Source organism: Notolepis coatsorum, assembly GCF_963971535.1.
Source record: "Notolepis coatsorum genome assembly, chromosome: 12".
In the NCBI taxonomy this organism is placed as follows: Eukaryota; Metazoa; Chordata; class Actinopteri; order Aulopiformes; family Paralepididae; genus Notolepis; species Notolepis coatsorum.
The window spans coordinates 19,571,208-19,698,685 of NC_140176.1; the positions used below are offsets into that span (position 1 = coordinate 19,571,208).

Sequence of the window (127,478 nt, forward strand, 5' to 3'; positions counted from 1 at the left end):
GAGAAAGACTTTCCTCTTGTTTACATCAGGGTCCCCCATTTTCAATTCATCATAACATATATGACATACATGACATACAGATAGATAATACTGCTACATCTATACATTTATGATTATGACATACCAGATTTACAAATACAGTATTGTTTGTGAAATACAATAGAGTCTAAAAAAGAGAGTATATACATTTGATGAAGAAACTGTACATTGGAGGAGGTTGGGTAGGTTGGGTGGAGGGGGGGGGGACTGTACATTGGAGGTGGTTGGGGGGAGGGTTGGGTAGGCGGGGTGGGGGGGTAACTGTACATTGGATTATCGACTAAACCGAAACAAGTAGGCTCCCTTAAAACGCCAACGCTATTAAAAAGAAATACAGTGGAGGTTAAAATAAGAATATGACTTGGCCTGAAAAAAAGTTCAGTCAGGAGATTTTATTTTTGCTTTAATCCCTGCATATAGTAGGGCTAGGTGTTTACACACATATAGTAGGGCTAGGTGTTTAAAACACATATAGTAGGGCTAGGTGTTTAAAACACATATAGTAGGGTAGGGGTGAGCGATATATCGAGTATACTCGATGTATCGCGGATTGTTCTACCCGAGATGTAGTACTGTACTATATCGCGAACATCGAGTATTTAGTTTATATGGCGCCGCCCGCGGCCGAGAGACACTCGCAGTGCTTTCCTCGAGAAGGGACGGCGGAGCTATAGGCTAACGTTAGTGTAGTCAGGGCTGTACAGTGCGATATAATGTTGCGGTTGTAATTTCATTAGACAGACCAGCGCGGACCTTTAATAACATGTAATTTAATTGATACGAGCAATGAGCTAACGGTAGCTGCTAACCAAGGTATCCATTAGGATTATGCTAAGCTAACTAGCGATAGCTGCTAACCCTGGTAAACGGTCAAAGCGGACTCCACAAGACTAGTTCCATTCGTGAGGAAATGGGGTGGGTTATATTGACAACGCTTGACAACAGCAGTTTAAACATAACTTCATATTTATTAGTTATTCGTTTCTGTATATCATTCAATTTCCATCTCCGTGTGTCTCCATCTCCATCTCTTCCTGTTTACATTCGAGTGTGACGTTATCACCTACGGCAGCTTAGACCAGTGGTTCTCAACCTGGTACTTGGGCCCCCTGCTGGTGGTACTTGAAAAAAAAAGATATTATAATTTTTTTCTTAATTTTTTTCTTTTTTGTCTGCAGTCAGGTCACTGAACTTAGAAGCAGGCAGGCCTGGAGAAGCCATCTGGCATACTGGGCATTTGCCCGGTGGGCCGACGCATATGTGGGCTGTTATGATTAAAAAAAAAAAAAAAAAAAACTGACACTGGGCTGGCCCAATCATATATATCTTACTAAGCACCCCCCCCCCCGCCAGTCGTGCAGGTACATGACTGAGAGGGGGGCTGGTACATGACTGAGATGGGGCTGGTACATGATTGAGAGGGGGCTGGCGTGTGTGTGTGTGTGTGTGTGTGTGTGTGTGTGTGTGTGTGTGTGTGTGTGTGTGTGTGTGTGTGTGTGTGTGTGTGTGTGTGTGTGTGTGTGTGTGTGTGTGTGTGTGTGTGTGTGTGTGTGTGTGTGTGTGTGTGTGTGTGTGTGTGTGTGTGTGTGTGTGTCAGAGAGAGAGAGAGAGAGAGAGAGAAATAAAGCCTCAACAAAGAGTTGGAACAGCATGTACAGAATATAGATATGATGTCAGTCTGAATCAGAGCATTCTCTGCCTCATTGAACTCTGAATCATCAGGTTCCAATGAACCCTCAAATTCTGAGAATGGGAGTAGTCACCACTCACCAACTTCCCCATCTTCTCCCCCATCTTCACCCCCGCACTTTCTATTTGACCCATGACTTCTCAGCAGAGCCCAGACAAAACTTCCCTTTTGCTATAAACTCTGCTATAAACTCCAATCTTTTGCTGTTGACACTTCTTCAACCATTATCTGAAATGAAAAAGAAAATGAAAAAGTCTAACCCTAACTAACCTTACTGTCATGGACTTGTCCTAATATACTAACCCAGTGGTTCTCAACCTGTGGTACGTGTACCACGGGTGGTACTTGGGCCCCCTGCTGGTGGTACTTGAAAAAAAAAGATATTATAATTTTTTTCTTAATTTTTTTCTTTTTTGTCTGCAGTCAGGTCACTGAACTTAGAAGCAGGCAGGCCTGGAGTAGCCATCTGGCATACTGGGCATTTGCAATTGTCAGGCGTTTTATGCTAAATGTGGGGTATGCTTGGGGATATATAAAATGTTATACACTGTTATCTTCATTTTAAGGGTAAATAGGTTGTGCGGCTCCCTGAGCATTTTATTTTGTGGGACGGGGAAAAGTGGCTCTTTTAATAGTAAAGGTTGCTGACCCCTGCTCTAGACCTAGTCCTTACACTGGACACAGTCTGCGAGTACAGGAGCAGTTGTTAAACTGGTTTAACCAAGCATTCATGGTTACACATACCACAGTCTATAGCCTTTTTCTGCCCTTAACCCCCCCCCCCACCCCCGCTGCCATTTCCGCCACCAGGTGCTCTGTTTCATAAAAAAAAGGCAGGGGAGGCGGGACAGAGAGGAGCAGGGCCGTGTGGGAGCGGAGCGGCGCAGCAGATGCAGATGCAGCAACAGACGGACATGCGCCTCCCGCCACACCTGTTGAAGGTGGTAACTGAGTACTGCAGTAAAGACTAACTAACTAACAACCAGGAGGTCAAAGGGCGTTTCACCGATGACGCCTGGGGGCGCGTGGTGGTTGAAAGGAGCTTTTAGTCGAGAACGTGACAACGACGAGGGGTTAAAGGTGGTCCCGGGTGGAATCTCGCATGTTCTCTCGCTCCCTCGCTTGTCTTCACGCCTCCTTGATTAGTGTCAAACGAGGAGGCAAGGGAGGACTAACACGCATCTCTCCTTTTCTGTGCTCCGGAGTGGGACTTTCCAAGGTTTCTAATGTAACACGATCTAGTGTTTCCAGGGTTATAATGTAACGTGCTACAGTCTTGTTATGTTCTTGTTGCACGTTTACTACTTCCTATCCATTTTTGATGAGCATCTGTCTTCAAAACAGAAGCAACAGGAGTGGGTGGTTGCACACAGGACGGGGCATTATTTTCACATTTGACCTCGCCAACAAAACAGTCAAATCAGACCAGTCTATATCATGAAAAAAAAATGATGACTTGAATATTATTATTCTATTTAATAAAGAAGCATGTTGTCTGATACATAAGTGTCTGATGCAAACACACTCTCCTGAATTCTGGTGTTGAAACCGACAGTGTGGTGTTAAGTATCTAGGCTCCACTGTGCTCTGTGCACAAATGTGTTCCCTCTTCATATTCCTGTCTTGGGTTAGACTTGCAGGGCTGGTGTTCTCTGGTGTGCTGATGAACCACATGGGCTATAGTTCAGAGTTGCTCCTATAGGACATCCTAACCCAAGACTACACGTCGGAATCGGTTCAATACATTTCTGCAACGTTGTGGTGTTTGTAACTTCTGTCTCCTCTGATGGTCCACAGTCGCTGCACCTCCACAAGTCCAAGGAAGACATCCATGTGAGCTTCGGCAGTTTGATGGGTGACCTGAACAAGCCTGGTGCTCCGTACTCCCTCAGCCTGGCCAACAGACTGTATGGACAGCAGTCCTTTGACTTTGTTCAGGTGTGTGTGTGTGTGTGTGTGAGTGTATCGGGGGTCCCCCTCATCCTGGAAATTCAGAGACTAGATTTCCAGTCATGAAATATTTTATTGTATTTTCTCCTCACTCATATCGCCTATATAAACGTAGGTGTTACAAAGGATCAGATTAAACCGAATATATATATTTATTGATTGATATATATTGCATAGTATTTGTATATCGTTTGATATCCCTTGTATATTCCTTGTACATATACACGGAATATCCCTTTAGCCCAGACCATAATGTTTCATTCTCCTATTGGACAGCGGTCCACAGGCGCCAGAGCCATGCCTCCGGAGTCAGGTTCAAAGTCACCGTCAAGACATGTCTGGACATGCCCGGCCTTGCCCAGGGCTACGAGACAGAAATGAGGTTGGCACTAGTTTGTTCGCCGTGCATATAAATATGGCGCAGGTGAATACAGAAGCACTTAGTCAGAAATCAGAGTTACCCAATAAGTTGAAGCCTCACCCACGATACTTCGTGCGGTGAAGTATGGCCTGTTTGGCCCCAAAATAGAGCATTGAGACCGCGTGCGAATTAATAACTGAATTGTCAGAGTTTGGCGCTATACCGTCGAGTGCGACATATTTCTATTAAGTCAGTAATAGTCTATTTGTGTATAGTGTATCGTGCGGCTAAAGTTCTACAGTGACCAGCATCACCAACGCTTCCTCGTATCAGCTAGAGTGCTTATCCAGGCTGGGCTGCTTTCATGGCGCTTTCACCCGAGGAGACCTAGACGAGAACCGTGTGGACATGTTCACTGGATTAATCTACCCGACGACTACATAGCCCTTTGCGGCTGGATTATATTTGCTTTGGTCCTGTGATTTATGGAGCGGAGAATCGCCGACGCCTACACGTGTTGGATTTACCCTGTGAGGAGACCACGTCGAGTCTGCGCCTCAGAGAGCCTGAGGCCGGCTAGCTTTCTTCACTGTGGAGCTACAGTCTACGGAGAACAGCTGTATTCGTCTGTGGATCAAGAGACTATTGCACCGTCTCCTGTACTTGGAGTCTCCTTAGTCATCGTTGACCAGACTCTCTACTACCGACAGATCCTCTACCCCTGCTGGCTTACAACCGGGGGGACCCTTCCAGTATCTCCCGCTATATATTACTAGTGTACCATAGATATAATTCCCTAAGATTCAGGTTGTATAATTACCTCCTGCGTAACCAGAGAATGGACATTCATTATTGATTTGCCTACGCACATTCCTTTGCCTTATAAGCGCATCCAAAGTATAATAGAGAAGTATATTATGTACCTTTTGCTGCAATAAATACTTGATTATACCTTTGTGTGGAACCGATTCAATGTGGGAAGTGTTCATCATATTTATATATCATGTACTGTATGGCCAGTAATTAAAGTACATAAAGCGGTAGTGGTTTAATGATACCATACTTATCAATACAGTCAGGGAATTGTACCCCTCAGTTACAATTGGTCCTTCGAGCCGGAGGGTAACTAGCGTAATATTAATATAGTGGTATTAATATTGACATGGCCTATGATGAACACTCCACAAAACGGTTCTCCTAAAGTAGATCGCCCGCAGCGTAGACGGCAGACACCTCAGTACTTAGAGGATTACGTTGCCAATATACTACCTAGCTTTCTACAGACGGTAAACGCGGAAAAAGTAGATAGTAAAATTATGTCCGACCCTATCGACCAGGCTACCCCGCCAATAGAGGCCCTAGTGGGTTCTAACGTAACTGACCAAGCTCACGGTAGGGACCAGGAGGGACCCGACATGACTTTACCCCCCGCCAAGACCGAAGAAGTAGTCCCCGGAGAGCTCCAGGATAAAGACAGCCCTCCAGGGATGGAACTCTACCCGCTACAAGAAGAGGAGAGCACCCCGGAGATGGATCTCCAGGACTCGCCACAGGAGAACAGATCTCCAACGAGTACTGCCAGGAGCGGATCACCTCAACCAGCGTCTTCCCCCAGCGAGGCGGACAAGATGCTGGCACAGGCATTCCTCGCCAGCCTAGCAGCCTCAACAGAGCGCGATCGACTCCAAGCACAGACGCTTAGTGAGCGCGAACATTCTTCCATGGAAAGAGAACGCCTTCAAGCGCAGCAACGGAGCGACGAAGATCGTATACGTCTAGAGATTAGACGCCTTCAGACGGAAGAGAATATGGTAAGGGACCGGGCCGAAGCCCAGCGCGCCGCCGCCGAAGCCCAGCGCGCCGCCGCCGAAGCCCAGCGCGCCGCTGCCGGTGCCCAAAGAGAAGCAGAGCGCGACCTCGCTCTCACCAAGCGCGAAGCCGAGCGCGACCGATTACAAGCGCGGATAATGGAGCAGCTGATCACCAGGGCAACACCCCCTCCCTCTGCACAGGGTTCCAGGGCCTCGTCAAGACAAGGGTCAAGGGCACCCTCCCCTACCCGATCAAGCGACCCTGAGCCCAACCACCAGAGAGAGCCTATACCCCCCTCCGAACCCCTTCCCCGACCAATCCAAGTGAGACCCAGCTACAAGGAAGAAACGGTCTACACCGCGGAGAGGCTAAATAGACGACTACAGGATCTAGAGGACCTGCCAGAGGAAGAAGAAGAGGGAGAGGAGGAGAATCAAGCCCGACAGCAGCACAGTACTCCACAGGACCAGGAGGTCCAGTACAGCCCAGGCTCTACCCCCGCGGCTCTGCGCTACAGACCCCCGACTCAATTCACGGGTGAGCTTGACGCACGACCAGCCCCGAGGAACATCACCTGGATACGCGGGCCATGGTACCCAGCAGGTACCAGCCCACCAAGAGGCGTAAGAGGAGACTCGCCTAGGAGGCCTCTCTTCCAACGCTCACCGATGTGCCAGCCATCCATGGCATCATACATTGGCACACCGACGTTTCCGGACTTCACCCACGAGAACAGAGCACAGTACACGGAGCTACGAATGTGCTTAGAGACAATGATGTCCGATGTAGCTGATGAACCGTACAAGTATGCTATCCTACTGAAGCACCTCAAGGTGCCCCGAGCGCACAATATAGCGCTGGCCTATGCCACCTCTACTACCCCATACACAGCGGCTCTAGCAGCACTCGACCAAAGACATGGACGCATATGGGACTACGTAATACAAGAGATAAGGCATATTGACCGCCTACCCCCAGCCACAGACAATCGCTCACTAGATGACCTGTCTATCAAGGTACAATCCCTGGTAGGGATGCTGGGGGCGCAAAGAGAAAAGGGTATGCACGAACTGTACGCGAACTCTAATGTCGAGAGGATTTTAGAGAAGCTTCCGCCCGCCCGACAAGAGCGCTTCAGGCGGCAAAGAGACCACCGTGATCCTAACGGTCCCGAGCCATCCCTCCTAGACCTAGCCGACTTCCTGGCGAGAGAAGTCAACAGCCTACGGTTGGATACGTTCATGCGGAGCACCCCAAGCTCCAGAGAGGGACCTAGGAGAGCAAACGATGGCCGAAGATTGGTGACCGTCATGCACCAATCAGAATCAGTACCGAGCAGCAAGAACCACAGTACCCCCTCGATGAAAGAGAAGTGGAAGATGGTGTGCCCGTACTGCGAAAAGGAACACTGGTTGTCACAATGTGACACGTTCAAGAAGATGACCGCAGACGAGGTGAGTCAATGGATAAAGTCCAACCGACGCTGTTACCGATGTGCGCGCAGTCACATGGCAGCCGATTGCTGCTTAAAGAAGAGGTGTAATCGGTGTGACGGAGCCCACCTAGATGTCCTACACGACAGTAACAGAAGAAAGCCTGCACCCTCAAGCAGCACAAAGGCAAGTGTTATGTACATTGACCCCGCCAGCAGCGGGGGCGCCCGGGTGCTCTTAAAGGTGGTCCGCGTAACACTGAGTTACCAAGACAAGGTCATGGACACTTACGCCGTCCTTGACGACGGGTCAGAGAAGACCCTTCTCCTCGCGTCCGCTGCGGCCCAGCTGGGGCTGCGGGGGAGCGAAAACCAGATGACGATTCGGACAATAAGAAGAGATCTAAAGACGATAAAGGGCGAGAATGTCTCCTTCACTATCGCAGCAAGCGGGCAGCCAGAGAGACGGTATAGGATTACTAATGCTTTCACCAGCCAAGAAATAGGCCTGTCGCAGTACACCTACCCCATCGCCAAGCTGATGGATAAATATGTGCACCTGCGTCAACTACCTATACCGCTCATAGACGGTGCCACCCCGACCCTGCTGATAGGCTCCGACCATGCAGACCTCATCGTCCCGATAGACCGGGTCCACACAGGGCCCAGAGGCTGTCCTGCAGCAGTCGAGACCCGCCTAGGATGGACATTACAAGGCCCCCTCGCTAAGTCTCTTAACCGAACAGCAGCCACTAACTGCCTCCACTCCAGAGTGACAGAAGAAGACACCACCCTCCTACAGCATGTCGAGAGGCTATGGACACTAGAGACAATGCCCTTTAAGAACGAAAAGAAAGACATTCGTTCCAAGGAAGACATTTACGCTATAGCCCTCCTCGAGCAAGGGACAAAGAGAGTCAAAGTCAACGGAGTGATGAGATACGCAACTCCACTCCTGAGGCGAGAGGGTATGCCTACCTTCCACGCCCCAAAAGAAGCGACGGAGCGGTATCTATTGAACACAGAGCGGCGCCTAGCCAGAGACCCCGCTCAAGAGACGGTGTACCGCGCTGAGATTAACAAGCTAATCACAGCGGGACACATAAAGAAAATTGACATTAAAGAGGCCCATCAGACGACCGAATCATGGTACGTGCCGCACCACAAAGTCCACCACAACGGCAAGGATCGTATTGTGTTCAACTGCAGCTACCAGATCGGATCACAAAATCTGAATAAAGAGCTCTTGCCCGGCCCAACACTCGGCCCCTCTCTACTAGGCGTGTTACTACGTTTCCGCCAAGACAAGGTGGCCATCAGCGGCGACATCAAAGGGATGTTCCTGCAGGTGAGACTAGTGGAGGAGGACAAGCCCCTGCTGCGGTTCCTATGGAGAGAGAGGATCGGGGATGAGCAACCAGCCATCTATCAATGGGAAGTCCTCCCTTTCGGAACCACATGCAGCCCATGCTGTGCTACGTTTGCACTGCAAAAACACGTCGCAGAGGACCCAGCAGCTGATGAAGAGGTCCGACAAAGTGTAGGAAATAGTTTCTACGTGGACAACTGTCTGCAAAGCGTCTCGACGCCAGAAGAAGCCGAGGCCCTTCTACTCAAGCTCCGCGCCTCCCTGATCAAAGGCGGCTTTGATCTCAGGCAGTGGGCCAGCAGCGACCCGCAAGTATTGCGCAGCCGCTCCCCCGAGGACAAGGCAGCAAGCAGCGAGACCTGGATGGCGACCATCCCAGGAGAAGCCCAAGAAATGACATTAGGACTAGTCTGGCGCTTCAAAACAGACTCGCTCCATTATAAACACACACCCCTGACCAAGGAGCAGGGAAGGTCGACTGCACTACCGACCACCAGACGGAGTGTATACAGAACACTCGCCAGACAATATGACCCGTTGGGATGTATTCTACCTTACACCACCAGGGCAAAGATGATTGTAAGAGCGTTATGGGACAAGGACCAGGGCTGGGACGACCCCATACCCGAACACCTTGCATCCACATGGAGAGAGTGGGAGACGGAACTCAGCTCACTCCCAGGTGTCAACATATGCCGCAGCTACTTCCCACCCACAGTGAGGCCGGAGACGTGCCAGATGGACCTGCACGTCTTCAGCGACGCCTCCGAAGTAGCCTACGGTTCGGTGGCCTACTTGCGTGCCCGAGAGGAGGGAGGAGAAATACATACTGCTTTCATCCTGGCTCGCTCAAGAATAGCCCCACGAAAGCAACAATCTATCCCGCGTCTAGAGCTCTGCGCAGCCCTAGCAGGAGCGCGACTCGCCACGTTAATCCAACGTGAACTCACCATTCCGGTGCAAAGAACAATCTTGTGGTCAGACTCCACGACAGTACTCACATGGATCCGGTCTGATTCGTGCAGATACAAGGTCTTCGTGGGAGTCAGAGTCACAGAGATTCAAGATTTAACAGAAGTAGCAAGCTGGAGGTATGTGGACACAAAACACAACCCAGCTGACGTCATCACCCGGGGAATGTCCCTGGATGACCTCACCCGTCACAACCTATACAGTGACGGGCCAGAGTTCCTCAAGCTCCCGGAAGAAGAGTGGCCTACACCCACCCCACGGGAAGCGAGTAAAGAGGAGGCAGAAAACAAGAAATCTATTCTACTACAACGAGCCCAGAGAGACTCGTTCCCCGATGAGCTAGACTGTCTACAGGGAGCAAAGCCCGTCCCATCAGACAGCAGACTGCTCCACCTAGCCCCCGAGAGCGACGCCCATGGTCTCATCAGAGTGGGTGGTCGTCTGCGGAGAGCTCCAGACTTACCGGATGACGTCAAGTACCCGATAGTCTTAAACAGCCGACACAAGGTCACAGAGCTGATCATAAAGAAATACGACGAGGATGTGCATCACGCCGGGGCAGAGAGAGTCTTCGCGGAGATCAGACGTCGTTATTGGATACTGCAAGGGAGAGAAGCAGTGCAGCGCCTCCAGCGAACCTGTCTAGACTGTCGTAAGTGGCGAGCGCAGCCCAGTATACCCCGGATGGCTGACCTACCTCCCTGTCGCCTCCGACTCGGCGACAAGCCTTTTCACTCCACCGGTATGGACTGTTTCGGCCCGCTGTATATAAAGAAAGGAAGAGGAACCGAGAAGCGGTGGGGTATTGTATTCAAATGCATGACCACCCGAGCGATGCATATAGAACTCCTTCCAATCATGAGCACAGACTCATTCCTTATGGCCTTCCGAAGATTCACATCGCGGAAAGGCAAACCGTCTATATTATTGTCTGATCACGGGACAAACTTCAAAGGCGGAGAAAGAGAGCTGAGAGAGAGCTTCCAAGCTATGGGCCCAGAACTTAAGACCCACCTCGCTCCATCCCAGATTGACTTCCAGTTTAATCCCCCGAACGCACCTCACTTCGGTGGAACTTGGGAACGAGAAGTACGTTCAATAAAGACAGCCCTGTACGCCGTGCTTGGGGCCCAGACCGTGGCGGAAGAAGTCCTAATGACAGTCCTCACGGAGATCGAGGGAGTATTGAACTCAAAGCCCCTCGGCTACGTCTCAAGTGATGTAGCAGATGTCGACCCAGTCACCCCCAACACACTCTTGATTGGGCGGCTGGACCCCACGCTACCACAGACAATGTACAGGCCTGAAGAAGCGAACGGCCGAAGAATGTGGAGGTACAGTCAAGTATTGGCTGACAAGTTTTGGAACAGCTTCCTACTCCACTATCTACCGTCTCTACAGACCCGCCAGAAATGGGTGAAAGAGAGAGACAATTTGACAGAAGGAACAGTCGTCATGATTATCGACCAGTCACTACCCCGAGCTATGTGGCCGGCTGGCCGCGTAAGCAAAGTGATCACCGGTGCCGACGGAAAGGTCCGAGCAGCCGAAGTGCTCGTCCAAGGACGGATCTACACCCGACCCGTGGCGAGGCTAATAGAACTGCCAAGGCTCCCCGATACTATCGATGACGACCATGACCCCATGACTTTGTGAACTGCCCGACCCCTCACAACAGACATTGAGTAGTGGACAGTGCGGTTAATCTGTCTCTGCTTAGCTAATTAGGTGGGACTAATTAGGAGGCGGCTGTTACAAAGGATCAGATTAAACCGAATATATATATTTATTGATTGATATATATTGCATAGTATTTGTATATCGTTTGATATCCCTTGTATATTCCTTGTACATATACACGGAATATCCCTTTAGCCCAGACCATAATATTTCATTCTCCTATTGGACAGCGGTCCACAGGCGCCAGAGCCATGCCTCCGGAGTCAGGTTCAAAGTCACCGTCAAGACATGTCTGGACATGCCCGGCCTTGCCCAGGGCTACGAGACAGAAATGAGGTTGGCACTAGTTTGTTCGCCGTGCATATAAATATGGCGCAGGTGAATACAGAAGCACTTAGTCAGAAGTCAGAGTTACCCAATAAGTTGAAGCCTCACCCACGATACTTCGTGCGGTGAAGTATGGCCTGTTTGGCCCCAAAATAGAGCATTGAGACCGCGTGCGAATTAATAACTGAATTGTCAGAGTTTGGCGCTATACCGTCGAGTGCGACATATTTCTATTAAGTCAGTAATAGTCTATTTGTGTATAGTGTATCGTGCGGCTAAAGTTCTACAGTGACCAGCATCACCAACGCTTCCTCGTATCAGCTAGAGTGCTTATCCAGGCTGGGCTGCTTTCATGGCGCTTTCACCCGAGGAGACCTAGACGAGAACCGTGTGGACATGTACACTGGATTAATCTACCCGACGACTACATAGCCCTTTGCGGCTGGATTATATTTGCTTTGGTCCTGTGATTTATGGAGCGGAGAATCGCCGACGCCTACACGTGTTGGATTTACCCTGTGAGGAGACCACGTCGAGTCTGCGCCTCAGAGAGCCTGAGGCCGGCTAGCTTTCTTCACTGTGGAGCTACAGTCTACGGAGAACAGCTGTATTCGTCTGTGGATCAAGAGACTATTGCACCGTCTCCTGTACTTGGAGTCTCCTTAGTCATCGTTGACCAGACTCTCTACTACCGACAGATCCTCTACCCCTGCTGGCTTACAACCGGGGGGACCCTTCCAGTATCTCCCGCTATATATTACTAGTGTACCATAGATATAATTCCCTAAGATTCAGGTTGTATAATTACCTCCTGCGTAACCAGAGAATGGACATTCATTATTGATTTGCCTACGCACATTCCTTTGCCTTATAAGCGCATCCAAAGTATAATAGAGAAGTATATTATGTACCTTTTGCTGCAATAAATACTTGATTATACCTTTGTGTGGAACCGATTCAATGTGGGAAGTGTTCATCATATTTATATATCATGTACTGTATGGCCAGTAATTAAAGTACATAAAGCGGTAGTGGTTTAATGATACCATACTTATCAATACAGTCAGGGAATTGTACCCCTCAGTTACAGTAGGTGTGTATTTTGTTTTTAAACTCTACTGTCTGTAGGATTATAGCAGTGCCACCCAATTTGGGGCCCATGCTCCCTTTGTTTTGGGCCGTCATGGCATTTGACAAGCTCATGCTTATTGTCCTCTTTTATTTTTAAAGTGCTGTAAAATCCTACATACGGTACGTCATTTACGCTGAATTACTGTGTTCTCTATGAGCTGAGTGAGTGACTTGTCGTCTGTGGCACGTGGTTTGTGACGCGTTCTGTCAGAAAGGTGTCTTTCCATTTAGTTCATATGAGGGATCTGGATTATGCATTATGAGTTTGGAGTATTGTAATTGCCGCAATTCAAGCAAGTGTAACACAGAACATGTCTGTGTATTATTTGTTTAGGAGAGCTTGTAAGTAAAGAAACAAACAAACCGCGAACAACAAGAGGAGGCAAGATGACCTTATTGTACAGTTAGCAGTGAAGAGTGTAGCAGTCACCTGGAATGAACGGGAGATACTTCATCATGAACCCTGCGTCATTAAAAAAGGAGAAATAAAACTGGAGTTAAATGTGTCAATACTACCAGTAAATGATATGTTTTATGTTTTATTGTGGATCCCCATTAGTCTACACACCAAAGTGAGACTACTCTTCCTGGGGTCCAAACATTAAAAATACAAACACAAAAAAAAGTTAAATAAAAATATAAAACCGCAAACATTGAAAGTACTCACAAGAAAACATCACAACAAACAAAACGGTGAATCAAAGCTCACTCAATATTCATGAGTCAGATATCACAATTCTCCAACCATAAAATACAAATGACATAGTCAGTCCATAAGAACAAAACTGATCAAAATCATTTATATGATTTGAACTCGTAATATAGCATAACTTTTCTCAAGTCACCGATCACCTTTATATTTCCATACTAATTTCCATAATAAGTCAATGACCAAAATGTAACTCATTATTCATGAGCGCAATTTAAAAAAAAAATTTAAACATAAATTTGTTCCTTACCATAGTTATATTTCTCTGTATATTATTCCAATAAGCAACATGCAATATGACCATTTGTGAGCAAGTGCTGTCCTGGATGCGTGTATATTTTCCCCAATGGAGTTTCACTTCCGCATTCGGTTTGCGCAATCTGATTGGCCACTGACGTTTCTCTCAGCGCCAATCGCGTTACTCCTAACAAACTGGTTAAGCTTGGCGACTCTTTCGAAGTCGCTCTCTTTCGAAGTTGGTTAGGGTTAGTTGGTTAGGGTTAGTTGGTTAAGGTTAGGGTTAGTTGGTTAAGGTTAGGGTTAGGGTAACAGCCTGCTGGCGCGATTGTTAGGAGTAACACGATTGGCGCTGAAAAAAACGTCAGTGGCCAATCAGATCGCGCAAACCGAACACTGAAGTGAAACTCCGTTGGGGAAAATATACACGCGTCTCCTGGAAATGTCCTGGAAAATGATTTCTCAAAAAGAGTGGGAACCCTGGTTTATGTGTCGCGCAGCTCCATGTTTATGTAAGTATGTTAACTCACTACGTTTGGAAACATGGTTGAGGTAAAGGTTTCAGCCTAGGAGAGACACAAGTCCTTGGTAGCATGAATGACACCGGTAGCAATGAAAGCTATGCGTGAAGGAATGGAAAACACATGGGATCATCTTTCACTTTACTCTGTAAGAATGAGTGGATGGATGGATCAACCAATGACTGAATGGATGTTACAGGGTTCCCGTGGGGTCTTAAAAAGTCTTACATTTAATCATAAAAAGGTCTTAAAGGAACACTGCAACATTTTGGGAAATTATCTTACCATCTTCTCCAAAGAGAGACAAGAAGATAGATACCAGTTTCCTCTCTGTGCGTTCAGTAGAAAGCTATCTGGCTGCACATTAGCCTAGCTTAGCACAATGAATGGAAGCGGACAGTGCCGGTTAGCCTAGGCATTGTCCAACTAACGCCTCTCCCGAAGGCTAACCGGCACTGTCCGCTTCCATTCATTGTGCTAAGCTAGGCTAACATGCAGCCAGATAGCTTTCTACTGAACGCACAGAGAGGAAACTGGTATCTATCTTCTTGTCTCTCTCTGGAGAAGACGATGAGCTAAGTTCCCAAAATGTTGGCGTGTTCTTTTTTAAATGTGATTTTGATAGGTATTAAGGCGTGACCGAGCAAGCATACAGATTGATCTCCTTCTGTGTCAGTGGCGGCATCTGTAACGATTGATGTTTGCAGGAGTTCCTGAATGACACCAGGAAGCATTACAACGCTGAGCTGGAGTCTGTGGACTTCGCCAGTAACCATGAAGCTGCCAGGCTCAACATCAACAGCTGGGTGGAGAAACAGACACAAGGTAGATCACACTCTCCACACACACACACATACACACACACACACACACACACACACACACACACAAGCACACACACACACCAGAACGTTAAGATGCACTAATTAAGACTGCTATTTGAAATGAGGACCATTGTAGACTGAACCAGGTACAGCTACACTGAATAAGCATGTTATCTATTGGTCTACAAGGTTCAGATTTTTTCAAAGGTCCAAAGCTTATTATTGCTCTAGTCTGTTCAGCTTGAAACTAAGGGTTGACTGATATATTGGTTTGTAGATGTTGCAGTTTTTTTCTCTAGAAAATCTGTATCTGCCGATATCAAATATCATCCTGACACATTACCGTCTTTCATGGGCTCTAGTGGGTCAGATCTAGTGAAGGAGTGAACATAATGGTACCATATGAAGTGAGAGTTCACTAGAGCAGTGCTTCTCAACTGGTTGAGTTTCAGGGCCCACCCTTTTCCTTAGACATTAAGTTACGTCACAGGAAACGTATGTCTTTCAAAATAAAAGCGCAGCATCATAAATTCTGTAGACCTTTTCCCCCCCTAAACTCTTTAAAAAACAGGGGTTGCGACCCACCAGTTAAGAACCATGGTATTGGAGCACTTCAGTGCTAGCTTATAAGGGGCTATATATTGTTCCAAAGTTTAGCAATATGCTTATGAGAAAAGATATTTTAATATAATATTTAATGTCAAAAGCTTAGCAACATTGTTGCAGGCCAAAGCTGAAGATTAGAGCACTGGTATCATATGAACCTAGAGATCGCAAGGAATCTGCAGATACCAACCATGTCATGCTAACTTACCGAAAAAGATTCCAAATCCAAAATATCCCTTGAGGCCTTTTAATATCAGACTTTCATATCTGCTAAATGTATTCAACAATGATCTGTATCGACCACTACTTCAAACGACATCACTGATCCCCTGTGTGGTCGTCTCTATCCTGTATCCTGTATTCCAGATAAGATCAAGGATCTGCTGAATGAAGGTGTGGTGGATCCCTTGACCATACTGGTGCTGGTCAATGCCATCTACTTCAAAGGCAAATGGGAGAAAACATTTGACAAAAAAGACACCAAAGACGCTCAGTTCAAGATCAACAAGGTAACAGGTCTCTAAAATCAGCAGTTACAATATGTTTAATTTGAAATTAACATATTGACCATTGGTTCTTAGGATTTCAACCTCATCTGTCATCAACCCGAAAATAAATACACGCAAGTGCTTTACTCTGAGTCCCGTGGGAAGCGTTCCATGTTGCGTAGTATAATTATTGTGGGTTGTTATACTCTGTTTTCACCAGATTCCGAAATTCCTCTGGAACAGCTCAATAAGAACATGTAAAACATTTATAAGTTCAGCGCTTATTTATACGTCTATTGATCAATCAATTCTTTCAAATGAACTTGAATCACTCCTCTTAACCTCATGGAGGGCAGCTGGGGGTCATCTTAACCTCATGGAGGGCAGCTGGGGTCATCTTAGCCTCATGGAGGGCAGCTGGGGGTCATCTTAGCCTCATGGAGGGCAGCTGGGGGTCATCTTAGCCTCATGGAGGGCAGCTGGGGGTCATCTTAGCCTCATGGAGGGCAGCTGGGGGTCATCAAGTCAAGTCAAGTCAAGAGTTTTAATTGTCACGGCATACAGGTATACAATGAAATGCGGGTGGTCTTGCCCGCGACGATGTGCAATACAGTGGTACAACATATAATAGAATCCAATAAAAATACAGTGGTACAACATATAGTAGAATCCAATAAAAACAACAGTGCAATAAACAGGGGGGTCTTTCATTATTCTGCAGGCTCTGGATTTGCACCTCTTGTTGTATAGAACCTTCAGGGTAGGTAGCGCAATACCCGTGGTACGCTCGGCTGAGCGCACCACTCTCTGTAGGGCCTTCTTGTCCTGTGCCGTGCTGTTTCCATACCAGGCAGTGATGTTTCCGGTCAAGATGCTCTCTACAGCTCCTGAGTAGAAGGACTGGAGTATCTTCCCCGATACTCTGAACTTCCTTAACTGTCTCAGGTGGTAGAGGCGCTGCTTCGCTTTCTTTACTACTGTGTCTATGTGTGTTGACCATGTCAGATCCTCTGAGATGTGGACCCCCAGCCTCATGGAGGGCAGCTGGGGTCATCTTAGCCTCATGGAGGGCAGCTGCGGGCAGGTTTCTTGTGATATACTTCAGTCAAGACAACGCAGGCTCTGGGACACCGAGGCGTTTCACAATGGGCTCGGCAAACCGCCAAGTCTTGTCAACCTGAACATAATAAAAATGTCTTTTCTTTTCTGGCATGTTTGCACTTTGCACAACCCTCGCTAAATGTACGGTATGGTACCTGCTATCTGTTGAGGGTGGGTTGCCATAGCACCATAAACCAAACACGTAGGTAGTGTGAATGGTATGACAAGCTTGGCACGCCTGTTTGCACAACATGATTCTTCTACATCTGTTTACTGTTGGAAAGATTAACCAGTGAGGGATACATTTTTAGAAGGTGAGTCGAGTTGGCTGGAGCTTAGGTTAGAAAATTTAGTTTGGATCCCTGGACTGACATTGAAATTGTGGCGGGCCCAAGGGACCACTCACGCGTTTTTAGTAATTTTGCCAATGGCGAACATTTTCGGTGTTTTCCTTTCCTGGTTACGAGTAATCTTGTCTTTGATGCTGCATGTGGGGTTAATGGGGAAATTGCGTTTCACCAAAGGATTTAATGTTTTGTTAACGTTCCAATTTTTTAAAGTCAAATTGCTGACCTAAATGACCGGATGTTGCAGAGTATGCGCTGACGCTGGTGACGTCGGGGGACCTGATCTGCAATGCTGAGCTGGTTTTGGCCATTTTAGGCAGCTCCGAATGTCTAAATCCCCTGCCTTATCAGAGAGAGAACTGTATATTAGAAGGCCTTGTTCACGGGAACCACAGCTGCATGAACCACAGAGGAAGCTACAGTAGGACAGTAGACGGGAGCAGCCGGAAATACGTCACCCGTGAGAGGTCTATAGGAGAAACAACTGTGGATATTCTCTACCGTTTTCTCAAAGAAGGAAACGTCTTCCACAGAAAGGGAAGAGGGAGGGAGGACATGATGGCATAGTTTATGGAGGTTCTTTGCAGATTCCTCAATCTTATTGTGAAAGGAGGATTTGACTAGCAATGTTTTTGGAGAATGGTGACAAGAAATTACGGTAAGTAGTGATGTCACCAGGGAGGCGGGTCCTCTTGCACTTCCTCTCTGCACCATGTGTAGGCTCCTCAGGAAATGGGTTGTCAACTGATTGGACCGAAAGAGGACTATTGGTTACGCGTGTATGCCAAACGTCTGTCCTCGGACGGAGATGGAAGGTGGGGAATTTCACTAGATTGTAAGAGGCAGTTCCGTGGAATATTGCGGACTTTGCGGGTGCCAAGCCCTGATAAGTCTACTAGGCATAACTTAACAGGGCTTTATCTCCTGCAAGAGGTTACATGCATTAGATACCTGTGATGTCTTCCATTGGTACAGTGCTGGTCTGTGGGGGTGTCAGATGTGATGTGAATCTGTCCTCCAAATGATCTCAAAGCAGCTTGTCCGCTCATGCAACCTCGTCTGAGGTCATGAGGCGTGTAAAGCCAGCGTTTCTTCAGAGCAAGTTACCTTGTTGTTTCATCAGAGGCCCTCTTGAATGCCATTCCGATGCCGGAATCTCAGAATCGGTGACGTGAACTTAAAGGAACACGCCGACATTATGGGAAATGTGCTTACTGTCCTGTAGAAAAACTATTGATTGATTGAAAACTTTATTAACAGATTTCAGAATGGGTACAATACAGTACGGCTCAATACAAAACAACTGCTAAGAGGATGCAGACCAGAAAAATACTTTCGTCTTGTTTACATCGGGGTCCCCCATTTTCAATTCATCAGGACATTTATGACATACAAGACATACAGATATACATCTGAAGGGGAAGAAACTGTACATTGGTGGGGGGGGGGGGGGGGGGGGTAGTAGAGGATATCTTACTGCAAGCACAAATAAATGGAAGCGGATATGGATCAGCAAAAACACATCCCTGGAGTTTGGAGGCCAGTTGATCCGTATCCGCTTCCACTAATTAGCTTGCAGCCGGATAGTTTTCTACTGAATGCACAGAGAGGACATTGGTATCTATCTTCTTGTCTGACTCTGGAGAAGATAAGCGGAAAGCTTATTTTCCATAATGTCGGCGTGTTCCTTTTAAGATCCATGTGGGTCGATTGGAAATTAGGAATAGAAAAATGGAAAGAAAGAGACGGAGTGTGAACTACCTCTTTAACGACAAAACGGTGATCAACACTACAAGGCTGTGGTTTGTCTCTGTCTCCAGAACGAGGGTAAACCAGTGAAGATGATGAACCTGGAGGCCAAGTTCCATTTCGCCTTCATCCCTGACCTCAACTGCCAGGTAATATTTCAAACAGCCAATCGATCAACGGTATATATTAGCATCCAGCTGCTATGTATAATAGATTATTTGGAGTCAATGTGGCAGCTAGTCTCAATCAACCCTCTCTCTCTACTAATCAATCGTTCTCCCTCTATCAGACAAGCAACTAATCAATCAGTGAATGTAAGCAGTGCCTTTTTTATAGCTATATTCATGTGAGACTATTAAATTCTTACTATCTCACTCTACTGTGTTACCTGTAAGCAGTTCAGTCAACTGTGTTTGACAGATCCTGGAGCTGCCTTATGTAGGGAAGGAACTCAGTATGCTGATCTTTCTACCCAACGAGATGGAGGACAACACCACAGGACTGGAGAAGGTAGGTCACACACACACACACACACTCATACTCTCTCTCTCAACACACACACACTCTCTCAACACACACACACTCTCTCAAACACACACAGAACACACACACACACACACACACACACACACACACACACACACACACACACACACACACACACACACACACACACACACACACACAGTAAATGCTGATGTTATTCCCATCCCAGATGGAGAGGGAGTTGACTTATGAGAACTTTAAGCAGTGGACCCGCCGAGGCATGATGGTAGAAGTTGAGGTGGGCCTGCCTCGTTTCAAGATGGAGAAGACGTGTGACCTGAAGGAGGTCCTGAGCAGCATGGGCATGGTGGACGCCTTCTCACGAGATCTCTGTGACTTCTCTGGTAGGAGGGAATATGGAATATGGCTGTTAGCTTTGCCCTTTTTAAAGGACCACTCCACACATTTTGGGGGGAAATACACTTATTAGCTGCTCCCTACTGCTTCCAGTCCTTGTGTTAAGCTAGGCAAGCTGCTCCTTTGCAGACACACAGAGATGAAACTGATATCAATTCAATTTTCAATTTCAATCAATTTCAATTTATTTAATGACCACCCAGCCAGGCTGGTGGAATTTAGTTTCAGTGCAGGTTTCATAGCAGTTCCAACATAAAAACATAAAAACATAGAACATATGACATCACTTACAGCGTACATAAAAGAAAACACAATTACATAGATACAGTTTCGGAGTTTGTCCATGTCCATGTCAGCAGAGGTAAGGGGGGTTGCGGGGGGTACTACAGGGGGGGGGGGGGGTGCTACAGGGAGTTCAGTGTCCGTATGGCAGTGGGGAAGAAGCTGTTTTTGAACCGGGTTGTTTTGGTGGTCAGGGATCTGTAACGCCTCCCGGAGGGCAGCAGCTGGAAGATGTGGTGTGCTGGGTGAGTGGGGTCGGAGATGATTTTCCTGGCTCTCCTGATTGTGATTTGGCGGTGGAGTGATTCGAGGGAAGGGAGGGGGGTGCAGATTCTTTTTGAGGATTTATTGATGATTCTTTGTAGTTTGTTTTTTGAGTGAGTGTCCAGATTGCTGTACCAAACAGTTATGGAGAAGGTGAGGATGCTTTGTATAATGGCCTGGTAGAAACGGAGCAAGAGATGTTTATTGACTCTGTATTTCTTAAGCTGGCGGAGGAAGAAGAGTCTTTGATTTGCTTTTTTGTGTATGTGGTCTGTGTTGGTTTTCCATTTGAGGTTATTGCTTATGTGAGTGCCGAGAAATTTGAAGGAGTCTGTGGTGATTATGGGTTTGCCGGAGATGGATATGGGGGTTTTGGGGTTTGGCTGGCGTCTGAAATCTATGATGAGTTCTTGGGTTTTTGATGAGTTGAGAAGGAGGTTATTGTCTGTGCACCAGGTGAGTGTGTGGTTGATTTGTGTACGGTATTCTGTTTCGTTATTGTCTGTGATGAGGCCTATAAGGGTTGTGTCGTCTGCATATTTATATATTTTTACGGAGTTGTGGAGGGATATGAGCAGGTTGGTGTATAGGGAGAAAAGCCAGGGTGAAAGGACGCAGCCTTGGGGGGCTCCTGTGCTGAGATATAAAGGGTGGGATGTGATGTTATTTATTTTGACCTTCTGCTGTCTGTTGGAGAGGAAGCTGTGGATCCAGTGGCAGATGCAGGGGTTGATGTTCATGTCCAGAAGTTTATTGGTGAGTTTGGCTGGGATAATTGTGTTGAATGCGGAACTGAAGTCCATAACCAGAATGCGGGCGTATGAGTTGCGGGTTTCCAGGTGTTGCAGCAGGTGGTGAGTGGCTGTGTTGACTGTGTCATCCACAGACCTGTTGGTTCTGTAGGCAAATTGATGTGGGTCCATGAGGGGGGTGGTGCTGGTTTTGAGGTGGGTGAGAATGATGCGTTCAAATGATTTCATTACTACGGATGTGAGGGCAATTGGTCTGTAATCGTTAAGGCAGGAGATATTATTGGATTTTGGGACAGGGATGATGGTGGACTGTTTGAGACATTGGGGGACTGAACAATTACGGAGGGAGGTGTTAAAAATGTTGGTGAAGATGGGGGCCAGTTCTGCAGCACAGTGATATAGGACAGATGAACTGATATCAATCTTCTCGTCTGAATCTGGGGAAGATGGCAAATACATGTATTTCCCTAAATGTCCTTTAAAGCCCTTTTTAACTCTTTCAGTGCCACGCCTGGTTTTCCGTTTTACCGCTTGAATGCCACCATCGGCGCCAATGTTAACGTTAATATCGCCTAATCTATGTTTTAAATTATGGCTATGTGTCTAATCTGCCCATCGGATTATCAAAGACTATTTTCCAGTCAGTGCTGTGAAGGCAGATTGTTTTTTTATCGCGTCGTTTCCGTTTCAGAGCAGTTAGAAAAGCCCCTGTTTTGATATAAAAAACAGCTCATTCTGGAGCATTCTATGAAAATCGTCTTTTAGTGGAATATTCCACAACGTTGATATTCGTCTGCCTTTTTATGAATCGTTTTCAAATAAACGCTAGATGATCAATATTATACGTGCACGCAAGCACATTACGGCCGCGCACTGATAATCGCTCCGTTGATTTCCTCACAGACTTTTACAGTGAAACCGAAAGGAGACATTTCACAAAACAGCTTATAACTTCATCAAACTTACTCCGATTATCCTACCACTGATAACATAGAGTCCTTACCTGACATCAGATGGTATCCAACTGGTATATTCCAATTCCTGATCACCATTCGAAAAAATCGATACGTGTATGGATCCAACGCGACACTGTAGATCTCCATGATCCGCGGGGATCTGAGGCTCCAGAATGAACTGTGGTAACCCCGGCTGGATCAGTGAACTGGAAAATGTGCAGTACCGGATTTTTTCCCCCTTCATTTTCATTGAGTCCATTCCAAAATCACTTATGTCGTCTGGGAGACGACAGGGGGCGCTTTTTTCCACAGTGATCACCGGCGCAGCTCGGCTATACTCGGGTAGGCTCGGGTGATGCAATAATTTTTCAGATCGCAAAAAAATTATAATAATAATTCCGAGAAATCTCGTGAGTGGCACGCAACCACCTATAAAAAAAACAGAGAAATCTCGTGAGTGGCACTGAAAGAGTTAATAAGTAAGCAATCACATGACTAACCTTTCCAGAACTCATGTCCTAATGGCAGTGGCGGCCGCACCCCCTGGTCACTGGAAAGTGGTTTTGGATTTTTCTATAATAGTAGATTTCGACCGCTAAAATATAATAATTCTTTTTTATATATAAATGACTCATTTTAAGTGTGTTTGTGTTTAAAATAAACAATAACGTGTAATATATAAAATATAAATCATTGTTTGTGCGTCCTGTTCATCCCCGCTCTCTTCTGGGGCGCTAGAAATATTGCCCCACTGACTGGGCGTCATTGCGCAACGCAGCCAATTGAAAAATGCACAGAGCAACATAAATGCACCTAGCAACAAAATTTTACCAATCAGTGTCTTCAAATACGATGCCTGAGGCGCCGTGTCCACAAAGCGTTTTTTTCAAGGCGGAGCGCTTTGGATATCAAATGAATATGAATGCCCAGAGCGATTCCAAAGCGCAGGGAGCGCTTATTGTTGCGTCATCTGCATTATAGATTGTATATACCTTAGGTCAGGGATCGGCAATAGGCGGCCCGCGGGCCGACATTGGCCCGCCAGCAATAATTTCTGGCCCGTCAGGTTATTTTGAGAATATGATATTTATTTTACGCGCAGGAAATATTCACTCGGGACGCCAGGGTGTCTTTTATTGTGAAGCTGTATCTATCTACCGGTAGTCATCAATAGCACTATAGCCAATTGAAATGCTAGAAATGGTCACGTGGACTGGGAGAACCAATGGAATAGTCCCTAACGAACTTTCACTTCCGCGTTCGAGATGGAGCGAGTAACAAATGTGTTAAAAAACAAAACAAACATCTTTGGATAGGGAAATGCAACAGGGAAATATAACGCTTCTTTTAATAAACAGGAGCCATACTTAAAATACGGGTTTATTGCAACAGGTCGGTGATTCTTGCGTGCCGAGCCGACGTCCTCTCTGCATAATATGTGGCGACAACAACAACGAGGAAATGGTTGTTATTACAACTGTGTTAAAGTTGGCAGATAAAGTAGCTGCATTCAACGCCAATCTGGAATTGGAGGGCGGCGAGTGGATATGTGACATGTTTCAAACATTAGCAGGGATTTTGGAGGACTGAACAACAAACAAGGTATGGTGAGTCGTGTTTTCATGCATTCTGTCTTCTGATCTGTTCATCACCCGCCGCGGTGATCTGCAACAGCTGATCTGCTGTTCATGAATGAATGAATGAAAACTTTATTTAACAGATTGCAGAATGGGTACAATACAGTACGGCGCAATACACACAATTGTTAAGGGGATCTGCAACAGCTGAGAGCTGTTCATGAATGAATGGATGAGTGAGAACTTTGTTTGGCGGATTGCAGAGTGGGTGCAGTGCAGTGCGGCGCAGTGCACACGGTTGTTGGGGGGATGCAGACCAGAGAAAAACGTTTGTCTTTTTTCAATATCAGTATATTAAATTAGCCATTGTTTTTGATCCTGGCCCGCGAAGCAACGGCTTGGGGAAAATCTGGCCCGTGGGCAAATCTAATTGGCGACCCCTGCCTTAGGTCGTATATTACTGGGTTGTCAGACACGGCAAGAATCGGCCTCTCCTCTGCCATGTTTGTTGATCTTTTTAGTCCCGCCACTTACTCAATTTTGATTGATCGGTCGAAAAAAGTGACATTGATGAGCGGTGCTCCTCTGCAAATGTGGAACAATTTTCTACTCGAGGCGCCTAGAGCGCTCCGCCAAAAAACGCTAGCCGGCGAGAGCGCTAAAACGTGAAGTGCGGCGCGGCGCGGGGAAGAGAAGCGCTCCTAGCGTGTCTTTACCATAGAAATGAATGGCAGAAAGGTGCTGGCAGCTCAAAAAATGCTTTCTGTGGACACAGCCCCGGAAGGGTGCTTTTTCTAGCGCCCCAAACAGAGTCATTGTCGAATTGTCTATTCACTCTATTGGCTGAGCATCGCGTTCGTGTGACATCACGTCCACCAGGAAATACCAAACGCTAATAGTTGTCGTCGTCGGAAATTGATAATAATCACAAGATACATTCACAGTGTTGGATCTAACTAAATGGATTTATATATGGACACGTTTATGGAAAGTTCAAGCCCAGACCACAAAGCTTCTCGAAGGGTTACGTCCAGGCATGCAGTCGTGCACACACGCGGTTACACGGCGTGTTAGTAGGTCACTCAGGGCAGAAGTGCGCGCAATGATGTGCACGCGCGCACTCGTCGCGCCGTGCGATAAGTACGCGGCCACAACACCGGCACTTATCACCTAGACTTTGCATAATAATAGGATACCTACTGTCCTTCTGTAAAATAACTCTAAGTTACATTGTTAATTTAGTTTGTATTTACTTTTCTAGTTTAAGTTAATTCAATTAAAGAAATTGTAACTACTATTACATTTAAAACATTGTTATGCATAATAATCATCTGTTCTGTGCGCAACTGAGGGAACATGTATGTGCGTGCACGTGGCGTGTGGGCAGTTCCCATATTATGACTGCATCACTGGTTACGTCGGACAGACCAGAGGCGCGCGCAGGCACTCACGGTTTAGCATGATGAAATCAGTGACTGTACTCCTGACAAAGTATAGTATGGTTTATTTGTATTGGGAAAGATACAGACACATTAGCTGGTTGAACAACATCTATATGTGTGGTAATAATGCAGATATTGAGTGTATTTCTGTGAAAATGCACGTGGCGCACGCCTCGAATTCCAACCGAAGCGAAAAAAATTCCCTTCCTGCCCGCGGCCGGTGTGAACAGCAACGCCCGTTAACATGGGAGCGAAAGTGAAGCGCTGATGGCTCGCCCGCCTCACGCCCGCGTTTGATGTTTTCGTGCCGTTAAGCGCGACGGCTTTTTTTTTCTATGTGATGTTCTACCGGCAAAAAAAAGTGAGTCTCAGCCTCAACATATACTGTTCTGTAGTTACTGAAACTGATTGAATATGGCACCGCCCCACCTAGAATAATTTTCACCAGCCGCCACACTGCCTACTGGGCAATACGCTCTACAACCCCAACTATTGCTGCTACCGTCTCAACCTTTTACTGGGTATAGATTTAATTTTGAGTAAAAGAACATATCTTTGAAGAGTGGAACTCAAAAATGGAACCCCCCCCCCCTAAATCTCTGCTCAGTTTCTTTGGCCGACCCCATGCGGCAACATTTGCTGGAGCCCACCTACCCCCATTTAAAAGGGGCAACTACCCCAAAATAAGTAATTACCCCTCATTCAAAAGAGGCAACTACCCCCATTCAAAAGAAGTACCGGTAACTACCCCTCATTCAAAAGAAGCATTCCCGCATTGTGTGATTAGATGTGAATGAGCCCGGAGTCCTCTCCTTGTGTCTCTTGTTCTCTTCCCACGTTTGAAGCTCTTCCTCTGCTCCTGACAGGCATGTCTGCAGCCGGTGACCTGGTGCTGTCCAAGGTGGTCCACAAGGCGTTTGTGGAGGTGAACGAGGAGGGCACGGAGGCCGCCGCAGCCACCGCCACCGGCATGATGGAGTGCTGCATGCCCATGAGATTCTACGCCGACCACCCCTTCCTCTTCTTCATCCAGCACAACCCCAGCAAAAGCATCCTTTTCGCCGGCCGATACTCCTCCCCCGAGTAAACGCTGCACCTTTTACGTGCAACGCTCACGTTTCCTCCGTAGACGTGCTCTGCTTGCCATCCTGCATTGCTTGAGCCGCAAAGGACAAGACAAGAAACGCTGCATCTGAAAACACCACCACTCCATTTTTTATTGATTAGAGTAGGCTAAATGATCATTTAATATATAGATTATCATGAATTTATCAAGCAGGCTAATTTGTCTCCATTTTGGAAAATTACCAGTGACTTATCTACTCTAAAGACTTTTGAAAGGTCAAAGGTCAAAAGTGGGATACCCATTACTTTATGTTTGGATCACTGATTGGAGCCTTTAATCTCTTGCACTGTACTGTATATCCTGTACCCCCCACTCGGAAGCCTTACACTATTATGTCTTGTACTGTTGTTACCCAGCAACACAAAATCATCCACTTGCTACAATTTATTCTATTGGCCAGGATGGGCAGTGGTTGTACCCTTTGACCCGGTCTCTGTAACATCCACTATGTGCGTAATGAATATGCTCCTTTATACTGTATGTATATTGTTTACCAAAGATTATCCAGTGATGACATAACATTGAATGTTTCCTTACCAATTTGATATACGTTTTGCAACACTTTACATTTTAACCATGCAAAGTGCTTTTTGTTTTGCAAAGTGCTTTTTGTTTTGTCATATGCAATTTAAGTGTCATTTGATAATGAATTGTAGTGTCGTGTGCTCCATTACATACCAGATTACATTTTTAAAACAACAGATGTCATTGGGGCTTTTCTCCCCAATTAAACTACCCCCCCCCCCCCCCCCCCCCCCCCCCCCCCGACACAGTAGAGTTACGAGTCGAGATTTCGATCTTTCCTGCCGGAGTGACCATACTAATCACTCAACATGGGGTTATAGCAATGTCAGCAAACACCTTGGATAGCAACATGGCGGGTGTAGAACAGGTGAGAAAAAGGTGTGTGTGTGCTGTTACATTTTCTGCCAGGACAATAAGCCTGTATGTGTTGTTCTTGAAGCACTGTACTGTATCTGTCGCACGCACGCACGCACACACACACACATACACACACACACCCCAAGGGGTGCTTGAGCACCTGCCTTTTTGAGCCTCATAAAAAAGTGGTATTTTTATTTTTTTTAACAAATGTCCTTTTTGAAGAAAAAAAAAATATATATTTTTTTTTTGTTACGCATATAGACTGCCCTTCCAACTGAAAAATGTCAGGATAGAATCAAAATATTAGGTAAAGAGAGAGAGATGCCCCATATTCCATTGCAGTTTGCACTGCCTCCTCAGCGTGCCTCTCCACGGACCTATATATTTTATGCATAGCGTGGGTGGTGATGATGATATAAACCGCTGTAGCGCATACAGTTGAATGCTGGTATTATACTTACTGAGGGACACGAAGAAGTCAAGTCCGATGGGATTTGGGAATCTCGAATCAAATCGGGATTGGAATAAAAAATGCATTTATATTAAACAATACAGAATATACAGCTCTTGGGGTCTGTAGGGTAAGCACTTATTCCCTCCCCCCTGAACATTTATGGAGATGTGTGGGCCTTTTAAGTCAGTGATAAAAGTATTTCAAAGATAAGTGAGCTCCTGCACTGATTATTATAGTTCAATATTTGATCACCAAAACCCCCCAAAAAGCATAAAAAGGGGGGGCCCCCGCCCGAAAAGGGCCCTAAAAAAAATTGGGCTTGTGCGCTACGCGCGCTCGGTTAAAACACACACAGGTATAGTGCCCTTTTCAGCCTTTGAGCACCTGCCCCTCTAAAGTCCTGTGCACGTCCCTGCACACACACACACACATCCCTGCACACCCACACACACACAAAACACACATTTGCTTACTGACTCACTCACTTAGGGCTCGGCAATATGGTCAAAATATGATTATCACAATATTTTTCTTATTTTTGAGCGTATGCGGGTATTTGACTGGAATACTTTATAATACTTAACAATTTTAGATTTACTTAAAAAAATGGATAAGGATACGTTTACTGTACTGTATTATACCCATTCTGCAATCTGTTAATAAAGTTATCAATCAATCAAGGCAGGGATACACCATGATATGCCCCCCCCCCCCCCCATGCTCACACAGACCATCATGTATCCCTAATTGTAACTGTGGCCATTATATGGTTTCATTGGACTTCATTTATTATTGAATTTGCTACAATTTATAATATATTCATTTTGACGTCTGGTCATATATGGTGTCCCTTTCTTTAGGCTGCTGTCGCGTTTTTACCTTTGGAACTGATTAAGACACCTGCGAGCAAGCGGCAGGGATGGTCGGAGACTGGGACTGATTAAGACATCTGCGAGCAAGCAGCAGGAATGGTCCGAGACGAGTTGTACAGGCTCTCTAAATTCTAAGAGTGTACCACTATGTGTAGTGTACCACTATCAAGACTGTTACCAAGAACAGAAGAATAAGACCCCTTTTTATGTAGCATGCAGCCAACGAGGTATTTAATGTTTGTTTGTATTTTGCTTTTCTGATGTGTTGTTTTCATACCGTGTATATTATTGTTTGTGTTGACCTGATGCGACGTATGTTTCTGTTTAAGTTTTCACGGTGGATTGGAGGACCAAGCCTTTAATAAACCCGTCGAAAGGAAACCACTTGTGTCTGCAGTGCTTGGAAGGAGTTACAGTGAAAACTCGACTGTTCATCGATGCAAGTGGGCGATGAACTACAAAACCTTGAGGCCTGCTTGCTTGCCGTAAAAAAAATGGATGTCGCAAAACTTTCTACTCCTTAATGCAGATAAAACTGAGATGTTAATTGTTGGCCCCCCAAACCACAGAGGCCTGTTTCAGGACATCTCCCTCAACTTTGATACCTGTCATGTATCCCAGAGCTCCACCATAAAAAACCTCTGAGTCATTTTTGATTCCTCCCTCTCATTTAATGCACATATAAAAAATGTCACCAATTGCATTCTTCCATCTTCGTAATATCGCAAAAATACGCCCCATTTTAACTCTGGCTGATGCTGAAACCCTGATTCATGCTTTTGTCTCATCACGTCTGGACTACTGTAATGCACTTTTTTCAGGCCTACCTAATTCAAGCATCAAAAATCTTCAACTCGTGCAAAATGCGGCTGCACGGATACTAACTAGAACTAGAAAATTTGATCACATCACACCAGTTTTGTCCGCCCTACATTGGCTTCCTATCCAAGCCCGTTCTGACTTTAAAGTGCTACTCCTCACCTACAAAATTTTAAATGGGCTTGCACCGCTCTATCTATCCGATCTCATCTCCCGATACTCGCCCGCTCGTGCTCTGCGCTCACAAAATGCGGGGCTTCTATCGACCCCTAGGGTTAAAAAGAAATCCGCCGGCCACAGAGCCTTTGTCTACCGCGCTCCCTACCTGTGGAACAAATTACCTGCCGTCATCAGGGGCGCCTGCTCTGTCGAAGCTTTTAAATCCCTGCTTAAGACTCATCTTTTCTCTCTCTCCTTCAACCTACCTTGATCTCACCTGGTCGGGGACTGACCTTTAGATTAATCTGTGTAGTTTAGTTATGGTACAGGGTACTACATGGTACCACTGGGTAGTTTACTATAGGGTAGTTTAGTTAGGGTACAGGGTACTACATGGTACCACAGAGTACTACGTGGTACTGCATGGCACTACAGGGTACTACATGGCTCTGCATGGCACTACAGGGTACTACATGGTACCACAGGGCACTACGGGGTACTACATGGCACTACAGGGTACTACGGGGTACTACATGGCACTACGGGGTACTATAGGGTACTACATGGCACTACGGGGTACTACGTGGTACTACATGGCACTACAGGGTACTACATGTCTGCTCCTTTGCAGCACCACAAACATGGGAACTCTCTAACTCTCCCCCCCCTCTCCCCCTTCTCTCTGAGTGCCCGTCTCCTGGCGCTGACTAAGGTGATGGATGCCTCGGGGTCTTGGTCAAGATTGTAGTGACTGCTCTACATGCACCTCCGAGGCCTTGGATCAGTTATTCACCGCCGTCTGTCCGTGGTCCTGTCAACTGATTAACAGACTGTTAACAGATTAACAGTCAACGCGGTTTCATTGCTGGGTTAAGTACTTCTATTCTATTCACATAATATGCTTACTTCATATATCTACTCCATTCACATTTATGCCTACCACTTGTATCTATTGCTATGTCCGCCTACTACAATCTCATGAGCTGTCTAACGCCTGTCCCGTCTCCCTGTCTCCCTATGACTTGCTGTCCTGGAGTGTTGACCGGAGTGTTGGACGTCCCGTGACGAAGGCCGGGAGATTGCGACCCCCTCTGCGTGCCCCCCTGTCTCCGGAGGTCTCGTAGTGGTGACCGGAGTGCCGGATGTCCCGCGATGATGTCGGGGAGTTCGCGACCCTCTCTGCGCCACCCCCTATCTCCCTGTCTCCGGCTGTCCCTGAGCAACGACCGGAGTGTTGAATGTCCCGTGACTAAGACGGGGAGGACGTGACCCTCTTTGCGCCGCCCCTGTGCCTCAAATAGATCCGCTATCAACTCTATCTTTAATCTTTCAAAATGTTCAGTTGCTATCGCTATTAGCTCTATCTTTAATCTTTCAAAATGTACAGTTGCTATTGCATGCACTCATCTGTGTTTCACCACACACATGAGTGCATGCTTACCAACTGTCCGTCTGCAACACTACTATCACCAACATCTAAGAAGGGAGATCCCCCCTTGAATGGCCCTTCTAAGGTTTCTCTCCTCCACACTGCCTGTGGAGCTTTTTTCCCTATTGTTAGGTTTTAGTGAGTTTTTCCTTACCTTCGCGTGGGGTATGTCTGGGAGTGCTTGCATTCTTTCATTTATTTGCATTCATCTAAAAATGTTTGGACCTTATGGTGTTCTTGTTCTGTTCTTGACTTATTGTTATGTTTTCTTCTTGACTTGTTTAAAGAAGACCTGTACGGCCCATGGGGACATTAACGTGTGTTGTCGGGCCCTATAAATAAATTTGATTTGATTTGATTATGAAGCAAGTCCAAGTTTAAGGCCGGTGTTCTGCAAAATCCTACTCCCTGCTGAATTCTGCTGCCGAGCGCTCCTGCGCTTGCGCACGCATGCGCATGACCCACAATCCTTTTTCACTCGTTTTCAGCTACAATATTCTGCAGCCGAACGTCTTGTTTGACTTGTTGATGGTGAGCAATATCTTAAAACATATTTGTACATACATAACTTATTACTGTATAAGCATGTAAATATTTGCATGTAATTGGCTTTGCAGCAGAATGTATAAAGCATGTATAAAGTAGATGATAAAATGTCGTACACCAAAATGTGACGATGACGACACCCAGCTGACGACCATGGGGGACCCTGGTGGAAACAAGACGAAAGTCTTTCTCTGGTCTGCATCCCCTTAACAATTGTGTGTATTGAGCTGTACTGTATTGTACCCATTCTGCAATCTGTTAATAAAGTTTTCAATCAATCAATCAATCAGCTGACGACACCCAGCTGTAAAAAGATATAGGCCTGAGTTTAGCGTTATCTTGTTTTAAAATCACTTTTGTATGCATCAAAAATCACTTGTGTGTTAATAATTGTTAAATATATTATTATTATGTGCGCCCTTGCTCATAATTTGTGTTCTACAGAGGGCGATGTAGTAAATCCAGTATGTGACGTCACTGACGTTTCCTTTCCATTCCTGTTCCGGTCTATTATTTGTCAATGATTGGTGTTGATATATATAGCGGCACTACGACCGCATCTCGCCCCGCCTGAGAAATAAATATGCCAGAGGCTAAAGATGATCAATGAGTCCATTGAGTTCTATTCAATCGCCACCGCAACGCACTCCGTTTAACAGGTTATGGGCCCAGGAATGCCAGTCTAGAGCGACAAGGTGAATAGAATAATATACTAACTAAACCGGGAATGAAGACGGTACCGGGAGATTTCCGTGAACAGTGAAGACACGTCACGGAGTTTCTACAAGCCGCAACCGAACGTTTGGATATAGTAAACTCTGAAGAAACGTGAAAATGGCTGTAGCAGGAACAATACACCAGCAGATTATATTCGATGGAAAAAAGATAGATATGATCTGTGGGAGACGAGATTCCTTAGCCGTTTACACATTCTGAAGCTAAAAGACACGATTTTGCGAGCGCCCATTGGTGAAGATGCATTAGCTGCAGACGCAGCGAGGAATGCAGACTGTTACGCCCAATTAGTGAATGCGCTAGACGATAAGAGCCTTTCATTGATAAGACATGATGCGGCCGATGATGGGAGGAAAGCCCTGCAATTATTGAGGGAGCATTATTCGGGAAAAAGCAAGCCCAGGATTCTAAACCTGTACACATCATTGACCACACCATACAAATGGAAGACGATGAGACTGTGACTGATTACATGATAAGGGCTGAAAATATAATTTCAGCTCTTCGTGATGCAGGAGAGAACATGAGTGATGGGCTGCTTGTAGCCACTATTCTGAATGGATTACCAGACTCATTTAGGCCACTAGCTGTCCATGTAACACAGAATGAGGACAATGTTACATTCAAAGACTTCAAGAGAAGACTAAGAGTCTATGAAGAGTCTGAGAAAATGAGGACAACTGGCACTGCATATACGGACAGTGTGATGAAGACTAGCACAAGGCAAAGCAAACAAGGCACCAAGACATATAGGAAGGATGGGGAAGCCACTCTGACATGTTACAGGTGTGGAGAAAGAGGACACCCCCGAAACAGGTGCACCCGAAAAGTGTGGTGCAGTCACTGCAAGAGCAACACACACACAGAGTCCCTGTGCAGGAAAAAGGGAAAAGAAGGAGCAAGAAAGGTCGCAGAGGTGGACACCGACGACGACGATCAATGCTTCATGGCCAAGCATGCAAACAACGAGAGGCCGCCAGCCAACGTGAAGAAAAAGGGGATCATGGTGGACGCCGGAGCGACATCCCACATCGTGAATGATATTGCCAAGTTCAAGAGCTTTGACAACACATTCCAGCCTGACACCCACTCAATGGAACTGGCAGATGGGACCAAGTGCAGCGGGTTGGCACAACGCAGAGGAACGGCGCTGATCTACCTACTAGACAACGAGGGACGGCAACAAAGAGCACAGCTACAGGATGCACTGTATATGCCGACGTATCCAAATTACATCTTCTCAGTGGCAAGAGCAACCAATGCAGGAGCAACGGTGACTTTCAAAAAGGGGGACAGCCACATGATCGCCAAGAAGGGCAACAGGTTTGACCTCCATGAAAGTGGTAATCTGTTTTATTTGCCAACTGTTCAGAAAAAATTTGATACATGCAATATATGTCATGACATGCAAACTTGGCATGAAATATTGGGCCATTGCAATTATGAGGATGTACAGAAGTTACTGGGTGTGGTAAAAGGTATGGAGATAAGAGGCAGTGCAGTCAGGCCAGCACAGCTGTGTGAAATATGTACAAAAGGTAAATTCACCCAGACACGGAATAGGGAGCCGGACAGAAAGGCTACAGAACCTTTACAGATGGTCCACACTGATTTAGCCGGTCCCATGAGAACCCCAAGCTTAGAAGGTCATAAGTATGCACAGTCTTTTACAGACGACTACTCAGGTGCCATGACTGTGTATTTTCTCAAATCCAAAAGTGATGCAGTACACGCCACAGAGAGGTACTTGGCAGACTCAGCCCCTTATGGAAAAGTGAAATGTTTACGATCTGATAATGGAGGTGAATTTACAAGCAAGGAATTCAAAGCACTGTTAACCAAAAATAGGATTAAGCATGAGACATCTGCGCCCTATTCACCTCACCAAAATGGCACAGCAGAGAGAGGTTGGCGAACCCTCTATGAAATGGGCAGGTGTATGCTGTTAGACAGTAAGTTGCCAGACAAGCTGTGGAGTTATGCTGTACAGACGGCAGCCTATGTGAGAAACAGGTGCTACGGTAGACGCACAAAGAAGACACCATATGAGATGCTCACAGGCAAGAAACCAAACATGTCCAAACTTCAGAAATTCGGATCTGTATGTTTTGCCTACACACAAGAGAAAGGGAAGTTAGATCCCAGATGTGAACAGGGTCTTTTTATTGGCTATGACAAAAACAGCCCAGCTTATCTTGTGTACTATCCAGACACAGAGAAGGTCAGAAAACACAGGTTAGTGAAGTTCACAAATGAGACAGCCAAAGAAAAAGAAACAGACACATGGATCACACATTGAATATCAGGACAGAGATGCACAGTTACACCCCAGGATCCTTGAAAATGAGGGAAATGGAGAAGAAATGGAAAATGCATCAGGTCAAAGTGTTCAAAGTGATGTTTCTGAGGCTAAATGTGAACAGCCTAGCACTGAGTGTCAGGGTAGAAGGTACCCACATAGAGTTAGGAGAAAGCCAGTGTACCTTCAGGATTATGTGACTGAGGATACAGCAGACAGACTGGTAACATGTGTAGACTCTTGTTATAGAGCAGTTTGTGACATACCACAAAATTACCAGGATGCCATAAGCTCAACCAAGTCACATCTGTGGGTAGACGCAATGGATGATGAAATACAGTCACTGAAAGAGAATGACACATTCAAGATCACCCAGTTGCCACCAGGCAAAAAGGCAGTGGGGGCGAGGTGGGTCTATGCTCTCAAGAGTGATACTGATGGATCAGACAAATGTAAAGCAAGATTTGTGGCAAAAGGTTACAGCCAAAAGCAAGGTATTGACTACGAGGAAACATTCTCACCTACAGTTGACACGACAACGGTTAGAGTGGTCATGCAAAAGGCAGTGCAGGAAGATTTATTTTTACATCAATTGATGTCAAAACTGCATACCTGCATGCACCAATTGATCGTGAGGTCTATGTGGAACAACCTGAAGGTTATGAGATAGAGTCAGAAACAGGAGAAAAGCTAGTATGCAAATTACAGAAATCCCTATACGGTCTAAAGCAGTCAGGCAGAAACTGGAATGCTATGTTACATGCATATCTCACTGAGAATGGTTTTGAACAAAATCCTGCTGATAACTGCCAATACACAAGGGAAAAACAAAATGAAAAAGTGATTCTAATTGTATTTGTTGATGATTTAATCATTGCTGGTAACAATGAGGAGGTTGTGAAAGGTGTCAAAATGATGCTTGCTGAGAGGTTTAAAATTAAGGATCTGGGAAAATTAAAAAAATTTCTAGGGATAGATTTTAACCAGTCAGAGGGTCAAGTCACAATGTCACAACAGAGGTATGTGAACAAAATCCTCTCCAGATTTGGAATGCAAGAGTGTAGGTCCAGAGAGACCCCATGTGAATCAAAACTTGAATACACAGAAAATGCAGAAAAATTTGGAGACCCGAGGATGTATAGAGAGGCAGTGGGAAGTTTGATCTATTTGGCTACATGCACTAGACCAGATTTAAGTTTTGTAGTCAGTAAACTTTCCCAGCATCTTTCTGAACCAAGTGAAGAGCATTGGAACACTGTAAAACATGTGTTCAGGTATCTTAAGGGTACAACAGACCGTGGCTTATGTTTTAAAAAGAATGATACAGGTGAACTAGGCCTAATAGTCCACAGTGATGCTGACTGGGCATCAGACGTTGTAGACAGACGTAGTACCACAGGGTACTGTGCCAGTCTAAGTGAGAGAAGCTCTCTCATTTCATGGAAGAGTAGAAGACAACCAACAGTTGCACTTTCTACCTGCGAGGCAGAATACATGGCCTTAGCATCAGCCATACAGGAGTGTATGTATCTGCAACAGCTACTCAAGGGTATTGATGGATGTCAGTATGCACAAACCAAGGTTTATGATGATAACCAAGGAGCTATTGCACTAGCCAGGAATCCTGTAAACAGGCAAAGATGTAAACATATTGATATAAAATATCACTTCATAAGAGAAACTGTGAATAGTGGGAGGATATGTTTGGAATATTGTCCTACTGACAACATGATTGCTGATGTGATGACAAAACCAGCCACTAAGCTACAACTGAAGAAGTTTGCTCAGTATTTGTTTGGCACTTAGTTAGAGTGAAAGAAAAGCATGGATGTGCCAATATGTTTTTTTTTGTTGTTGTTGTTTATTTTGTATTGAAGGCCAAAGAGGGAGAATATATATATATATATTTTTGTTTTGTACCACAATAAGCTAAGTTCGAGTGGGGGTGTTAAATATATTATTATTATGTGCGCCCTTGCTCATTTGTGTTCTACAGAGGGCGATGTAGTAAATCCAGTATGTGATGTCACTGACGTTTCCTTTCCATTCCTGTTCCGGTCTATTATTTGTCAATGATTGGTGTTGATATATATAGCGGCACTACGACCGCATCTCGCCCCGCCTGAGAAATAAATATGCCAGAGGCTAAAGATGATCAATGAGTCCATTCAGTTCTATTCAATCGCCACCGCAACGCACTCCGTTTAACAATAATATCACTTTTTATGCATCAAAAATCACTTGTGTGTTAATAATACTTATCCCGACCCTGGTCTGTATAGCAATGGAGAACAGGTGGACCGCATATTTGTACATACATAACTTATTACTGTATAAGCATGTAAATATTTGCATGTAATTGGCTTTGCAGCAGAATGTATAAAGCATGTATAAAGTAGATGATAAAATGTCGTACACCAAAATGTGACGATGACGACACCCAGCTGACGACACGAACTATGTGAGAATGCTGTTCATCGACTACAGCTCAGCATTCAATACCATAGTCCCCTCCAAACTCATAGCCAAGCTCAGGGACCTCGGCTTGAACTATGACCTGTGCCAGTGGGTCTTGGACTTCCTGACGGGCAGACCCCAGGTGGTAAGAGCCGGCAACTGCACCTCCTCATCCATCACGCTCAACATAGGGGCCCCCCAGGGCTGTGTTCTGAGCCCCCTCCTCTACTCCCTGTACACACATGACTGCGTAGCACAGCGGAACAACAACACCATCATCAAATTTGCTGATGACACAGTAGTGGTGGGCCTGATCTCTGCCAACGACGAAAGGGCCTACCTGGAAGAGGTAGAGAACCTGTCACAGTGGTGTCAGGAGAACTGCCTCTCCCTGAACGTCAGCAAAACAAAAGAGATGATTGTGGACTTCAGGAGGTCGGGGGTCAAGGACTACAGCCCCCTCAGCATTGACGGGGCACCGGTTGAGAGAGTGAACAGTTTCAAGTACCTCGGAGCCCACATATCCGAGGACTTGACATGGACCACACACATTGACAGTGTTGTGAAGAAGGCACGACAACGCCTCTACTTCCTCAGGCGCCTAAGGAAGTTCCAAGTCAGTCAGAAGATCCTTAGGAACTTCTACTCATGTACAATAGAGAGCATCCTGACCGGCAACATCACCTCCTGGTTTGGGAATAGCACTGCACAAGACCGTAGCAGACTACAAAGAGTGACACGTTCAGCCGAACGCACAATTGGAGGGGGGCTTCCCACCCTCCAGAACATTTACAACAAGCGGTGCAAGGGGAAGGCTAAGAGAATTATTAAGGACTCGAGCCACCCGAACAACTGCCTCTTTGAACTGCTGCGGTCAGGCAAGCGATACCGGAGTCTTAAGGCGAGCACAGAAAGACTCAGAAGAAGCTTCTATCCCCAGGCCATCAGGCTGCTAAACGAACAATAATCGCTAAACGAACAATAATCACTATGCAACAACCATCAAATGCACACAGCACACACACCCACACGCACACACTCACTCAAACAAACAACACACTGCAGCACCCACTCTCCACACTTTAGATCACACAAACACACTTACACTTTATATTTATTGATAAAGGATTTGCACTACAACTCGTACACCTACTGTGAATTGTACCTAAATTGCACCTCGTCCCATTTCTCCATTTCTGCCTTGCACTATATAGTATTGTATATTAGTACACTGCACAGTATTGTATATTGTATGGTAACTACGTCTATTCTGCATCGAACATTGTACATATGTCTAAACTGAACACTGTGACCTCTTTTTTTTTACTTCTAATTTTACTATGTTTTTATTTCATACTTATCTTGTCTTGCACAGTCTCTGGAGCGCAACAGTAAGAAGCATTTTGTACAAAAGTATTCTGTACTTCTGTATGACAACTATTAAAGAAACTTGAACTTGAAACCCAGCTGTAAAAAGATATAGGCCTGAGTTTAGCGTTATCTTGTTTTAAAATCACTTTTGTATGCATCAAAAATCACTTGTGTGTTAATAATATCACTTTTTATGCATCAAAAATCACTTGTGTGTTAATAATACTTATCCCGACCCTGGTCTGTATAGCAATGGAGAATCGGTGGACCGAGGTGGTCAATTTTATTTCATTGGGAATATACCCTGACTGGTTTGATAAATCCCAGAAACTGAACCTAAGAAGGTATTCCTCCAAATTCACAGTAAAAGGTGAGTATCTACAATGCATATAAAATGTAACAAGTGTCTTGGTAAGATAACTCTTTAATGATTATAGTTGTTCACTGCAGAAGGAGAGCTCTTCTTTGAAAAGAGAAGAGCAGTCAAATCCAAAGAGGATGGACGAAGACTCTTCAAAGAGTACCACTCCTCTCCAATCGGTGGGCATACAGGACATCTGAAAACCCGCACTGCAATGTGCTCGAGATTTTACTGGCTTGGCATGACCATTGATATTGACAACTGGGTATGTGTTTGAGGTGTTTTGTGTTAGATTCAGATTCAGATTTGCATTCAGCCAACTAGGCTTGCACCTGAGGAGTGCATGACTATTAACAGATAGTTTCTTAAAGGTCTCGGAATGTGATAGCTGCCAGAAAAGTGGGAAATCTTTGACAGCTGCACAGCCGTTACAGTGTATAAAGGTAATTGTGTATAGTGGTATTGATATTATACAACAGCTATTAATAAAGAAGTATTGAAAATGTTAAAGTCAATATTTGTTTTACCTTGATAGGTGTCTGCTGTCTGGGAGCTTATAGGCATTGACCTCACTGGACCTCTTCCAAAGACTGTGGATGGGTACCAGTATATACTCACAGCCACAGACTACTTCTCTAAATGGGTCGAGGCTTTCCCACTGAAGAGCAAAACAGCAGCTGAAGTGGCACGGCACATCTGCTCTATGGTTTATAGACACGGTTGTCCACAAAGGATCCTCTCTGACCAGGGAAGAGAATTTGTAAATGAAGTATGTGCACTTTTTAAATACTATTGTAGTAAATACAATTCAGGAATTATTCCTTTGTGCTTTTTTTCTTTTTACTGTAAACAGTTTCATGTTTCAGCTCAACAGCAGCCTCTGCAGTCTCCTGGCTATAGAAAGAAGTGTCACAGCTGCCTATCATCCCCAAACCAATGGCCTGGATGAGAAGACTAACCACAACATAAACTCTCCAACATAAACTCCCTGACTAAGATACAGTATATATACACTAGGCTTGTCCCAGACTAAGATACAGTATATATATACACTATAGCTGTCCCAGACTAAGATACAGTATATATACACTAGAGCTGTCCCTGACTGAGATACAGTATATATACACTAGAGCTGTCCCTGACTAAGATACAGTATATATACACTAGGGCTGTCCCAGACTAAGATACAGTATATATACACTAGAGCTGTCCCTGACTAAGATACAGTATATATACACTAGAGCTGTCCCTGACTAAGATACAGTATATATACACTAGGCTTGTCCCAGACTAAGATACAGTATATTGCAGAATGGGTACAGACTACAGTACAGTACGGCTCAATACACACAATAATAAGGGGATGCAGACCAGAGAGTTTACATCAGGGTCCCCCATTTTCAATTAATCAGGACATATATGACATACACAACATACAGATAGACAATACTGCTACATCTAGACATTTATGACATACCAGATGTTCAAATTTGAGTACTGTTTGTGATACCAAAAGAGTCCAGAAAAGAGAGTATATACATTTGACGTAGAAACTGTACATTGGAGGAGGTTGGGTGGGGGGGGGGGGGGGGAATTGTACATAGGAGGTGGTTGGGTGGGTGGGGGGGAACTGTACAATCAAAACTGTAAATAAGTTTGAATGTTGTTGAATAACTGATAACATGTTGTTCAATGTTTTTTATGTTCAACATATGCATACAGTATACATGGAGTGTATATAAATAAATCCATGGTTAAAAGCAACAGTTTTGTTCCCTGAATTCTGAGTTTATTTGATAGCGATATATTGGTGTATTGAAATACCATACCCCAGAAATCTTACATAAAAATGTTATGATAGAGTATAAAAATATGCTCACCATATGCATACAGTATACATGGAGTGAGTAGTGAGTCATATAAAATGATTCTGTAGTGGGAGCATTCTTTGATAGCGATATATATATGTATTAACAATTAGATTAAAAACAACTACTCTGCTGAGCTGTGGTGTTCCACAAGGAAGCATACTAGGACCGCTACTATTCCTAATTTATGCAAATGACATGTCGTCAGCTTGTGACTGCAACTTGTTCCTGTTTGCGGACGACTCAGCCCTGCTGGTCTCTGACAAGAACAAGTTACAGGTTGAAAAAGCCCTCAGCTCGGAACTAGGCAAAATCTGCATATGGCTCGCCGACAACAAACTATCATTACACATGGGCAAAACAGAGTCCATTCTCTTCGGTTCAAATAACAAACTCAGCAAGACCGACGGCTTCTCGGTTACAGTGGGTGACAATATTATCACAAGGAAAGATGAAATTACCTACCTGGGTTCCATCCTAGAGGCTAATCTTTCCTGTGACAAAATGGCATCCAATGTAATAAAAAAAGTCAACCAACGAACGCGATTCTTGTACCGGATCTCCTCTCTGGTAAACAAGAATACCCTGAAGACTCTAGCAGGAGCACTCATTCAAGGGTACTACGACTATGCTTGCACCTCATGGTACCAAAGCATCTCAAAGGCACTAAAAAACAAATACATGTACATGTCAAAATACTTCCCAAAGGTCAGTGAATACCACGATCACAACACCAGAGGGAGCTCCACAAATCATGTAAAACCCAGATTCGGCTCAAACAAGGGACTAAACACGTTTCGCAATTATGCCACATCAATGTGGAACGCCCTACCCAAAGCTGTAAAGGAATGTGAATCACTACCCACTTTCAAAAACACTCTCAAAAAACACCTATGTGAGACTGCAATTCGAAACTGGCCCCTACAAATGTCCTAACCTAGTTGTACAGTAAATGACCAAGTAAGGCTATTCCAATGTACAGTGTAAAATGTGTGTGTGTGTCCCCTACCCAACCCCCCCCCCCCCCCCCCCCCCCCCCCACCTCCAATGTACAGCCCTCACCCAACCCACCCAACCCCACCCCACCCACCCAACCTCCTCCAATGTACAGTTTCTACGCCAAATGTATATACACTCTTTTTCTGGACACTTTTGTATCACAAACACTACTGTATTTGCAAATCTGATATATCATAAATGTATAGATGTAGCAGTACTGTCTATCTGTATGTCATGTATGTCATATAATTATGATGAATTGAAAATGGGGGACCCTGATGTAAACAAGACGAAAGTCTTTCTCTGGTCTGCATCCCCTTAACAATTGTATGTATTGAGCTGTACTGTACTGTACCCATTCTGCAATCTGTTAATAAACTTTTCAATCAATCAATCAATCAATGAATTCTGCTGACAGCGCTCCTGTGCTTGCGCACGCATGCGCATGACCCACAATCGTTCACTCTACAATATTCTGCCACCTTGATTGATTGATTGATTGAAAAGTTTATTAACAGATTGCAGAATGGGTACAGTACAGTACAGCTCAATACATACAATTGTTAAGGGGATGCAGACCAGAGAAAGACTTTCGTCTTGTTTACATCAGGGTGCCCCATTTTCAATTCATCATAACATATATGACATACATGACATACAGATAGACAGTACTGCTACATCTATACATTTATGACATATCAGATTTGCAAATACAGTACTGTTTGTGATACAAAAGTGTCCAGAAAAGGAGTGTATATACATTTGGCGTAGAAACTGTACATTGGAGGAGGTTGGGTGGGTGGGGTGGGGTTGGGTGGGTTGGGTGAGGGCTGTACATTGGAGGTGGGGGGGGGGGGGGGGGGGTTGGGTAGGGGACACACACACATTTTACACTGTACATTGGAATACTGACAAAGCCTTACTTGGTCATTTACTGTACAACTAGGTTAGGACATTTGTAGGGGCCAGTTTCGAATTGCAGTCTCACGTAGGTGTTTTTTGAGAGTGTTTTTGAAAGTGGGTAGTGATTCACATTCCTTTACAGCTTTAGGTAGGGCGTTCCACATTGATGTGGCATAATTGCGAAACGTGTTTAGTCCCTTGTTTGAGCCGAATCTGGGTTTTACATGATTTGTGGAGCTCCCTCTGGTGTTGTGATCATGGTATTCACTGACCTTTGGGAAGTATTTTGACATGTACATGGGTACCTTGGTCGCGTAGTGTATCTTGTAGACCAGGCCCATTGCAAGTTGCTGTACTCTGTCGTCTACTCTAAGCCATCCTAGGTTGTCAAAGTGGGCAGGGGTGAGGTGGGTTCTAGGAGTCAGGTCAAGTAGTAGTCTGACTAGCTTGTTTTGAGATGTTTGTAATTTGTTTTTTAGTGCCTTTGAGGTGCTTTGCTACCATGAGGTGCAAGCATAGTCGTAGTACCCTTGAATGAGTGCTCCTGCTAGAGTCTTCAGGGTATTCTTGTTTACCAGAGAGGAGATCCGGTACAAGAATCGCGTTCGTTGGTTGACTTTTTTTTATTACATTGGATGCCATTTTGTCACAGGAAAGATTAGCCTCTAGGATGGAACCCAGGTAGGTAATTTCATCTTTCCTTGTGATAATATTGTCACCCACTGTAACCGAGAAGCCGTCGGTCTTGCTGAGTTTGTTATTTGAACCGAAGAGAATGGACTCTGTTTTGCCCATGTGTAATGATAGTTTGTTGTCGGCGAGCCATATGCAGATTTTGCCTAGTTCCGAGCTGAGGGCTTTTTCAACTTGTAACTTGTTCTTGTCAGAGACCAGCAGGGCTGAGTCGTCCGCAAACAGGAACAAGTTGCAGTCACAAGCTGACGACATGTCATTTGCATAAATTAGGAATAGTAGCGGTCCTAGTATGCTTCCTTGTGGAACACCACAGCTCACTGTGAGGGGGGGGGGATAGGGTACCGTTTACTTCCACCATCTGTTCCCTCCCCTCCAGGTAGGATTGTATCCAGCTCACTGATAAACTATCAAAACCAATTGCTTTTAGCTTGTCAATCAGAATGGTGTGATTGACAGTGTCGAAGGCCTTTTGTAGGTCCAGCATGACCATGCCGCAGTATTTGCCCGCGTCCACGTCCACGTCCTTGCTGACGAACGTCTTGTTGAGTCTTGTTGATATATCTTAAACAATATCATCCGAATGTATTTGTAGATGATAAAATGTCGGTACACCTGTTGGAATTCGGAGTGAACAATAGGGTGACGTCACCCAGCTGTCCAAAGATATAGGCGATTCGCGCTACGGCAGCAGTTCTCAGCAGAGTAGTGGAATTTTCGCAGACGCGTCTAGCGAGTCGCGCTACGGCAGCAGTTTTCGAGGAGGGAGTAGAATTCCGCAGAACAATATTGTTAGTAAGTTAGCCATGTAATAAGCGGGATAATGTATAGCTATACTCGATCATTGTCGCAAAATAATTGACCTTCACTGACGTTTAAAACACCTCGCCGAGGCGGCTCGGTATTTTAAACTCTGTGTCGGTCAATTATTTTGCGACAATGACCTCGTAGCTATACATTATCCCTTACATAATGCAGCCTTATTAATTCATGGCTGACTGATGAATGAGTATTACTTATGAAAGGCATATTATTGCTTTATATTTATGGGGAAACAAGGTTCCTTGTCTCTTATCACAGTATCACTGGTCTTGGGCGTGTCTGTCTTTTGGCCACATGATACGTGGAGGCAACTCTCCACTTGCACAATCTGAAAGTAGCCACTTCCGGCTGACTTCCGGTTGCTAATGGCACTTCCTGTCCCATCCAAATACATTGGTTTTAGCTACTTTTCTCCCCTTATTTAAACAACTTTGTCGTCACAGAGAGGCAATGAAACGTTTGTATTATTATAGTATAGAATGTATTTAATAAGCAAACGTTTGTCAGCAGGGTTTTTGGGCTGTATTTCATGTAAAAACGTTTACTGTTAATTTCCTTGCTCAGCCAGCATTAGCTAACAGAAGCTAGTGGTTAAACAGGCCGGATTAGCTTTGAGCTAACTATCTTTCCCGACCCATGTATTCATTCCATTCTAAACATAACGTTAGTTTACAAAACATGACCCGTCTATATAACGTTGAGGAACAAATTATATAGACGGGTAATGTTTTGAACAACTAACGTTACGTTTAGAATGGAATGCATCGGCAAAGATCCGTTAGCTCAAAGCTATTCCGGCCAGTTTATCAACTTCCTGTCATTTAGAAATATGATTTTATAGTGAAAATCATTACCAAAACGTCCGGAAAAACCTAACGGGAGCATTATAGACTGTCATACAAATGTACAAATGCTATAAGGTGGCAAGAAATGCACTATAAACAATACTTTGCGGCGTCGTTTCTTGCGCTAGCCTCTGTTAGCCAGCATTAGCCTTAATAGCTTTGAGCTAACTATCTTTGCCGATGCATAAAGTATTGTTTATAGTGCATTTCTTGCTACCTTATAGCATTTGTACATTTGTATGACAGTCTATAATGCTCCCGTTAGGTTTTTCCGGGCGTTTTGGTAATGATTTTCACTATAAAATCATATTTCTAAATGACAGGAAGTTGATAAACTGGCCGGAATAGCTTTGAGCTAACGGATCTTTGCCGATGCATTCCATTCTAAACGTAACGTTAGTTGTTCAAAACATTACCCGTCTATATAATTTGTTCCTCAACGTTATATAGACGGGTCATGTTTTGTAAACTAACGTTATGTTTAGAATGGAATGAATACATGGGTCGGGAAAGATAGTTAGCTCAAAGCTAATCCGGCCTGTTTAACCACTAGCTTCTGTTAGCTAATGCTGGCTGAGCAAGGAAACTAACAGTAAACGTTTTTACATGAAATACAGCCCAAAAACCCTGCTGACAAACGTTTGCTTATTAAATACATTCTATACTATAATAATACAAACGTTTCATTGCCTCTCTGTGACGACAAAGTTGTTTAAATAAGGGGAGAAAAGTAGCTAAAACCAATGTATTTGGATGGGACAGGAAGTGCCATTGGCAACCGGAAGTCAGCCGGAAGTGGCTACTTTCAGATTGTGCAAGTGGAGAATAGCAGCCTTGATGTTGGAGAAGCTGGCTGGTGACCAAAAGGTCTCTGGGTGCATGGAGGAAGTGGAAGAATTTCACTCCTCCCTCCACAACTATCATTGAGGTGCCCTTGAGCAAGGCAGTTAACCCACAACTGCGCAAGTGTGGAGGCTGCTCAGTGGCCAACAGTAACAGACTGTGGTTGTACTGGTTAGTCCCCCCACCCCCGGAATCACTCTCCCAGGCTGTTGCTGTAAATGAGAATGTGTTTTTACTAGTCAACTTGTCTGGTTAAGTAAGGTAGAAATAAATAAATACATAAATACATAGATAAGTAGAAACAATTAAAGGAAAATAAGGAAAAACACTGGAAGCTGTGTACATGTGAGGTCCTGGTAAAAGCTTGGCTCAATAGGACAATGTTCCAAAGATCAGGTCAGAGATGATGTTCCTTCAGGTCAGAGATGATGTTCCTCCTTCAGGTCAGAGATGATGTTCCTTCAGGTCAGAGATGATGTTCCTCCTTCAGGTCAGAGATGATGTTCCTCCTTCAGGTCAGAGATGAGGTTCCTTCAGGTCAGAGATGATGTTCCTCCTTCAGCTCAGAGATGATGTTCCTTCAGGTCAGAGGTGATGTTCCTTCAGGTCAGAGATGAGGTTCCTTCAGGTCAGGACAAAGATATCTTCCAGGACAAAGAATAGAACTGGAAGTGGAATTTTAGCTTGACAACATTTTCTTCAAGGCTCAGAGGAAGCAGGGAGTAAAATTATACTTCTATATCTTTAGAATAGCTACTTCTCTATTTATACTATATACTTTCTATACTTCGAATACGACACTCCAGAGGGCCAGTTTGAGTTGTGGACATGTTTACTTTTAGGCACAATGAGGACATTTTGGCCATTCCAAGGGTTAGGAGTCAACATTAGGGATACATGATGGTCTGTGTGAGCATGGGGGGGGGGGGGGCATATCATAGTGTATCCCTGCCTTGATTGATTGATTGAAAACTTTATTAACAGATTGCAGAATGGGTATAATACAGTACAGTAAACGTATCCTTATCCATTTTTTTTAAGTAAATCTAAAATTGTTAAGTATTATAAAGTATTCCAGTCAAATATCCGCATACGCTCAAAAATAAGAAAAATATTGTGATAATCATATTTTGACCATATTGCCGAGCCCTAAGTGAGTGAGTCAGTAAGCAAATGTTGTGTGTTTTGTGTGTGCAGGGATGTGTGTGTGTGTGTGTGTGCAGGGACGTGCACAGGACTTTAGAGGGGCAGGTGCTCAAAGGCTGAAAAGGGCACTATACCTGTGTGTGTTTTAACCGAGCGCGCGTAGCGCACAAGCACAATTTTTTTTAGGGCCCTTTTTGGGCTCACTTATCTTTGAAATACACTTTTATCACTGACTTAAAAGGCCCATACATCTCCATAAATGTTCAGGGGGGAGGGAATAAGTGCTTACCCTACAGTTTCAAGTTTCTTTAATAGTTGTCATACAGAAGTACAGAATACTTTTATACAAAATGCTTCTTACTGTTACGCTCCAGAGACTGTGCAAGACAAGATAAGTATGAAATAGAATAACATAGTATAGCATGTAAATTAGAAGTAAAAAAATGAGGTCACAGTGTTCAGTATAGGCATATGTACAATGTTCGATGCAGAATAGACGTAACTGAGTTACCATATAATATACAATACTATGCGGTGTACTAATATACAATACTATATAGTGCAAGGCAGAAATGAGCAAAGCACAGACCCCAAGAGCTGTATATTCTGTATTGTTTAATATAAATGCATTTTTTATTCCAATCCCGATTTGTATTTGAGATTCCCAAATCCCATCGGACTTGACTTCTTCGTGTCCCTCAGTAAGTATAATACCAGCATTCAACTGTATGCGCTACAGTGGTTTCTATCATCATCACCACCCACGCTATGCATAAAATATATAGGTCCGTGGAGAGGCACGCTGAGGAGGCAGTGCAAACTGCAATGGAATATGGGGCATCTCTCTCTTTACCTAATATTTTGATTCTATCCTGACATTTTTCAGTTGGAAGGGCAGTCTATATGCGTAACAAAAAAAAATATATTTTTTTTCTTCAAAAAGGACATTTGTTAAAAAAATAAAAATACCACTTTTTTATGAGGCTCAAAAAGGCAGGTGCTCAAGCACCCCTTGGGGTGTGTGTGTGTGTGTGTGTGTGTGCGTGCGTGCGTGCGACAGATACAGTACAGTGCTTCAAGAACAACACATACAGGCTTATTGTCCTGGCAGAAAATGTAACAGCACACACACACCTTTTTCTCACCTGTTCTACACCCGCCATGTTGCTATCCAAGGTGTTTGCTGACATTGCTATAACCCCATGTTGAGTGATTAGTATGGTCACTCCGGCAGGAAAGATCAAAATCTCGACTCGTAACTCTACTGTGTCGGGGGGGGGGGGGGGGGGGGGGGGGGTAGTTTAATTGGGGAGAAAAGCCCCAATGACATCTGTTGTTTTAAAAATGTAATTGGTATGTAATGGAGCACACGACACTCCAATTCATTATCAAATGACACTTAAATTGCATATGACAAAACAAAAAGCACTTTGCATGGTTAAAATGTAAGTGTGCAAAACATCAAATTGGTAAGGAAACATTCAATGTTATGTCATCACTGGATAAATCTTTGTACATATACACATATACATATACATACGTATAAAGGAGCATATTCATTACGCACATAGTGGATGTTACAGAGACGGGTCAAAGGGTACAACCACTGCCCATCCTGGCCAATAGAATAAATTGTAGCAAGTGGATGATTTTGTGTTGCTGGGTAACAACAGTACAAGACATAATAGTGTAAGGCTTCCGAGTGGGGGTACAGGATATACAGTACAGTGCAAGAGATTAAAGGCTCCAATCAGTGATCCAAACATAAGTAATGGGTATCCCACTTTTGACCTTTGACCTTTCAAAAGTCTTTAGAGTAGATAAGTCACTGGTAATTTTCCAAAATGGAGACAAATTAGCCTGCTTGATAAATTCATGATAATCTATATATTAAATGATCATTTAGCCTACTCTAATCAATAAAAATGGAGTGGTGGTGTTTTCAGATGCAGCGTTTCTTGTCTTGTCCTTTGCGGCTCAAGCAATGCAGGATGGCAAGCAGAGCACGTCTACGGAGGAAACGTGAGCGTTGCACGTAAAAGGTGCAGCGTTTACTCGGGGGAGGAGTATCGGCCGGCGAAAAGGATGCTTTTGCTGGGGTTGTGCTGGATGAAGAAGAGGAAGGGGTGGTCGGCGTAGAATCTCATGGGCATGCAGCACTCCATCATGCCGGTGGCGGTGGCTGCGGCGGCCTCCGTGCCCTCCTCGTTCACCTCCACAAACGCCTTGTGGACCACCTTGGACAGCACCAGGTCACCGGCTGCAGACATGCCTGTCAGGAGCAGAGGAAGAGCTTCAAACGTGGGAAGAGAACAAGAGACACAAGGAGAGGACTCCGGGCTCATTCACATCTAATCACACAATGCGGGAATGCTTCTTTTGAATGAGGGGTAGTTACCGGTACTTCTTTTGAATGGGGGTAGTTGCCTCTTTTGAATGAGGGGTAATTACTTATTTTGGGGTAGTTGCCCCTTTTAAATGGGGGTAGGTGGGCTCCAGCAAATGTTGCCGCATGGGGTCGGCCAAAGAAACTGAGCAGAGATTTAGGGGGGGGGGGTTCCATTTTTGAGTTCCACTCTTCAAAGATATGTTCTTTTACTCAAAATTAAATCTATACCCAGTAAAAGGTTGAGACGGTAGCAGCAATAGTTGGGGTTGTAGAGCGTATTGCCCAGTAGGCAGTGTGGCGGCTGGTGAAAATTATTCTAGGTGGGGCGGTGCCATATTCAATCAGTTTCAGTAACTACAGAACAGTATATGTTGAGGCTGAGACTCACTTTTTTTTGCCGGTAGAACATCACGTACAAAAAAAGAGCCGTCGCGCTTAACGGCACGAAAACATCAAACGCGGGCGTGAGGCGGGCGAGCCATCAGCGCTTCACTTTCGCTCCCATGTTAACGGGCGTCGCTGTTCACACCGGCCGCGGGCAGGAAGGGAATTTTTTCCGCTTCGGTTGGAATTCGAGGCGTGCGCCACGTGCATTTTCACAGAAATACACTCAATATCTGCATTATTACCACACATATAGATGTTGTTCAACCAGCTAATGTGTCTGTATCTTTCCCAATACAAATAAACCATACTATACTTTGTCAGGAGTACAGTCACTGATTTCATCATGCTAAACCGTGAGTGCCTGCGCGCGCCTCTGGTCTGTCCGACGTAACCAGTGATGCAGTCGTAATATGGGAACTGCCCACACGCCACGTGCACGCGCATACATGTTCCCTCAGTTGCGCACAGAACAGATGATTATTATGCATAAAAATGTTTTAAATGTAATTGTAGTTACAATTTCTTTAATTGAATTAACTTAAACTAGAAAAGTAAATACAAACTAAATTAACAATGTAACTTAGAGTTATTTTACAGAAGGACAGTAGGTATCCTATTATTATGCAAAGTCTAGGTGATAAGTGCCGGTGTTGTGGCCGCGTACTTATCGCACGGCGCGACGAGTGCGCGCGTGCACATCATTGCGCGCACTTCTGCCCTGAGTGACCTACTAACACGCCGTGTAACCGCGTGTGTGCACGACTGCATGCCTGGACGTAACCCTTCGAGAAGCTTTGTGGTCTGGGCTTGAACTTTCCATAAACCTGTCCATATATAAATCCATTTAGTTAGATCCAACACTGTGAATGTATCTTGTGATTATTATCAATTTCCGACGACGACAACTATTAGCGTTTAGTATTTCCTGGTGGACGTGATGTCACACGAACGCGATGCTCAGCCAATAGAGTGAATAGACAATTCGACAATGACTCTGTTTGGGGCGCTAGAAAAAGCACCCTTCCGGGGCTGTGTCCACAGAAAGCATTTTTTGAGCTGCCAGCTCCTTTCTGCCATTCATTTCTATGGTAAAGACACGCTAGGAGCGCTCCTCTTCCCTGCGCCGCGCCGCACCTCACGTTTTAGCGCTCTCGCCCGCTAGCGTTTTTTGGCGGAGCGCTCTAGGCGCCTCGAGTAGAAAATGTTTCCACATTTGCAGAGGAGCACCGCTCATCAATGTCACTTTTTTCGACCGATCAATCAAAATCGAGTAAGTGGCGGGACTAAAAAGATCAACAAACATGGCAGAGGAGAGGCCGATTCTTGCCGTGTCTGACAACCCAGTAATATACGACCTAAGGTATATACAATCTGTAACTGAGGGGTACAATTCCCTGACTGTATTGAGAGTATGGTATCATTAAACCACTACTGAGTTATGTACTTTAATTACTGGCCATACAGTACACGGTATATATGATGAACACCCACACAATAACACGGCTTAACAAAGAAAGTCCTGTTTAGAATATTTATTAGAAGAGCAGCAATAGTAGATTACAGTATTGAGAATTAGGGTCGTGCTTGTATGGCGAAGAATGTGCATAAATAGGTCAAGAGCGTAAGTCCATGAGCATATTACGATGGGGATAATTAATACCACCTGTAGCATAAGAATTATATAAGGCACACTCGTAGGTCAGCTGGAGATACTAAGGGGGTTCCCTCCGGTTGTAAGCCAGCAGGGGGAGAGGAATTGTCGGGAGCAAAAGTCTGGATCAACGAGGAATAAAGAGACTCCAGGTACAGGAGACGGTGCAATAATCCCTTGGTCCTTAGACAAAGCAACAGCTATACTCCAGTATGCATTGCAGCATGGATGAAAGCTAGCCAGCCTCTGGGTCCTAGAGGCGGGCTCGACGGGGCTCCTCACAGGGTAGATCCCACACGGTAGTGGGGTAGACGGTTCTCTGCTCCAGCAGCCACAGTACCAAAGCAATATAATCCAGCCGAAAAGGGCTCTGCATTCGTCGGTGTAGGTTATCCAGTGTACATATCCACACGGTTCTCGTCTAGGACTCCTCGGATGGCGGCACAAGGTTAGGCCGCCCAGCCTGGATAAGCACACTAGCTCGGTACGATGAAACTGTGGTAATGCTGGTCACTGTAGAACGGTAGCCGCACGATACACTATACATAATAGACTATTACTTTATAATAGAATAAGTCGAACTCGACGATACAGCGTTAAACTCTGACACTTTAGCTATCAATTCGCACGCGGTCTCAAGGCTCTATTTAGGGGCAAAAAGGGCCCACTTCACAGCACGTTGTATCGTGGTGAAGGCTTCAACTTGTTGGGTTAACATGTTTTAGGATAAGTGCTTCTGTATCCACCTGCGACGTATTTATACGTAAGGTGAATAATCTAGTGCCAACCTCATTTCTGTCTCGTATTACTGCGCAAACCTGGGCATGTTGAGACATGTCTTAGCGGTGACTTTGAACTAGACATTGGGGGTATGGCCGTTGGCGCCTAGGGGGTCGCTGTCCAATAGGAGAACGAATATTATGGTCTGGCCTGTACCTAGGTAAAGGGATATTCCGTGTATATGTACAAAGAATATACAAGGGATATCAGACGATATACAAATATTATACAATATATCTCAAGTAATAAATATATATATTCGGTTTAATCTGACCCTTTGTAACACAATCTATAATGCAGATGACGCAACAATAAGCGCTCCCTGCGCTTTGGAATCGCTCTGGGCATTCATATCATTTGATATCCAAAGCGCTCCGCCTTGAAAAAAACGCTTTGTGGACACGGCGCCTCAGGCATCGTATTTGAAGACACTGATTGGCAAAATTTAGTTGCTAGGTGCATTTATGTTGCTCTGTGCATTTTTCAATTGGCTGCGTTGCGCAATGACGCCCAGTCAGTGGGGCAATATTTCTAGCGCCCCAGAAGAGAGCGGGGATGAACAGGACGCACAAACAATGATTTCTATTTTATATATTACACGTTATTGTTTATTTTAAACACAAACACACTTAAAATGAGTCATTTATATATAAAAAAGAATTATTATATTTTAGCGGTCGAAATCTACTATTATAGAAAAATCCAAAACCACTTTCCACCAGGGGGTGCGGCCGCCACTGCCATTAGAACATGAGTTCTGGAAAGGTTAGTCATGTGATTGCTTACTTATTAAAAATGGCTTTAAAGGACATTTAGGGAAATACATGTATTTGCCATCTTCCCCAGATTCAGACGAGAAGATTGATATCAGTTTCATCTCTGTGTGTCTGCAAAGGAGCAGCTTGCCTAGCTTAACACAAGGACTGGAAGCAGTAGGGAGCAGCTAATAAGTGTATTTCCCCCCAAAATGTGTGGAGTGGTCCTTTAAAAAGGGCAAAGCTAACAGCCATATTCCATATTCCCTCCTACCAGAGAAGTCACAGAGATCTCGTGAGAAGGCGTCCACCATGCCCATGCTGCTCAGGACCTCCTTCAGGTCACACGTCTTCTCCATCTTGAAACGAGGCAGGCCCACCTGAACTTCTACCATCATGCCTCGGCGGGTCCACTGCTTAAAGTTCTCATAAGTCAACTCCCTCTCCATCTGGGATGGGAATAACATCAGCATTTACTGTGTGTGTGTGTGTGTGTGTGTGTGTGTGCGTGTGTGTGTGTGTGTGTGTGTGTTTGAGAGAGAGTGTGAGTGTGTTGAGAGAGTGTGTGTGTGTGTTGAGAGAGAGAGTATGAGTGTGTGTGTGTGTGTGTGTGTGTGTGTGTGTGTGTGTGTGTGTGTGTGTGTGTGTGTGACCTACCTTCTCCAGTCCTGTGGTGTTGTCCTCCATCTCGTTGGGTAGAAAGATCAGCATACTGAGTTCCTTCCCTACATAAGGCAGCTCCAGGATCTGTCAAACACAGTTGACTGAACTGCTTACAGGTAATACAGTACATAAGGCAGCTCCAGGATCTGTCACACACAGTTGACTGAACTGCTTACAGGTAACACAGTAGAGTGAGATAGTAAGAATTGAATAGTCTCACATGAATATAGCTATAAAAAAGGCACTGCTTACATTCACTGATTGATTAGTTGCTTGTCTGATAGAGGGAGAACGATTGATTAGTAGAGAGAGAGGGTTGATTGAGACTAGCTGCCACATTGACTCCAAATAATCTATTATACATAGCAGCTGGATGCTAATATATACCGTTGATCGATTGGCTGTTTGAAATATTACCTGGCAGTTGAGGTCAGGGATGACGGCGAAATGGAACTTGGCCTTCAGGTTCATCATCTTCACTGGTTTACCCTCGTTCTGGAGACAGAGACAAACCACAGCCTTGTAGTGTTGATCACCGTTTTGTCGTTAAAGAGGTAGTTCACACTCCGTCTCTTTCTTTCCATTTTTCTATTCCTAATTTCCAATCGACCCACATGGATCTTAAAGGAACACGCCGACATTATGGAAAATAAGCTTTCCGCTTATCTTCTCCAGAGTCAGACAAGAAGATAGATACCAATGTCCTCTCTGTGCATTCAGTAGAAAACTATCCGGCTGCAAGCTAATTAGTGGAAGCGGATACGGATCAACTGGCCTCCAAACTCCAGGGATGTGTTTTTGCTGATCCATATCCGCTTCCATTTATTTGTGCTTGCAGTAAGATATCCTCTACCCCCCCCCCCCCCCCCCGCCCCCCACCAATGTACAGTTTCTTCCCCTTCGGATGTATATATTTTTTATGATCTCTTTTTACAACACAGTTCTGTATATCTGTATGTCTTGTATGTCATAAATGTCCTGATTAATTGAAAATGGGGGACCCCGATGTAAACAAGACGAAAGTATTTTTCTGGTCTGCATCCTCTTAGCAGTTGTTTTGTATTGAGCTGTACTGTATTGTGCCCATTCTGCAATCTGTTAATAAAGTTTTCAATCAATCAATCAATAGTTTTTCTACCGGACAGTAAGCACATTTCCCATAATGTCGGCGTGTTCCTTTAAGTTCACGTCACCGATTCTGAGATTCCGGCATCGGAATGGCATTCAAGAGGGCCTCTGATGAAACAACAAGGTAACTTGCTCTGAAGAAACGCTGGCTTTACACGCCTCATGACCTCAGACGAGGTTGCATGAGCGGACAAGCTGCTTTGAGATCATTTGGAGGACAGATTCACATCACATCTGACACCCCCCACAGACCAGCACTGTACCAATGGAAGACATCACAGGTATCTAATGCATGTAACCTCTTGCAGGAGATAAAGCCCTGTTAAGTTATGCCTAGTAGACTTATCAGGGCTTGGCACCCGCAAAGTCCGCAATATTCCACGGAACTGCCTCTTACAATCTAGTGAAATTCCCCACCTTCCATCTCCGTCCGAGGACAGACGTTTGGCATACACGCGTAACCAATAGTCCTCTTTCGGTCCAATCAGTTGACAACCCATTTCCTGAGGAGCCTACACATGGTGCAGAGAGGAAGTGCAAGAGGACCCGCCTCCCTGGTGACATCACTACTTACCGTAATCTCTTGTCACCATTCTCCAAAAACATTGCTAGTCAAATCCTCCTTTCACAATAAGATTGAGGAATCTACAAAGAACCTCCATAAACTATGCCATCATGTCCTCCCTCCCTCTTCCCTTTCTGTGGAAGACGTTTCCTTCTTTGAGAAAACGGTAGAGAATATCCACAGTTGTTTCTCCTATAGACCTCTCACGGGTGACGTATTTCCGGCTGCTCCCGTCTACTGTCCTACTGTAGCTTCCTCTGTGGTTCATGCAGCTGTGGTTCCCGTGAACAAGGCCTTCTAATATACAGTTCTCTCTCTGATAAGGCAGGGGATTTAGACATTCGGAGCTGCCTAAAATGGCCAAAACCAGCTCAGCATTGCAGATCAGGTCCCCCGACGTCACCAGCGTCAGCGCATTCTCTGCAACATCCGGTCATTTAGGTCAGCAATTTGGCTTTAAAAAATTGGAACGTTAACAAAACATAAAATCCTTTGATGAAACGCAATTTGCCCATTAACCCCACATGCAGCATCAAAGACAAGATTACTCGTAACCAGGAAAGGAAAACACCGTTAATTTTCGCCATTGGCAAAATTACTAAAAACGCGTGAGTGGTCCCTTGGGCCCGCCACAATTTCAATGTCAGTCCAGGGATCCAAACTAAATTTTCTAACCTAAGCTCCAGCCAACTCGACTCACCTTCTAAAAATGTATCCCTCACTGGTTAATCTTTCCAACAGTAAACAGATGTGGAAGAATCATGTTGTGCAAACAGGCGTGCCAAGCTTGTCATACCATTCACACTACCTACGTGTTTGGTTTACGGTGCCATGGCAACCCACCCTCAACAGATAGCAGGTACCATACCGTACATTGAGCGAGGGTTGTGCAAAGTGCAAACATGCCAGAAAAGAAAAGACATTTTTATTATGTTCAGGTTGACAGGACTTGGCGGTTTGCCGAGCCCATTGTGAAACGCCTCGGTGTCCCAGAGCCTGCGTCGTCTTGACTGAACCATATCACAAGAAACCTGCCCGCAGCTGCCCTCCATGAGGCTAAGATGACCCCCAGCTGCCCTCCATGAGGCTAAGATGACCCCCAGCTGCCCTCCATGAGGCTAAGATGACCCCCAGCTGCCCTCCATGAGGCTAAGATGACCCCAGCTGCCCTCCATGAGGCTAAGATGACCCCCAGCTGCCCTCCATGAGGCTAAGATGACCCCCAGCTGCCCTCCATGAGGTTAAGATGACCCCCAGCTGCCCTCCATGAGGCTAAGATGACCCCAGCTGCCCTCCATGAGGTTAAGAGGAGTGATTCAAGTTAATTTGAAAGAGTTGATTGATCAATAGATGTATAAATAAGCGCTGAACTCATAAATGTTTTACATGTTCTTTTTTTTTATCCACTTTTTCTCCCATTTTCTATATTTTCTCCCATCCCAATTTCATATCATCCAATTCAACCCTCCCCTGTCACGAACGCTGTTTCTTGCCTCCCACAAGCCGGCTGCAATGTGGACTAAGTCATACATAGCACAAGTCCCCTCCGGTACTTGAGGTAACAGCAGTCGCATCTTTTCACCTGCGCAGCTCGATCTCTCAGTGGCGAGGAGTAACGCGTGGGAGGCTCACGCTGCCCCCGACACTTCCTGATTCTACTGCGCAGGCGCACCAACCGACCTGTAGGAGTCGCTGTCCACAACGCCCGATCCCCACCCATCAGTTTCCCACCCCCTAATACGGCCAATGTGTATTAGTACGGACGACCAGCTAAACTGAAAGCAATGTGGAGCGCTGGGCTCGAACAGGCGAGCTCAGCGTCTCTGCATTCGTGGCGAGCGCCTTGCCCACTACGCCACGTAGCCGCCCTTGTTTTACATGTTCTTATTGAGCTGTTCCAGAGGAATTTCGGAATCTGGTGAAAACAGAGTATAACAACCCACAATAATTATACTACGCAACATGGAGCGCTTCCCACGGGACTCAGAGTAAAGCACTTGCGTGTATTTATTTTCGGGTTGATGACAGATGAGGTTGAAATCCTAAAAACCAATGGTCAATATGTTAATTTCAAATTAAAAATATTGTAACTGCTGATTTTAGAGACCTGTTACCTTGTTGATCTTGAACTGAGCGTCTTTGGTGTCTTTCTCGTCAAATGTTCTCTCCCATTTGCCTTTGAAGTAGATGGCATTGACCAGCACCAGTATGGTCAAGGGATCCACCACACCTTCATTCAGCAGATCCTTGATCTTATCTGGAATACAGGATAGAGACGACCACACAGGGGATCAGTGATGTCGTTTGAAGTAGTGGTCGATACAGATCATTGTTGAATACATTTAGCAGATATGAAAGTCTGATATTAAAAGGCCTCAAGGGATATTTTGGATTTTTAATCTTTTTCGGTAAGTTAGCATGACATGGTTGGTATCTGCAGATTCCTTGCGATCTCTAGGTTCATGATACCAGTGCTCTAATCTTCAGCTTTGGCCTGCAACAATGTTGCTAAGCTTTTGACATTAAATATTATATTAAAATATCTTTTCTCATAAGCATATTGCTAAACTTTGGAACAATATATAGCCCCTTATAAGCTAGCACTGAAGTGCTCCAATACCATGGTTCTTAACTGGTGGGTCGCAACCCCTGTTTTTTTAAAGAGTTTAGGGGGGGAAAAGGTCTACAGAATTTATGATGTTGCGCTTTTATTTTGAAAGACATACGTTTCCTGTGACGTAACTTAATGTCTAAGGAAAAAGGTGGGCCCTGAAACTCAACCAGTTGAGAAGCACTGCTCTAGTGAACTCTCACTTCATATGGTACCATTATGTTCACTCCTTCACTAGATCTGACCCACTAGAGCCCATGAAAGACGGTAATGTGTCAGGATGATATTTGATAATCGGCAGATACAGATTTTCTAGAGAAAAAAACTGCAACATCTACAAACCAATATATCAGTCAACCCTTAGTTTCAAGCTGAACAGACTAGAGCAATAATAAGCTTTGGACCTTTGAAAAAATCTGAACCTTGTAGACCAATAGATAGCATGCTTATTCAGTGTAGCTGTACCTGGTTCAGTCTACAATGGTCCTCATTTCAAATAGCAGTCTTAATTAGTGCATCTTAACGTTCTGGTGTGTGTGTGTGCTTGTGTGTGTGTGTGTGTGTGTGTGTGTGTGTGTGTGTGTGTGTGTGTGTGTGAGAGAGTGTGATCTACCTTGTGTCTGTTTCTCCACCCAGCTGTTGATGTTGAGCCTGGCAGCTTCATGGTTACTGGCGAAGTCCACAGACTCCAGCTCAGAGTTGTAATGCTTCCTGGTGTCATTCAGGAACTCCTGCAAACATCAATCGTTACAGATGCCGCCACTGACACAGAAGGAGATGTATGCTTGCTCGGTCACGCCTTAATACCTATCAAAATCACATTTAAAAGGAACACGCCAACATTTTGGGAACTTAGCTCATCGTCTTCTCCAGAGAGAGACAAGAAGATAGATACCAGTTTCCTCTCTGTGCGTTCAGTAGAAAGCTATCTGGCTGCATGTTAGCCTAGCTTAGCACAATGAATGGAAGCGGACAGTGCCGGTTAGCCTTCGGGAGAGGCGTTAGTTGGACAATGCCTAGGCTAACCGGCACTGTCCGCTTCCATTCATTGTGCTAAGCTAGGCTAATGTGCAGCCAGATAGCTTTCTACTGAACGCACAGAGAGGAAACTGGTATCTATCTTCTTGTCTCTCTTTGGAGAAGATGGTAAGATAATTTCCCAAAATGTTGCAGTGTTCCTTTAAGACCTTTTTATGATTAAATGTAAGACTTTTTAAGACCCCACGGGAACCCTGTAACATCCATTCAGTCATTGGTTGATCCATCCATCCACTCATTCTTACAGAGTAAAGTTAAAGATGATCCCATGTGTTTTCCATTCCTTCACGCATAGCTTTCATTGCTACCGGTGTCATTCATGCTACCAAGGACTTGTGTCTCTCCTAGGCTGAAACCTTTACCTCAACCATGTTTCCAAACGTAGTGAGTTAACATACTTACATAAACATGGAGCTGCGCGACACATAAACCAGGGGTCCCACTCTTTTTGAGAAATCATTTTCCAGGACATTTCCAGGAGACGCGTGTATATTTTCCCCAACGGAGTTTCACTTCAGTGTTCGGTTTGCGCGATCTGATTGGCCACTGACGTTTTTTTCAGAGCCAATCGTGTTACTCCTAACAATCGTGCCAGCAGGCTGTTACCCTAACCCTAACCTTAACCAACTAACCCTAACCTTAACCAACTAACCCTAACCTTAACCAACTAACCCTAACCAACTTCGAAAGAGAGCGACTTCGAAAGAGTCGCCAAGCTTAACCAGTTTGTTAGGAGTAACGCGATTGGGGCTGAGAGAAACGTCAGTGGCCAATCAGATTGCGCAAACCGAACGCGGAAGTGAAACTCCGTTGGGGAAAATATATACGCATCCAGGACAGCACTTGCTCACAAATGGTCATATTGCATGTTGCTTATTGGAATAATATACCGAGAAATATAACTATGGTAAGGAACAAATTTATGTTTAAAAAAATAGTTAAAAATTGCGCTCATGAATAATGAGTTAAATTTTGGTCATTGACTTATTATGGAAATTAGTATGGAAATATAAAGGTGATCGGTGACTTGAGAAAAGTTATGCTATATTATGAGTTAAAATCATATAAATGATTTTGATCCGTTTTGTTCTTATGGACTGACTATGTCATTTGTATTTTATGGTTGGAGAATTGTGATATCTGACTCATGAATATTGAGTGAGCTTTGATTCACTGTTTTGTTTGTTGTGATGTTTTCTTGTGAGTACTTTCAATGTTTGCGGTTTTATATTTTTATTTAACTTTTTTTTGTGTTTGTATTTTTAATGTTTGGACCCCAGGAAGAGTAGTCTCACTTTGGTATGTAGACTAATGGGGATCCACAATAAAACATATCATTTACTGGTAGTATTGACACATTTAACTCCAGTTTTATTTCTCCTTTTTTAATGACGCAGGGTTCATGATGAAGTATCTCCCGTTCATTCCAGGTGACTGCTACAAGTTTCTTTAATAGTTGTCATACAGAAGTACAGAATACTTTCATACACTCTTCACTGCTAACTGTACAATAAGGTCATCTTGCCTCCTCTTGTTGTTCGCGGTTTGTTTGTTTCTTTACTTACAAGCTCTCCTAAACAAATAATACACAGACATGTTCTGTGTTACACTTGCTTGAATTGCGGCAATTACAATACTCCAAACTCATAATGCATAATCCAGATCCCTCATATGAACTAAATGGAAAGACACCTTTCTGACAGAACGCGTCACAAACCACGTGCCACAGACGACAAGTCACTCACTCAGCTCATAGAGAACACAGTAATTCAGCGTAAATGACGTGTGTAGGATTTTGCAGCACTTTAAAAATAAAAGAGGACAATAAGCATGAGCTTGTCAAATGCCATGACGGGCCAAAACAAAGGGAGCATGGGCCCCAAATTGGGTGGCACTGCTATAATCCTACAGACAGTCCAGTTTAAAACAAAATACACACCTACATTTATATAGGCGATCTGAGTCAGGAGAAAATACAATAAAATATTTCCAGGATAACAGATATTTCCCCCCCCCCCAGGATATTTGGTAATTTCAGTCCATTTTCCAGGTTTTCCATGACTGGAAATCTAGTCTCTGAATTTCCAGAATGAGGGGCACCCCCGATACACTCTCTCACACACACACAAACACACCTGAACAAAGTCAAAGGACTGCTGTCCATACAGTCTGTTGGCCAGGCTGAGGGAGTACGGAGCACCAGGCTTGTTCAGGTCACCCATCAAACTGCCGAAGCTCGCATGGATGTCTTCCTTGGACTTGTGGAGGTGCAGCGACTGTGGACCATCAGAGGAGACAGAAGTTACAAACACCACAACGTTGCAGAAATGTATTGAACCTAGGGCTGGGCGATAAAACGATAACGATAACTATCGCGATAAATTATTTCCTCGAAATAAACATGAAACGTGGTCGCAAAGTTTCGATATATCGATTTCCAAGCTTGGCTCCGTTCAGCCTCGGCTCAGCACACTCACTAACAACAACCAACGTTACGTGATGACGTGACGTGCATACGCACAACAGCTAACAACCAATCAGTGAAGGAGATGGCCGAGAGCGAACGAGATCCGGAAGGAGACCCAGAGGTACTAGGACTCACTCAACAACAAGGCTTGCTAGGCTAATTAGCTTGCACAGCGTTGTTTTATATATTTACGTGCCGAGTATGTGTGTGTTTTGAATTCTGAGGCCACGTTTAAGTAGTGTGGGGTATACAGTGGACGTCGTTTCAATATATTTTGGCGGAAGAGAGTATTTTAGTGTCATATTTAGCACATTGTCGTGGAATACACCGCTTAGAAGCAACAGGCTGGCTAGGATACCTAGCTTGCACGGCACTGTTTTATATATTTACGTGCCGAGTATGTGTGTGTTTTGAATTCTGAGGCCACGTTTATAGTAGTGTGGGAGTGGACGTCGTTTAAATATATTGTGGCGGAAGAGAGTATTTTAGTGTCATATTTATTGTCATGAGATACTCCGCTTGTCGGCTAACTGTTAACGTGCGCGGACTGATGACGACATCAACTCGACTTGAGACATTCGCAGCAGCATATTAGAAGTTAATTAAACTTGACAGACATTATATCGACGATTAGGCCTTCCGCAATAAGCAATAAATCGATTAATCGGCGCAATAATTAAAATGAATGCAATGATTTTGACGGGCGCAATTAATTGCTATTTGCGCGTTTGTTTTAATGAGGCGGAACCAGTACCCCTTGTCAGTCACTCTCTGTGTGGGGGGCCGCTGGCCTTACTACAGCACGGGAGCTCCGTGGGGCACTAGCAACGCCACATAGCTTAACTACATTTCTCAATAGTGTTGCTCCTTTTAACCAAGTAGTGTTCTTTGTAGTGTAGCTATTTTTAGACCCAAGTAGTTTCTCGCTACTGCCCGGAGAAACTGGACTGCTAAATAAAGATTAAAGATCTAGCGTTGATGCTATCAACATTAGCTAAATAGCTAACAAACGAAATACAACGTATAGCATAGCTAGCTACAACACAGAATAACGTTAATACAATTACATGCATCATTGTTTACAATGAACAGGTGGGGCTAGTCAAAGGACTGGACACGGGGACAAGTTAAACATGAATTAATTTATTATAACAGGTAGTTTCGAGTCGTGCCTACACACCACAGGGCTACTATTCTATTATATACGGCTTTGGCGCTTCCTCCTCATCGTTGATTGCCTGTAGTAGCTGCATCTAACGTTAGTAGCTAACGTTAAAACTAACCTAAAGTTAGTTGTTCACCAACAATCTCAACATTTGTTTTATCATTAGCTCAAAAACACAGAACCGGACGAGACAAGTTGTCCGCTCAATACGTTCTGCTAGGATAATAACAACAATACTTCCGCTCCGGACCGGTGGGTGGGTTTCAAAATAAAAGTCTAAAACACCGGAAAAGATGTTTATTTTGTACAGCGTTTTCCTCCACGAGTACTCGAGTACATCATGTGATCAATCGATCTGGATTATTTTTGCCCATCCCTAGTTTATCCTGTGCTGAAGTCTCCATTCCAATAGAGATAGTATATATTTTGGTGTTTATTTGATTATTGTTTCACTGCCTTTTTATTTATTACGTTTCCACAGTTTTTTCTTCATACTTTATTAACATTTTGTACATGGTACCGCAAGGTACATTAATAATAAATGTACATGTTAAAAGGATGATACAAAAAGCCAGACAGAGGGCTTGTTTCCAGTTTCAGTTTGTTTTATAATAAACAATCAAACTGAGCATTTTTTTATTTAGGATATTTAAAATATCTTCCAATGTTAAATAAAGGTTTATTGCACTTTGAAACGGCTTCCTTGCATTATTATGCTATTATTATATTAGTAAAAATAAATAAAAAGGTTAATTGAAAACTTTTGGGAAATACATTTCTCAAAAAAAAATCTCTCAAAACCGCAATAATATCGCTTATTGCAATATTTTCTGGGACAATTAATCGCCCAGCAAAATGTGTTATCGTGACAGGCCTATCGACGATAATTATCGATATCGAATTATATGAAAATAATTTTATAATTTTATCGCGATAACATTTTTGGTCATATCGCCCAGCCCTAATTGAACCCATTCCGACGTGTAGTCTTGGGTTAGGATGTCCTATAGGAGCAACTCTGAACTATTAGCCCATGTGGTTCATCAGCACACCAGAGAACACCAGCCCTGCAAGTGTAGCCCAAGACAGGAATATGAAGGGGGAACACATTTGTGCACAGAGCACAGTGGAGCCTAGATACTTAACACCACACTGCTGTCGGTTTCAACGCCAGAATTCAGGAGTGTGTTTGCATCAGACACACTTATGTATCAGACATGCTTCTTTATTAAATAGAATAATAATATTCAAGTAATCATTTATTCTCATGATATAGACTGGTCTGATTTGACTGTTTTGTTGGCGAGGTCAAATGTGAAAATAATGCCCCGTCCTGTGTGCAACCACCCACTCCTGTTGCTTCTGTTTTGAAGACAGATGCTCATCAAAAATGGATAGGAAGTAGTAAACGTGCAACAAGAACATAACAAGACTGTAGCATGTTACATTATAACTGTGAGGTTTCTGTCCTTGCCTTCTCACTCGTTCTGTTCCTTTAACCACCCTCGCTTTGTTTTCATTCATTTTTTCTGTCAAGTATTTCAATTCCCTCGTTCACACGTTTCTCCCCGCTGACGTCATCTGAGACGTCGCTGATTGGTTCTCTCACTTCCCCACGCTTTTCAATCACATTCCCCAGCTGTCACTGCTTTTCAATCAATCGATCCCTCATTATTTATACCCCGTTTTCCCCACCCTAAGTGGTTGGTTCGTCTTGATTTGTCGCTGGATGTTTTTCCCCGTTGCTTCTGTTTCACTGTGCTATTCTCCAGGAATTCCTAGAAGCCTTCGCTTGGATACCTGCTCCGTGGCGCGCGCTCGCCTCCACTGTTGTTCCTGTTCCTTTTACGCAGCTCGTCTGGGTGAGTTTTTCTAGATTGACTGTCTTGACCTATTTCCGATTTTCGTGTGTAACCTTTACACTGAAGTCTACCACCTTTTTGTCAGACAGTCACTCACCCAGCCTTTATCGTTTTTGCTCTTTCCTTTATGGAATAATATTTTTGGGATCTTCCACCTCCCACTGTGTATTTACACGAAGATATTATTTCACATTTGGACTGTGTTTGGATTTTTGCTCACTGTGTATTTACACGAAGATATTGTTTCACATTTGGACTGTGTTTGGATTTTTGCTCACTGTGTGTTTACACGAAGATAGTATTTCACATTTGGACGGTGTTTGGATTTTTGCTCACTGTGTGTTTACATGAAGATATTCACTTGGGCTGTTTTTGGAATATTGCACATCACTGTGTTGTTTAACACGAAGAATATAACACCCTGTCCTCCAGCTCGTTTCAAGTCTGCTCTGTCACTGACCCGTTCCCTCTCTCCCTCTCTCGGTCTTGCACAACATCTGAGAGGTCCGCCGTGAGAGTCTGCAGAGCGGTACAGAGGTCTGCTCCTGCTTCCCAAGACTACCCTTCCGGGAGAAGCTGCAGAGCAGCAGAACTTTGCCCCTTGTTCATTGTACCTGTTCTTGTTGACCTGCTTCCCTGTTTCACTTATTCTTATTATCAAATAAACAAGCCCTCGTATTTGGCAACTCTGAATCCTACTCTCTTGTGTCGTTAGCGTTTGGGGTCGGTGTCAAACCATAACATTACGAACCAACCATGACGACCCCAGCCGACACAGAGGGGGTCAGAACCGCACTTGCATTTCAAGTCGAGTTGACCAGGGATCACGGTCTCCAACTAGAGCGGGCTGCGGCTGCGGTGCAGGACCTCAGGGACCAGGTCCTGCCTATGCAGGGTTCAATGGCCGCTATGGCGGGACAACAGTCCGAGATTCTCGCCCAGCTTAACTCGCTGGGCGACGCCGTTAATTCTTTTCATCTCTCACACCCTTCAGGAACATTCCCCGCAGCCCCAGCAGATCTCGCACCTCGGGAACCCCTTCTCTCCGTCCCACGGCTGTTCGACGGTAATCCCGAGGAGTGTGCCACATTCATCATGCAATGTGAGTTGGTTTTCCGTCATCAACCAAGCCGTTTTTCTGCTCATGGGTCCCGAGTGGCTTATATAACCAACCTACTTTCAGGCCATGCTGCCCAGTGGGTCACTTCCTCCTGGGCAATGGAAGCAGAATTTTTGTTCTCCTACCCAGACTTCGTGGCGGAGCTCCGCAGAGTGTTCCACCATCCAGCCCGAGGTCTGGACCCTGGAGCCCGGTTGGGGACCTTCCGACAAGGGAGCAGCAGGGTGACGGACTATGTCATGGAGTTTCGACTGGCGGCGGTGGAGAGTGGATGGAACGAACCTGCTCTTCGCCTAACCTTCATTAGGGGGCTCAGTGACGCAGTCCGGGACCAGCTCGCTACCAGGGAGGTGCCCGACTCCCTCGAGGAGCTGTTTAGCCTTGTCATCCGTATTGACGGACGCCTCCTGGAGAGAAGGCGCGAGAGGACCCGACTGTCACCTCCTGAAGCACCCCGGACTCCTGGACGCCCCGTCCCCAACACTACTGAAGGTAACAGGCTTCCCCGTCCGGTGCGCGAGGAGGAACCCATGCCACTGGGACGCTCTCGTCTGAGCCAGGTGGTGCGTCAGGCAAGGCTCAGGTCCGAGCTCTGCCTCTACTGCGGAGGCACGGGACACTTTCTCGCCGACTGCCCTATCCGGCCAAAAGATCGGGCTCACCAAGACCCCGGGAGATCCTGGTGAGCCGTTTTTCCCATTCCCAGCGCCGCGCACCGCCTGACCATCTGTTGAGCGTCACCCTGGCCTGGGGGAACCAACGTGCCACGGTGGAGGCCCTCATCGACTCTGGGGCAGACGAGAACTTCCTCGACTTCGAGTTTGCCACCCAAGCCAACATACCTCTTGAGGCCCTTGTGAGGCCCTTGGAGATCTTTTCGTTGGACCAACACCGCCTGGCCGACATCTCTCAACGGACCGGCCCAGTCTTGCTGACCATTGCTGGGAACCACGTAGAGAGGATCCAGTTCCTCATTACCCAATCCCCCCTTGTCCCGGTGGTCCTGGGTAGGCCCTGGCTCGCGCTGCACGAGCCCCACATCGCCTGGGCCTCCGGTACCATCAGGGGCTGGAGCTCCTCCTGTCACGCCCGCTGTCTACAGGCGGCGTCTTGTCCCCCGCCCCGGAGACCGGCTGGTGAGTTGCCCCCGGATCCCTCGTCCATTCCTCCCGAGTACCACGACCTCATGGAGGTATTCAGTAAGACCAGGGCACAGTCCCTTCCACCTCACCGCCCCTATGACTGCGCCATCGACCTCCGCCAAGGGGCTCCCCTTCCCGGCAGCCGCCTCTACAGTCTGACTGTCCCGGAGAAGAAGGCGATGGATCTCTACATCTCTGAGTCATTGGAAGCAGGACTCATTCGGCCTTCCTCCTCCCCGGTGGCGGCCGGGTTCTTCTTTGTTGGTAAGAAGGATGGGGACCTGCGACCCTGCATCGACTATCGTCAGCTCAACGAGATCACCATCAAGAACAAATACCCCCTACCTCTCATGAGCTCCACCTTCGAGCCACTGACCCAGGCCTCGTTCTTCACCAAGCTGGATCTCCGAAGTGCCTATCATCTTGTCCGTATCCGTGAGGGCGATGAATGGAAGACCGCCTTCAAGACCCCCAGGGGCCACTATGAGTACCTTGTGATGCCGTTCGGCCTCACCAACGCCCCGGCGGTATTCCAGGCACTCATGAACGATGTCCTCCGTGACATGCTGGAGGTGTTCGTGGTGGTGTACCTGGACGACATTCTTATCTTTTCCAGGACCCTCGAGGAACACATCCTGCATGTCCGCCGGGTGCTGGAGCGCCTCCTCCACAATCGGCTCTTCGTCAAGGCGGAGAAGTGCCGTTTCCACTCCAACTCCGTCGACTACCTGGGCTTCATCGTGGAGAAGGGCTTGACCCGAGCGGATCCTCGCAAGATCCAGGCTGTGGAGGATTGGCCGGAACCCACCACTCGGAAGGAGCTACTGGCGGTCGTGGCTGCTCTGGAGGAGTGGCGTCATTGGCTAGAGGGTGCCGAGGAGCCTTTTACCATCTGGACGGACCACAAGAACCTAACGTTCATCCGCGCTTCCAGGCGCCTCAACGGTCGGCAGGCGAGATGGGCCAGTTTCCTCAGTCGGTTCGACTTCTCGCTGACCTTCCGCCCCGGTTCCCGCAACACGAAGGCCGACTCCCTGTCCCGGATGCACTCCAAGGGGGCTCCACCCTCTGAGGACCCATCTCCCATCATCCCGGAGGCCCGAGTGGTTGGAGCCATCACCTTGGGCATCGAGGGTGTGGTGAGGCGTGCCCTACGCTTCCAACGTGCTCCAAGCAACGTCCCTAGGAGCCGTCTCTTCGTCCCTGACTCTGTCCGGTCCCAGGTACTGCTGTGGGGCCATACCAGCCGGTTCGCCTGCCACCCAGGCGTCCATCGCACGTTCTCCTTCCTGGCTCGTCGTTTCTGGTGGCCCACCATGCGGAACGACGTCAAGGAGTTCGTTTTGGCCTGCGCGGTCTGTGCCCGCAGCAAGGCCTCTCACCAGGCACCCTCCGGGCTCTTGCAGCCACTTCCCGTTCCAAGCCGTCCGTGGTCACATGTGGCGCTCGACTTCGTCACTGGTCTACCCTCCTCCCAGGGGAACACCTGCCTTCTGACCGTGGTGGATCGATTCAGCAAGGGGGTCCACCTCGTGGCCCTCTCCAAGCTTCCCTCAGCAGCCGAGACGGCGGACCTCCTGACGCACCACGTGTTCCGCCTTCACGGCTTTCCCCAGGACATCGTCTCTGACCGGGGGCCCCAGTTCACCTCCCAGGTATGGCGGGCTTTCTGCAAGGGATTGGGGGCAACGGTCAGTCTCTCCTCTGGCTACCATCCCCAGACAAACGGGCAGACGGAGAGGATGAACCAGAGCGTGGAGTCTGCTCTTCGGTGTGTGGCAGCCGAGAGGCCGGCATCCTGGAGTCGTTTCCTTCCCTGGGTTGAATACTCGATCAACTCAATGGTCAGTTCCGCCACCGGCCTCTCCCCTTTTGAGGCCTCCCTGGGCTACCAGCCCCCTCTTTTTCCCGCACTGGAGACGGAAGTGGCAGTTCCCTCCGTGCAGGTCCACCTCGACCGCTGCCGTCGCGTTTGGGAGATCACCAGGACCGCGCTGCTCCGGACATCTGAGCGCGCCTGTCGTGGTGCCGACCGGCGCCGGGTTCCCGCGCCGACTTACCGCCCTGGGCAGAGGGTGTGGCTCTCCGCGAAGGACCTCCCGCTACGGTCCTCGGCCAAGAAGCTCAACCCTCGCTTCGTCGGTCCTTTCGAGGTCCTGAAGGTACTCAGTCCGGCGGCCCTGCGCCTGAAGCTTCCTGCATCCATGCACATCCACCCCGTGTTCCATGTCTCCCGGGTTAAGCCCGTCTCCCTCAGTCCCCTTATGCCTCCAGCTCCTGATCCACCGCCTCCTGTGCTAGTGGATGGTCACCCCCAGTGGCAGGTCCGCCGGTTGATGGGCGTTCGTCGGCGGGGCCGGGGATTCCAATACCTGGTGGACTGGGAGGGTTACGGCCCAGAGGAGCGTAGCTGGGTCTCCCGGCAGCTCATCGTGGATCCCGGCTTGATCACCGACTTCCATCGGGCCCATCCTGACGAGCCGGGTCGGCCTGGTCGCCGGGCGGCTCCCGTGGAGGGGGGGGTACTGTGAGGTTTCTGTCCTTGCCTTCTCACTCGTTCTGTTCCTTTAACCACCCTCGCTTTGTTTTCATTCATTTTTTCTGTCAAGTATTTCAATTCCCTCGTTCACACGTTTCTCCCCGCTGACGTCATCTGAGACGTCGCTGATTGGTTCTCTCACTTCCCCACGCTTTTCAATCACATTCCCCAGCTGTCACTGCTTTTCAATCAATCGATCCCTCATTATTTATACCCCGTTTTCCCCACCCTAAGTGGTTGGTTCGTCTTGATTTGTCGCTGGATGTTTTTCCCCGTTGCTTCTGTTTCACTGTGCTATTCTCCAGGAATTCCTAGAAGCCTTCGCTTGGATACCTGCTCCGTGGCGCGCGCTCGCCTCCACTGTTGTTCCTGTTCCTTTTACGCAGCTCGTCTGGGTGAGTTTTTCTAGATTGACTGTCTTGACCTATTTCCGATTTTCGTGTGTAACCTTTACACTGAAGTCTACCACCTTTTTGTCAGACAGTCACTCACCCAGCCTTTATCGTTTTTGCTCTTTCCTTTATGGAATAATATTTTTGGGATCTTCCACCTCCCACTGTGTATTTACACGAAGATATTATTTCACATTTGGACTGTGTTTGGATTTTTGCTCACTGTGTATTTACACGAAGATATTGTTTCACATTTGGACTGTGTTTGGATTTTTGCTCACTGTGTGTTTACACGAAGATAGTATTTCACATTTGGACGGTGTTTGGATTTTTGCTCACTGTGTGTTTACATGAAGATATTCACTTGGGCTGTTTTTGGAATATTGCACATCACTGTGTTGTTTAACACGAAGAATATAACACCCTGTCCTCCAGCTCGTTTCAAGTCTGCTCTGTCACTGACCCGTTCCCTCTCTCCCTCTCTCGGTCTTGCACAACATCTGAGAGGTCCGCCGTGAGAGTCTGCAGAGCGGTACAGAGGTCTGCTCCTGCTTCCCAAGACTACCCTTCCGGGAGAAGCTGCAGAGCAGCAGAACTTTGCCCCTTGTTCATTGTACCTGTTCTTGTTGACCTGCTTCCCTGTTTCACTTATTCTTATTATCAAATAAACAAGCCCTCGTATTTGGCAACTCTGAATCCTACTCTCTTGTGTCGTTAGCGTTTGGGGTCGGTGTCAAACCATAACATTACGAACCAACCATGACGACCCCAGCCGACACAGAGGGGGTCAGAACCGCACTTGCATTTCAAGTCGAGTTGACCAGGGATCACGGTCTCCAACTAGAGCGGGCTGCGGCTGCGGTGCAGGACCTCAGGGACCAGGTCCTGCCTATGCAGGGTTCAATGGCCGCTATGGCGGGACAACAGTCCGAGATTCTCGCCCAGCTTAACTCGCTGGGCGACGCCGTTAATTCTTTTCATCCCTGGAAACGGAACAGGAGAGGACATCTGGATCATGTTACATTATATAACCATGGAAACGGAACAAGAGAGAACATCATTCCACTAGATCGTGTTACATTAAAACCTTGGAAAGTCCCACTCCGGAGCACAGAAAAGGAGAGATGCGTGTTAGTCCTCCCTTGCCTCCTCGTTTGACACTAATCAAGGAGGCATGGAGACAAGCGAGGGAGCGAGAGAACATGCGAGATTCCACCCGGGACCACCTTTAACCCCTCGTCGTTGTCACGTTCTCGACTAAAAGCTCCTTTCAACCACCACGCGCCCCCAGGCGTCATCGGTGAAACGCCCTTTGACCTCCTGGTTGTTAGTTAGTTAGTCTTTACTGCAGTACTCAGTTACCACCTTCAACAGGTGTGGCGGGAGGCGCATGTCCGTCTGTTGCTGCATCTGCATCTGCTGCACCGCTCCTCTCCTCTCTGTTTTGTTTTTTACATGAGAACAATATTGGTGATTTTTAAGCAGTTTGGGGCGTTCCCATCCACCATCCGAAGGTCTGATTTGACATCATCCTATCAACAACCAAGCGAGTGGCAGAACAATACTTTGTTACACAGTATTAAATCAGTAGATGCAACGTGTCATAGTCAATTGACATTCTGGAATATGGCAGCCATCTTACCTGGTTCCAATTACAGCACGGTGAAAGAGGCGTATGTTGTCTATATAATCATTGTATTTTTCTTACAGTACACCAATCATGTTTTTTATTCAAAGTAATGAGTGTAAGACAGCTGTATATGTCTAGAATGAAACTAAAAAATATTTTTTAAATATAAGAACTGTCTGGTATTCTGAATGGCTAATATACTACATTAAGCAATATCTTTTATGTAGAAATCCTAAATAGATTCGGTAATCAGCATTATGGCCTATATTGGCAGCCAATTATAATCAGAAACACACCTGCTGTATATTAATAAATGTATTACATTTGAGTTCTAAGTTAGCTTAGCTAACATTAAATGTTTGCTAACAGATCAATGTTGTTGAGAGCTAGCAATCAGCAATAACATTTGACTCAGCTGGTCAGTTAACGTAACTTAGCGAACCATAAAGTTACCTAGTTCAATAACATTCTGTAGTTTTAATTGATCCATATGTAAAAATATATATTATGTACAAATAAATCTCTCATCTACTCTATACTGACATGTGGAAAGTGATGCCAGTGTCCCTGGTATCGTTGGTCCTTTTAGCACTGCACAAGCATAATTGCAGCCCATAGACCTGTTCGCTGTATACGTCAGACTCTGTGTGCGTGCGCATCACCGGAGCAGAAAGGAACGTAATCCTGGTCAGAACAGAACAACAGGGCAGACTACAATATATTTGCATTTGTTAGCCATGCTAGAGATCTAAAAAACCAATCCATGCCAAAGCTAGATATGTAAAAGGTGAAAGACACACTCACAGCCATGCTGATTTGGCTAAATGACATCCAGCTGTTTTAGTTTGAAACAACTTTTAGTCAGGGGAGTTTGCGCAGGTCCGAGGCAACTTAGTCACGTCACGTGACTCAGTTGGTATTGCTGATTGGCTCGAACACGGTATGTTTGTAAACAGCGAACAGGTCAGGTGTCTATAGGGAGGTGTAGTCTGACGTCACTGGTTGTTCCACCCGTATAGGGATTTATCATTGGGAAAATGGATTATCGGCTATTGTATCAATTCTGCCGCATGGAAATTGAAAAGCGTTCCATTTTTGCACAAAATGAGTTCCCTTCTATCACTTAACATTATTGTTTAAGCATTTTTGGTTGAAATAAAATTTGGCTATTTTTTTATGATTAATTGCGAATCTTTTCATGTTGAGCTATAGATTGTGGATGAATAAGCACAGAAAGGTACACCATGCAAATGTTAATGCTTTATTTGTTTTAAACGAGACGATTTAGAAATGGGCAATGGGGAAATACATTGCGGTGGAACACGAAAAACGGCAATGACGTAACCTCTACACCTCCCTATTGTAAACAATACCCGGGAAAAAAGGTTAGAGACCCACCGCTGTGGAGGAAGGGTGCACTGCATTTACAACACAAGACAAAATAAGAGCAACAGGGCATGCGGCACAATAATCCATTATCTTGTTTTCATGATTGTGGGATGACAAACATTGTTATTTAAACTGAAACTTGATTAATTGCCCAGCCCTACTATGTGTTTAAACACCTAGCCCTACTAGAGAAGCTTCTATCCTCAGGCCATCAGAATGCTAAATGACAATAACACTATGTAACAACCATCAAATGCACACACATCCACACGCTAGGGATGGGTACCTTTCACATTTGAACCGATACCGGTACCGGTACCTGTGAATCGATACCGGTACCCAACGGTACCTTTTTTCGGTACTTTAGTCTCAAGAAATTTTATTTACCTACCTCAGTCGTAAAAAAAAATCCAAACTTCAAATAACTACAATTTCGACAGTTTTCGGCTTGTCATTGCTCCGACTGCTTTGTTGTTGAATCAAGTCAAATCCTAGGTAAGCATATATTGTGCGTGTGAACGTTGACATGAAAAGAAAAAAGTAAAAAAAAAAAAATTTAATTCGGTTTCTCACTTGATTCGATACTCGGTAGTACCGACGTGTTTCGGTTCGGTACCTCAAAAGTACCGAATTCGGTACCCATCCCTACCACACGCACACACTCACTTTAAACAAACAACTCACTGCAGCACCCACTTTAGAACACCTAAACACACTTTATATTTATTGGTAAAGAATTTGCACTACAACCCATACCTCATTACACCTTACTGTAAATTGTACCTAAATTGTACCTCATCCCATTTCTGCTTTGTATTGTATAGTATATTGTATTGGAACTCAGTTACTTCTACTCTGCATTGTACATTGTATATATGTATACATACATTAATGTCTACACGGAGACAGTGCTGGACTTTGTTCGTACTTTGGTGGAAGAAACAATCCCCACTACCACAATTGGAGTTTACCCAAATCAAAAACCCTGGGTAGACAAATCCGTCCGTGAAGCTCTGAAAGCGCGCACCAAAGCATACAACGACGGCCTGGTGGCAGGCAACATGAATGACCACAAGGTGGCGCGATACAATGTAAGGAGGACAGTGACAGAGGCAAAACGGCGCTACAGGGATAAAATTGAACTCCAGTTTGAACAAGCTGACTCTAGAGCTATGTGGCAGGGGCTCAAAACGATGACAGACTACAAAGGCACCTCCCTCAAACTGAACAGTGACATCTCCTTAGCAAATGACCTCAATACCTTCTATGCGAGGTTTGATGCTGGTAATAACAACACCAGCCCACAAGCCACGGCAATGGGGGGGGGGGGGGTCTGCTGCTGATGGAGACTCAGTGTTCAGGGTAACAGAGCATGAGGTGAGGCGGACCTTTAAAAAAGTGAATATCAGGAAGGCAGCAGGACCGGACGGCATCCCCGGCCGCGTCCTAAAAGTCTGTGCTGACCAACTGGCCCCGGTATTCACTGACATATTTAACCTGTCCTTAGAACAGGCTGTCATCCCCACCTGCCTGAAGAAGTCCACTATTATCCCTGTACCCAAAAAATCCAAGCCTGCTTGCCTCAACGACTACCGCCCTGTAGCTCTCACCTCCATAGCCATGAAGTGCTTTGAGAAGCTAGTAAAGGGCTACATCTGCTCCTCCCTCCCCATCAACATGGACCCCCTGCAATTTGCATACCGCCCCAACAGGTCCACGGAGGACGCCATAGCCCATGTGCTGCACACAGCAGCATCACACCTGGACAAGAGGAAGGGGAACTATGTGAGAATGCTATTCATCGACTACAGCTCGGCACCACAGTGGTGGTGGGCCTGATCTCTGCCAACGACGAGAGGGCCTACCTGGAAGAGGTCAAGGTCCTGGCGGGATGGTGCCAGGAAAACAGCCTCTCCCTGAACGTCAGCAAAACAAAGGAGATGATTGTGGACTTCAGGAGGTCGGGGGTCAAGGACTACAGCCCCCTCAGCATCGACGGGGCACCGGTTGAGAGAGTGAACAACTTTAAGTACCTCGGAGCCTACATATCCGAGGACTTGACATGGACCACACACATTGACAGTGTTGTGAAGAAGGCACGACAACGCCTCTACTTCCTCAGGCGCCTAAGGAAGTTCCAAGTCAGTCAGAAGATCCTTAAGAACTTCTACTCATGTACAATAGAGAGCATCCTGACTGGCAACATCACCTCCTGGTTTGGGAATAGCACTGCACAAGACCGAAGCAGACTACAAAGAGTGACACGTTCAGCCGAACGCACAATTGGAGGGAGGCTCCCCACCCTCCAGAACATTTCCAACAAGCGGTGCAGGGGCAAGGCTAAGAGAATCATTAAAGACTCCAGTCACCCGAACAACTGCCTCTTTGAACTGCTGCGGTCAGGCAAGCGATACCGGAGTCTCAAGGCGAGCACAGAAAGACTCAGAAGAAGCTTCTATCCCCAGGCCATCAGGCTGCTCAACGAACAATGAACACTACAGTACACAACAACCATCAAACGCACATAGCACACACATCCACACGCACACACTCACTTTAAACAAACACACTGTAGCACCCACTCCCCACACTTAATAGCACACACTCACTTTAAACAAACACACTGTAGCACCCACTCCCCACACTTTATATTTATTGATGAAGGATTGCACTACAACTCGTACACCTTACTGTAAATTGTACCTAAATTGTACCTCATCCCATTTCTGCTTTGCACTATATAGTATTGTACATTAGTACACTGCATACTAGTATTGTATATTATATGGTAACTCAGTTACGTCTATTCTGCATCGAACATTGTACATATGTCTATACTGAACACTGTGACCTAATTTTCTACTTCTAATTTACATGCTATACTATGTTATTTGATACTATCTTGTCTAGCACAGTCTCTGGAGCGTAACAGTAAGAAGCATTTTGTATGAAAGTATTCTGTACTTCTGTATGACAACTATTAAAGAAACTTGAACTTGAAACTATATACTGAACACGTTTGTCTACGTACTTGACTTCTATTTTATACTTACTATACTTATTTTATACTTATCTATTTTTATCTAGCACAATCTCTGGAGCAAAACAGAAAGAAGCATTTTATATAAAAGTATTCTGTACTTCTGTATGACAACTAATAAAGAAACTTGAAACTATGTGTTTAAACATCTAGCCCTACTATATGTTTTAAACACCTAGCCCTACTATGCGTTAAACACCTAGCCCTACTATATGCGTTTAAACACCAAGGTGAGGAGACGCTCTGCAAGACGAGGTCCCTTCACGTCTCTCCCCCGTGTACCGGAGAGAGCCGGCCCACAAAGAGTCCACCTGCTTTCATCTGTGGTCCAAGGATCGCCGGCGCATTGAACGGCACTACAGTGGGTTCACCTGTGATACCCTTGGCCGGATGAGGCAGCCGGATTCTCCCCCCCCCCCCCTTCCTACTCCTGTCGGCTTACAAGCGACTGGATTAACCCCCTCTAGTGTATCCAGTATATAATCATTAAAGTATCATTGCTGTTATTCCTTAAACTATTCCAGGTCGTATATGTACCACCTGCGCCTTCAGAGATTGGACATTCTCTATTGATATACCGACGAATACTCTTGCCATAAAAGTGCATACTAATTCCATTCATAAATGTGATTGATTTGATTAAGTGCTTGCTCTACACACCATCGCTGTGTAGAAATAAAGACCTATTTCTAATTCGTACATTTGTGTTGGATCCGTTTCATCTACGTGACAGTGTTCATCATAATATATTTATGCCGTGTACTGGGTGGCCGAATATTAAGTACAAAGGTAGTGGTAGTAAGTATCATATCTAGTAATACAGTCAGGGAATTGTACACCTCAGTTACAATATGTGTTTAAACACCTAGCCCTACTATATGTGTTTAAACACCTAGCCCTACTATATGTGTTTTAAACACCTAGCCCTACTATATGTGTTTTAAACACCTAGCCCTACTATATGTGTTTTAAACACCTAGCCATACTATATGTGTTTAAACACCTAGCCCTACTATATGTGTTTTAAACACCTAGCCCTACTATATGTGTTTAAACACCTAGCCATACTATATGTGTGTAAACACCTAGCCCTACTATATGTGTTTTAAACACCTAGCCCTACTATATGTGTTTAAACACCTAGCCCTACTATATGTGTTTTAAACACCTAGCCCTACTATATGTGTTTAAACACCTAGCCCTACTATATGTGTGTAAACACCTAGCCCTACTATATGTGTTTAAACACCTAGCCCTACTATATGTGTTAAACACCTAGCCCTACTATATGTGTTTAAACACCTAGCCCTACTATATGTGTTTTAAACACCTAGCCCTACTATATGTGTTAAACACCTAGCCCTACTATATGTGTTTTAAACACCTAGCCCTACTATATGTGTTTAAACACCTAGCCCTACTGTTGTGAAGGGCCAGATTAAACCGAATATATATATTTATTTATATATATATATTTAATTGTATTTGTATATTCTCTAATATTCCCTGATATCCCTTGTATATTCCTTGTACAATATGCATTGAATATCCATTCTAGCCTACTGAACATCCCATAATAGTCTCCATTCTACTATTGGTCGAGACCTTGGTGCCAGGCTGCCATACCCCTCAGACCCAGTTCAAACGTACCGCTCCACATGTACGAACAAGTCCTAGTTCCGCGTAGGAATCTGGCTACCGCACCACTAATGGGACTATTTGTTCATAGTGCGTATATATACTGCGCTACTAAAGTAGGACTTCCTTTTCAGTCCAGTTTCTTACCCTCCAATAGAGTCACAGACGTAAAGCCTCCCCGCGACGCCACGTGTGGGAGTAAGGCCAAGTTCGCCTACCATCGGTATTGAGACATCGTGTATATTAATATTTGAATAGTCATATTTGGCACTATATCGTCGAGTTGGACGTAGTCTATTAAGCTAATAATAGTCTGTTAATATATAGTGCTTCGTGCGGTGAGAATACTACCGTAGTCAGTACCCCATCGTTTCGGGCAGAGAACTGGCTGCTTACCCGGGGTGGTTGACCCCATGTGAAGCTGCACCCGAGGAGCCCTAGAGCCGACGAGCGAGTGGACCTGTATACCGGATTATTCTACCGACGACAGCCCGCCTTCCCAGGCACGGATTATGCTTTGTATACTTCGATTATTCCATGGATAAAGACCCCCGACACTGCCGTGTGTTGGAACCCCCCCCCCCTGGAGAGGACGCAAGGTGAGGAGACGCTCTGCAAGACGAGGTCGCTTCACGTCTCTCCCCCGTGTACCGGAGAGAGCCGGCCCACAAAGAGTCCACCTGCTTTCATCTGTGGTCCAAGGATCGCCGGCGCATTGAACGGCACTACAGTGGGTTCACCTGGGATACCCTTGGCCGGACGAGGCAGCCGGATTCTACCCCCCCCCCCCCTCCTACTCCTGTCGGCTTACAAGCGACCGGATTAACCCCCCCCTAGTGTATCCAGTCTTATAGTCATTAAAGTATCATTGCTGTTATTCCTTAACTATTCCAGGTCGTATATTTACCACCTGCGCCTTCAGAGATTGGACATTCTCTATTGATATACCGACGAATACTCTTTGCCATAAAAGTGCATACTATTTCAATTCATAAATGTAATTAAGTGATTAAGTGCTTGTTCTACACACCATCGCTGTGTAGAAATAAAGACCTGTTTCTAATTCGTACATTTGTGTTGGATCCGTTTCATCTACGTGAGAGTGTTTATGATAATATATTTATGCCGTGTACTGGGTGGCCGAATATTAAGTACAAAGGTAGTGGTAGTAAGTATCATATCTAGTAATACAGTCAGGGAATTGTACCCCTCAGTTACAATTGGTCCTTCGAGCCGGAGGGTAATTAGTGTAATATTAATATAGTGTTATTAATATTGAAATGGCCTATGATGAACACTCCACGAAACGATCCTCCTAACCAACGCCTGCAGCGCAAACGACGGCTCCCTCAGTACTTAGAGGCTTACGCTGTCAGTCAACAACCTAGTCTTCTACTAACAGTAAACGCGGTAAAACTAGAAAGTAAAAGTATGTCTAACCCCAACGCCCAGACTACCCCGACCATAGAGGCCCCTACGGGCTCTAATGTAACTGACCAAGTTCACGGTGGGGACCAGTGGGAACCAGACATGACTTCACACCCCGCCAGTACTGAAGAAGTAGTCCCCGATGAGTCCCGGGAGGAATACAACGCTACCGAGAGAGAACTCGGCACGGAAGAAGACGGGGAGAGCACCGTGGAGATAGAACTCCAAGGCTCCGCAAGGAGTACCCCGAGGGAAGGCTCCCCTATACAACCGCCTTCTCCCAGCGAGGCAGAGAGGACCCTACAGCAGGCCTTCCTCATCAGCCTGAACGCCGCTGCTGAACGCGACCGACTGCAGATCCAGCAGCGAAGCGAACACGAGCAGATACGTCTAGAAATAAGACGCATTCAGATGGAAGAGAATGTGGCCCGAGAACGAGCCGGTGCTCAACGGGACGCAGCGCGCGACAGACAGCAGTCGCAACTAATAGAACAGCTGATCAGACGGACAACACCCTCTCCCTCCGCCAGAGGCTCCAGGAACTCGTCTAGACACACCTCCAGGGCGGCATCCCCTAGCCGAGTAAACAACCCTGAACTTGACCAACAGACGAGGTCTATACCCCCCACAGACCACCTCCCCCCACCGGTCCAAGCGAGACCTAGCAACCGGGAAGGAGCAGCATATCCTGTGGAGAGGCTAAACCAGAGACTACAAGCACTGGATGACCTAACTGAAGACGAAGAGGAAGAGGAGGAGAACCACGCCCGAAGACAGCACAGTACTCTACCGGACCAGGAGGCCCGGTACAGCCCAGGCTATACTCCCGCGGAGCTGCGCTACAGACCCCCGACTCTATACCCGGGTGAGCACGACGCACGACCCGCACCGAGGAACAGCACCTGGACAAGCGGGCCATGGTACACTGCCGGTACCAGCCCATACCAAGGAGCGGGAGGAGACTCGCCTAGGAGGCCTCTCCCCCAACGCTCGCCGATGTATCCACAGTCAGCGTCATACATTGGCACGCCTATGGTACCCGACTTCACCCAAGAGAACCGGGCCCAGTATACAGAACTCCGCATGTGTCTGGAGACCATGTTGGTGGATGTATTGGATGAACGCCACAAATACGCCATCCTACTGAAGCACTTAAAGGTACCCCGCGCACATAATATAGCGCTCGCCTACGCGACTTCCACCACCCCATACACAGCAGCGCTGGTAGCACTGGACCAGAGGTATGGGCGCATATGGGATTACGTGATCCAGGAGATCCGACACATCGACCGCTTACCCCCAGCAATAGACAATCGAGCACTGGACGACCTGTCCATCAGAGTGCAGTCCCTGGTAGGGATGTTGGGAGCGCAAAGAGAGAAGGGGAGGCATGAACTTTACGCCAACTCAAATGTGGAAAGGATCCTGGAGAAGCTGCCGCCCGCTCGTCAGGAGCGCTTTAGGCGGCAGAGGGACCACAGAGACCCGAATGGCCCCGAACCGAACCTCCTCGATCTAGCAGACTTCCTGGCGAGAGAAGTCAGCAGCCTACGGCTAGATACATTCGGACGGAGCACCCCTGGCTCCAGAGAAGGAACCAGACGACTAAATGATGGAAGAAGATCGGTGACTGTGATGCACCAATCGGAGTCAGTACCGAGCAGCAGGAGCCACAGTACCCCCTCCAGAACGGAGAAGTGGAAGATAGTGTGCCCCTACTGTGAGAAAGAACACTGGCTAGCGCAATGTGACTCCTTCCCCAAGCTGAACGCGGAGGAAGCAGGTCAATGGATAAAGTCCAACAAGCGCTGTTTTCGCTGTGCGCGCTCACACATGGCAGCCGAATGCCGCTTAAAGAAAAGGTGCACCAAGTGCGATGGAGCCCATCTGGACATACTTCACGACAGTAACAGACGGCGCCCTTCACCTGCACCATCCAGCCGCAAAGCGAGCGTCATGTACATCGATCCCGCCAGCAGCAGTGGAGCCCGAGTACTCCTAAAAGTAGTGCGTGTGACACTAAGCTACCAGAATAAAGTCCTGGACACTTACGCCGTCCTCGATGACGGGTCAGAGAAGACCCTGCTGCTCGCCTCCGCTGCGGCCCAGCTAGGGCTGCGGGGAAGCGAAACCCAAATGACAATTCGGACAATAAGACGAGATTTGAAGACGATAAAGGGCGAGAATGTCTCATTCTCTATCGCAGCAAGCGGCCAGCCTGAGCGACGGTACCAGATTGCAGACGCTTTCACCAGCCAAGAAATAGGACTGTCGCGGTACACATACCCCGTCGCCAAGCTGATGGAGAAATATGCACATCTGCGCAAGTTACCGATCCCGCTCATAGACAATGCTATGCCGACCCTGTTGATAGGCTCCGACCATGCAGACCTCATTGTCCCGATAGACCGGGTTCATACCGGACCCCGAGGCTGTCCTGCAGCAGTCGAGACCCGTTTGGGATGGACTCTCCAAGGCCCGCTCGCCAAATCTCTCAACCGAAGTACAGCCACTAGATGTCTCCACTCCCGAGTCACAGAGGGAGAAACCGCACTCCTGCAACACGTAGAGCGGCTATGGACCTTGGAACAAATGCCCTTTAAGAACGGAAAGAAAGACATTCGCTCTAAAGATGACATTTACGCCATTCACCTCCTCGAGACAGGGACCAAGAGAGTCCCGGTCAACGGCGTGTTGAGATACGCCACGCCACTCCTGCGGCGAGAAGGAATGCCTACTTTCCACGCCAAGACAGACGCCACAGAACGGTACCTGCTGAACACGGAGCGGCGCTTAGCCAAGAACCCCGCCCAAGAGAGTGTATACCGCGCTGAGATTGAGAAGCTCATCACAGCGGGACACGTCACAAAGATGGACATTAAAGAGGCTGACCAGACCACTGAATCGTGGTACGTGCCCCACCACAAGGTCCATCACAACGGTAAAGACCGCATAGTATTTAACTGCAGCTACCAGATCGGATCCCAAAATCTGAATAAAGAGTTACTGCCCGGTCCCACACTCGGCCCCTCCCTACTCGGCGTTCTACTCCGCTTCCGCCAGGAAAAGGTGGCCATCAGCGGGGACATTAAAGGAATGTTCCTGCAGGTGAGATTAGTAGAGGCGGACAAGCCCCTGTTACGGTTCCTATGGAGAGAGAAGCCAGGAGATGAGCACCCAGCCATCTACCAATGGGAAGTCCTCCCCTTCGGAACGACGTGCAGCCCCTGCTGTGCGACATTTGCACTACAGAAACATGTAGCAGAGGACCCAGCAGCGGACGAAGAGGTCCGACACAGCGTAAAGAACAGCTTCTACGTAGACAACTGTCTACAAAGCCTTTCAACCCAGGAAGAAGCCGAGGCTCTCCTGATTAAACTCCGCGCCTCATTGATCAAAGGCGGCTTTGATCTCAGGCAGTGGGCCAGCAGCGATCCGCAAGTACTGCGCAGCCTCTCCTCCGAGGACAAGGCAGCCAGCAGCGAGACCTGGATGGCTACAATCCCGGGAGAAGCCCAGGAGATGACCCTGGGATTGGTGTGGCGATTCAAAACAGATTCGCTTCACTACAGACACAAGCCCCTGACTACGGAGCAGGGAAGGCCGGCCGCGGCGCCGACCACCAGACGGAGTGTGTACACAACACTCGCCCGACAATATGACCCGCTAGGATGTATTCTACCGTACACCACCAGGGCAAAAATGATTGTACGAGCATTGTGGGACAAGGACCAGGGCTGGGACGACCCCATTCCCGCACACCTTGCATCCACCTGGAGAGAGTGGGAGATGGAGCTCCACTCACTCCCAGGCGTTAATATGCGCCGAAGCTACTTCCCACCCACGGTGAGGCCAGAGACATGTAAAATGGACTTACACGTCTTCAGTGACGCCTCAGAGGTCGCATACGGATCAGTAGCCTACTTGCGGGCCCAAGACCAGGGGGGAGAGATCTACACAGCATTTGTCCTCGCCCGCTCGAGAATAGCCCCACGCAAGCAACAATCTATCCCACGTCTAGAGCTCTGCGCAGCCCTAGCCGGAGCGCACCTAGCCACGCTCATCCAACGTGAGCTCACCATACCGGTGTCTAGAACAATCCTGTGGTCAGATTCCACGACGGTACTCGCCTGGATCAAATCGGACTCATGCAAGTACAAAGTCTTCGTGGGAGTCAGAGTCACCGAGATTCAAGACTTAACCGAAGAGTTAACCGGAGAAACAGAGTGGCGCTACGTTGATACAAAACAGAACCCAGCTGACGTCATCACCCGGGGGATGCCCCTGGATGACCTCACCCGTCGCAATGTCTACAGTGACGGCCCCGCATTCCTAAGACTCCCGGAAGGACAGTGGCCCATGCCTATCCCGAGGGAAGCAAGTCCAGAGGAGGTGGAAAATAAGAAGTCTGTGTTCTGTGGATTGAGCACCGTAGCCTCCACCGACCCTAACATAGACGATTGCACGTCCATAGAGAGTGCACAACAAAGAACATTCCTGCGGTACCACCCGGAGTGCAAGTCCCCCGCTGATATGTCAGCAGCTAACTACGAGGAAGCAGAATTGCTTCTACTGCAGCGAGCCCAGAGAGACTCGTTCCCCGATGAATTGGCCTGTCTACAGGGAGGAAAGCCTGTCCCATCCGACAGCAGATTAATTCACCTGGCCCCCGAGAGCGACGCTCATACCCTCATCAGAGTGGGTGGTCGCCTACGCAGAGCCCCCAATCTACCGAATGACATTAAATACCCGATCGTATTGAACAGCCGACACAAGGTCACAGAGCTGATTATAAAGAAATACGATGAGGATGTACATCACGCAGGAGCAGAAAGAGTCTTCGCGGAAATCAGACGTCGTTACTGGATCCTGCAAGGAAGAGAGGCGGTACGACGCTTCCAGCGAACATGTCTAGACTGCCGCAAGTGGCGCGCGCAGCCCAGCATACCAAGGATGGCTGACCTTCCTCCATGTCGCCTCCGAATCGGTGACAAGCCATTCCACTCAACGGGTATGGACTGCTTTGGCCCGCTGCACATAAAGAAAGGAAGAGGAACCGAGAAGCGGTGGGGTATTGTATTCAAATGCATGACCACCAGAGCGATACACATCGAGCTTCTCCCGACCATGAGCACAGACTCATTCCTTATGGCCTTCCGAAGATTCACATCACGGAAAGGAAGACCGTCTACCCTATTGTCCGATCATGGGACAAACTTCAAAGGCGGCGAAAGAGAGCTGAGAGAGAGCTTCCAAGCTATGGGCCCAGAACTTAAGACCCACCTCGCTCCAGCACAGGTTGATTTCCAATTCAACCCCCCAAACGCACCCCACTTCGGTGGCACTTGGGAACGAGAAGTGCGCTCCATAAAGACAGCCCTGTACGCAGTACTTGGGGCCCAGACTGTGGCGGAAGAAGTCCTAATGACAGTCCTCACGGAGATTGAGGGAGTACTTAACTCGAAGCCCCTCGGATATGTCTCCAGTGATGTGGCGGATATCGACCCAGTTACCCCCAACACACTCCTGATGGGGCGGCTAGATCCTGCATTACCCCAGACAATGTACCGGCCTGAAGAAGCGAACGGCCGACGAATGTGGAGGTACAGCCAAGTATTAGCCGACAAGTTTTGGAACAGTTTCCTACTGCACTACCTACCGTCTCTACAGACCCGCCAGAAGTGGGTAAAGGAGAGAGACAATTTGACAGAAGGAACAGTCGTCATGATTATTGATCAATCACTGCCCAGAGCTATGTGGCCGGCCGGCCGCGTAAGCAAAGTGATCACCGGTGCCGACGGCAAGGTCCGAGCAGCTGAAGTGCTCGTCCAGGGTCGCACTTACACCCGTCCCGTGGCAAGGCTCATAGAACTGCCTCGACTCCCAGACACAATCGATGATGACCATGACCCTATAACCCTATGACTTTGTGAAGTTGACTGACCCCTACAGCAAACCCTTATGTGTAAATAGACAACGCGATTAATCTGTCTCTGTTTAACTGATTAGGTCTGGGACCAATCAGGGGGTGGCTGTTGTGAAGGGCCAGATTAAACCGAATATATATATTTATTTATATATATATATTTAATTGTATTTGTATATTCTCTAATATTCCCTGATATCCCTTGTATATTCCTTGTACAATATGCATTGAATATCCATTCTAGCCTACTGAACATCCCATAATAGTCTCCATTCTACTATTGGTCGAGACCTTGGTGCCAGGCTGCCATACCCCTCAGACCCAGTTCAAACGTACCGCTCCACATGTACGAACAAGTCCTAGTTCCGCGTAGGAATCTGGCTACCGCACCACTAATGGGACTATTTGTTCATAGTGCGTATATATACTGCGCTACTAAAGTAGGACTTCCTTTTCAGTCCAGTTTCTTACCCTCCAATAGAGTCACAGACGTAAAGCCTCCCCGCGACGCCACGTGTGGGAGTAAGGCCAAGTTCGCCTACCATCGGTATTGAGACATCGTGTATATTAATATTTGAATAGTCATATTTGGCACTATATCGTCGAGTTGGACGTAGTCTATTAAGCTAATAATAGTCTGTTAATATATAGTGCTTCGTGCGGTGAGAATACTACCGTAGTCAGTACCCCATCGTTTCGGGCAGAGAACTGGCTGCTTACCCGGGGTGGTTGACCCCATGTGAAGCTGCACCCGAGGAGCCCTAGAGCCGACGAGCGAGTGGACCTGTATACCGGATTATTCTACCGACGACAGCCCGCCTTCCCAGGCACGGATTATGCTTTGTATACTTCGATTATTCCATGGATAAAGACCCCCGACACTGCCGTGTGTTGGAACCCCCCCCCCCCTGGAGAGGACGCAAGGTGAGGAGACGCTCTGCAAGACGAGGTCGCTTCACGTCTCTCCCCCGTGTACCGGAGAGAGCCGGCCCACAAAGAGTCCACCTGCTTTCATCTGTGGTCCAAGGATCGCCGGCGCATTGAACGGCACTACAGTGGGTTCACCTGGGATACCCTTGGCCGGACGAGGCAGCCGGATTCTACCCCCCCCCCCCCCTCCTACTCCTGTCGGCTTACAAGCGACCGGATTAACCCCCCCCTAGTGTATCCAGTCTTATAGTCATTAAAGTATCATTGCTGTTATTCCTTAACTATTCCAGGTCGTATATTTACCACCTGCGCCTTCAGAGATTGGACATTCTCTATTGATATACAGACGAATACTCTTTGCCATAAAAGTGCATACTATTTCAATTCATAAATGGGAATTGTACCCCTCAGTTACACCTACTATATGTGTTTTAAACACCTAGCCCTACTATATGTGTGTAAACACCTAGCCCTACTATATGTGTTTAAACACCTAGCCCTACTATATGTGTTAAACACCTAGCCCTACTATATGTGTTTAAACACCTAGCCCTACTATATGTGTTTTAAACACCTAGCCCTACTATATGTGTTTTAAACACCTAGCCCTACTATATATGTGTTTAAACACCTAGCCCTACTATATATGTGTGTAAACACCTAGCCCTACTATATGTGTGTAAACACCTAGCCCTACTATATGTGTTTAAACACCTAGCCCTACTATATGTGTTTAAACACCTAGCCCTACTATATGTGTTTAAACACCTAGCCCTACTATATGTGTTTAAACACCTAGCCCTACTATATGTGTTTAAACACCTAGCCCTACTATATGTGTTTAAACACCTAGCCCTACTATATGTGTGTAAACACCTAGCCCTACTATATGTGTTTAAACACCTAGCCCTACTATATGTGTTAAACACCTAGCCCTACTATATGTGTTTAAACACCTAGCCCTACTATGTGTGTGTAAACACCTAGCCCTGCTATATGTGTTAAACACCTAGCCCTGCTATATGTGTTAAACACCTAGCCCTACTATATGTGTTTAAACACCTAGCCCTACTATGTGTTAAACACCTAGCCCTACTATATGTGTTTAAACACCTAGCCCTACTATATGTGTTAAACACCTAGCCCTACTATATGTGTTAAACACCTAGCCCTACTATATGTGTTAAACACCTAGCCCTACTATATGTGTTAAACACCTAGCCCTACTATATGTGTTAAACACCTAGCCCTACTATGTGTGTAAACACCTAGCCCTACTATATGTGTTAAACACCTAGCCCTACTATATGTGTGTGTAAACACCTAGCCCTACTATATGTGTTAAACACCTAGCCCTACTATATGTGTTAAACACCTAGCCCTACTATGTGTGTAAACACCTAGCCCTACTATATGTGTTTAAACACCTAGCCCTACTATATGTGTTAAACACCTAGCCCTACTATATGTGTTAAACACCTAGCCCTACTATATGTTTTAAACACCTAGCCCTACTATGTGTGTAAACACCTAGCCCTACTATATGTGTGTAAACACCTAGCCCTACTATATGTGTTAAACACCTAGCCCTACTATATGTGTTTAAACACCTAGCCCTACTATATGTGTTAAACACCTAGCCCTACTATATGTGTTAAACACCTAGCCCTACTATATGTGTTAAACACCTAGCCCTACTATATGTGTTAAACACCTAGCCCTACTATGTGTGTAAACACCTAGCCCTACTATATGTGTTTTAAACCCCTAGCCTAGCATGTGTTATGGCCTTGTAGTATAGTCACCTCTTCCATCTGTGTAGCTGTGTTGCCCCTGGCTCCCAGCAGCACCATGGCCAGGGCTGAGGAGATGCTAAGTGGAGAATAGAAGACATTGCCCGTCTTGTCCTTTGCATTCAGCTCTTTGAACAAAGCCAGAGAGAAGCAGGCGTTGGCCTCCGACAGTGGGCATTGTGTCTGAAAAATGTAAAAAAGACGTCAGTTGAAATTGCATCTACTTTGTCCCATGATGGTAAATGGACTGCATTTATATAGTGCTTCTATCCAAACTGTTTTACAACTTGCCTCATATTCACCTATTCACTCACACATTCACACACCGACGGCGGAGGCAACCAACCTGTGCCAACCTGCACATTGGGAGCAGAGGGGTTCAGTGTCTTGCTCAAGGACACATACTCTCCTCTACCTCCTGAGCCACTGCCGCCCCATGTATGTAGGGCTGAGTATCGGAATTCTATATTTTATTGGTATCGATCGAATTGCTTCAATACTATAGTATAGACTAGAGTATCGGAAAACACTGTGCCATTCAATACCAAATTTGGACACATAAGTAGTTAATATCATCAGTGTCAGACTGTCAGCGCACCTTTTGTTCCAAAATATGTTCCATTTCTTCTGTTCAACCACAATCCAAAATCATCCAAAAAGTAACAAAGCCTTCGACTGGCTCACACAGCGCATAACTCGTATATTGAAAAAAAATTGCAAAGGACTGATGGGCTAATATCTAGCTAACATTTTGATGTTTCTCGATCTGCACTGTCCATATTTCTTTTTTATATTCTATTTATTTTTGGGCTTTCTGTATTTTTAACCCATCCCAATTTAGTCGTTATGCCAATTCCCTTCCTGGTTGTTGCACGCACACTGTCGGCCTGGGGAGGGTGTAGAACTACCACATGCCTCCTCCGATGTGGAGTCGCCAGCCGCTTCTTTTCACCCGACAGCGAGGAGTTTCACTGGGGGAACGTAACGCACGCAGAGGTTTGCGCTATTTCCCCCAGATCCCCTCCCTGCTGAACAGGCACCCCAACCGACCAGTAGGAGTCGCAGTTTACAACGACCAGGACACATACCCCACCGGCTTCCCACCCGCTAACACTGCCAATTGTGTTATAGGGACGACTGACCAAGCCGGAGGTACCGCTGACAGCTGGATTCGATCCTAGAGTATCTGCGGTGGTAGGCGAGTGTTTAGTTAGCTTTTTTTTTCAATGTATTAGGTTAGAGCAGTGGTTCCCAAACTGTGGTGCGCGCACCCCTTGTGGTGCGTGAGCGCCCTCTAGGGGGTGCGTGACATGAAAAGGCTAATGGTGGTAAAAAAAAAAAAAAAAAATTACAATAAGATTTCATACAAATCTTAGTCAAACCTTTAGTATTATGGATATTAAACATGCTGGCAGAGTATTGTCGTGAACATTTTAATTAAATAAAGAAATTCCCTATCCATACTGCCCTGTCAAGGCAGACCGCAGTAACTCAAAAAAAGTCAGAATTGAGTTATGAGTGAAATTGAACTTGTCAATAAATGTTTTATCTTGTGACCAAGTTTCAGATGTTAATGTCGCTCAGTTTTGGAGATATGGGGTTTTAAAAACTGCAGTAACTACAAAATCACACTCAAAAACCAGGCAGACCGCAGTAACTTCCAAACAGTGAAAAATGGCTTTAAAGTGTTTTGACTTGCCATCCAAAATGTGTTATAGGTAGATAGATGATAGTACCCAGATTTAACATGTATTAATGAAGTAATCTTTAGGCATACAAAAATATGACATAATTATTTTAATTAACCCCCAAAAAGCAGATACTGCACTCTGCTGCACAGTTCCCTTAAATAATTATACAGGTAATGTACAGGCAAAGTGCAGTAACTTCAAATACAATGTTGTTTTCCCTCCAGCTTTCATAACTTAACCTAGCCATTTTGAAAATGAAATTTAACACCTGAATATATTGGAATGATGATGATCCAAATAAAATGGCTAGGTTAAGTTATGAAAGCTGGAGGGAAAACAACATTGTATTTGAAGTTACTGCACTTTGCCTGTACATTACCTGTATAATTATTTAAGGGAACTGTGCAGCAGAGTGCAGTATCTGCTTTTTGGGGGTTAATTAAAATAATTATGTCATATTTTTGTATGCCTAAAGATTACTTCATTAATACATGTTAAATCTGTGTACTATCATCTATCTACCTATAACACATTTTGGATGGCAAGTCAAAAAACTTTAAAGCCATTTTTCTCAGTTTCACTTTTTTGAAGTTACTGCGGTCTGCCTTGACAGGGCAGCATAGTCGCCGTGGGAAGAGATAAAATAAAAAATGTAATCTGTGCACGGAGACCAGCAACAATTTTTTCTAACAGAAATCCATTGGGTGGTGCGCGAGCTAGGTCGGGAGGTGACAGGGGGTGCACGGCCAAAAAAGTTTGGGAACCGTTGGGTTAGAGTAAAGACAAAATAATTAGTTGCCAATGATGAAACAATAACTTTAAAATACTCATTCCCAATCCCATTGTTATGCCACATCAATGTGGAACGCCCTACCCACGGCGGTAAAAAAGGTGAATCCCTACCCACCTTCAAAACACTCTCAAAGAGCACCTACGGGAGGCTGCAATTCGAAACTGGCCCCCGTAAATGTCCGAACACCCGCCCACCCCCTCCTAATGTACATTGCCCTCCCCCTCGTATGTATATATTTACTGTTAGGATCTCTGTTTAACAGTACTGTATATTTGCAAATCGTGTATGCCACAAATGTAACAGTACTGTATATCTGTATGTCATGTATTTCATAAATGTCATGATTAGATTAGATGATTAGATTCGATTTGTATATCTGTATCTGTATGTTGTGTATGTCAGAAATGTAATTATGAATTGAAAATGGGGGATCCTGATGTAAACAAGACGAAAGTCTTTCTCTGCTCTGCATCCCTTACTCTTCCAGGTCCTGGGATATTTTCAATGTTTTGGCTAATTTTGATTTAAATTGTATAATTCCCATTGTGTGTGCTGTACTGTACTGTACCCATTCTGCAATCTGTTAATAAAGTTTTCAATCAATCAATCAATCAGAGGGGCTTCACTCAACCAATCAAAGAGGGGGCTGCAGAAATGGAGCTCAACCAATCAGAGAGGGGTCTGCAGAACTGGAGCTACGATTTGTAGAGACGCAGGAAGCGTCTCGACGTCACTGTGTAACGCGTGGACGCACATTGGTGCGAAGTGTGGAAACTTTCCTTTCGGCCGACATCGAGAAACGCCTACGGATGACTAACCTGCCGTAAAGCAAATGAGGAAGAAAAATTATCTGAATGTAATAATAATAATGATAATAACTTTATAATTATTTGTATAGCACTTTTCATACAGAAGTTGCAGTTCAAAGTTTCACAACTGTAAAAAATACAGGCATAAGCGAGCATAAAAAAGACAGAGGTAGCAAGGTAAGGTAAATCACAGTGTTTCACATTCACAACCCAATAGGCCTTTCTGTTTACAGTTGCATTCAGTAATAGTAATACAAATAATAAAAATAGAATAGACAGAGTAAAAACAAAGTGCGGTTGGATTCAGTTTAAAAATAGGCTAAACTTGTTTTATAAATGAGTAGGTAGGCGGTTTTGTTCTCCAACCATCGATACAAGGTATTAGGTTTTGCTTTAGGTGTTTATTTTTTCCATTTATATTTTATATTCTCAAATTTGAGTAATTCCTAAACAAACCGCGGGAGGCAGCAATACGCCGGAAATCTATTAGCAGCAGAAGAAGAGGAATGACGCTACTTCCTGTTTTCTTCCTGGGTCTTCGTTTTGACAGCTACTTTTTTAATGAATTAAATCTGGTCGAGGGAAAAGACAGTGCGATGAAATATGCCAAAATAATAAACGACAACGCCGGAAAAAAGTAGTGTTCACAATTTGGCTTGGATATGTTTTTTTAATGGACACAAGTAATACGATGAACATAAGAAAAAGCTCCGTTGTTGTCAACAACATAATCTGTAAGCATTACAGCTAACGTTAGCCTAGCTGTGCTGTTAATAATAATGATGGAGAGGGTGATTTCCACACTTATGGAAAAACGTGCGCTTTTCACTGCTTCGTTTGCCATACGACTTGCTCTGGTTGTTTATGGCGACTACCAGGACAAGACCATGGCGGTCAAGTACACTGACGTTGACTATCACGTGTTCAGGTCAGTTCAGAGGTTAATTTTAAGAACATAAAAACAGCGACCTCTTCTGGGCAGAACATCCCCTCTTGGCATTGCCCATGTTTCCATTTAGTTTAGTTTGGGTCTGATGTGTGGGTTGGAGCCAGGGGATATATTTAGTAGTTTTAGCTGACGCTTTTATCCAAAGCGACTTAAAAGTTCTGTACAGCAGGAAGGGTACAACTCTTTCAGCTAAGTAACAAATGTTCGTCAAACAGTGTTGAACTTGGGTGCTACAGGTATATAGTAACTTGGTAGAGTCAATAGCAACCCCACCAGTGCATGTGAGCGGATCGGAGCGTGAGCGGCGCGGAGCGGCCGGTTTTGACGTGAGCGAGGAGTGGGTTTTAAAATGAGTCGGCGCGACGTCCGGAGCGAGAGTTCTCCTCCGCTCCAATCCACTCCAGGTCGCTCACAGTGGTTTAACACTGTTGATGTAATATACATGCAGTACAATGCCAAAGCAACAGATGGCGATGTACAAACATGAAGGCCATTTTCAACCAATGAGAAGGGTGAACCTGTGATATCCTGTTCAGGCTTCACTCCTCCTCCTTCACTCACTCCTGTTAGAAAAAGTATCGACGGATTCGACGCCATTGTTGTTGACGTTAGCTTACATGCTAACGTTAATGGCAGCGACCATAGCATTGTGGCTCGGCTAGCCTATCATCGCTTAATAGAGCTAGTGAATGGATAAACAACGTTATTTAACATTGCAGAATGGGTACAATTACAATGCGGCTCAATACAAACAATTGTTAAGGGGCCCAGGGGGTGTAGACTGTTGTAGTTTGAGCTAATTTACACCATGCTCCAAAAAAGAAAAAGAAAAAAATGCCGAGCGATCTGGCACGGGGAGCGCTCGATTCAAGGTGAGCGGGGAGCGAGCGGAGAGCGACTTGGGGGCGGGGTCAACATGAACGATTAGCGGAGCGGACCAAGCTTTAAAGAGCGAAGAGCGGATTTCTCGGCCGCGCCGATCCGCTCACGTGGCCTGAACCCCACCCCTCTCAACTCCAAGTCTCCAACCCACACATAAAACCAAAACCAAAAAATAAAGTGCACAACCAATGGGGCTCTTTTGCCTAGAGGTCAGTGTTTGATAGCTTTACATATTCTAACTTTAAATGCAAATTAGCCCCAGGGTTCCCTTCTCTTTTTGGAAGGTGACCTCACTTTGAAAATACTATAATAACGAGAAGCTCTAGAGTTGAAGAGGCTCTAATAACGAGAAGCTCTAGAGTTGAAGAGGTTATTATAATAACGAGAAGCTCTAGAGTTGAAGAGGCTCTAATAACGAGAAGCTCTAGAGTTGAAGAGGTTATTATAATAACGAGAAGCTCTAGAGTTGAAGAGGTTATTATAATAACGAGAAGCTCTAGAGTTGAAGAGGTTATTATAATAACGAGAAGCTCTAGAGTTGAAGAGGACGAGGGTGTCACCAAGTGATGGCCAAATGAAGCACTGAACCAGTATTGAACCACTTCACCAAATGTATTGAACATGGATTCATTCATTCAAATGTTCGTTTCAGTGCCATCTGCTGGCGAAATAGGAGACTGCAAAACAGGTTAGGAGACTGAAAAACAGTTTGTTTTGCAGTCTCCTATTTCGCCAGCAGATGGCACTGAAAGAAGCAATGTTTAGAATTGATTGTTTTGTAATATATATATGTATATATATATTGTTACGCACTCACACTTAATTGATCTGATCATAACAATAACAGGTGTTCCCAATGGAACAGAGTATAAAGAGGCTGGCATGCAACACACCTCTCTTCCCTACACAGGTTCACACACAGGTTTTTACTTTGAATTATTTCCTTCTGGGGATGGAGATTAATTGTATGATTGATAGTGTAAATATATGTAGTTGGGACGGAGAGGGTGTGCTTGGAAAACGGGATGTGCAGGATAATGATGATGGCTGTGCTTGTGTAACTAGGACAGGGTGTGATTATGGGACTCTGGGGGACCCTGATGTAAACAAGACGAAAGTCTTTCTCTGGTCTGCATCCCCTTAACAATTGTATGTATTGAGCTGTACTGTACCCATTCTGCAATCTGTTAATAAACTTTTGTGATTCAAAGATTTTTATTGAGGAATAGAATTGTTTCAACAATTTTTGGTTTTTGGCATCCAAACTAATTATTTGTTGGTCTCTACAAAGCATAATAAATAGGCTACACGACACACCATCATCATATGACAACGAATATACAACGAATCATATGAAATCGAATGCTACTCTTTTTTTTTTTTTTTTTTTTTAAACTTCATTTTTTTTTAGCGTTTATCGCTTTTCTGGTCAAGCATGACCGACAGTTGTGGAGTGAAACGGGAGAGAGAGCAGGGGAAGACATTCGGCAAATGACGGCGGGTCCGGGAATGGAACTCGGATTGATTGATTGATTGAAAACTTTATTAACAGATTGCAGAATGGGTACAATACAGTACAGCTCAATACACACAATTGTTAAGGGGATGCAGACCAGAGAAAGACTTTCGTCTTGTTTAAACCAGGGTCCCCCATTTTCAATTCATCAGGACATATATGACATACATGACATACAGATAGTCAGTACTGCTACATCTATACATTTATGACATACCAGATTTGCAAATACAGTACTGTTTGTGATACAGAAGGAGTCAAGAAAAGGGAGTATATACATTTGACGTAGAAACTGTACATTGGAGGAGGTTGGGTGGGGGGGGTTGGGTACACTGGGATATTGACAACCATACTGGGTAATTTACATTGGAGGTGGTTGGGGGGGGGGCACACTGTATAAGCAAGCAAAACTGTACATTGAGGGGGGGGAGACTCTGTACAAACAAACAAAATTGTACATTGGACTATTGACAAAACCATACTAGGTAAATGACTGTACATTGGAGGGGGTTGGGTTAGGATATTTACAGGGGCCAGTGTTGAATTGCAGTCTCCCGTAGGTGTCCCTTGAGAGAGGTTTTGAAAGTGGGTAGTGATCCACATTCCTTTACAGCTTTGGGTAGGGCGTTCCACATTGATGTGGCATAATTGCGAAACGTGTTTAGTCCCTTGTTTGAGCCGAATCTGGGTTTTACATGATTTGTGGAGCTCCCTCTGGTGTTGTGATCGTGGTATTCACTGACCTTTGGGAAGTATTTTGACATGTACATGGGTACCTTGGTCGTGTAGTGTATCTTGTAGACCAGGCCCATTGCAAGTTGCTGTACTCTGTCGTCTACTCTAAGCCATCCTAGTTTGGCAAAGTGTGCAGGGGTGAGGTGGGTTCTAGGAGTCAGGTCAAGCAGTAGTCTGACTAGTTTGTTTTGAGATGTTTGTAATTTGGTTTTTAGTGCCTTTGAGGTGCTTTGGTACCATGAGGTGCAAGCATAGTCGTAGTACCCTTGAATGAGTGCTCCTGCCAGAGTCTTCAGGGTATTCTTGTTTACCAGGGAGGAGATCCGGTACAAGAATCGAGTTCGTTGATTGACTTTTTTTATTACATTGGATGCCATTTTGTCACAGGAAAGATTAGCCTCTAGGATGGAACCCAGGTAGGTAATTTCATCTTTCCTTGTGACAATATTGTCACCCACTGTAACTGAGAAGCCGTCTGTTTTGCTGAGTTTGTTATTTGAACCGAAGAGAATGGACTCTGTTTTGCCCATGTGTAATGATAGTTTGTTGTCGGCGAGCCATATGCAGATTTTGCCTAGTTCCGAGCTGAGGGTTTTTTCAACCTGTAACTTGTTCTTGTCAGAGACCAGCAGGGCTGAGTCGTCCGCAAACAGGAACAAGTTGCAGTCACAAGCTGACGACATGTCATTTGCATAAATTAGGAACAGTAGTGGTCCTAGTATGCTTCCTTGTGGAACACCACAGTTCACTGTGAGGGGGGGGGGTAGGGTACCGTTTACCTCCACCATCTGTTCTCTCCCCTCCAGGTAGGATTGTATCCAGCTCACTGATAAACTATCAAAACCAATTGCTTTTAGCTTGTCAATCAGAATGGTGTGATTGACAGTGTCGAAGGCCTTTTGTAGGTCTAGCATGACCATGCCGCAGTATTTGCCCGCGTCCACCTCTTGCTTGATGTGGTCGTTCAAATAGAGAAGGCATGTGTCAGTGGAGTGGGATGTTCTGAAGCCAGATTGGAATTCGTAGATTAGATTTTTATCCGTAAGGTACTTTTCGACCTGTTCGTATACTATTTTTTCCATGACTTTCGAGATGGATGTAAGGATAGAAACAGGGCGGTAGTTGCCTGGGTCTAATTTGCTGCCCTTTTTGTGCAGGGGTGTTACTCTCGCTATTTTGAAGTCCTTGGGGACGTGTCCCTGTTTTATGGAGAGGTTTATTATGTGTGTGATGACTGGGGTGATGGCGGCTGCTGAGTCTCTGAGGAATTTGGAGGGGATGTTGTCATGGCCAGTGGCCTTGTTCGGTTGGAGGGCGCTCAGTTTATCGAGTACCTCATCTGTAGTTACCATTTCCAGTTTGAAATCGTCTTTGTGGACGCCTAGGTTCTTGTAGTATGCTACTATGTGTTCTACCCCATACTGCCCTGAGTGGGAGGGTAGTTTGTTTACCAGTGTTGTGGCTATGTTTGTGAAGAAAGTGTTTAAGTAATTGGCTACATCCAGTTTGTCTGTGATGAGCGTGTTGTCCGTCTTTATGTTTATGTTTGAGAACCTGGTTTTAAGTTTTTTACTGCAGCCTAGTTGATTATTGAGTAATTTCCAAAGTTCACATGGTTTATTTTTGTTTTCCTCAGTTTTGTCATTGATGAAATTTTTTTTTGCAGTTTTTATCATGGAGTTTACGTCATTTCTTAGTCTGTTTCTTTCTAGTTTGAGTTCAGTCACGTGGGCTTGGAGTTCACTGCTCGTGCTTTTGGTAAGCTTTGACTGACTTTTATGAAATTCAGAGCATTTTTTGTCTCTGGCTTTCATAGCGGTCAGTATTTCAGTGCGCATCCACGGCTCAGCGCGATTTTTTACCCTGGTGGTTCTTAGGGGGGCCATATTGTTTAGTATTGTTGAGAATTTGGTTTTGAAGCCAAGCCAGGTTTCTTCAACCAGTGTACCATTGAGTTCATCTGACCAGTCCAGGCTCTTCAGTTCAAGGTTAAAGGCCTCGCTAGAGTACGTTTTGAGGTCTCTAGATGTGACCATTTTGTGACAGCCAGCCTTTTGCTTTGGCTTTTTGCGGGAACAGAATATCATATAATGATCACTTAACCCGCATGCTATCACCCCTTTATTGGAGATCATGGACTTGTCGGAGGTCAGGATGAGGTCAATGGTAGTCTGGGTTGATTCACACACCCTTGTGGGTTGGGTGATTAGCTGGCTGAAACCGTGCAGATCAGAAAATCTACTGAAGGCCTTGAAGACGGGTGCTGCTTTACGTAGCATATCCGTGTTCCAGTCCCCAATAAGGATTTTTTCTACGCCCTCCACCCCAGTTAAGCACCCATCAAGTGTGTCATAAAAGCCACTCTGTTCTGGTGGTCTATAGATTGTGCCTATTAGTACTGATTTTGCCCTTTCAAATAAGATTTCAATCCATACAGTTTCAATCTCGTCATGGTTAAGGTACGGTTGCTGAATTTGGTATCTTTGTGTATATATACACAGACACCACCTCCATACTGGTTCCTATCCCTCCTGATGATTGAATAGTCCTCGATTTCTATCTCTGGATCCTGAACAGATGAGTCAAGTTTTGTTTCTGTGAAACATAATATCAATCAAACTTCTAAATGACTCTGCCTCCTTCTCCACTAAAGACTTCTTCTTCTTCTTAGGCATCTTGCTACGACCAAACTCAATTTTCCTCTCAAAACCCATCGCACTTTCTTTTCCCCCGACCAGATTTAATTCATTAAAAAAGTATCTGTCAAAACGAAGACCCAGGAAAAAAACAGGAAGTAGCGTCATTCCTCTTCTTCTGCTGCTAATCGATTTCCGGCGTATTGCTGCCTCCCGCGGTTCGTTTAGGAATTACTCAAATTTGAGAATATAAAATATAAATGGAAAAAATAAACACCTAAAGCAAAACCTAATACCTTGTATCGATGGTTGGAGAACAAAACCTCCTACCTAATAATTTATAAAACAAGTTTAGCCTATTTTTAAACTGAATCCAACCGCACTTTGTTTTTACTCTGTCTATTCCATTTGTATTATTTGTATTACTATTACTGAATGCAACTGTAAACAGAAAGGCCTATTGGGTTGTTAGATCCTAATGTGAAACACTGTGATTTACCTTACCTTGCTACCTCTGTCGTTTTTATGCTCGCTTATGCCTGTATTTTTTACTGTTGTGAAACTTTTAACTGCAACTTCTGTATGAAAAGTGCTATACAAATAATTATAAAGTTATCATTATTATTATTACATTCAGATAATGTTTCTTCCTCATTTGCTTTACGGCAGGTTAGTCATCCGTAGGCGTTTATGGCCCTTTTGGTATTGCTGCCTGACTGCAATGCTGCTCTATTCAGTATCCTCTTGTTTTATTAGATACGGAATTAACCAACGGCCGGGCCAATGAACAAGAGTTATATTTTGTCCGTATTATTATTGTCCCTGTGTCGTGTGCTGTCGTGTAACATCGAAGACCACGGTGGAAGTAAGTGTTTTTACTCATTTAATGTCAGGTCATAAACGAGGAGATCCCATTCAACTCGATGTCGGCCGAAAGGAAAGTTTCCACTTCGCACCAATGTGCGTCCACGCGCTACACAATGACGTCGAGACCCTTCCTTGTTTTATAGTCTCCTTGGATAGAATGCGGAAGCGGGCTTTAGGGCTGTGTCCAGAGCTGGGCGTGTCCTCGTGCAAACACTGGGCGTAAATACAGCACTAGAGATGACACAGTATTGAACATTGAACGGCAAGGAGGGCAATCAATATCTTTCGTACAGTAAGTAGCCAATTACTATTATGAACGAACGTGTCTCTCTCTTTCGCTCATTGAACGTAGGCTGATATAATGTAGGCTGTAATTGGCAACACGTTGTTGCCCTATTATTATGTTTTCTTATCATCTCGAAAATAAACAAGTGAAACAAATAGTTTGAAGTTGCCAAAAGAAATTCGCTTTAGATACTATCATAGCTATAGACAACACGGCATATTTGTTAAGTTAGAATTGCAATATACATGCCTATCTGCTGTGTGTCAGTGACAAGATATGCTGCCTACCTTCCTTTCCAAGCTGTTTGATTGATTGATTGATTGAACACTTTAATTAACAGATTGCAGAATGGGTACAGTACAGTACAGCACACACAATGGGAATTATACAATTTAAATCAAAATTAGCCAAAACATTGAAAATATCCCAGGACCTGGAAGAGTTAAATTAAGTTAAGGGAATGCAGAGCAGAGAAAGACTTTCGTCTTGTTTACATCAGGGTCCCCCATTTTCAATTCATAATTACATTTCTGACATACACAACATACAGATACAGATATACAAATCGAATCTAATCATCTAATCTAATCATGACATTTATGACATACATGACATACAGATATACAGTACTGTTACATTTGTGGCATACACGATTTGCAAATATACAGTACTGTTAAACAGAGATCCTAACAGTAAATATATACGAGGGGGAGGGAAATGTACATTAGGAGGGGGTGGGCGGGTGTTCGGACATTTACGGGGGCCAGTTTCGAATTGCAGCCTCCCGTAGGTGCTCTTTGAGAGTGGTTTTGAAGGTGGGTAGGGATTCACCTTTTTTACCGCCGTGGGTAGGGCGTTCCACATTGATGTGGCATAACAATGGGATTGGGAATGAGTATTTTAAAGTTATTGTTTCATCATTGGCAACTAATTATTTTGTCTTTACTCTAACCTAATACATTGGGAAAAAAAAGCTAACTAAGCACTCGCCTACCACCGCAGATACTCTAGGATCGAATCCAGCTGTCAGCGGTACCTCCGGCTTGGTCAGTCGTCCCTATAACACAATTGGCAGTGTTAGCGGGTGGGAAGCCGGTGGGGTATGTGTCCTGGTCGTTGTAAACTGCGACTCCTACTGGTCGGTTGGGGTGCCTGTTCAGCAGGGAGGGGATCTGGGGGAAATAGCGCAAACCTCTGCGCGCGTTACGTTCCCCCAGTGAAACTCCTTGCTGTCGGTGAAAAGAAGCGGCTGGCGACTCCACATCGGAGGAGGCATGTGGTAGTTCTACACCCTCCCCAGGCCGACAGTGTGCGTGCAACAACCAGGAAGGGAATTGGCATAACGACTAAATTGGGATGGGTTAAAAATACAGAAAGCCCAAAAATAAATAGAATATAAAAAAGAAATATGGACAGTGCAGATCGAGAAACATCAAAATGTTAGCTAGATATTAGCCCATCGGTCCTTTGCAATTTTTTTTTCAATATACGAGTTATGCGCTGTGTGAGCCAGTCGAAGGCTTTGTTACTTTTTGGATGATTTTGGATTGTGGTTGAACAGAAGAAATGGAACATATTTTGGAACAAAAGGTGCGCTGACAGTCTGACACTGATGATATTAACTACTTATGTGTCCAAATTTGGTATTGAATGGCACAGTGTTTTCCGATACTCTATAGTATTGAAGCAATTCGATCGATACCAATAAAATATAGAATTCCGATACTCAGCCCTACATACATGGGGCGGCAGTGGCTCAGGAGGTAGAGGAGAGTATGTGTCCTTGAGCAAGACACTGAACCCCTCTGCTCCCAATGTGCAGGTTGGCACCTGCATCTTACATGGTTGCCTCCGCCGTCGGTGTGTGAATGTGTGAGTGAATAGGTGAATATGAGGCAAGTTGTAAAGCAGTTTGGATAGAAGCACTATATAAATGCAGTCCATTTACCATCATGGGACAAAGTAGATGCAATTTCAACTGACGTCTTTTTTACATTTTTCAGGCACAATGGCGTCATCAAGCCCACTGTCGGAGGCCAACGCCTGCTTCTCTCTGGCTTTGTTCAAAGAGCTGAATGCAAAGGACAAGACGGGCAATGTCTTCTATTCTCCACTTAGCATCTCCTCAGCCCTGGCCATGGTGCTGCTGGGAGCCAGGGGCAACACAGCTACACAGATGGAAGAGGTGACTATACTACAAGGCCATAACACATGCTAGGCTAGGGGTTTAAAACACATATAGTAGGGCTAGGGGTTTAAAACACATATAGTAGGGCTAGGTGTTTACATGCATATAGTAGGGCTAGGTGTTTACACACATATAGTAGGGCTAGGTGTTTAACACATATAGTAGGGCTAGGGGTTTAAACATATAGTAGGGCTAGGTGTTTACACACATATAGTAGGGCTAGGTGTTTACACACATATAGTAGGGCTAGGTGTTTACACACATATAGTAGGGCTAGGTGTTTACACACATATAGTAGGGCTAGGTGTTTACACACATATAGTAGGGCTAGGTGTTTAAACACATAGTAGGGCTAGGTGTTTAAACACATATAGTAGGGCTAGGTGTTTACACACATATAGTAGGGCTAGGTGTTTAAACACATAGTAGGGCTAGGTGTTTATACACATATAGTAGGGCTAGGTGTTTACACACATATAGTAGGGCTAGGTGTTTAACACATATAGTAGGGCTAGGTGTTTAACACATATAGTATGGCTAGGTGTTTACACACATATAGTAGGGCTAGGTGTTTACACACATATAGTAGGGCTAGGTGTTTAAACATATATAGTAGGGCTAGGTGTTTAAACATATATAGTAGGGCTAGGTTTTTAACACATATAGTAGGGCTAGGTGTTTAACACATATAGTATGGCTAGGTGTTTACACGCATATAGTAGGGCTAGGTGTTTAAACATATAGTAGGGCTAGGTGTTTACACACATATAGTAGGGCTAGGTGTTTACACACATATAGTAGGGCTAGGTGTTTAAACATATAGTAGGGCTAGGTGTTTACACACATATAGTAGGGCTAGGTGTTTACACACATATAGTAGGGCTAGGTGTTTACACACATAGTAGGGCTAGGTGTTTACACACATATAGTAGGGCTAGGTGTTTAAACATATAGTAGGGCTAGGTGTTTACACACATATAGTAGGGCTAGGTGTTTACACACATATAGTAGGGCTAGGTGTTTACACACATATAGTAGGGCTAGGTGTTTACACACATATAGTAGGGCTAGGTGTTTACACGCATATAGTAGGGCTAGGTGTTTACACACATATAGTAGGGCTAGGTGTTTACACACATATAGTAGGGCTAGGTGTTTACACACATATAGTAGGGCTAGGTGTTTACACGCATATAGTAGGGCTAGGTGTTTACACACACATAGTAGGGCTAGGTGTTTACACACATATAGTAGGGCTAGGTGTTTACACACATATAGTAGGGCTAGGTGTTTACACACATATAGTAGGGCTAGGTGTTTACACACATAGTAGGGCTAGGTGTTTACACACATATAGTAGGGCTAGGTGTTTACACACATATAGTAGGGCTAGGTGTTTACACACATATAGTAGGGCTAGGTGTTTAAACACATATAGTAGGGCTAGGTGTTTAAACACATATAGTAGGGCTAGGTGTTTAAAACACATATAGTAGGGCTAGGTGTTTAAACACATATAGTAGGGCTAGGTGTTTAAACACATATAGTATGGCTAGGTGTTTACACACATATAGCAGGGCTAGGTGTTTAAACACATATAGTAGGGCTAGGTGTTTAAACACATATAGTAGGGCTAGGTGTTTAAACACACATAGTAGGGCTAGGTGTTTAAAACACATAGTTTCAAGTTTCTTTATTAGTTGTCATACAGAAGTACAGAATACTTTTATATAAAATGCTTCTTTCTATTTTGCTCCAGAGAGTGTGCTAGATAAAAATAGATAAGTATAAAATAAGTATAGTAAGTATAAAATAGAAGTCAAGTACGTAGACAAACGTGTTCAGTATATACATATATACAATGTACAATGCAGAGTAGAAGTAACTGAGTTCCAATACAATAACTATACAATACAAAGCAGAAATGGGATGAGGTACAATTTAGGTACAATTTACAGTAAGGTGTAATGAGGTATGGGTTGTAGTGCAAATTCTTTACCAATAAATATAAAGTGTGTTTAGGTGTTCTAAAGTGGGTGCTGCAGTGAGTTGTTTGTTTAAAGTGAGTGTGTGCGTGTGGATGTGTGTGCATTTGATGGTTGTTACATAGTGTTATTGTCATTTAGCATTCTGATGGCCTGAGGATAGAAGCTTCTCTAGTAGGGCTAGGTGTTTAAACACATAGTAGGGCTGGGCAATTAATCAAGTTTCAGTTTAAATAACAATGTTTGTCATCCCACAACCGTGAAAACAAGATAATGGATTATTGTGCCGTATGCCCTGTTGCTCTCATTTAGTCTTGTGTTGTAAATGCAGTGCACCCTTCCTCCACAGTTGTGGGTCTCTAACCTTTTTTCCCGGGTATTGTTTACAATAGGGAGGTGTAGAGGTTATGTCATTGCCGTTTTTCGTGTTCCACCGCAATGTATTTCCCCATTGCCCATTTCTAAATCGTCTCGTTTAAAACAAATAAAGCATTAACATTTGCATGGTGTACCTTTCTGTGCTTATTCATCCACAATCTATAGCTCAACATGAAAAGATTCGCAATTAATCATAAAAAAAATAGCCACATTTTATTTCAACCAAAAATGCTTAAACAATAATGTTAGTGATAGAAGGGAACTCATTTTGTGCAAAAATGGAACGCTTTTCAATTTCCATGCGGCAGAATTGATACAATAGCCGATAATCCATTTTCCCAATGATAAATCCCTATACGGGTGGAACAACCAGTGACGTCAGACTACACCTCCCTATAGACACCTACCTGTTCGCTGTTTACAAACATACCGTGTTCGAGCCAATCAGCAATACCAACTGAGTCACGTGACGTGACTAAGTTGCCTCGGACCTGCGCAAGCTCCCCTGACTAAAAGTTGTTTCAAACTAAAACAGCTGGATGTCATTTAGCCAAATCAGCATGGCTGTGAGTGTGTCTTTCACCTTTTACATATCTAGCTTTGGCATGGATTGGTTTTTTAGATCTCTAGCATGGCTAACAAATGCAAATATATTGTAGTCTGCCCTGTTGTTCTGTTCTGACCAGGATTACGTTCCTTTCTGCTCCGGTGATGCGCACGCACACAGAGTCTGACGTATACAGCGAACAGGTCTATGGGCTGCAACTATGCTTGTGCAGTGCTAAAAGGACCAAAGATACCAGGGACACTGGCATCACTTTCCACATGTCAGTATAGAGTAGATGAGAGATGTATTTGTACATAATATATATTTTTACATATGGATCAATTAAAACTACAGAATGTTATTGAACTAGGTAACTTTATGGTTAGCTAAGTTACGTTAACTGACCAGCTGAGTCAAATGTTTTTTTTTATCCACCTTTTCTCCCATTTTCTATATTTTCTCCCATCCCAATTTCGTATCATCCAATTCAACCCTCCCCTGTCACGAACGCTGTTTCTTGCCTCCCACAAGCCGGCTGCAATGTGGACTAAGTCATACATAGCACAAGTCCCCTCCGGTACTTGAGGTAACTGCAGTCGCATCTTTTCACCTGCGCAGCTCGATCTCTCAGTGGCGAGGAGTAACGCGTAGGAGGCTCACGCTGCCCCCGACACTTCCTGATTCTACTGCGCAGGCGCACCAACCGAACCGACCTGTAGGAATCGCTGTCCACAACGCCCGATCCCCACCCATCAGTTTCCCACCCCCTAATACGGCCAATGTGTATTAGTACGGACGACCAGCTAAACTGAAAGCAAATGTGGAGCGCTGGGCTCGAACAGGCAAGCCCAGCGTCTCCAGATTTCGTGGCGAGCGCCTTGCCCACTACACCACGTAGCCGCTCCTCCAGCTGAGTCAAATGTTATTGCTGATTGCTAGCTCTCAACAACATTGATCTGTTAGCAAACATTTAATGTTAGCTAAGCTAACTTAGAACTCAAAGGTAATACATTTATTAATATACAGCAGGTGTGTTTCTGATTGTAATTGGCTGCCAATATAGGCCATAATGCTGATTACCGAATCTATTTAGGATTTCTACATAAAAGATATTGCTTAATGTAGTATATTAGCCATTCAGAATACCAGACAGTTCTTATATTTAAAAAATATTTTTTTAGTTTCATTCTAGACATATACAGCTGTCTTACACTCATTACTTTGAATAAAAAACATGATTGGTGTACTGTAAGAAAAATACAATGATTATATAGACAACATACGCCTCTTTCACCGTGCTGTAATTGGAACCAGGTAAGATGGCTGCCATATTCCAGAATGTCAATTGACTATGACACGTTGCATCTACTGATTTAATACTGTGTAACAAAGTATTGTTCTGCCACTCGCTTGGTTGTTGATAGGATGATGTCAAATCAGACCTTCGGATGGTGGATGGGAACGCCCCAAACTGCTTAAAAATCACCAATATTGTTCTCATGTAAAAAAACAAAACAATACTGGGTGTGACTGACAAGACAGTAGTGTGTGTGTGTGTGTGTGTGTTGTGGAAGTGTACACAGACTTGACGTGTGTGCTGGCTAAAACATTGGCTAAGTCACGTCTGACTCAACTTTTCTAGAGGGAACTACAATAAGGTGTGCCTCTATAGCTGTGTGTGTGTGTGTGCACATGCACACACAGTGTGTAGGGCCAATAAACCTCTTGGCTATAAAGCTCACCTATCCAGGCTGACATCCTGTCTTTCAATTAGTCTGTCTTGTAAAGTAATCTATAATTGTAAAGCTCATTGCTTTCACTCTTAACAATACCTGTCAACCAGTAGCACTTAAACTAAAACCTCAGCCAAAGTTGGATAGGCAGCGCTAGTTGTGGATGTATGAATTGACCTTCGTTGTAACCGCACATCAAAGAGTAAACTGGTTTACAACCAGAAAACCACATGACCATGTTTCATGAGTAGTCTGGGGAAAGTGTGTGTGTGTGTGGATGATGAAAGGTGGGAGAGTCCATGGCAGGGTGGGGCTGAGAAGATTCCTTTCACTCTGTGTGAGTCTGAGAGCATAGGAGCGCTGCTGCTGACTCTAGACCTAGTCCTTTCACTGGACACAGGCTGTGAATAAATTCAATATGAATTGAAAATGGGGGAGCCTGATGTAAACAAGACAAACGTCTTTCTCTGGTCTGCATCCCCTTAACAATTGTGTGTATTGAGCCGTACTGTATTGTACCCATTCTACAATCTGTTAATAAAGTTTTCATTCATTCATTCATTCATTCATTCATTCAGTACAAGAGCATTGCTGCTGACTCTAGACCTAGTCCTTTCGCTGGACACAGTCTGCGAGTACAGGAGCAGTTGTCAAACTGGTTTAACCAGGCATTCATGGTTACACATACCACAGTCTATAGCCTTTTTCTGCCCTTAACCCCCCCCCCCCGCGCTGCCATTTCCGCCACCAGGTGCTCTGTTTTATAAAAAAGGCAGGGGAGGCGGGACAGAGAGGAGCAGGGCCGTGTGGGAGCGGAGCGGCGCAGCAGATGCAGATGCAGCAACAGACGGACATGCGCCTCCCGCCACACCTGTTGAAGGTGGTAACTGAGTACTGCCGTAAAGACTAACTAACTAACAACCAGGAGGTCAAAGGGCGTTTCACTGATGACGCCTGGGGGCGCGTGGTGGTTGAAAGGAGCTTTTAGTCGAGAAGGTGACAACGACGAGGGGTTAAAGGTGGTCCCGGGTGGAATCTCGCATGTTCTCTCGCTCCCTCGCTTGTCTCCATGCCTCCTTGATTAGTGTCAAACGAGGAGGCAAGGGAGGACTAACACGCATCTCTCCTTTTCTGTGCTCCGGAGTGGGATTTTCCAAGGTTTTTAATGTAACATGATCTAGTGGAATGATGTTCTCTCTCGTTCCGTTTCCATGGTTATAATGTAACGTGATCCAGATGTCCTCTCCTGTTCCGTTTCCAGGGTTATAATGTAACGTGCTACAGTCTTGTTATGTTCTTGTTGCACGTTTACTACTTCCTATCCATTTTTTATGAGCATCTGTCTTCAAAACAGAAGCAACAGGAGTGGGTGGTTGCACACAGGACGGGGCATTATTTTCACATTTGACCTTGCCAACAAAACGGTCAAATCAGACCAGTCTATATCATGAAAATAAATGATTACTTGAATATTATTATTCTATTTAATAAATAATAATAATGATAATGACTTGGATTTATATAGCGCTCTTCATGACACCCAGAGCGCTTCACAGAGTCCATTATTCGTTCATACACAGTCATACCGGTGGTGGTAAGCTACAATTGCAGCCAGAGCTGCCCTGAGGCAGACTCACGGAAGTGTGGCGAATAATCATCGCCTACGGCCCCTCCGACCACCACCAACATTCATTCACATGCATACACATTCATACGAGGCAAGTTGGTTAAGTGTCTTGCCCAAGGACACAACGGCGATGGGATGGACATGGGCTTGAGCGGGATTCGAACCACCAACCCTTCGATCATTGGACGACCCGCTCTACCCCTGAGCCAAAGCCGCCCCACAAATAAAGAAGCATGTCTGATGCAAACACACTCTCCTGAATTCTGGCGTTGAAACCGACAGCAGTGTGGCGTTAAGTATCTAGGCTCCACTGTGCTCTGTGCACAAATGTGTTCCCCCTTCATATTCCTGTCTTGGGTTACACTTGCAGGGCTGGTGTTCTCTGGTGTGCTGATGAACCACATGGGCTATAGTTCAGAGTTGCTCCTATAGGACATCCTAACCCAAGACTACAAGTCTGAATCGGTTCAATACATTTCTGCAACGTTGTGGTGTTTGTAACTTCTGTCTCCTCTGATGGTCCACAGTCGCTGCACCTCCACAAGTCCAAGGAAGACATCCATGTGAGCTTCGGCAGTTTGATGGGTGACCTGAACAAGCCTGGTGCTCCGTACTCCCTCAGCCTGGCCAACAGACTGTATGGACAGCAGTCCTTTGACTTTGTTCAGGTGTGTTTGTGTGTGTGTGTGAGTGTATCGGGGGTCCCCCTCATTCTGGAAATTCAGAGACTAGATTTCCAGTCATGGAAAACCTGGAAAATGGACTGAAATTACCAAATATCCTGGGGGGGGGGGGGGGGGGGGGGGGGAATATCTGTTATCCTGGAAATATTTTATTGTATTTTCTCCTGACTCAGATCGCCTATATAAACGTAGGTGTGTATTTTGTTTGAAACTGGACTGTCTGTAGGATTATAGCAGTGCCACCCAATTTGGGGCCCATGCTCCCTTTGTTTTGGCCCGTCATGGCATTTGACAAGCTCATGCTTATTGTCCTCTTTTATTTTTTAAAGTGCTGTAAAATCCTACACACGTCATTTACGCTGAATTACTGTGTTCTCTATGAGCTGAGTGAGTGACTTGTCGTCTGTGGCACGTGGTTTGTGACACGTTCTGTCAGAAAGGTGTCTTTCCATTTAGTTCATATGAGGGATCTGGATTATGCATTATGAGTTTGGAGTATTGTAATTGCCGCAATTCAAGCAAGTGTAACACAGAACATGTCTGTGTATTATTTGTTTAGGAGAGCTTGTAAGTAAAGAAACAAACAAACCGCGAACAACAAGAGGAGGCAAGATGACCTTATTGTACAGTTAGCAGTGAAGAGTGTAGCAGTCACCTGGAATGAACAGGAGATACTTCATCATGAACCCTGCGTCATTAAAAAAGGAGAAATAAAACTGGAGTTAAATGTGTCAATACTACCAGTAAATTATATGTTTTATGTTTTATTGTGGATCCCCATTAGTCTACACACCAAAGTGAGACTACTCTTCCTGGGGTCCAAACATTAAAAATACAAACACAAAAAAAAGTTAAATAAAAATATAAAACCGCAAACATTGAAAGTACTCACAAGAAAACATCACAACAAACAAAACAGTGAATCAAAGCTCACTCAATATTCATGAGTCAGATATCACAATTCTCCAACCATAAAATACAAATGACATAGTCAGTCCATAAGAACAAAACGGATCAAAATCATTTATATGATTTTAACTCATAATATAGCATAACTTTTCTCAAGTCACCGATCACCTTTATATTTCCATACTAATTTCCATAATAAGTCAATGACCAAAATGTAACTCATTATTCATGAGCGCAATTTTTAACAATTTTTTTAAACATAAATTTGTTCCTTACCATAGTTATATTTCTCGGAATATTATTCCAATAAGCAACATGCAATATGACCATTTGTGAGCAAGTGATGTCCTGGATGCGTGTATATTTTTCCCAACGGAGTTTCACTTCCGCGTTCGGTTTGCGCAATCTGATTGGCCACTGACGTTTCTCTCAGCGCCAATCGCGTTACTCCTAACAAACTGGTTAAGCTTGGCGACTCTTTCGAAGTCGCTCTCTTTCGAAGTTGGTTACGGTTAGGGTTAGTTGGTTAGGGTTAGTTGGTTAAGGTTAGTTGGTTAAGGTTAGGGTTAGGGTAACAGGCTGCTGGCGCAATTGTTAGGAGTAACACGATTGGCGCTTAAAAAAAACGTCAGTGGCCAATCAGATCGCGCAAACCGAACACTGAAGTGAAACTCCGTTGTGGAAAATATACACACGTCTCCTGGAAATGTCCTGGAAAATGATTTCTCAAAAAGAGTGGGAACCCTGGTTTATGTGTCGCGCAGCTCCATGTTTATGTAAGTATGTTAACTCACTACGTTTGGAAACATGGTTGCGATAAAGGTTTCAGCCTAGGAGAGACACAATTCCTTGGTAGCATGAATGATACCGGTAGCAATGAAAGCTACTGTATGCGTGAAGGAATGGAAAACACATGGGATCATCTTTCACTTTACTCTGTAAGAATGAGTGGATGGATGGATCAACCAATGACTGAATGGATGTTACAGGGTTCCCGTGGGGTCTTAAAAAGTCTTACATTTAATCATAAAAAGGTCTTAAAGGAACACATCAACATTTTGGGAAATTATTTTACCATCTTCACCGAAGAGAGACAAGAAGATAGATACCAGTTTCCCCTCTGTGCGTTCAGCAGAAAGCTGTCTGGCTGCACGTTAGCCTAGCTTAGCACAATGAATGGAAGCGGACAGTGCCGGTTAGCCTAGGCATTGTCCAACTAACGCCTCTCCCGAAGGCACTGTCTGCTTCCATTCATTGTGCTAAGCTAGGCTAACATGCAGCCAGATAGCTTTCTACTGAACGCACAGAGAGGAAACTGGTATCTATTTGCTTGTCTCTCTCTGGAGAAGACTATAAGCGAAGTTCCCAAAATGTTGGCGTGTTCCTTTAAATCAGTGCCGGGCCGTGTTTTCCTTTTTACCCCGTTGAATGCCACCATCCACGGCCAATGTTAACGTTAATATCGCCTAATCTATGTTTTAAATTATGCTATGTGTCTAATCTGCCTGTCGCTTATCAAAGACTCATTTTCCAGTCAACATTGGCAAGGCAGATTGTATTTTTATCGCTTCATTTCCGTTTGATAGCATTTTGAAAATCACCCGTTTTCCGGGGAAAAACAACCCATGCCTATGATAATCGCCTTTTACTGGAATATTCCAGAACGTTGTCATTTGTCGGCCTATTTATGAATAGTTTTCAAATAAACGCTAGATGATCGATAGTAGGGCTGACCCCTATTAATCGATTAGTCGACTAATCAGTCGAAAGGAGCCGTAGTCGACTGGCCAATCTCTTAGTCGAATATAATAATAATAATAAAAAAAAAATGTAGGCCTAAAAAAAAAATAGGCATAGAAGCGTGGCTAACGCTAATGGCACGCATACCAGAGGCTAACTGCCTACGAAAACAGGCACAGAGGCACTGAAAGAGGATTTCACCCATCTAATGAACACACTAGACTAGACAAATATCAAGATGTATCCATCAGTGGACCAATTGCATGCTTTTGCAAAGGACAAGAAGCCTTCAGTCGACTCCTTCAGACAATTTTTTTTTTTTTTTTAATATTATTATTATTATTTTTAAGTCGACCAATAGTCAACTAACGGCAAATTTTGGCCAATCCTAGTCGACCATCCAAATCCTTAGTCGGGGACAGCCCTAATCGATAGTATATGTGCGCACGCACGCTCGTGCTGTGCGCTGATAATCGCTGCACTTATTTCCTCATGGCTTTTACAGTCAAAACAGCCATATCACAAACGCTTATATATCAGTGAAAACGAGTCTGATTATCCTAACACTGATAACATAGATTCCTTACCTGAGGTCAGATGGTATCCAAATGGTTTATTCCAATTTCCGATCGCCATTAGAAAAAATCGATAAATGTATTGATCCATCGTGTATACAGTATAACACATGATCCGCGCGGCTCAGAGGCTCCAGAATGAACTCTGGTAGACCCCGGCTGCATCAGTGAGAAGTAAAATGTGGAGTCAGAAATCCGTTCTCCCATTCACTTTCATTGAGTCCATTCCAAAAGGGTGATTTACCATCTGGGAGACGATAGGGGGGGCGCTTTTTTCACATCTGAGCGCCGGCGGTCCCTGGATCTCCAACGGTAGGCTCGCATGATGCAATATGATTTCAGATCGCTTAAAATTTTTTAAAAAAACCCAGAGAATACTCGTGACGTGGCATTCAACGGCCGGGGCGTAAACCAGAGAAAAGCCGCGAGTGGCACTCAAAGTGTTAAGGCGTGAGCGAGCAAGCATACAGATTGATCTCCTTCTGTGTCTGTAACGATTGATGTTTGCAGGAGTTCCTGAATGACACCAGGAAGCATTACAACGCTGAGCTGGAGTCTGTGGACTTCGCCAGTAACCATGAAGCTGCCAGGCTCAACATCAACAGCTGGGTGGAGAAACAGACACAAGGTAGATCACACTCTCTCACACACACACACACACACACACACACACACACGCACACACGCACACAAGCACAAGCACACACACACACCAGAACGTTAAGATGCACTAATTAAGACTGCTATTTGAAATGAGGACCATTGTAGACTGAACCAGGTACAGCTACACTGAATAAGCATGTTATCTATTGATCTACAAGGTTCAGATTTTTTCAAAGGTCCAAAGCTTATTATTGCTCTAGTCTGTTCAGCTTGAAACTAAGGGTTGACTGATATATTGGTTTGTAGATGTTGCAGTTTTTTCCCCTCGAAAATCTGTATCTGCCGATATCAAATATCATCCTGACACATTACCGTCTTTCATGGGCTCTAGTGGGTCAGATCTAGTGAAGGAGTGAACATAATGGTACCATATGAAGTGAGAGTTCACTAGAGCAGTGCTTCTAAACTGGTTGAGTTTCAGGGCCCACCTTTTCCTTAGACATTAAAGGGGACATGTACTATAAATGTCATTTTTCAGTCTCTAGCATTGTATTATAGTAATAGGAGTTAGTATCAATGTGTTTGTGTCTAAATACCATATTGGCGGATTGCTCTGATTCAGCTCAGATAATTTCCTGCTCCAGTAAATGAGTCCATCCTGATTTGAAGGCCTGAGTCATGTCATTCAGGCTCTGGGTAGAAGACAGTGATGTGATTGGCTCTGTGGTTGTAGCTAATGCCCGCCCACTTCCTCATACTGCGAGGCAGATTGAAACCCGACACCTCTGCATACTCTGGAGGGAGATAGAGAGGGAGACAGAGAGAGAGAGGGAGGGAGCACTTGGGGGGGGGGGCCTGCCGCGCCACACGGGAGGTGGGACCCTCTCGAAAACGAGGGGGGGGGGCCTCCCTTCCTCCCCTCTCCTGTGTGGCGCGGCAGGTCCCCCCCCCCCCCCCCCAAGTGCTCCCTCCCTCTCTCTCTCTGTCTCCCTCTCTCCCTCTCTCTCTCCCTCTCTATCTCTCTCTCTCCCTCCAGAGTATGCAGAGGTGTCGGGTTTCAATCTGCCCCGCAGGGAGAGAAAAAACGAAAGGAAGAGACGGCCTGTCTTTTTTTTCTCTCTCTCTCTCTCTCTCGCACCCCCCCCCCTCTCTCTCTCTCTCTCTATCTCTCTCTGTCTACCAGTCGCAGACTGACTGTCACTCAAAGTGCTTATGGGCGGGGCCATAACAGCCTGAAATCTTGGAGCTGAAAAATGATGGTTTTGAGTACTTGATTAGAAATATAAAACAATGCATTTTTTTGAAAAAAACCTTACAGATGTCTTCAATAGACTAACAGGAATTGTGTAAAGTTGCCCAAATAGTGCTAGGAATAGCAGTACATGTCCCCTTTAAGTTACGTCACAGGAAACATATGTCTTTCAAAATAAAAGCGCAGCATCATAAATTCTGTAGACCTTTTTTCCCCCTAAACTCTTTAAAAAATTGTTTTACTCAAAACAGGGGTTGCGACCCACCAGTTGAGAACCATGGTATTGGAGCACTTCAGTGCTAGCTTATAAGGGGCTATATATTGTTCCAAAGTTTAGCAATATGCTTATGAGAAAAGATATTTCAATATAATATTTAATGTCAAAAGCTTAGCAATATTGTTGCAGGCCAAAGCTGAAGATTAGAGCACTGGTATCATGAACCTAGAGATCGCAAGGAATCTGTAGATACCAACCATGTCATGCTAACTTACCGAAAAAGATTCCAAATCCAAAATATCCCTTGAGGTCTTTTAATATCAGACTTTCATATCTGCTAAATGTATTCAACAATGATCTGTATCGACCACTACTTCAAACGACATCGCTGATCCCCTGTGTGGTCGTCTCTATCCTGTATTCCAGATAAGATCAAGGATCTGCTGAATGAAGGTGTGGTGGATCCCTTGACCATACTGGTGCTGGTCAATGCCATCTACTTCAAAGGCAAATGGGAGAGAACATTTGACGAGAAAAACACCAAAGACGCTCAGTTCAAGATCAACAAGGTAACGGGTCTCTAAAATCAGCAGTTACAATATGTTTAATTTGAAATTAACATATTGACCATTGGTTCTTAGGATTTCAACCTCATCTGTCATCAACCCGAAAATAAATACATGCAAGTGCTTTACTCTGAGTCCCGTGGGAAGCGCTCCATGTTGCATAGTATAATTATTGTGGGTTGTTCTACTCTTGTTTTCACCAGATTCCGAATTCCTCTGGAACAGCTCAATAAGAACATGTACAACATTTATAAGTTCAGCACTTATTTATACGTCTATTGATCAATCAATTATTTCAAATGAACTTGAATCACTCCTCTTAACCTCATGGAGGGCAGCTGGGGTCATCTTAGCCTCATGGAGGGCAGGTGGGGTCATCTTAGCCTCATGGAGGGCAGCTGGGGGTCATCTTAACCTCATGGAGGGCAGCTGGGGGTCATCTTAGCCTCATGGAGGGCAGGTGGGGTCATCTTAACCTCATGGAGGGCAGCTGGGGGTCATCTTAGCCTCATGGAGGGCAGCTGGGGTCATCTTAGCCTCATGGAGGGCAGCTGGGGGTCATCTTAGCCTCATGGAGGGCAGCTGCGGGCAGGTTTCTTGTGATATGCTTCAGTCAAGACGACGCAGGCTCTGGGACACCGAGGCGTTTCACAATGGGCTCGGCAAACCGCCAAGTCCTGTCAACCTGAACATAATAAAAATGTCTTTTCTTTTCTGGCATGTTTGCACTTTGCACAACCCTCGCTAAATGTACGGTATGGTACCTGCTATCTGTTGAGGGTGGGTTGCCATGGCACCGTAAACCAAACACGTAGGTAGTGTGAATGGTATGACAAGCTTGGCACGCCTGTTTGCACAACATGATTCTTCCACATCTGTTTACTGTTGGAAAGATTAACCAGTGAGGGATACATTTTTAGAAGGTGAGTCGAGTTGGCTGGAGCTTAGGTTAGAAAACTTAGTTTGGATCCCTGGACTGACATTGAAATTGTGGCGGGCCCAAGGGACCACTCACGCGTTTTTAGTAATTTTGCCAATGGCGAAAATTAACAGTGTTTTCCTTTCCTGGTTACGAGTAATCTTGTCTTTGATGCTGCATGTGGGGTTAATGGGGAAATTGCGTTTCACCAAAGGATTTAATGTTTTGTTAACGTTCCAATTTTTTAAAGCCAAATTGCTGACCTAAATGACCGGATGTTGCAGAGAATGCGCTGACGCTGGTGACGTCGGGGGACCTGATCTGCAATGCTGAGCTGGTTTTGGCCATTTTAGGCAGCTCCGAATGTCTAAATCCCCTGCCTTATCAGAGAGAGAACTGTATATTAGAAGGCCTTGTTCACGGGAACCACAGCTGCATGAACCACAGAGGAAGCTACAGTAGTACAGTAGACGGGAGCAGCCGGAAATACGTCACCCGTGAGAGGTCTATAGGAGAAACAACTGTGGATATTCTCTACCGTTTTCTCAAAGAAGGAAACGTCTTCCACAGAAAGGGAAGAGGGAGGGAGGACATGATGGCATAGTTTATGGAGGTTCTTTGTAGATTCCTCAATCTTATTGTGAAAGGAGGATTTGACTAGCAATGTTTTTGGAGAATGGTGACAAGAGATTACGGTAAGTAGTGATGTCACCAGGGAGGCGGGTCCTCTTGCACTTCCTCTCTGCACCATGTGTAGGCTCCTCAGGAAATGGGTTGTCAACTGATTGGACCGAAAGAGGACTATTGGTTACGCGTGTATGCCAAACGTCTGTCCTCGGACGGAGATGGAAGGTGGGGAATTTCACTAGATTGTAAGAGGCAGTTCCGTGGAATATTGCGGACTTTGCGGGTGCCAAGCCCTGATAAGTCTACTAGGCATAACTTAACAGGGCTTTATCTCCTGCAAGAGGTTACATGCATTAGATACCTGTGATGTCTTCCATTGGTACAGTGCTGGTCTGTGGGGGTGTCAGATGTGATGTGAATCTGTCCTCCAAATGATCTCAAAGCAGCTTGTCCTTTCATGCAACCTCGTCTGAGGTCATGAGGCGTGTAAAGCCAGCGTTTCTTCAGAGCAAGTTACCTTGTTGTTTCATCAGAGGCCCTCTTGAATGCCATTCCGATGCCGGAATCTCAGAATCGGTGACGTGAACTTAAAGGAACACGCCGACATTATGGGAAATGTGCTTACTGTCCTGTAGAAAAACGATTGATTGATTGATTGAAAACTTTATTAACAAATTGCAGAATGGGTACAATACAGTACGGCTCAATACAAAACAACTGCTAAGAGGATGCAGACCAGAAAAATACTTTCGTCTTGTTTACATCGGGGTCCCCCATTTTCAATTCATCAGGACATTTATGACATACAAGACATACAGATATACAGAACTGTGTTGTAAAAAGATATCATAAAAAATATATACATCCGAAGGGGAAGAAACTGTACATTGGGGGGGGTAGAGGATATCTTACTGCAAGCACAAATAAATGGAAGCGGATATGGATCAGCAAAAACGCATCCCTGGAGTTTGGAGGCCAGTTGATCCGTATCCGCTTCCACTAATTAGCTTGCAGCCGGATAGTTTTCTACTGAATGCACAGAGAGGACATTGGTATCTATCTTCTTGTCTGACTCTGGAGAAGATAAGCGGAAAGCTTATTTTCCATAACGTCGGCGTGTTCCTTTTAAGATCCATGTGGGTCGATTGGAAATTAGGAATAGAAAAATGGAAAGAAAGAGACGGAGTGTGAACTACCTCTTTAACGACAAAACGGTGATCAACACTACAAGGCTGTGGTTTGTCTCTGTCTCCAGAACGAGGGTAAACCAGTGAAGATGATGAACCTGAAGGCCAAGTTCCATTTCGCCTTCATCCCTGACCTCAACTGCCAGGTAATATTTCAAACAGCCAATCGATCAACGGTATATATTAGCATCCAGCTGCTATGTATAATAGATTATTTGGAGTCAATGTGGCAGCTAGTCTCAATCAACCCTCTCTCTCTACTAATCAATCGTTCTCCCTCTATCAGACAAGCAACTAATCAATCAGTGAATGTAAGCAGTGCCTTTTTTTTTATAGCTATATTCATGTGAGACTATTCAATTCTTACTATCTCACTCTACTGTGTTACCTGTAAGCAGTTCAGTCAACTGTGTGTGACAGATCCTGGAGCTGCCTTATGTACTGTATTACCTGTAAGCAGTTCAGTCAACTGTGTTTGACAGATCCTGGAGCTGCCTTATGTAGGGAAGGAACTCAGTATGCTGATCTTTCTACCCAACGAGATGGAGGACAACACCACAGGACTGGAGAAGGTAGGTCACACACACACACACACACACACACACACACTCATACTCTCTCTCTCAACACACACACACTCTCTCAACACACTCACACTCACACTCTCTCTCAAACACACACACACACACACACACACACACACACACACACACACACACACACACACACACACACACACACACACACACACACACACACAGAGTAAATGCTGATGTTATTCCCATCCCAGATGGAGAGGGAGTTGACTTATGAGAACTTTAAGGAGTGGACCCGCCGAGACATGATGGATTTCGTAGAAGTTCAGGTGGGCCTGCCTCGTTTCAAGATGGAGAAGACGTGTGACCTGAAGGAGGTCCTGAGCAGCATGGGCATGGTGGACGCCTTCTCACGAGATCTCTGTGACTTCTCTGGTAGGAGGGAATATGGAATATGGCTGTTAGCTTTGCCCTTTTTAAAGGACCACTCCACACATTTTGGGGGGAAATACACTTATTAGCTGCTCCCTACTGCTTCCAGTCCTTGTGTTAAGCTAGGCAAGCTGCTCCTTTGCAGACACACAGAGATGAAACTGATATCAATCTTCTCGTCTGAATCTGGGGAAGATGGCAAATACATGTATTTCCCTAAATGTCCTTTAAAGCCCTTTTTAATAAGTAAGCAATCACATGACTAACCTTTCCAGAACTCATGTCCTAATGGCAGTGGCGGCCGCACCCCCTGGTGGAAAGTGGTTTTGGATTTTTCTATAATAGTAGATTTCGACTGCTAAAATATAATAATTCTTTTTTATATATAAATGACTCATTTTAAGTGCGTTTGTGTTTAAAATAAACAATAACGTGTAATATATCAAATATAAATCATTGTTTGTGCGTCCTGTTCATCCCCGATCTCTTCTGGGGCGCTAGAAATATTGCCCCACTGACTGGGCGTCATTGCGCAACGCAGCCAATTGAAAAATGCACAGAGCAACATAAATGCACCTAGCAACTAAATTTTGCCAATCAGTGTCTTCAAATACGATGCCTGAGGCGCCGTGTCCACAAAGCGTTTTTTTTCAAGGCGGAGCGCTTTGGATATCAAATGATATGAATGCCCAGAGCGATTCCAAAGCGCAGGGAGCGCTTATTGTTGCGTCATCTGCATTATAGATTGTATATACCTTAGGTCGTATATTACTGGGTTGTCAGACACGGCAAGAATCGGCCTCTCCTCTGCCATGTTTGTTGATGAAAAAGTGACATTGATGAGCGGTGCTCCTCTGCAAATGTGGAACAATTTTCTACTCGAGGCGCCTAGAGCGCTCCGCCAAAAAACGCTAGCCGGCGAGAGCGCTAAAACGTGAGGTGCGGCGCGGCGCAGGGAAGAGGAGCGCTCCTAGCGTGTCTTTACCATAGAAATGAATGGCAGAAAGGAGCTGGCAGCTCAAAAAATGCTTTCTGTGGACACAGCCCCGGAAGCGTCTATATTAAAGGCGGCCCAAGAGTGCTTCCGCGTTTCTCTGATTGGCCACGACGCCCACGTGACAGCGGCTTTGCGCGGCAGAGCGGAAATAGGCTGCTGCTCCGGCGAAAGAAAGACAGGCATTCTATTGCCATGCTCTAAGACAAACTCTAGCCTTAACCAACTCCGAAAGAATGCCTAAACTTAACCGGCGAAAGAAAGACAGACGCTAGTTACGTTTATATAGAGAGATGATAAATTAATTAAACGTAAAAAAAAAAAAATTGAAGTGATTCGAACTTGTCACCAACTGACCGCAGGCTCCACAGCAAGCTGAGGAACGAGTTGAGCTAACCGTCGATGTTAAAACAGGGGGGATTACGAATGCATAATGCCGCGGCAACCTATGCGCCTCTGCCGCGGGGCGTGCTGTCACGTGGGCGTCATGGCCAATCAGAGAAACGCGGAAGCACTCTTGGGCTGCCTTTAATATATAAGCGCCCCGGAAGGGTGCTTTTTCTAGCGCCCCAAACAGTCATTGTCGAATTGTCTATTCACTCTATTGGCTGAGCATCGCGTTCGTGTGATATCACGTCCACCAGGAAATACCAAACGCTAATAGTTGTCGTCGTCGGAAATTGATAATAATCACAAGATACATTCACAGTGTTGGATCTAACAAAATGGATTTATATGGACACGTTTATGGAAAGTTCAAGCCCAGACCACAAAGCTTCTCGAAGGGTTACGCCGGACAGACCAGAGGCACGCGCAGGCACTCACGGTTTAGCATGATGAAATCAGTGTGACTGTACTCCTGACAAAGTATAGTATGGTTTATTTGTATTGGGAAAGATACAGACACATTAGCTGGTTGAACAACATCTATATGTGTGGTAATAATGCAGATATTGAGTGTATTTCTGTGAAAATGCGGAATTCCAACCGAAGCGAAAAAAATGCACTTCCTGCTCGCGGCCGGTGTGAACAGCGACGCCCGTTAACATGGGAGCGAAAGTGAAGCGCTGATGGCTCGCCCGCCTCACGCCCGCGTTTGATGTGTCTGTGCCGTTAAGCGCGACGGCTCTTCCAATTCGTACGTGATGTTCTACCGGCAAACTTTTTTTTTAGTCTCAGCCTCAATGTATACTGTTCTGTAGTTACTGAAACTGATTGAATATGGCACCGCCCCACCTAGAATAATTTTCACCAGCCGCCACACTGCCTACTGGGCAATACGCCCTACAACCCCAACTACTGCTGCTACGGTCTCAACTTTTTACTGGGTATTAATTTAGAGTAAAGGAACATATCTTTGGAGAGTGGAACTCACAAATGGAACCCCCCCCACTCCCCAAATCTCTGCTCAGTTTCTTTGGCCGACTCCATGCGGTAACAATTGCTGGAGCCCACCTACCCCCATTTAAAAGGGGCAACTACCCCAAAATAAGTAATTACCCCTCATTCAAAAGAGGCAACTACCCCCATTCAAAAGAAGTACCGGTAACTACCCCTCATTCAAAAGAAGCATTCCCGCATTGTGTGATTAGATGTGAATGAGCCCGGAGTCCTCCTCGTGTCTCTTGTTCTCTTCCCACGTTTGAAGCTCTTTCTCTGCTCCTGACAGGCATGTCTGCAGCCGGTGACCTGGTGCTGTCCAAGGTGGTCCACAAGGCGTTTGTGGAGGTGAACGAGGAGGGCACGGAGGCCGCCGCAGCCACCGCCGCCGTCATGATGATGCGCTGCATGCCCATGAGACCCGAGAGATTCTACGCCGACCACCCCTTCCTCTTCTTCATCCAGCACAACCCCAGCAAAAGCATCCTTTTCGCCGGCCGATACTCCTCCCCCGAGTAAACGCTGCACCTTTTACGTGCAACGCTCACGTTTCCTCCGTAGACGCGCTCTGCTTGCCATCCTGCATTGCTTGAGCCGCAAAGGACAAGACAAGAAATGCTGCATCTGAAAACACCACTCTATTTTTAATTGATTAGAGTAGGCTAAATGATCATTTAATATATAGACTATCATGAATTTATCAAGGAAAATTACCAGTGACTTATCTACTTTAAAGCCTTTTGAAAGGTCAAAGGTCAAAAGTGGGATACCCATTACTTTATGTTTGGAGCCTTTAATCTCTTGCACTGTACTGTATATCCTGTACCCCCCACTCGGAAGCCTTACACTATTATGTCTTGTACTGTTGTTACCCAGCAACACAAAATCATCCACTTGCTACAATTTATTCTATTGGCCAGGATGGGCAGTGGTTGTACCCTTTGACCCGGTCTCTGTAACATCCACTATGTGCGTAATGAATATGCTCCTTTATACTGTATGTATATCGTTTACCAAAGATTATCCAGTGATGACATAACATTGAATGTTTCCTTACCAATTTGATATACGTTTTGCAACACTTTACATTTTAACCATGCAAAGTGCTTTTTGTTTTGTCATATGCAATTTAAGTGTCATTTGATAATGAATTGGAGTGTCGTGTGCTCTGATCGATGCAAGCTAATAGCTTTCCTCAGGAAGTAAAGAGTTAAAGTAAATTATATTTTGTTTGACTTTTATTTCCATGATGACATTTTACATATTTCGACAAAGTTACATGAAGACTTCAGGTGGACGCTGGAGGGATGTAGCTCCAACACCACCTGTAGCTCCGCGGTGCGGCCAACGCCACCTGTAGCTCCACGGTGTGCCCAACACCACCTGTAGATCCACGGTGCGGCCAGCGGCCAACGCCACCTGTAGCTCCACGGTGTGCCCAACACCACCTGTAGATCCACGGTGCGGCCAACGCCACCTGTAGCTCCGCGGTGCGGCCAACGCCACCTGTAGCTCCACGGTGCGGCCAACGCCACCTGTAGCTCCACGGTGTGCCCAACACCACCTGTAGCTCAGCAGACCTGCACTTAAAATATTATCCCATTGTGGTTCAGACCGTTCAGTATAAGTGCTTGATTCAGCTCACCAGACACACGCATGGAAGATGAGCTTAAGTACTATAACTTGGCTCAAACAGTTTGTGTGACACGGTCCCCAGTCTTAAAATCGCTCACATTTAATGTTTAACGAATCCTGGGCCTTAAATATGATTTTGATAAGTCTTAAAAATCTATTGCATTCGGAAGTTACTTCTATGTATCCTGTTTAAATGTGTTTGGGGGAAATGTCTGCAAAGTAAGCAGAGTGGTAGTAGTATCTATCATTTCCCCCAACAATTCATATGGAATTACTTCTTTCAAATTAACTTTCCTTCATACTTTTTTGACTACTACCTGTGAAATAGGTATTAAATTATATTAAAGGTAGTCTTAAAGTCCTACATTTAACTGTTTGGATCCTGCAGGAACCCTGGTATGAGACTAAGCATATTGATTTGGAGAAATATGTTAAATGAACATTAATTTACAGTATTATGGAAGAATGAAAAGTGTAAACATACTACATAGAGCTCCTTGATTGTGGCAAAAATCATAACTACAATTAATTTGATCGATATTGAAATCACGATTACTCATTGATTTGAGAACATCATGACGTTGACTGAATTGGTTATACCTTTCTTCTCGACCAAAGGCTTCCTTTCTGTCATCTTCTACAAGTTGCCACATAAAAAAAAAAAAAAAAAACCTAGAGAAACACCGCTGTGAAGGAATGGTGTGCTGCATTTACAACACGACAACAATTAGAGGAACACAGCATGCGACAAACAATAAGGGTTTTATCTCAATTATATTGCTTTCATGATTGTGGGAAGCAAAAATCATAATTGAAACTTGATTTATCACCCAGCCCTAATTATCATTAAATTAACCACCTCCCTAATGATACAACATTCGGGCAACTGATTGAAATCAACCCTGGCACAGGTGTGTGGCATATTCATATTTATTGCTGTTAATTCCAGGAAAACAGATCAACAATTTGCATAAAATCCAAATTTCGCTGTAGAAATATATTTGACCTTTCCAGTACATAGATATCAAAGAATACAGTAAACATTACAACCAAGGGCCACAGCGTCGTGACCCCCTTTTTCAAATATACAGTACAGCATTTTTTTTTTTCAAACCATTTAAAAGTTCCAACAATAACATCTGGGTACTTGGTTCATTCTCGTTATGCACGACTGTCCTCGCATGGTTCTTTTTGTTTTCTTCATCCAAACCAGTTGGCTAAGTGGTCCACATGTGAGACTGTTTCCTTGTGGGGGTTTTTATGCACTAGATCCAAGCTGAGCTCCGCTTGAAAGGGTTAAAGTGAGAGCCAGGTGAAAAACCACTGAACATACAGAATATTTTGACCGCTGGGGGAGGGGGGGCTTCTAGGAAATAGTTTTAGAGGACAAATGGTATTAAAAGCATGATCGCTCATGAGTTTTTGACGTGGCACGCTATAGGAACAGCGTGTTTCTGATGGTATGTATGTGTGTGTGTGTCCGTTATGTGTTTGCTTTACAGAAAGTAGCATCCTATAAGCCTCTGTCATAAGCAGTGTGACATGGAGAACAAGGCGATCGACCCAGACATATCTAGTCACTACAGTGACATGGAAGTGTTCTAAACCACTGAACAGGAGCAAAACAAAAAAACATGTATATGCATGTGCATAGATTTGTTTTATTACATTTACCAAAATGCAAACATTAAGTTCCGGTATAACAGCTCTTGTTTTGGATGTGAAATATGAGGGCAGAGATAAAGTAAAGAAAGGAACAATTAAAAAATAACCAAGAAACTGAGCTTTCAGGAAGACTTGTGTCTTGGCCACTGAAGTCCTGTAGAAACTGAAGTCCTGTAGAACTAAAGTCCTGTAGAAACTGAAGTCCCGTAGAACTGAAGTCCCGTAGAAACTGAAGTCCCGTAGAAACTGAAGTCCCGTAGAACTAAAGTCCCGTAGAACTGAAGTCCTGTAGAACTGAAGTCCCGTAGCACTGAAGTCCTGTAGAAATGGCTGAAGAACCAGCTGAGCTTCGCCTGCACACACCTTTACAAAACGCATCCATCCCTTCTTCCCACAGCACTCATATTATGCAACTAGACAAAAACAACTAGTCACAAAGGTGAAAGCTCAAGGGTTACTGTGGAAGATGGGAGAGCCAACGGTATCTACAGGATCCCTATTGCACCATCTAGTGGCATGACGTCATGCCATGTCCCAGAGGACACTGCAAGCTGCCAACAAAAGAGCATGGCCTTATTCACCTCGCCGCCATCTTTGTTTTCATTCATCGCTATGAACACATTTCAATGAGCTGATGACTAATTCACTTCCATAGTTATGTCAAAACACACAAACTATGGGCGGTGAAGAACAACAGCGAGTCAGATAGTCATCAGCTTGGAATTCCAATAGTGTATTCTGACTGTTTTGACTTTCGGTTCTTAAAGTGGCATTTTTTCTTTTCATAGCTTAAGTTTTAACATTGAAGAGCTTAAGTTATAACATTGAAGTGAACGGGGCACTTCCGCATCCGTACCAAGGACACTATAAAAGGAAGGAAGGGTCATTGCGTCACAAACTTTCTGTCCTTTCAGTCATTTAAAACAGGTTATTACCCGAATCATCAGCAATCTGTTGCATTGTTAACTAGCTAACCTTTGATTGAAGAGTATATTTCCTCAAATAACTTGTATATTTAGAATTTGAATATAGGCGCCAAGTAGAGCGCATATAAAGCTGGTATTCTGACGCAATAACCCTTCCTTCTTTTATAGTTTCCTTGATCCGTACTTCCCATTGCATCAAACTTGACCTCCCATATGGTGGCGAAGTCAATCAGGCGAATTGACTATGCAAGTGTAGTGTGACATCTAGTGTTTCTGTGTAGCTAAACTAGCTATCCATTCTTCTGCTCTAAGAGTGCTGGGAAGCTGCCATCTTCTTCAGATCACAACTTTGGACTTTAAAGAGTAGATCAGGTCAGTGTTAACACTTTGGCTGCCATGGGTTAAATTCATTATCAACCGTAGGTTGCCGACTCTATTTGTCTATAGAGAAAGTCCCCTTCTTTGCAGGGCTATAACTTTTTAAATTCTATTGCTACATTGCCATTATTAGGGCCCATTCAAAGTCCTATATGTATTGTTCATTGTGTAGCAACGTTAAACTTTTTCATTCACATATTCATAGTAAAGTATGGTCTAATGTATAAGTATGTTTTCATCTCTTTCTGCAGCTTTCTCCAGAACGTGATCTATAGCCCCAAATACATTATATTGATGATGCAATACAGTTTTATGGCAATCAGCGCGATATAAAAAATTCCAACTAGACGTACTTCTAGAAGTTACTACACGTCATCTGATGTTGACCGGATGGGCTAGGGGGCGTTTATAATTCCGTGGGCAGCGTTATACCAATCATCTAATGTGGGTCAAATGTTGATAATAGCAGTTAGTATCGAAGACGGTAACTTTACACGCTAAAACTCACCCCAGTCTCCGCGCGCCGTTGGGCGATCATCGTAGAGTAGAAATTTTATCATTATGGGATGTAGATTTACCCGGTCCATCTCCAGCTTGTATAATGGTATATACGTCCAAATCATGTTGTTTATCGAGTTATTGGCAATCGATCGCTATGTAGTGTGTCGAGATCGAGTCCCGGGACCTATTAGCGAGTGCCCGGAAGTAATACGGCCGTCCAGCACAACCTCTACGGCACTTCCTGTTAAGCGATTGCGCCGATCGGCCACCAGATGGCGCTCCTGAACCGCCAGAGAGCTCAGTGGGTCCTCCTGGTGGATCTCAGGCCAGCGGAGGGGACATATGAATCCGATCCCAGATTTTTGAAATATTGATATTAAAGACGCTGTAAGGCGTCTTCGGCAACTTGAGCATGGCCGGGAATGACGTGTTTAGGCGTTTCCCGGCACCCAAAGTGTTAAGCAGACATCCCAATCATGAGAAATACCTTTAAAAGACCACTTTTTTCAATTTATTTTTTATTTACCGAATTGTACATCTGAGAGAAGAAAAAAATTGTTGAATTTCTAAATACATCTGATTTTTTATGAAGATGTTAATTTGGGATTTGTGTTAAACTGCCAGGCGAGTCAAGGTCAAGCTCTACTTGGTTTTGCTCAAGGACTGTTTCAGTGCACTGCTGACACAGGTCCTGGTTAGCTATAGTGCATTATCACCAAATAATACAATACAAAAAATAAAATAAAATAAAACAAAATACAATAAAAATAAAAACAGCAGCATTTTAACTTCCGACAAAAGAGATAACGATGCTTCTCAAAACCTCTTCCTTACTATGCGCTTCACATTATATATCAAGTGGCAAAAAAAAGCATATTTAAGAAAACTATTTTTTTTAATACAGTCAGATTCCTTAATAATGATTAAGAAATGAAAATAAAAGATGTACATTCAAAAAAACACTGCAGCAAAAAAATTAAAAATAAAGTAAAAAGGGAGGAAGAATACGAAAACAAATCCCAGCGTTTTGTTTACATGACTTTTTTGTTTGTAATTTCATCTTTTGAACAGTTCACCGAACATTTAAAGTCCTAGAACAGTAATGATGAGGAGAGGCATAAATACAGGGTTGTAGAAAAACAACAGAAAATTCTAAAGTATATAAGAACCTTTTTGAACAGAGAACTCTGAAGGGGGGGGTCTCCTTTTAAAATCATTTCCAAAGCTCACACACCGACTCCTGGTGTTCCTAATAATATAAGTAATAAGTTAGTCATGTCGAGCCACTGTTTGTTGTAAGTCTTCAGTGCAAAAAATCCCAAAAGAAAAAAGCCACAGAGAGGGAAGGGAAGGAGTTGTGTGTGTATGCGTGTGTGTGTGTGTGTGTGTGTGTTGTCTCTATGAAAACGAGACCGCTTCGCTCTCATTCAATGGTGACAAAGTCACCTCAGGCACAGGTGCTGTGGCTCCAGCCACTGAGCCCTCAGTTTCAGTTCGCAAGGCAGCGCAATCTTCTTTCTTTCTTAAAAAAAGAAAAAGAAAAGTACAATCCAAAAAAATCTGTGCCTCTACCGTCGAAGAGAGAACGTGTCTTTTAAGACGTAGCAAAACGATAATCCTCCCCGTGTTCCCGGGCAGAAAGAAATGTCTTGGCAGAACCACTAGGGGTGGGAGAGGAGACGACGATGTCACGTTAAGCAGGGACCAGAGAAGAAGAGATGGTCGTCCCTTTACTCCTTCAGTCGGCGTTGTCAAGTGCTTCGGAAGTGTGGGAGGCTGCATACTTTAGCCGGAAGCCACCTATAGGAAAAAAACAAACAAAAAAACATGCGCGCGCAACCACACACACACACACACACACACACACACACGTGCACAAACACACCATATGAGCATACACACAGAGATAGAAAAGACACAAGAGATTAACAGGTAGATTTTCAAAAGAACACATGTAGCGTAAACCTGCGCTATGAATCTATGCTTGTGATTTAGGAATCTATACATGTGATTTGGGAATCTATAGTTGTGATTTAGGAATCTATACATGTGATTTGGGAATCTAGGCTTGTGATTTGGGAATCTACGCTTGTGATTTGGGAATCTAGGCTTGTGATTTAGGAATCTAGGCTTGTGATTTGGGAATCTAATCCCATCTAATCCTTTTCAAAAAGAACAAAAGGGGAACCGGCTTTCCCGTCACCCGTGCAGCGCTGTTAGAAAACCAGGCGGCGCTTAAAAGAGAGACGCTTCGCTATTCTTCACAATGGACTGCGAAGGAATACGAGAGAAGCTCACGAATGGAATCGATACGTGTTTTTGACACGAAAACCTACTATAATACAGAGCTAACTATCCTTCAGACTGTATCCTGTGTAGATGAGGAATATTTTTGTTTTTGTTTTAAAGTCGCACCCAATGAAATACTATACCGTATTTAATTGAGTTGACGTGGTCTGCCCCTGTTGTATGGCGCACACATTTAACCATATAATGACGTAGTGTCGTGCCAAGTGCAGGGCGTAAAGCAGAGCGTAAAATGGGTTGCCG

General features: G+C 44.9%; 4 protein-coding genes across 8 annotated transcripts in view; 2 read left to right on the forward strand and 2 right to left on the reverse strand.

The window, feature by feature from the left end:
- LOC311238272 (leukocyte elastase inhibitor-like) overlaps window positions 1-27,379 on the forward strand; it is a 31,417-nt gene extending 4,038 nt beyond the window's left edge. For 2 of the 3 annotated variants that reach the window (XM_084326291.1, XM_084326292.1), the window contains exons 3-9: window positions 3,527-3,667; window positions 14,938-15,055; window positions 16,027-16,169; window positions 19,417-19,494; window positions 19,766-19,855; window positions 20,061-20,235; window positions 26,388-27,379. In XM_084326291.1, coding sequence (XP_084182417.1) covers window positions 3,527-3,667; window positions 14,938-15,055; window positions 16,027-16,169; window positions 19,417-19,494; window positions 19,766-19,855; window positions 20,061-20,235; window positions 26,388-26,608 — 966 coding nt within the window. In that variant the 3' untranslated portion in view covers window positions 26,609-27,379. Of the gene's footprint in view, window positions 1-2,539; window positions 2,671-3,526; window positions 3,668-14,937; window positions 15,056-16,026; window positions 16,170-19,416; window positions 19,495-19,765; window positions 19,856-20,060; window positions 20,236-26,387 lie in introns of all 3 variants that reach the window. The other variant, XM_084326293.1, reaches the window with a different exon arrangement.
- Window positions 27,380-48,938: 21,559 nt separating this feature from the next.
- LOC311237792 (leukocyte elastase inhibitor-like) lies at window positions 48,939-97,670 on the reverse strand (the record flags this gene model as incomplete). Its single annotated transcript, XM_084325770.1, has 9 exons — window positions 48,939-49,425; window positions 53,390-53,564; window positions 53,773-53,862; window positions 54,196-54,273; window positions 57,586-57,728; window positions 58,696-58,813; window positions 61,256-61,396; window positions 87,594-87,764; window positions 97,593-97,670. The coding sequence occupies 9 exons, from the start codon at window positions 97,668-97,670 to the stop codon at window positions 49,205-49,207; spliced, it is 1,215 nt and encodes a 404-aa protein (XP_084181896.1). The 3' UTR covers window positions 48,939-49,204.
- Window positions 97,671-98,648: 978 nt separating this feature from the next.
- Window positions 98,649-121,043, forward strand: LOC311238398 (leukocyte elastase inhibitor-like). Of its 3 annotated transcripts, none has more exons than XM_084326447.1 (10): window positions 98,649-98,751; window positions 100,749-100,930; window positions 106,328-106,456; window positions 107,731-107,871; window positions 111,621-111,738; window positions 113,609-113,751; window positions 116,550-116,627; window positions 116,964-117,053; window positions 117,272-117,452; window positions 120,113-121,043. In XM_084326447.1, exons 2-10 carry the CDS (start codon window positions 100,754-100,756, stop codon window positions 120,340-120,342), a joined length of 1,287 nt encoding a protein of 428 aa, XP_084182573.1. In that variant the 5' UTR covers window positions 98,649-98,751; window positions 100,749-100,753; the 3' UTR covers window positions 120,343-121,043. The 3 variants fall into 3 exon arrangements, with proteins under 3 accessions (XP_084182573.1, XP_084182575.1, XP_084182574.1); XM_084326448.1 differs by lacking the exon at window positions 98,649-98,751 and adding an exon at window positions 100,623-100,640; XM_084326449.1 differs by lacking the exon at window positions 106,328-106,456.
- Window positions 121,044-125,011: 3,968 nt separating this feature from the next.
- Window positions 125,012-127,478, reverse strand: part of zcchc2 (zinc finger, CCHC domain containing 2) — a 107,569-nt gene continuing 105,102 nt past the window's right edge. Inside the window, exon 14 of the mRNA XM_084326060.1 lies at window positions 125,012-126,728. Coding sequence (XP_084182186.1) covers window positions 126,667-126,728 — 62 coding nt within the window. The 3' untranslated portion in view covers window positions 125,012-126,666. The remainder of the gene's footprint in view (window positions 126,729-127,478) is intronic.

Excerpts from the sequence above, each read along its gene's own strand:
- LOC311238398 (XM_084326447.1), top strand. The coding sequence starts at position 100,754 with ATGGCGTCATCAAGCCCACTGTCGGAGGCCAACGCCTGCTTCTCTCTG. Across the intron at positions 100,931-106,327 it reads CAGCTACACAGATGGAAGAG|GTGCTCTGTTTTATAAAAAA; the intron begins GTGACTATACTA and ends TTCCGCCACCAG. Across the intron at positions 117,054-117,271 it reads ACACCACAGGACTGGAGAAG|ATGGAGAGGGAGTTGACTTA; the intron begins GTAGGTCACACA and ends TTCCCATCCCAG.